The sequence below is a fragment of the Lynx canadensis genome, chromosome D3 (genome assembly GCF_007474595.2).
Source record: "Lynx canadensis isolate LIC74 chromosome D3, mLynCan4.pri.v2, whole genome shotgun sequence".
NCBI lineage: Eukaryota > Metazoa > Chordata > Mammalia > Carnivora > Felidae > Lynx > Lynx canadensis.
The window spans coordinates 47250-187444 of NC_044314.2; the positions used below are offsets into that span (position 1 = coordinate 47250).

Here is a 140195-nt window from a genome sequence, read left to right on the forward strand (position 1 = left end):
CCTGCTCAAACCAGGGCTGCACCCCGCTGAGGACCAGGGGCGGGGGGGGGGGGGGACTCCAAAAGGGCTGGCCCAGGGCAGGCACTGCGGGAGAGTCCCAAACGAGGCCTGAGGGCGGGCGGGCTGGAGGCAGGTCAGGCTGCCCTGCCCTCAAACAGTGACGTCACCTCTGAGGCCGCACAGGCCCAGCACGCTGCTCCCAAGGAAGCCCGGCACGACTGGCACGGCACGGGGGATCCGAACGGGCCTTGGCTGGTGTCTGCAGGAGGAGGTGCTCCAAGCACACGTGCTCGCCCCTGCGCCCCCGGGAGCTCGCCAAACTGTATCCTCTACGCTCAAACCACGGCATCTGCCCAAAGGGGGTCCCAGCAGCAGGACCACAGTCAGGGCCTCTGGCTTCACCTCCAGAAACAAAGCCTCGATGGGGCTCCGAGCCGCCAGCGGGTGACACAGGGTAGCTTCTCACTTACGGGGCGTGCAAGTCACCTTCTGTTCACTTTCTGTCCCAAGAACCTATGCTGGCCTGTCACCTGGGGCGATGGGGGGGGGGGGGCAGTCCGTGGTCTCGGCTGCACGGGGGTGGCCTGGGGACACAGGCACATGTCCCACCTGGGAGTCAGCGGCAGGACAGGGAGCGGGACTCCCCAGAGGAGGGCAGGCGAAAGGTGAGCCGTTCATGTTCCAAATCATTTCAATCAGATTTTTTGAAACAGGAATCCCGTGGCAAAATGTGACTAGTTCTGCCGCAGCCAGGAAGAGGGGGGAGAGGCCAGCTGAGATGAACCACACTCACACGGAGGCCACACCGGGAGGGGCGACCGTGGACGGTGTGTTGTGACCCCCTCTACGGACAGGGAGACCGAGTCTCTCGGAGCCGAGTGCTTGCTTGAGGCCACGAAGCAAAGAGGGATACCTCCTGGCGTGGAGGGCCTCTCTTTACTAGCGTCCCGTCATTCTGTCTGTTTCTCATTAATTTGCCTAAAAAGCTCCAGCCGTGAGCGAGCAGCAGCAGCTCCACCTGTGCAGGGTCATCACAGACCGGCGAGCGCCGGTGGTGGCCGGGACGGGCTGGCTCAGGGAGCGGGGCCCCGGGGACCGTGCAGCCCTCCTTACCTTGCAGGCTGACCTCCCCGCCCCTCCCTGATGCCCCCCCTCGCGCCCCCCGGGGTTGCCAGCAACCACTGGGGAGTCACTAAGGTGAAGCTGGCAGGTTTAAGCAGCCGCAGTGAGCCCGGTGCCCTGCCTGGAATGTTCCCTCCAACGCATTTGCCAGCAGAAGCCCGTCAAATTTACAGCTAGAGATCCTGTAGTCATTTCTGTAATTGGCCAGGAAAATCAAGCCTTATGAAGGCAATGTTTTGTTTGAACTGGGCCTTATTTCATAAAATTTCCTTAAGCAATTATGTTTTAATAATGTGGCTGAGGTCATGGATGGCACCTCATTTCGTAACGGAACCTGCATCCCATGGCAATTAGCAGCGGAGAAATGAGCATGATGGGACCAGTAGCCGGGGCGTGTGACGTTTTCTCTATAGGAGCTACAGATCTATGAATCTTGCCCCAAACACCCAGCAGCTTGCAACATTCCTCACCTCCAAGTCGGGTCTGTGAAATTGCTTTAAGGAAACAAAACAAGATGCCGGAAGGTAGCATGTCAGTGTATGATTTATGGTGCGAATTGAACGTCTTTGTGTGATTAAAACACATGATTAACCCCAGGAGCAAAGTGTCACAATATTGAACAACTCGACTCAAGACTGGCCCTTTGGGCCCGCCCCACATGTCTGCCCAGGAGGGTCTGTGTCCAGGAGGGTCTCTGTGCCCAGGAGGGTCTGTGTCTCTGGGGAAGGTCTGTGTGCCTGGGATGGTCCATCTGTTCAGGGACCCCTTCCTCGGGGAGCCTTAGCCCTGGGTTTACCCTGACCCTGCTGGGAAGCACTGGGCCAGCCTTGGGCCACCACAGAGAATGGAAGGGGACCCGAAGAGACGCACATCCAGGAACAACTCTCCACGCCTTTGTTTAAGACAAAAACAGTAAATGAGTGGTTATTTATCCAATGCAGGTAAAACTGGATAATTCCAATTCAGGGGAGTGCCTCGAATCTCATGGCATCTGGTCTCTGTCTTCTCCAACGGGAACTAGAAACCTTAAGGAACTGACGAGCTAATGGCTGGAGGACGGCAGGGCCAGGCAGTGGGCGCCCAGAGGAGTGACTTCTCGGTGAGGGAGGTCCCCTCTCGGGACCTGGGGAGGGACACCGGCCAGCCACACTGGAGCTCAGGGCCAAGAGGCAGGAGAGGAGGCGGGCCAGCCTGGTGCACGAGTCACCCGGAGTCACTGGGGCGGGTGGACACAGCCTCCTGCAGACACACCCCCAATCCCCCCTCCTTGCACGGCTGGGGGTCATTTGTGCCTTGTCTGCTAGGAAGCTCGGAGGTAAAGGCCCAGTTACCCCTCTCTGAGTTTCCAGAAGCTTGTCCTCTGCCATTTTCCCCCCTCCCGTTAACTGGTATTTTCTTTATTGTAAATAACCCCAAATCCTTTTGGAAAACGGGCAGTAACTGGGCCCAGAGGGAGGACGCCCTCACCATCCTGTGCACAGAGCTGCTTCGCCCGGTGCCCCTGGCCCCCCACCCTCCTCAGAGACGGGATCTCGGTGATAAGTAACAGGTAGGGCTGTGACAATTGGAGGGACAGACTGAGAGGCACGTGCGGAGACATTCCTCACAACCACGATGACGAGGCAGTAAACCGTCCTTTCACGTTAACGCACTAAATACTTAGGGCCAGTTCTAGCGAATCCTCGGCGTGGAGGCCGGGACCCTGGTGATGGTGCCGGGATGCAATGTGCCCGGGGCGGCTGCTCCAGCCTCATCCTGCCTGCAGGAGAGCCTGGGGCTCAGGGGGACACTCTGCCTCCTGCCTGTCCCCAGCATCCTGACGGCATGCCCAGAGGAAACCCTGCCTCCCCCACCCCTCAACTCAGCTCCGCCCCCGCCCTGACCCCTCCCCCTGCCCGTCACAGGTGCCTCTGGTCCTGAGACCCGTCCGCCTTTTTGCAGTGAGAGGAGCAGAGAGTAGGGCCTGGGCCCGGCTCGTGCCAACGGCCCCGCCAGGCGGGCGGGCCCTCCCCGGGCGCCCTCGTGGGGCCTGTGGCTCGGGGACACTCCTTCAGCAGAGTCGCACCCAAAGACAGCGTCACCAGGTAGGCCAGCAATGTGGGCTGGCCCTCGTTCCCACAGACTGCCCGTCCCCGGACGCTCAGGAGGGTGACCAGCCACCCAGTGTCCCCAGGACTTGGCTGGCCTTAGTGCTCCCAGCCCGTGTCCCAGGAACCCCTGGGGTGGACACGCCGGACAGCCGGCCGCCTGAAGCCCGACCTGCGCGTCCGGCCCCCAGCTCCGGTCACTGTGCCGCGGCCTCGGAGCTGTGGTTCCCCCCGTCTGGGGCCCGAGGGAGCCAAGGGCAAGAGGGGAGCTAACCTGAAGCGGGGGTGCCCGTTCGACCACCTCCTCTCTGCAGCCTGCTTCCTGGGCTCTGAGTGCCCCGGCTGCCCTGACCAAGCCCCCTGAACCGGCAGCTCCAAACAGGGAAAAATTCTCTCTGGAGGCCAGTGGTCCGAGATCGAGAGTCTCAGTGCCATGCTGCCCGGAGAATCTGGAGGAGGACGCTTCCTGTCTCTTCCAGGTTGGTCGTGCCGGGGCCCCTGGCTTTCGACCACGTGGCCCCAGTCTCCGTCTCCGTCATCTCATGGCTTCTCTGTGGGGTCTGCAGCGTCCTCTCTGAGGACGACGGTCCTACCCGGGCCTCCTCATCCCGGACGACACCCTCTGAGCTCGTCACACCTGCAGGTCCCTGAGCATCCTCTTCGGGGACCCCGCTCAGCCCAGCACACCTCCTCTCTGCGGCAGGAGTGAGATGGCTCTGCTCACCCCATCCTTGCGGACTCAACGGTGTCCTTGCCAGTCTTCTGGGATCCCAGACCCCAGGAGTCGCAGCACTTGACGGGCTGCGGGGCGCATACGGACGCCATCTGCAGAACGGCTGCTCGGAATCCCAGACCTGAGCGGCAAATGTCCGTGGCCTCCTGGAGCCCAGGCTGACCACAGGCCACGGGGCAGGCCCGCTGCCGGACCGCATTGCCGGGTGTAGGGTCGCCTCCCAGCTCGGTGCACCACGGAAAACCCCACCGACGCTCACGCGGACCCCACCCCGGATGCCAGGTGGCCGGCCCTGAGCGGCACGTGGGAGCTCGTGTCCTCGGTGTCCAGACGGCCCCCGTCCTGGCCCGAGCCTCGCCAAGCTCGGAAAGATGAGCACAGGCTGTGTATCGCTTGGCGCCGAGGACGTGTTGTGAGTTCGCTATGATCCGACCACTCACATCCTGTGGCGGAAGAACTTTCCTGCACACGCAAGGTGAACAAAGACCTAAAACCCCAAACTCAGACCCGGACGCTCCTTCCGGCACAACAGCACTGTCTCTGCTTCCAAAGGCGCCAGCTTCTATCCTAGAGGCTCGTCCTGGGACGAGACCCTCTGCCTGGGTGGCAGGTGTGCCTTCGGGCCGCAGCGGAGACAGCAGGCCATCAGCGCCCCAACCTGCCGGAGGGCGGCACTGAGTCTCCTCACCGGGGCTTCTCCCTTCCTCCCCCAAGGTCTGGGGGTCCGACAAACCCTAGACACTTGGGGAAGGGCCCTCTGGTCCTCAGTCTGCAGACACCCACAGTGTCCAGTGCATGGCTGAGGCTGGACCCCAAGGGCACGGGCACCACGTCCTGCAAGCTGCTGACCATCCAGGCCGCTCTGAGGAAGCAAAGGTGGTCCTTCCCCCGGCTCGGGGCCAGCCCACCCCCCACAACACCACTCCAGGCCATCCCCCGGAGCGCAGCCTTGTCTCATGCCAAGGCAGGGCGGCAGACCCCGGGAAGGGGCGGGGCAGCCGCCCCCTGAGACCCCGGGGCGGGAGCAGAGGCTTCCCGCAGGGGGCTTTTCTTGTCAGTCCCACCAGCTCCCGGGGAATTTGCTCAAAGTGGCTGGCAGGCTGGCAGAGATCCGAGGTGAGACCCCCGGTGCATCCTCGGAGGGGGCTGACGGTCAGCCCATCCCATCTCTCCGAGCGGGGTCAGCTGCGGAACCTTTATCGACTCACTTTATCGACTCGGCCACGTGGGAATCGCCCCCCTGGTTTGGGGCTGAGGTAGGAAAGCTAATACTTCCAGCAAGCACCCCGCCTTAAAAGGCAGGCTCTCAGCCCTCACCTTGACCCCATCTCACCAGGACCGTTAGGACCGGCACTCGGGACTGCTCCTGGCAGAGAGACCCCAAAAGTCACAGGATGCAAGGATGGGAATGTTTTTATTCTAACAGAAGGAAGAGGTGTTCTCTCTGTTTTACATCTGTAATTTAAATGTCTTTCTTCTTAAAATAAAAATTTTTGATGTTTTTATTTATTTTCGAGAGAGAGAGAGAGTGAGCAGGAGAAGGGCAGAGAGAGAGGGACACAGAATCGGAAGCAGCTCCAGGATCTGAGCCATCAGCACAGAGCCCGACGCGGGCTTGAACCACGGACCATGAGATTATGACCTGAGCCAAAGTCAGACACTTAACTGACCGAGCCACCCAGGCGCCCCTAAATTTATTTCTAAAATTGTTTAATAAAATTTTCATTTTACATAAAAGTTACAAAAACAGCACAGAGAGTTCTTGTGGTCCCCACACCCAGTTACCCCTGCCACTAACACCTCACGTTGTGATGCTATCAATCCCATAAATGCTGAGCTAAATGAACGCATGATGAACCAGTTTTAACCAAATCCACATTTTGTTCAGATTTCCTTGGTGTGCCCCCAACGTCCTCCTTCTCTCCTGGGACCCCATCCAGGCAGGTCAGAGCGTCCCATTTGGACCATACGTGACCTTAGCCTCCTCGGGGCTGTGACAGCCTCTCAGACGGTCCTCGTGCCTGATGCCTGGACGGTTTTGAGGAAGTTTTAGGTGCCCCGGTTGCGGGGGGTGGGGGGTTGTGCTAACTTTCCGGTAGCGACACTGCAGTTACGGACTTGGGGGGAGAGGTGCTGTCCCCTAGTGTCACGGTTCACGCCATCCACAGGAGTCATCACAGCTGACCCTTGTGTGGGGCTGGGGTCCTGAGGGGTCCCCACCTGGAGCCGCCCCAACCCCTTCTCTGTGAGAGACCCCCGCCCTCAGGGCGCCCTCCTGGAGGGCAGAGTCCCCACAATGATTTCGAATTCTACACAGCCCGTGTGTCCTCTCCCTCGGCGTACTTCTCACACGACAATTCCTAAGGTTTTTAGAAAGTCATTATTTGGACTCTGTTAGAAATAGGCGATGCAGCGTTTTTTTCCACCAGGAAACAGAACAGGCCCCCAAGGCCCCTATGTGCTTCTTGTGTAATCTGATGATCCAGACCGGAAACGCTTCCTCCCCGGCCAGCACCTTCTCCAGCCCCCGAGGGCCCCACCAAGGGGGGGGGGGGGGGGGCGGGGGGGCGTTCTGCCCCTGAGCCCACCTTCCTGGGCGCCTGCGTCCCCCCCCCCGTCACACCGCACCCACCCTCCACCCCACCCCATCATGCCCCCGAATCTAATCTGTACAGAAGTACGTGGAAATAGAGACCCCAAAGCAGGTACTCAGGATGGCCGAGGAGGACCCTGCCCGGCCACCTTCGGGTCCCCACGGCTCTGTGTCATGACCCGCGAGGGGCAGGGCTCCAGGTCAGAGACGAACGACTCTGTTCCACAGCCAGCTCTCGGTCCAGTGGCACCTGCACAGACATTATGCGGGGTACGGCGGTGGGGGGGGAGGGGTTGGCGGCCTGCCCTCGGCCCCCCTTCTGCCCTCAGCGTCCCCATCTGTGAAACGGGCTTCTGAGCACTCAGTCCTAGGTTGCGCTGAGCCCTGCACGAGGACGATGTCACTCAGCGCCGTGTGCAGTGTCCCACACATCTCACACCGTGTGGCCTCCGCCGCGTTTTTCGGAACCCGGGGAGCAGTAGCACCAGCTGAGGGGCGTACTGACGGTGGGGACCCCAAGGTGAAGAGATGGACGCCGCAGGCAGGACCCAGGTCTCCAGCAGCTGAGGGTCAGCGCCTCGTGCACTCTGCCACATGGCGTCCGTGGCCCCGCGGGACAGGCAAGCCCCGGGGCAGGAAGAGGGGCTCCAGCCTCCACGACCGTGCTGGCAGGCGACACCTCGGGGAAGTGGGCACCCCGGGGGCCCCACCGGGGCCCGGCCTCTGCCCGGGGCCGGCCACAGACGCCCCCTAGTCCAGCGCCGGCCCCACACCTCCAGCATCTGCCGACGGGAACGTCCGGGCACAGCTTTGCCACGGGGTCTCCTCGAGGGAAAAGCCTGCAGGCCGGGCCCACCGCAGACACGCAGAGCCTCTAGGCGCCTCGGTGGCTGGCCGCGAGGCTGGGCCCCAGTCCCGGCTCCCCCGGTGACACTGAAAGGAGCCCCCCCCCCCCGGCCCCCCGGAGTCTCGTGACTGGGGCCCCTTCTGTGGGGCGGCCACATGGTGTCCGTGCCCCCACGGGGCTCGTCCTGGAGCGGGATTCCCACCCAGGGGTGCCTGGCGGACATCTGCTTCAGGATCTCGGGCCCACGGGGAGCGTGAGAAGTTCACGTGGACTTGGTGTCCAGGAGCGGTGGTGGGAGGGAGGGAGCGGGAGCCGTGATCTAATATTCCCTCTGATTGCAAGGATCGCACGCTAAGGGCCGCTGTCTCTCAATCACCTCGGCCCCTGAGCCCTTTAAACCAGGCAACTTTAAAAGAAACATGTGTCTTTCCAAATTAGCTTTGTATCTAAGAATAATAAGACGGCAAGAGTCGTATTAATTAACTTACAGCCAGCGGGTTGTTTTATTTGCTGCAAAGGGAACCAGCATTTATTAAGCTGCGAGCGTGATCCAGGCCCCACTGGGCGTCTCAGACGCTCCCACTACTTTCACAGAGCTCGGCCAGTGGTGGGGCCGGCTCGGGGCAGAGAGGAGCCTGCGGCCCAGGGACAGCGCGGCTCCGGACCCCAGCGCGGCCGGCTTTCCTCCCCCGCGTCTGCGCCCCACCCCATTCGAATCGGCCGGGGGTCTGGGCTTTGCACTGAAAGACAGCAGAAAACCTTCCGTGAGGAGTGGCTTTTTCACAGAATGGGGATCGGGCGCTAAACACCAGCCCGTGTGGCTCAGGCCCGAGGCGCACGGCGAGCTCGTCCCACCCGCCCCGGGGCCGCTGAGGCCGGCGGCAGGTTGACCCGGCCCTCGGCAGGGACGCCCGCCTTGGGGAGTTAGGGTCCCGTCCCACCTGTCCCACACCGTGGCCCCGGGCCCGGCTCCGCTGCAGGCGGGGTGGCTCCCACGTGGTCTGGCCGTGTCCCCAGCCCCACCAAGGGGCATCTTGGACTCCACGTGAACTCCCTGCAGAATCAAAGTCAGGGGCTTCTGTGAGGAACAGGCCGCAGGCTGAGCCCGGCCAGAGGCCCACCTGCCCGACCGGCCCGTGAGGCCAACTCTGCAGTGAGGGTGACTCCGCCCCGACAGCAAATTCTAAACTCGCTCTATGACCCACCATCTGGGGAAAATGGGGATGGCCAGAGCTGCCTTCTAAGACCCCCGTGTTTCATAAGCCTGCTGTCAGGCCCAAAGGGGGCCGGAAGGTCCCCTCTGGTCGAGTGCAGGGTAAGTCAGGCTGGGAGCAGGAAGGAACCACGTCTGCAGGCGGTCGGGTGACCATCAAGGGCCGCGGGCGAGGAGGGCAGAACTAGCCCCCGTCACGCTTGGACGGTGGGGGGGCTCCAGAGCACCTGTACCCTCCGGGCGCTCGAGGCCCCACATGGACGGAGCGCCTCCTCCTTCCCAGAGCTCAGGAGCACAGTCGCGGTGCTGGCTCCGCGGTCAGCACAGGAGGACGAGGTGGGCGCCAGGCGGGGCCCAGGCTGACGGCCCAGGGACACAGAGGGAGACAAGGGACAGCTGACAGGCTCTGAGTGCAGGACAGCTCCATGTCCCATGTCTGACACCTCAGAGGCCACGGGAAGTCACACGTAGCCCTCTTCCTGAAATTAAACACGCTTTGGAACAAATGACTTTCGTGGTGCTTTCGATACAGTTGAGGAAGTTCCCTTGCTTTTCACCACGTGCTGTCCCAGAAGCAGGAGCTGAGGAACACAGCAGCCCATGCACTGGGGCAGCGGCCCCCACACCGGCCTGGGGGTGGAGCCCCCCCAGGAGGACAGGAGACCCCCAAGATCTCACGGTGGCTTCCACCCGCACCGCAGCACCTCCAGCGGACCGGCTCCTGGGCTGTCCCCACCTGCGCACAAGCGCTCTGCACCCGGATGCAGAATCGGGCCCCGCTCCTCCTGGGGCCCGGCGTGGGCTGGTCTCTCCCGCCTGCTCCCCGCACTCCCGCATTGCAGCATCACGGGGGCGGGGGGCGGGGGGCGGGGGGCTGAGGTTCACCGGCGGGACCGGCCCCAGGAGCCCGCCGGGCCGAGGGCCCAGTGGATGGCAGACCCGCGGCCCCTCGTGCCTGCGGTCGGGGTCTCGGCCAAGCAGGGCTCCTGAGCTCGTCGAAGCCTGTGCTTCTGTCCCTCACGTCGCCAGGCGGGGCTTTGGGGGGGCTTCGGGGGTGGGGGGCGTCTGCGTGTTTTCTCCGCCTGTGGCGCCGGGGCCTGGCATTTCTGTCTCCCTCACCCGCCGGCTTGAGAATGGCCTTCGCCACAAGTGAAAGGGCCCAGCCCACCGTGCACGTGAAGCTGGCACACGCCTTTGCACAGAGGCCTGGCAAACAGCCCGCGGAAACGAGGTCTAAGGAGCGGAGGGCCCCCCGCCCTCTCGGGGTCCTTGCGGGATCCGGAGTCTTTTGCTTGAGCAACCTGTGTTCTGTTTCTGCTGGTTTTCCACCCAAACCATCCGGATCGTTAAGTCTCCTCGTCTGGGCCTCCTTCGTCGCCTGCCCCTCCCTCGGTGTCCAGACTCCCTGCAGACAGGCAAGGAGGTGGTGCGGGGCAGGAGGGCACCCGGGAGTCCCCCTTGGGCCCAGGACGGGGGAACAGGAGTACCATGGGACACGCTTGGAATCAAGTGCCCGTCGTCCGTGACGGTTCACACGGAAGGGGTCGCAGCCAGCTCTGCGATGCCTGCGTGTGGGTTTGTCTGTGTTCCGCTCCACGGTGGGGTGTGTGTCACTAGTGACACAGGGAATCCAGCCATCTGAGACCGAGTCCAGCCGATGCTTCCATTTGTTATGAAAGTCCGAAGTGCCAGGGACCCCAGCCTGCGAGGGACGCAACCCCCAGCTGTGTGTTTGCAAGGGGTGGGGGGGGGTTCCCTGCAGAGAAAGGCACCTGGGGGGCTTCTGGGCCCTGGCCATAGATAACACGTGACACGTGCTCCACCCGCTCCCCGTGAGCAGAGGGGCGACCCTTGTCACCTGGGAGGGGCTCCCAGAGCCCTGGGCCCGGGAGGGTCTCCTTAGAACTGCTGGGAAGAGGCTGTCACCTGCAGCTCCCCCTGTGACCCAGCACAGGACATGGGAACGGCCGGTGGGTGGAGACACGAACAGCCACACGGTCCTCAGCAGCCGTGCCCGTGGGTTCTCCGAGGAGCACCCTCAGGCCACGTGCTCAGCTGCCTGGTGTCGACGGGCAGACCGGCCGAAGCATCGAGTGAGCCTCTGTTTGGATTGTCTTCCGGGGAGGACATAAGGAAGCCGGCCCTGAGCCTCCGACTGCTTCAGCCACAGGCAGGCGACCTTCAGTGTTTCATTTTACGTTTTATTTTTGAGGAGAACGAGAGCACGGGGAGGGGCGGGGGGGGAGGGGAGAGACCAGAACCCCAAGCAGGCTGCACCCTGTCAGCCAGAGCCCGACGCGGGGCTCGAACCCACGGAACCGCAGATCATGACCTGAGCCGCAACTAAGAGTGGGACACTCGACCAACTGAGCCACCAGCGCCCCAGACAGTGACCTTGAAGGTGGTGATGTGCAAGACGGGTTAAGTAGAAACGGCTCATGCCCAAGACCTGACCCAGGCCCCGGAGCTGAGGTCTGCCAGCACCCACGCGGGGTTGGGCCAGGGACCCTGCATGGTGACCCAGGCCGGCCACTGGAGGGGCGAGGCCATCACAGGCAAGAGGACACTGTGTCTCTTCTCCTCGAACGCAATTTGCTCTGCAAAGAATGCACGTGGTTACCTCCGTCGTACAAGGGAGCAAACCCAGGAGCCTGGTGGCCCTTGCGAGCTGGCCTCGCAAGAGACAGGACACAGGGCTTGGCCTGTGGCTTCTAGTGTGAGCCCAGGGCAGGCGTGTGCCCTCCACCAAGGCCCCGGGTCTGGTCGACTCTGGCTGAGCGCCCAGCCAGTGGATGCAAGTGGGAGCAGGACTGTGTTAGCGAGGCACAGGCACACGCGGGCACACGCGGGTACACACGAGCATGTGGGCACACACGGGCACAGGGGGACACGGCAGACACATATGGCAGTGGCACACGCAGAATGCGGGGCACACAAGCACACGGCACATGCGGGTCACCACTGCCCCGCCCCTAACAGGGCTTCAGCCTGACCTTGCAGGTCCCCCCTGTGCCGTCCGCAGGTGCGAGCCACACAGATAGCGTCCTCACCGGGAGCAGCCTCGGCCCAGGGTCAGCGTGGACAGTGGGACAAAGCTCCAGGCTACGCCATCTGCACCGCGCGGTCCGTCTCTTCGCTGTGTGTGTTTCTCCTCCCGGTCCCCCGGCGTGCTTCCTCTCGTGGTCCTCGAGCCAAAGCGTGCCAGCAGGAGCCGCGTGTGTCCCGGCAGGAACTCTCGCACGGCCTCGTGTCGTGGGCGAAGCGAGAAAGAGACATGGGAAGGCAGCGAACGACACCCGGTCTGGCGTCTGTCTGCGTTAGTTCGGTATCTTCAGCGATGGGGGACGTGGGCTGAGACAACAGCGTAGTTATGACGAGTGAGGACAGCCGTGCCCGCGTTTCCCGAGCGTCCGCCCCACCTGCTTCACCCAGCTGCCCGGCCGGGCCAGTCCTGGGGCCTGCCCTCCCTGCTCGTCCTGCACCCCTGCCCCCAGCAGCCGTTGCACTGAAGGAAGAGGTCGCTGCTAATCACATTCGGGAGGTCGACGGAGTACTGACGAGGCGCAAGTGTCCACGTCGGGGCCCATAAATTAATGTTTACTGACTAAACTTCGACTCCACGGTGGAGCTCGCCAACCACGGAAAACAGACTGCCCCTGCCTCCTGGTCACCTCGCCCCACGGATGTGTGTGCCCTGGGCGGATGGGCACTCGGCTCCGGCCGTCCCGGCAGCGGACCTTGACTCAGAGATTAAGAGAACCGTGTTCACAGAAATTCAGCGACCAAAAACAAATGGAAACGCACAGTCTCTCCGAGCTTGCACACTTCCGGGTCCCCGGCTCGGTGAGAACCAGGCGTGTCCGAGTGCCCGCGGGTCCCAGGGCCAGGAGGAGGTCCATCCACAGAGCGCAGGGCGCTTTCCACGCGGCAAGGGTACTGGAGGCCGTGGTGTGACGTCCTCGGGTTCATGATCAAGGGACACTCAACGACTCCCCAGAAGGCCCCGTGGGCTGTCAGACCAGGACCAGACCCCGCGGCTCCCGGCCCCGGCCCACGGACCTTCTTCGGCCTCGCCCGCTGGCTTACCAAAGCACCGCCCCCCAAAACGGCAGCCGCGGCTGACTGGTGAGCCCATCTGGCTGCAGTCTCGTGGCAAACCCCGCCCCGGGGACCCCAGGCCCGAACACCCCCCCATCCCTGAGGTCAGAACCCGTTCACTTGCTTCTGCCGCTCCGCCTCCTCCGCGCGCTGGCCCGCGATCACACGCGGCTGCGAAGCACATGTTGCCAGGTCACTGACCGGCACCCTTCATAAAGCAAGAAGTACTAGCTCTATCACATTCCAACCCTCGAGCACCGATCTTCGTCATATTCCGTGTGAGCCTCCGGGAGCACGCCGGGAAGGAGGAGGCCTGGTCCAGACCGAACCGGCCCCTCGTCACGTTCTCACTTGAGACCCAGCCAACACCGACGGCCACTCAGACGTGGGTGTCAGGGGAGTGTTTTCTCAAAAGCGAACACGGTTGGCACTTTGCTTTAAGGCAAACGACCCGACGTGTTTGCTGATGGCAAGATGTCAGCTTCCCAGCCAGCGTTAGAACTTGGAAAACTCGTACCAGCCTGGGCTCTCCTCCGCTTCCCACTTTTCTGAGCAGGTTGGGGGTGATGCTGACGACTGGGCTTCGTGCTGTTGCATAAAGAAACACGCGGGCACTTGGCGGGTCCAGCCCGTCAAAGTGGCTCGTGGCGTGGCTCCAGAGTCCACGTGGCGGCCGGCCCCTGAGAGCCTAGAATTTATCACAATTTGTGTCGTTTCAAAGAATACTCACAATTATCTGAGAACTAACACAGTGCTCCTCTCTTCCAACTAAATATTTGGGATAGAGATGAGATTCTGACCAGTAAGCCAGACATAAAAGAGACTGTTCTCGCTAAAACGTTTTGTTATGTTTCATAAAAGGTTGCTTATGCTAACACTTAAAGGGTCTATCATTGTTACTTTTAAATGAATCAATCAACCAATGTTTTTCAAATTTCTCAGCTTTAATTGCTACTATGATATGTCTCAATAGGTGCACCCCACCTGCACAAAAGCTCTTGGGGGTCCTCAGTAACTTTGAAAGGTGTTCTGAGACCGAAACAGATAATAACTGCTTAGCCCAAGTTGGCAATTTCTAAGAGGCCTTTTTATTAATAGAGGAAATGTTCAGTCTGTTTCCCCCACGTGATGGCTGGGAAGTGCTTCTAGAAAGTGAGATGGGCGGTCTTTCTGTGGATGTGGAAGAGCATCTCCCGAGGCCTGCCTGGAGGAGTTGGCACTGTGAGTTCTGCACTGAAGGCCAAGCTCCTGTCTTGCCTCCCCGGGTTTTGTGCTGGTCCCACTCGCAGACCCCTTCGGCTTCTGTCCAGATTCTGGTCTGAGACGGAAGCAGGCTTCGCTCAGCCCCTCCCCCGACGGCCATCTCCCTGCCTCCAGGCCCTTCGAGTGCCTATGTTTTCATTTAACAAAACATAATCTGATTCGGCAACTATCCACCGGGCATCTGTTGTGCTGTGCTGTCTCGGGGGACTGCAAATGCACGGTAACTCGCTTCCTTGATTAAAGAGCCCATCTCGACCGGCGTGATTGCCATGTTTCTGAGCTGTCAGGAAACCCTGAACGCGGCCGTGACTTTCACAGGGGGAATGGTGAGCGTTCGGCAGGGTTTCCAGGCCGAGCGTCTCGTCGAGTCCGGGGGCAGGGCCCCGGGTGCGAGGAGTGACAAGGTACCCGGTGTGTCAAACGCAATTGAAGCGTCCGCATCGGGGACACCAGATTGTGAGCCGTTGCAGGACACGGCGATGCTTTTTATGTAGGAAATCGGCTCCGAGTCAAGACAGTGACCAGCAAAACCAGCCAACGACTCAAATCTGGCGGGGGGCGGGGGACACAAACGGGACACGGGGACCAACCACCCTGCTCGGAGGCCCAGGCCGTGGATGGGCCACACCAGCCAGGAGTCCTCTGGCTTCGCTGTGCAAGTCAGACACGCAGGTGTGGCCCGAAGTGCACGCTCCCACCCCGCTCGGCCAGTACCAGGTGGGGGCCCACGGGCAGAAACCAGGGGGTACACACGACACGCACACGGGCTAGAGAATGGACAGAGGCTGGAAAACAGCACGGGCCACGGTCCGCTCTCATCGGCCGATGGCACGATGAAGTCGGCGGTCGGTAAAAGGGAAGCCGCGTGCGGTGGGACGGCTCTCTCTGCTCTGTGCGTGGTTGTGTCCACCCCACGCGAAACCCTGTGCGTGGCAGTGGCTCTTCGGTGGCCCTCTGGCCGCCACCACCCCACGTCCCCAGAGAGCTGGGCTCAGTGCAGGCGAGGTGGTGCCCGGGACAGGCCCGGGAGTGAAGGCAGAGCGCGGACCCAGCAGCAGGTGACAGAGTCGGGAGCCGGGCCTGGAGGTGACAGTCTCTGGGCAGGTCTTCACGGCCCACGGTCCCAGCCTTTGGGGACGGTGTGTGCTTGTTCGGAGACTTTGCGGCAAGGGCCCCGCAGGGCGTGGGGGGATCCCTGACCTGGAGGCCCTGCCCGGTCTGTGGCCCCTGCCCCGGTCCAATCACACACGCAGGCTCAGGAAGGAGCCAGGCCTGCGTGCAGAGCCAGTGCCTGGCCCCCAGGGTCCTGGAGCAGACACCCCACAGCGGGAAGGACGACGCTGGGGCCTGCCCCCCGGGCTGGCAGGACTCACTTGGGGAGGTGTGGTTGTGTGTGGCACCCGGGGAGGCTGGGCCACAAGCATTGTGTCTCCAGAAATGGCCAAGACCAGTGCCCAGACCAGGCAAGGGGACAACAGAGACCCCAGCCCTGTGGGAAGGACAGCAACCAAGGTGGCCTCCCCAAGGCCTCCCCAAGGCCCCCTAGACTCAAGGGGCGGCCACAGGAGACAGAGACTTTCCCCAGGAATGATGGACACTAGTTCCCCTCAGTGCTGGGAGTGGGATTAATTTGATTTGAAAGAAAAAATATAGTGTGGCATTTCACATGCGCCCAGGTTTGCAGAGTAAGAAGCCCGGAGATGAGACAAAACCCGGGACCCCCAGCTGGAAGCCTGCACCCCATCTGACCCCACAGTGACCTTCATACCCGACTCGTGTTTTCCACGAGAAGCAGATCGCTCATCACGTCCGGATTCACGTCCTCTCTCCCTGGCCCATCCCTGAGCATCACTCATGAGAATTCCCCTCTTAAACCTCATCCTGTCCCCAACCCATTCTCGTAAGACCAAGACCCTCCGGTCTGACTTGCCAAGAGCCCGGGGTTCCTCCTACACCTGCATCTGACAGCAAAGAACATTCCCTACCAGGCGATGCTTGGGGCTTCATAAACCGACTGTGGATCTGGTGGCCGCAGCAATCTTTCCTCAGAATTCGGGGGCACGGGGGTGGGGCACGGTCTGTACTCGTGTGACTCTGCCCTAGAACTGCTGGAGGGTACATCTTGTCCCCCCCTCCCCCCGCTGGCCTGGAGCTTCAGCCGACGCCGGAAGGCTGCTCTGTGTGTCCTCCACAGCCTGACCTGCATTCACCAGGGCGCGATCCAGAAGCCTCCCCCCTCTGGGATCACACACTTTGGGGTGTGCCGGCCTCTCTGGCTACGAGAACACCAAGGGACCCCTCAGACCTTTGACCTCCATGCTGCTCAACACTGAGACGTGCGGCCACGGGCCACCAGCTGGCCCCAAGGGGCGCCAGCCTGCGTCCCGGGGGCCGGGGGTCAGTGCAGAAGCCTCAGCAGCAGGGACCCCGTGTACTCACCGCCCTGGAGAGTGGACCCCTCGGTGCCCTCTGCTGCTCGGACCCTACGCTGTCCACCCTGCACTTGGACATTTCCGGGAAAGCAGTGTGGGTTTGTGGTCGGACTGCAGGGTCGCTTTCCCTGTCTGTGGGTGGTCCTGTCCGGTGGGCGAGGCCTGTAGCATCTGAGCCTGTCGCGTGGTCCCGGCAGAGAGCGAGCTCCGGGTACCTAGAGTCAGACCATCTGCACACACGGCGGCCTGTTTCCCGGGGCGTCCTCCCCAGACGAGCCAGCCCGGCTCCCCGGTCCTGGCCCACGGGCCCCAGCTTTGCCTCCGGCGTGTAGGCAGGAAGAGAATGTGGCTTTGAAGTTACAACGTTGGAAAAGTAATCACGAAAAATAAGACGGAGCAGCTCCGTGGGGCTGGAGGTGGACCCCCAGCCGGCTCCTGTAAAACACATGCCACACGGAGGCCCCGGCCCCCTCGGCTTGCCGCGCTGGCCGCATCGAGGGTCCGTGCCGCACGCAGGCAAAGTCGGAGCCAGGTCACAGGGACTTCAGAGCTTGGACGGGGCCGCGTTCGGCCTCCATCGGCCCCCGCGGGTGTCCAGGGAGGGGTGGTCAGGACTCTCGTCACCCACCGCCCTCAACCCAGAAGGGAAGTGTCAGCAGACCCCTGTCCGGAACGGTTGCTTCAAGGACGCACACACACGCACACACACGCACACAGCCATTTGCACGTGTGCATGTTGGGCCTTCACATGGAGTGCACGTGTTTTATGTATACGCCTTTATCTCCTATGAAATACGTGTAGCTGCACGTCTTGGGCACAGTAGGAAGCCCCCGCCCCACCTGTAGGTGCTCTTTGACGACAGGCTCTCATAATTCACGGCGCTGACCTTCCAGAGTCACCGGACCCGACTAGCAAACGCCAAACCGCGGCCGGCCCCGGGAGACACGGCGCTGGGTTCCTTCTAGACTTTGGTCACGTTTTCCTCCACCGAGCAGCACACCGCCAGTGTATGCGTGTTTCTGCTTAAAGACGCCATATTTACCATGTGTTGTGGACTCGCTAACGAGCTCGTGGCCGGAGCTGGACCTGAAGGAAGCTCGTGTGACACGCGTGTTTTCCCCGCGAGCACATCACGCCCTCCTGCGCCCACAGCACTTAGACGGCTCTCCGGCACTTGACCTGGGCCGTTTTAAACCCCGACGTCGCCCACAAAAACCACCCAAATGTGCGGACCGTGGCGCTAAGTAGGCCGTGAGGGCCCGTGCTCGCAGTCTGAGTCCGAGGCGCGGCTGGCCACGGCCCGCGTGCGCACGGAGGGGATTGTGCCACATTCGCTTCCGCGACAGGGTCTGGGATTGTGATGACATCATGTGCGTCACCTTCTTGTGCTAAAGGTAAGACATCAGTCCCTCAGAATCTACTTCTTTTCAAGAATCTGGACGCGGAATACTTTCTCCGTATTTCCAAACTTTTCTGCGGTGAAAGGCACGGCCGTGGACACTCGGGTCAAAGCGCATTGGTGACAGACGGACAAGAAGCGGCAATCCCGGACCGTCCCAGGCGAGGGAGAGCAGACAGCCGGCCACACCCAAGTGCATCGGGGAGAGAGACGTCGTGCGGCCCCTCGCCTTGTCAGGCCAGGCCCCACATCTGAGTGGGAAGTGACCCGAAGGCCGAGCTGGGGCCCTGGGGCAGAGAGGTGAGGAAGTGACAGCCCTTGGAAATGTCACCGACACCAAGTTATGCCCTGTCCTGGGCGTGAGGTCGGGGAGAGTCCCCCAGGGGAAGGGCGGTCAGAGGCGCCACCGCAGTGGGGGCTCTGGATGTGGGAAAGGGGGGCCTCCCGCTACGACCCGTTCTGGCTTCTCTGTTGCACCAGCAGCAGGTCTGTGGACACAACCACGTGTTTCCTTCTGGGATCCGGACAGACAGCCGAGCAAGATGACACGGAGGGCCAGTGTCTGTCGGGTCAGGTGCCGTGGGGACCAGTGGCCTGCACGCCCATTCCTCATCTGCGAGCTCCCGGCTCCCTGGGCCCCGTCTCCATGACTCTGGCAACCTCAGTGCCCGGGCCTGACCCCCCGGAGAGCCTGACCCCAGCGAGCGGCCTAGGGGACCTCCCCTCGGCAGGAGGACCTGGCCCTGGGTGCCAGGGAGGCCCGCTGGCTGGCGGTGACATCTGTCGCTGTGTGTCTCCAGGCATGAAGCCCCCACATCCCTCCTGAGGGTCTCGCCTGCCACGCCGTCCCCGGTGATGCGAAAGTGTCCCCACGGCGGAGGACGCGGGAGGAGACAGCAGCCTCGTCGCGTGGACGCACCCACGGCGAGGTGACCCTGGCTTGCTGAGCAGCCCACATCCTCCCCATAGCCTGCCCGCTGACGCGGGTGACCCCAGAGAGCAGGCAGAGCTCCTGATGGACGTTTGCAGGGGACAGAGCCCAGCCTCAGCCCTGGTCCTGGGCTCAGGAACTCGGTGGGGGGGGGGTGGCTTCTGGAGCCGCCAGGACTCCACGGCCCCAGGGAACCCAGCCAGGGATTTCCTACCCCGCCTCTATTAGTTTGCCAGCAAAATACGAGATGCCAAGCTAGTATGAATCTCAGAACAACAACAAATAGTATTTTAGTATAAATATGCCCCAAATTACTTACTGCTCAGCTGGAAGGGGAAGGGTAGGGGAAGCAACCATCCTGCCCGCCCGCCTCCGCGGGGCCCCTCGACAGCTTCCCGGGCGCCAGCACTGCCTCTGGGTTGGAGTCCGAGCGGCCAGGGGGCGGCCGGCCAGAGAAAGCACAGACCAAGACGCGGAGGTGAGGGGCGCCGTGGGGAGCGTGCGGGGGCCTCCCCGTGCCTGTGGGCCCCTTGAGGGCGCCGGGAGGACCGGTGGAGCAGGGCGCTGCGGGTTGTGCTTAGTAGCCAGCACTGGGCCCCGGCAGAGCGTGGTGGCTGGGCCACGCCCCCCTGTGCCCTGGGCCCCGTTTCACCACCCCGCAGGCCCCGACTCTCCGTGCCAAGTGAACTCCACACACTCGACCCTGGAGCGCCAACGGTGTGGCCATTGACCCACTTCCTCGGCCCCAGGCCTCACGCCAAGAGTGCACTCAGCTCTCTGAAAACCCTGCCGTGGACTCACGTCGATGGCAGCCTGGCTTCAGGGGATGCCCCCAGGGCTCAGGGCAGCGGAATCTGAGTTGTGCGCTTTCCCGGGCCCCTGGTGTGGAGAGCCCCCTGGGCTCTGGGCTCTGGGCCCTGGGCAAGGAGGGCGGGGAGGTCAGAGTCCACAGGGTCCCCTGGTCTCCACTGTCCCCTGAGCCTTGGCAGAGGAGACCCTTCAGGACAGAGCAGCAGAGCAACAGTGATGCCTCGAGGGTCCCCAGGACGGGCTTTGATTTGCCCCAACATTGGGTATTCCTTACTCCTTCTCTTCGTGCTCCCTCTCCAACCATCCCTGCCCTCTGCCAGCCCTGGGTGGCACCTGGTGACCACCGCCTTCCCTGGCCCGCTTGTCGCTGGAAGAGGCAGAGGCCTCCTTGGTCAGAAGTCCTGGGGCGCCTGGGTGGCTCAGTGAGTTGAGTGTCCAACTCCAGCTCAGGTCACGATCTCACCGTCTGTGAGTTCGAGCCCCGCGTCGGACTCTGCCAACAGCTGGGAGCCTGGAGCTGCTTCGGATTCTGTGTCTCCCTCTCTCTCTACCCCTCCCCCACTCACGCTCTGTCTCTCTGTCTCTCTCTCTCAAAATAAAATAAAACATTTTAAAATTAAAAAAAGAAAGTACATTACTGTGACGATCTAGGTCACCAGGGATCAAAGACTCTAAAACCCTTTGGTGAGAGGAGTCAGTGGCATTGGAGAGGGTGGCACCGGCTGACAGAGAGTGGCCCCCTGAGGGAGCTGGGAGTGTGCTCCACCCAGTGAGGGGGTGAGCCAAGGAACAGGTAGGTGTGTGATTCAGGAAGCGGGGGATGGGTGCAGGGGCCCCATGCTGACAGCTCCCCAGGGCCAGGAGGGCAGCCACCCCGCCCCAAGCGGGTGGGTTACCTGGTCCCTGCGACCATGAGGATATCATGCTTAGGTTTTATAGAGCTGCTGGGGAGTCCAGGAAGACTTAGTGATGGGAACTTAGAGAAACCAAGAAAACAAAAGAAGCAACTAACTCCAGAAAATTAAAAAGCTACACGAGGTAGAGGTTCCTCAAAAAAACTAAATAGAACTACCCTGTGACCCAGCAATTGCACTGTAGGTATTCATCCAAAGGACACAAAAATGCTGATTCCAAAGGGCACATGCACCCCAATGTTTGTAGCAGCACTATTGACAATAGCCAAACTATGGAAAGAGCCCAAGTGTCCACCAACTGACGAATGGGTGAAGAGACGTGGTATACACCACGCACACACACACACACACACACACACACACAACGGAATATTACTCAGTGACCAAAAAGAATGAAATCTTGCCATTTGCAACAACGTGGACGGAACTGGAATGTATTATACTAAGTGAAATAATTCAGTCAGAGAAAGACAAATACCATATGATTTCACTCATATGTGGAATTTAAGAAACAAAACAGATGAACATAGGGGTAGAGAAAGAAAATAATATAAAAACAGACAGGGAGGCAAACCATAAGAGACTCTTAAATACAGAGAACAGACTGAGGGTTATTGGAAGGGAGGTGGGTGGGGGATGGGCTAGATGGGTGATGGGGACTAAGGAGGTTACCTGTTGGGATGAGCACTGGGTGTTGCATGTTAAGTGATGAATCACTAAATGCTACTCCTGAAACCAATATTGCATTGTATGTTAACTAACTAGAATTTAAATAAATCTCGGAAGAAAAACAAAACAAAACAAAGCAAAAACAGCTATACAAGAGAGGATGTATTTATAGCACAGGGCGGCTGCCATCTGAAAACATAGACGAATACAGAAATTAATGTAATTGCTTATGGATGTCGTAATACAGTCCATGTTTAAAAAAAAGTCTATCGTTCCAGACTTTATGGCCATCCTTTAGACCACTCGGCCGGGCAGTGAGCAAAACTTACAGAATACTGAAAACACCGAGCATTGGTTTCTCAACAACACCAAAGTGCAGCGCGGTTACACGGGGAGTCTGGAGGGCGGGGGCAGGTTGGGGAACAAAGCCCTCGTCTAAGCCAGGAGGGTGACAGTAGGTGCTGCGGAAAACTCCAGTGGGGACAGCAGAGAAGGTGCACGTAGTGCCTAGAACGACAGCTGGAATCGCCAGCATCACAAGTTGTCCCTCTGGGGCGTGGGGAGGTGGGCCGGGACGCTGCCTTTCTTAATAAATACTGTGGCTCTATTTCGCTTCTCATATTATTTTGATAAAAATGTATACAATAACTCTTAAAAAATAAAACCCACAGGGCGCCTGTGGCTCGGTCGGTAGAGCATGCAAATCTTGACCTCAGGGCCGTGAGTTTGAGCCCCACGTTGGGCATAGAGCTCACTTCGTAAAAAAATAAAAAGACATAAATAAATACATAATAAAACCTACAGATCTGACCACGTCAATCCCCTGAAAACACACATTCCAGTTGTTTTCTGTCCCAGGGGGACTCATTCGAGCACCCAGAGCCACCTCTCCAACACTCATCACACCTCTGCTGGGCCCTCTGGGGATCCCGTGCTGTCACAGCACCACGCCGATGTTTGTCAAAGGCGTATGTGGGGGAGGGGCACCTGCGTGGCTCAGTTGGTTGAGTGTCTGACGTCAGCCCAGGCCATGATCTCAGGGCTCGAGGGTTCAAGCCCCATGTCAGGCTTTGTGTTGACAGCTCAGAGCCTGCTTGGGATCCTCTCTCTCTCCGCCCTCTTCTCCTCCCCCGCTCATTCTCTTAAAAATAAAATAAACATTAAAAAAAAAGGCACGCGTGCATGAATGAATGACTGGACAAAGTGGGGTCCCTTTGCAAAGTAATAAGGCCAAGGCTAAAGTGGTAGTTTTAGAGACCAATGTGAAGGTTGGGCTGGTACACGTGCATTAAATTTTGATGGTAAAGGAGCCGTCATGAGGTCTCACCGAGAGAGGAATAATTTCCCAACAGATCAAAATAATTCACTGTTGAGTCCTTCTGCCAACAAAAGCCAGTCTTGCTCACCAGCTCCCTCCTCTCGGGGCAAAGTCTCAGCAGGGCCACCGAGATGGGGCCACAGGGACCATGGGTACAAGAAAGTGAGGCTTCGGGACCACAGGTACAGACCCCGTCTGGAAGCAAAGTTACCAGCTGACCTCCAGAGCCCCGGGTGTGATTCAGCGCCCAGGTGCCGCCCCGCCATCCTGCCACCAAACACAGGGGCCAGAAGTGCTCTTCAAAAGGGTGGCCTGGTTTGGGGTAGTGGTTAGAAGGGCTCCGTGTCACCCAGGCCGGGCGGGGTGGGGCGCAGAGAGAAAATACGAGATCCACTCCATGCCCCCAACACCTGCGTAATGGAGACATCGCGGTGGCAGTGACGGCCGTCGGTACCGCGTCTGCGTAATGTGGAAAATCTTATTCGGATGGATACAGTCAGCAGGACAGAGACCCGTGCTCTCCGCTCCAGCCACCAGCAAGATTTTTTGATGACACTGCAGCTGACAAGATTTGTCTGGAATACAAGTAATCTGGTGATATGTCAGAATATTTTTCCACAACCCTGGAAATAATTTTAAGTTGACTTTTGTAGATGCAATTTCCTCTAGCGGTAGAAATAATACAAATGAAGAGTCCCAAGACAACCTGCAATTTTTACTAAAATCATAAATAGGCAGGAATAGTAAAAGTTATGAGATTCCCACTATTAGTCTCTAACATGCACCCGACGGTGGGTACTGATCTGACTATTGCCTTCGGAGGATAAATGCCCATGTGGTAACACTAATTGTTAGCTAAACTTGGGTTTCATTGCTTGGGGAGGCTTAGTTTAAGGAAGTCTCATATACCAAATCTAAGTGAATAGTACAGAGAAATTAGAGAATTTCATTATGGCAGGATTTTATTTTACTAAGACGTTCACCCCTTCTTCCTAGAGATTCTCTAGTGTAGTCAGACTATAGTTAACAAGACTGGATCTAGCAAAATTCTGTTTCTAATCTGCTTTTTAAAGACATCTCTGCCATATAAATTAAGGAACATTATTATTTATTATTTATTTTGAGCAAAAGTTGATGACCACAATTTTTTTTTTTTTTAATTTTTTTTTAACGTTTATTTATTTTTGAGACAGAGAGAGACAGAGCATGAACAGGGGAGGGGCAAAGAGAGAGGGAGACACAGAATCTGAAATAGGCTCCAGGCTCTGACCTGTCAGCACAGAGCCCGACGTGGGGCTCGAACTCACGGAATGTGAGATCATGACCTGAGCTGAAGTCGGACACTTAACCGACCAAGCCACCCAGGCGCCCCTAGGCACAATTTTCATCGAAAGGGCAAATATGCTTAATTTCTACATTGGTGTTTATAAGCCAAGAAATAACATAATATGATCCAGAACGCTAACGTACAATCTGGAACACTAACATGCGATCCGGAACACTGATGTATGATCCGGAACACTGACGTAAGTACAACGAATATGAGATGCCGCCTTCATGGGGCTCCGACTCTCTGTGTTCTACAGATATTTTTCCCAGCCTGACATGACTGAATTTGCACCGACATATGGCACACTCCACACTCACCTTGCACACACACCTCAGGGCTCAGGTGGCCTAGAGCAGGTTGTGCTCTGTTCCTACGTCAATTTGACCTTTGGCTTTGGTTTCAAGTAACACCCTTTCCCCATAATTTACTGAAGTCCTTTGCTTCCGGGAACTTGCTCCAGGGTCTCAAATTCGGCAACCCAGAAAAGAGAAGGGCCAGAAAGCCAGTGCGACCAGAGCACAACGCTCTTCAGGGCCTGGGCCTGGGTGAGAAGGAGGCAGGACCAGGCGGGCGGGCACGGCGAGGAGAGGCCGAGGCAGAGGCTGGCGGAGTCAGTAGTCGGCGCCACGCGCGAGGGGCTCCCCTGAGCCGAGGTCTGCAGGCGCGCTTGCTTTGGGCTCTGTGTCCTTAGTGGGACAACTGCATAGCCGCACCCGCAAAGAGGCACGGTGCCATGTTGCCTGCGGTCAGAACGGCCAGTGGACACAGAGCCCCCACAGGCTTTGTTAGTAAAGGACGAGGACGTGAAAGACGGTTTCCAGTGGTCCGTCTGACAAACTGCACACAGACGCAGCTCAGGCTCTTGCCCAGCTGTGCCAGGGTGGGACCTGTGTGACCAGGCACGCAGCGTTTGTGACCACCTGCCCTGGGCCTGGACAAAGGCCATCACTTCAGGACTCCGGGGAGAGCCCGCCCACGGCACCCAAAGAAGGAACGGGGGGGAGGTGCAGAGTGAATTCTGGAAAATCACCAGGGCGGACCTGACCCTCTGGCTCGGGCTTGAATGACAAGTCTCCAACCAGCAGACAGAGGGTTAAGGGTGGTGCCGTGTTCCGGGCCAGAGGAACGGAGGGTGCCCAGAGCCGGACACAGCAGAGGAGCCCTCCGGGACTCCGTTTCCGCATCTGTGAAAGGGGTTGAGAGGGTTATGTGTGTTAACACGTGCCACGTGGGTAGAGTGATGCCCGGCACGCAGTAAGAGCCAGCCACCCTCCTCGTCACCACCGTCACCATCGTCATCCTCACTGTCGTGATGACATCATGACACCATTGCCACGGCGTCGCTGCCATTGTGACATCATCGCCGTCATCACTGCGGCATCACTGTCATCGTCACGGCGTCCTCTCCACTGTGACATAATCTTCACGCCCGTCATCACTGGGCCCACAACTGGAGAAGCAGGGCGGGAGGATGGGCGGAGAGCGGGGCCACACAGAGGGCAGGCGGCTTTGCCGGCCTTAATCCGAGTGCTTTCTGTGGAGGACGAGGACTCTCCACCCCGCGGCTCACCGAAGACAACCTCACCGGAGCACGCACACAACGGGCCGGCGAGAAGACGCAGAAGCCCAGGGGTCACTGGGGGGGGGGGGGGGGGGGGGGGGTTGGAGGCGGGAGCTGTGCAGGGGCAGCAGCTGCGGGACGGCGGAGGTGGGGGGTGGGCCCAGGGAGCCCCCCTCTCCGGCCACAGGCCAGGCCTGCTGAGACCAGGCTGCAGGCCACGCGCCCCGTCAGGAGCCACAGGCTGGGGGGGTGAGGGCGTGCGCCCCCCCACCTCCCCTCCCCGTGCCTGGGTCACTGCGGCCCCTTCTGAAGAGCGGCCTGGAACGTTCCACCAAACGTTTGCTTCCACCAGACGGGCCCGCGGGCGCTCTCGGCCCCTGGCGCGCCTCCCCCCCCAGCCTGAGGGAGGCCGTCATCCCCGATGCTTCCCGGTCAGCTGGCCTCCGGGCGGGGCTCGGCCTCCTCGGAGCAGTAGCGCTTCTGACTGGTGGCCACATGTGCAGCTCCCCCGAGAAGACCTTCAAACTCGGGTTCTTTCGGCAATTTAAGAACGTTGCAGGAAGATTTTTAAAATACCGTCTGCGACCTAAGCCAGTCTGTAGAGAGCGGTACTTTGCACCACGAGAAGGGATTCCCAGCTGAGGACAACAGCCGCGAGCCGCGTGAGAAACAGTCCCAACGGCCCGTGTGCCCTCGACCCGTTCACGCAAAACCCGGACCCAGGTGAATCCGGTCGGGGGGCGGCAGCCGAGGGCGCGGACGGCCGACGAAGACGTCCTAACCTGACCGTGGCGACGTTTGCACGACGCTGGGAACACGCTGAAACCCTGCTTCTTCGACTTACTGAGAACAAACAGCCAATGAGTGAAGGAGGAGCTTCTGTGAAGGAAGTACGGAGACAGGACTGGGTGCCAGGATCCTCGGTTCTAACTCTTTGCTTCGCAGACAGAAGGGGATTGGGAGCGCGGGTGGGGGCTGGGCTCTCACGGTCCCGGCCGGCCAGGCGCCGTCGCCCCAAGCCCTTCCCGGGGGCCGGTGGCCGGTGGCCGAGGACGATCCCTCCACTCGCCGGCAGAGACTCGCCCTCTGCCTCGGCCCTCACTGTGTGAAGCAGCCGGGTCCACACGCACTGAGGGAAAACACCGCAGAGGCTCCCGCTTGGCATTCCCCGGCACACCCCTGGCCAGGGAGCCAGGGCCAGGGGTCAGGGAGGGCCCCCGCCCGGTGCGCAGCCGGCCGGTACCTCGGGGGCACGTCCTGGTGGCCAGAGTCTGCGGCATCTGGAAGCGGTCAGCGTGGGAGGCAGGAAGGAGCTGGAAGATGACCCCTGGGCCAGGCTGGCTTGCAGCCCTGTGCTCCCGGGAGCACTCTGACACGATGGCTTCTGCCAGATTGCACAGGCCTGTGTTGGGGGCCCGGTGCAGCCAGAGGTTCAGGGGGACCAGGAATTCACCCCCTCTGTCTGCCGCTTTTCTACACAGTGGGGGGGAGCCGCCTGGGGGTGTTGGCTGTGAGGCCGCAGAGAAATGACACACACGGTCCCGTGGCTGAAGACAGCGTCACCTTACAGCTCCGGGGCTGGAGCGCAGGGACCAGCCCTCCACTGCACAGCTGCTCTCGTCTGGCCCCGTCACCTACTGCCCCACGGCGAGCCCCCTTCCCCGCTGGCCTCTGGTACCCATCATAGCTGGTGGCCAGAGGAAAGTCAGGGAGGGTCACCAAGCCCCAAGCTGGCTGGCCCCTCACAGCCTTCCTCGTGCTCCCGATGGCAGAGGCCACTCCCCTGAGTGGGGCATGTGTGTGTGTGAACGTGAGTGTGCACAGGTCACGTGGGTGTGGGTGTGGATGTGCACATGCATGTGCGTGTGCATGGGCAGGGCTCTTGTGAAATCTGGAGCCCCGTACAACTATTCAGGGCAAATTATACTCCACCAAGAGCAGAGAAATGTGGAAATATTTCTCAACTGAGGCTTTTAGAATGTATTGATACATTCTGTCTAAACCGGGCAAGGCAGGTTACTTGTACAAAATTATGTTTCAAATTCCCTCAACTAAATCTCTAGCTTCTGAGATGTCTGGCGTGTAACTCACATAATAGAGATTTATTCAAAGCCATGAAAATGGCTTGTATCTTGTCACCAATACTTTTAAAATAAAAACTACATGTAGACTGAGCCTAAGGTAGCTTTCCAACGTCGAGACCCATCATTATATTTTACAGAGTTAACACATGATTATCTCTCACGCCCGATGACTTGGCTGTGCTGAGGGCTCCACCAGCACTCCCAAGAGAAAGAAGGCGAAAAGCCTCGGGGATAATGCATGGGACGAAGTTAGACACTTCCAGCCCCGTCCAGCGTCTTTATCAGACCCAGTTCTCAGCTCTGTTGCGTGAGGACGTTCATGCCTCCGCGCACGTCACCGGCCGGCAGCACTTTGTGCGTGTGCGTCGTGGCTCCCTCCCACGGGTGTGCCACCATCGGTGACCAGAGCGTCACGGGACGCCCGCTCTCGGCAAAGGAGGGTTACGGTCCTGGTCATCTTTACCGGGACCGGGTCCCAGATCCTGGGGGCACAGGTGAGTACAAGGTGGGCAAGCTGGGGGGTCAGGGTTTGTGATGGGGAACAAGTTGGGGGGGGCTGCTCTGCCCCTGAGTTTGGAGGAGGCGCCCCAGGATCAGGAGAGGGTTGGGTGAGCCAGGGGTTGAAGGCCCCGAATACTGACTCCATAGTGGGGGTGCACCCAGCAGCGTATGGAAAATTCTGTGCGTACAGAAAGACGGACACATGCAAAGTGCACAGCCTGACGGAGTTCGCAAGGGGACCCTGCAAACATTTGTACCTTAACACCTAAAATGTTTCTGAGTTTTGTTAAAGGATAGATTTTTTAGAGGTAAAATTACGACCCTGGCACAAATGTAAAAATGAACTTGTGTCCCGTGTTGCTTACACATTAATTAACGAGGGACCCTCCTTAGTCCGTGCACTGTGCCTCCGCAGACACGAAATGGGCTCGCACGTCTCTGGGCAAGAACGTGCGAAGCTGACCGACACCCCCGCGCCGCGGAGCTGGGGACAGAGGCACAGGTGGGGTGCCTTCGCTGGGGCCTCCGCGTGCTCTCTGGCTCCTGTAAAGGGCTCACGAGCCACATAGCCTTTCCTAAATCCAAGTACTAGTGGACCAGGTGCTGAGCGTGAAAACAGCATCCACACAGTCCCAAGCGGCGGCAGAGATAAAACACGAAACAAAACCTGAAGGCGCTGGCTGTGGGTCCCCGCGGCCTGGGGCCAGGGAGCCAAGTGAGCCACCGGGCGGGAGCTTCGCGGGGACCAGTTGCCCCTCTCCCAGGCCTCGGCCCAGGGCCCTCCGCCCCCGGGACACCCTCACCGCCTCGTGCGCCCGGGGGGGGGGGGCCGCGGGTAACCACAGAGAGGACGTGTCCAAGCAGACGTGTGCATCAGACACGGAACGCTTCCAGGCCCGGCCACGGCAAGGGGGCAGCAAACGCAGTGCTGATGGGCTGGGGTGTCGAGGGGTGCGGCCTCCAGGACCTTGGGCAGAAGTGGGTGGGCGCCGGCTCTCTGCAGAGGGCGAGACGCTGGCAGGGGCCGCGGGCAGCAGGTGCGGTCTGAGCGGGTCCCAGCCTGGGTTTGGAGGGAAGGGGAGGCCACACAGAGGCCACCTGCCCCCGAGCCTGTGCTGACCCTGCACCTGCGGCTGGGTGTGGGACCCCCCACACGGCTGATGCCGCTTTCTCCCACCCACCCCCCTTCCTGCACGTCTCCCCTGCCCACCAGCTGCTCTGACCCCACTCTGCCTCGTGCCCCGGGGGCAGGACCACCCTGGAGTGGGCACCATGGTCCCAGCAAGAAGCTGTGTTGTCCCCCAAGGGTCTCTGGGTCAGGGCCTCCAAGTGACTCAAAGTGGAGGCCCTGTCCCGGGAGCCCCCTGACACCCCAACTCTGCCTGTGCCCAACCGGTCCATCTGGGCACTCGTCAGGGAGGGAGGAGGGGGGAGGGGAGAGTCAGTGTCACAATGGCGATGGTGCTGCTGTCCTGTCAGTCCTCTTCGAGTAAGGGAACCACATCCAAATATAAGCCGCTGTTCACATGGATGGATTGAGTCGCACCCCTCTTGGGGGACCTCTTAGTGACGCCCTCTGATGGAGCTGCGGGGGAAATCCACCTTGCCAAAGCAGGAGTCAAAACGTGTCCTAAATCCAAGTACCAATACACCAAGCACTGGAAACGGGAAGGCCTTGCTTTCTAGAATTCTCCAGAATTTTCTACAATCACCTGTACAGAAGAGGAGGGGTTCCTACGCCCCTGCCTGTGTCTCTCTCAGATTTTATCGGCTCTGAGGGCGAGACCCTGTCTGAGGCTGGGGGCGTGAGAATAGCGTGTCAAGGACGAGAGGGGACCTGCCCAGATCCTGTGCTCACAGGAGACGCTGGTGCCTGTGACCCGTGACATGGGGAAGACCAACCGCCCAACCTCAAGGGTACGTCTAGCACAGTACTGTCCCCGGGTGAGGCGGCCTGAAGTTAGTCCTGTGGGGCACCGGTCCGATATGGGCATAGGAAGACCCTCACTCTCACGCACCATTCCTGCCAGAAAGCGCCTCATGATGGCAGGTGGAACCAGCCTCAGGATGAGGTAGAACAGAGATGTTTACAATTGTCTGAAGTCACCATGAGCTGTTGGATCAAACCGTCCCTGAAGGTCTCTGGACCTATCAGCTTTAGGAGCCAACAGATCTCCTGATTAGATTATTATGAGTGGCCTGAATCGACCTCATGATACAGCTGGGTAGAAGCTGAAAGTTAGAATTAATTTCGTACGGCCTTGAAAATCCTACATAGGCCACATGAGCCCTGAATGGCACTATGGAGGGAATTTCTTCCACGAGTCTCGTAAAGATTTGCTAACCTACGGCTTGTAAACCACTGCCCACGGCACTCGGGACTGAGCGCCCACCGGGAAAAGCCACGTCCTGAGACTCCTGTCTGAACCTAAGCTTCTGCATTAAAGACAATATTGAAATAACAACAACGTTCTGGTTTTGAGAGCAAACGGTGTCCCAGCTACGGTCCCAGGGTCCAGCAACCAGCTTTGTAAATTCCTAATTCATTTCCTTGTGAAGGAGCCTTTGATTAAAAATGTAGAACCCGAGGGAAGGCGTCTGGGCCACGAGGGGCTTCCCTGGGTGAGTGTTCAGTCTGTGACACTGACATGTCTCACCAGCGGAGAGCTATTTCTGGAGAAAGCAGAAACAATAAACGGACCGAAAAGATCAGGATTGATCCAAGCTTCCCCTTTCAGAGAAAACCAGAAGTCTCCCCTTCCGTATTCTTGTGGAAACCCTCGCAGGTGCAGGGACAGGCCGGGTGTCTGGACAGGGAAGGCCCCCACCGAGCCCTCCCGCCCGTTGACTCGGGGCCTGGGTGCTGCTGACGAGCGATTTCCAGTCATGTTTCGGCCACGCTCACAGGTGCCGCACACTCACGGCGGGAGACGGTGAGCGAGACAAGACGGGGTTCCTTCCCGCGCCTCCGAGCTTTTCTTGGAAAAGTACAAGAAAGGCAAAACCAACCCAAAAACTTCCATCATAGGAAGGGCTTGTGCTGCCAGTACATTGAAAGGTTCAGAACGTCGAAACGGTGAGGGACGAGCTGGGGGGCAGGCAGGCGGAAGGGGCGGGACGGCCCTGTGTCAGACCCGAACATGTGTAGACGTCACACAGGTGACAGCGGGACAATGAGTTCTTCGGTAAGTGGTACAGAGACGATTCGGAAAATTAATACAGAAGGTAGCGTTTGCCGAAATAAACTCCACACCGACTCAAGGCCTGCCCCCGGCACGGTGACTGGTGGGGCCGCTTTGCTCCTGACTGCAGCACCAGGCTCCATCGGAGGTTTCTTACCCGGGGCCAAGACTGAGCCCGAGCTGTTTGCGGCCACGTCCGCAGGCGCACGTGGCAGCGTCCCATTACAAAACGCGGAGAAAATCGACACAAATCCCTGCTGGGGCCCCGGCCGCCTAGGAAGGTGCGTCAGGGGCCCCCCGTCCACGCCCCCTGCTCCGGGGAGCAGAGCAGACATGCACCCCTGGCCTTCTCTCCAAGACAGCGCTTCGGGGGGCTCTGCGTCCCGCAGCCCCGGCCCCACAGTCGGTCAGGGTGAAGCCTGGGCCCCAGGAGGGGCTCCCTCTCGGGCACGATGACGGGCTCCCGGCCTTCTCCCCCGAGTCTCAGTCCACGCATATGTCCTGGGGGCCACAGATCTGCTCCGTGTTTCCCCTTGGATGTGGGTTCCACCTCCTGCTGTCTCTGGTGGGGAGTTTTTGTCTTCCCCTCGTAATTTTATGCATTTTACTCGATAAGCTCCATCACTAGCCCCTTCTGGAATCAGACCCGATTTAAACTGCTTAGCAAACTGGCCTCTGTAAAGTCTGGTCCTTCCCACCCCCTGAAGTCCTCCTCAGGGGACAAAGCCTCTTAGGCAGAGTCCAGCGGAGGGGGGTCTGTAAAGTTCTTTAGAAGCAAGGGGTGTTTCTACTCGTGTTTTGTTATTCACAGGATGTAAGCATGGTCTCTGAAACGTATCAACACAACAGACGTTCAGACCAACAGCTGGCACCTATTAGCGCCCACGGCTGTCTTCCCGGGGAGGGAGCTGTCACCCGGTGCTAAGTATACCCACATCACGCTCGTGGCCACCGCCGTCAGGAAGTCACTGGAGCTTTCCACCCACATTTGGAATCTGCATTTGGGAGAAGCCTGTGTTTAAGGGCTCCTAACAGGCAGATGCCAGCTGGAAGCCCACTCGGGGACATCCTGCCGGACACGAAGCCGGCCTGACGGGCTCATCGGGTCCAGCGACGGCCATCTGGACGTGCAGAGGCGACACCGGCAACCAGGAGACGGCCGATTTCCAAGGAACGAGTGCAGTGACCGTCCAGTTGAGACGCTCACCCCCAACGCCCAAATAAGCGGGTGTCAGTCTTGGGCCGGACCTCTAGATGCAGATTCCCCCTCTCTTCTGCTTGACGTGCCCTGGCCTGGAGGACAAGGGACCCGCTGGCGAGGGCGGAGGAGCCGGGCACCAGGACAATGTCCGGCAGGGGGGTGCCGGAGGGACGCACAGAGCCCGAGGAGGGGTAGACGCAGCTAGGCCGGGGTCACCAGGGGCAGCGGGTCTCCCGCGAGCTGTCCAGAGTACCAGGCCGTGCTCAGGCCGTCGCACCTCAGGGCCCCAGCCTGCAAGGAGCCCACACCTGTTTGGCTGCAGGAGGTCAGCTTGGTCGTGACATCTGGAAATGCAAGGGTCTTCTCCCGCCTCTGTCTCCCGCTTACCGAGCCCAGACCTCAGACGGCCCGCCCGCTTCTGAAGAGAGGCAGGAACAGGCCGGCCGCGCCCGCACGGTCCCAGAGCAGAAGCTGCCTGGGACAAACGTGAAAACACGAAGGACAGATCCACGCGGCCTGAGGTCCCATCGTCCGGCAGAAACCGGTGGGAGGCGTTTGCCGCGTTCTCCACGCTGGGAGCACCCAAACAGGGCACACGTGTGCACTTTCTCCCGAGCCCCAGGGAGTGCTGGGGACCCGCCCCCACTCCACGGGTGGCTGAAACAACAAAGAGTGTGGCAGCCGGACGTTTTGTTTTCATCACATACCTGGTCCGGGGTGTCGTAAAGAATGAGAACTGGTGTCGTTGGCACTAACCCAGCCAGGGGGGAGGTGCAGTGGGAAAGCACACCTCCTTTTGTAGAAATCAGCACAACCTTCTGTAAAACAAACCAGAGCAGGCAGCAGAACGAAAAGCAGACAGGACCAGAGCGCGGGGGGACTTGAGTCGGCGGAGAGGGAAGCCAAGGCGGGCCTGATCCAGAGCCCGGGAGCCGGGAGCTCCGGGCCCCGTGGGCGCCACCCAGTTCGAGAATCTTCTCCCCACATCCACGCGGGGGGCCGCCTCCCCCCTTCCCCGGGTGGACCTGGGTTGTTCTCCAGAGAGACTGAAACCTGGTCTCCGGGCCAGGGGCCCCCGGTATGCACAGCCTGCACACGAGGCCCCGTTTCCTGTCCTCCGAGAGGCACCGCGGGCAGGACGCGGGCGCACTCGGTCACAAGGCACTGACGACACACGAGCAGGCCTGGAAACCGAGGAAGGGCCCGTGGGCTGCGATGTTGGGGAAGCCGCCAGAAAGTATAGCTCCGCAGCAAGGCCAGACACAGGGAGGGAAGCGTGGGGAACCGTGAGGCCGGTGGAAGGGCCGGGGCTCGGCCAACGGAGAGTCCGGAGCGGGAGAGCGAGGACCGGGAACGCAGGTGGCACCAGCCAAGCAATCCCGGGAAAATTCGCCAGAACCGAAGTTGTGTGTTTTCCAGGTCGGAAGCCCTCCCACCCGCGGCTTCCCGGCGGCTGCCAGCACGCGGCCCCAAGGGCGGGTCCCACAGAGGGCACGAGGGTCAGGGAACGGTTCCCGTGTGCCAGGCAGCGCCGGGAGCCAGAGGGCCGTGCCAGGCTCCCGGTCACCATCACCAAAGGCCCAGAACAGGGGAGGGCGTGGGGGGAGCCACGTCTCCATTCCCTCAACCACGGCCGGCCGGGGACGGCGCCCACACCTAGCGAGTGAAGATGACAGCGAGCGCAGCCCGTGTGGGACATGGCGAGCCCCAGAGTGCAGGCCGCTGGCCCGGGAAGATCAGAGAGGACAGAGGCTACAGGACACACGCCCCTCGGGAACAGACACGGGGTGTAGGGCCACAGAGCGGCGCGGTCCCCTGGGCACAACCTCCAGGGCACGGGCACCCGGCCGGCAGCGTGAACGCCGGGCACCCTTATATGCTGCTGCGACGGAACGAAACGTATTCATAATCCACAGCCCTGCCCTTTCACGCGTCTCCAGGATGAGACCACGCTGGATGTGCAAGTCCGCCAGTCAGCTTCAGGGCTCATCGGCCCCGAGATCCTGGCTCAGACACGGCACGTGGATTCCCCAGCCCTCTGGAGCCCCTGGCTCAGTCGAGGCGTGCGGGGCAATCCAAGGGCACTGCGAGGCTTACACGGAGTCCCAGTGCCACCCAGACCCCAGGGCGCGGGTCTGTGGGCAGAGCTCCACGCCCAGCAGGTGCTGCACACGGGAGGTCGCGTGACAGTCCCCGACCCGTGCCTCAGTTTCCCATGTATGTGTCGAGCAAATGCTTAAGCTGACAGAAAATAAAATGTGTCACGGGAATAGGAGGAGGCGTGGTTTGTAACCCAGCACACGGTGAGGCCTGACTCCCCAACTAAGGCACCGCAGAAACTAGCTGTGAGTCACATGCTCTGTCCCCGGGCAACATGGGCTTCCAGCCTGGTGTCGGTTTGTCTTTGAATTTGTGTGATTGTTTTCAGGGAGATCTGTATCCATTAAAGTTACTGAGAATAAGGAGAATTGGTCAGGTGCAGCTGCTGTGTGTACCACGCATGCGTACGTGTGTGTTCCTGCGGTATGCGTGTGTGTGAGTGTGCACGTGTATGCACATGTGTGCACGCACAGGGATGTGCATGTGTGTGTACAGGAGTATGCACGTCTGTGTGTGTCCATAGCTGTGCACGTGGGTGTGCTGAGTGTGCACACGTGTTACAGAGGTGTGCACATGTGTGTGCAGATGCGTGTGCATGGGTGTGTGTACAGAGGTGTATGTGTGCAGGGCTGTACATGTTGTGTGCAGGTGTGTGCTTGTGTGTGCGGGGATGTGCACGTGTGTGTACAGAGCGTGTGTGTGGGTGTGCACGTGTGTGCGTATACAGAGGTGTGCACGTGTGTGTACGTGTCCACGTCAGTGCACAGCGACCTCAGGCAGCTAAAGCAAAGGTCAACCCTCGCGGCCACGGGTTGGAGCCCAGCCCGGGCACGTGGGCAGCACGAACAGTGTGGGGCTTGTCACTTGGAGGTTGGGGGCCGGGTGAGGGGGCCAATTCCCGGAAAACGCCCAGTTCAGCAAGGGCACGTCCGACCACCCAGACCCCACGCGTCACCTGACGACTATGGCACGTCCCCGAGGACGTCATGCCCTGCACGCAGCGGCACTCGGAAGTGTTGGCTCTCGCCGTTGCACGTCCACATGCACACTCACGTCCTTGCCTGCTCTCACCAGGGCATGACTTCACGGCACGAACACTCTCTGGAAACCACAGATTTGGGCGGCTGCGCCTTCCGGAACACGGCCACAACCACCACCGCCATCCGTGCTCCACTGGGCGAGGTCAGCGTCGCCCGTGACAGGGACCCACACAAGCCTCTGACCACCTCCTCGGGCTGAGTCCCAGACGCGGGATTTCTGACAAAACACACAGGCGTGCTCAGGGTCACGATACACTCTAGGATCGGACAGCAGGGCTCTGGCCCCACACGGCTGGGTGTTGGATGTCACTGCTGCTTTAAGGCACAGTTGAGGTGGAACGCCTGGGCCCTGTGTGCGCCTGGCTGGGGGCCACAGCCCTCTCCAACCCCACCCTGAGAGGGGCCCTAAACAGTCCACAGAACCCCCTGCACAACCCCACCCTGAGACCCCAGGTTCCAGGACACAGGAAGGGACAGAGGCAGCGCTGGGACCCAGAGCATCAGGACCCTCGAGCCTGGGACATCCCAGGCCCTGGGGCTGCAGCAGGAGGGCAGAGGAGGGCCAACTTCTGCACATTTGTCCAGTTTTCCAGGTGGCTCTGGGTGGATGACCAGAGCGACCCCATCCTGAGCCAACGTTACCCTCCCCACAGTCTGCAGGGCCCTGAGGTCAGTCCTCCAGTGCCCCCAACTATGCTCCTCACATGGCCTGTGCCCCTGCACCCCTGCTCCCCAGCCCCTGCGCTCGCTCCCACCCAAACCCTGCACCCCTGCTCCCCAGCACCCTGCGGCCCCTCCTCCCCAAACTCCCGGCACCCCACTTCTCCCCCTGTCCCCCGCTCTCCCACCCAGCATTGGGCCTGGCCCCTCTGGAGTGCACCAGACATGCTGGCCATGTCCTGGTCGCTCAGGACAATCACGCACCCTCCCCTCAAAGTCACTCTCTAGACGACCTTTTCCCTGTTCCTCCCACTTAACTGCGCCCCACACCACTGCTGTCTCCTGGAATCGGGTCCCCTTTGTGTCCCCCGGTGCACCTGCAGCCCCACAGCGCCTGGCACCCGGCAGGCCTCCAGCAGGGAGGGTGCAGAGACGGGTCTGTGGCACCAGTCGTCGACACTTCAGGGCTCCGGGGGCTCCCAGGGGTTCAGTCGGTTGTGCAGTCGACTCCTGATTCCGGCTCAGGTCCTTGATCTCTTGTTGTGAGTTCAGGTCCCCCTTGGGCTCTGCACTGGGCGGGGAGCCTGCGTGGGGTTCTCTCCCTCCTGCGCCTCTACCCTGTTCACAGTCTCTCTCTCTCTAAAATAAAAAAATAAAAATAAACACGTCAGGGCTCTGGCTGCTTGCCGCTTGGGGGGTTCCTCCAGCCGTCCTCTCGAGGGGAGTTTCCTGGCGGAGGAAGTCGCGGACTGTGCTTTGCTGGACGTGGCCTTCCCGCCGTGCTCACCCTCTGGACCTGTGTGAACATGTGCTCCAGCCCCCCGACCGCCCCCCTCCCCCGGGCCCCGGATCCGCCGGCAGGAGGCAAACACCGCTGCCCACGGGCCCTCTGGAACGAGGCCACAGAGCGTTCGCCTCAGGTGCACGTCCTGCCGTGCCCAGCTCCACAGAGCACGTGGGGCAACACGTTCAAAACCAGATTCAGGTAGACGGAGATTGGGGTGGGGGCTGGGAACAAAAACAGGACGAGAGAAAGGCCGCGGTGGACAGGCTGGCAAAATGTCCCGTTGTGTCACGGACCTTCAAGATCATCTGGGAACGCAGACAGAAGGCCCTCCTTCTCCACGCGAGGGGCCGAGTTCCCAAGCTCCTGTGCGTGTAGGGCTGGGGGCCGGGGAGCGCAGGGCTGAGGCCAGCTGGCGGTCAGGACTCGCTGCCCCGCACCCCTCCCCTCAGTGTTGAGTTCGCTCTAGTCCCACTCGTCCATCCATACACCAATCCCGCTGTTAGAAGCTCTCGCCGTTTTGGGGCGCAGGTGTCCAGCCTGCAGTGAGGAGGGGGCCCCGGCCGCGCTGGGAGGGGCGCGTGCGGACTATCCGGTCCCTGCAGGCCCAGGGCAGTGAGGACCAGGGGTGGGGGCCGCGGCGGACCACCGAGCAGGACCGGCCGGTGGGGTGGGCTCGGGGCTCGCCGCAGCATGTCGGGGGGGGGCCCCCAGAGCAGGCGCGGCTGGCACGCGTGAGCCCACGGTTCACACGAGGGGCTCCGTGCCGCGTTTGGATGGAGCAGACCCTGAACCCAGCGGGAAGGACTCAACACCGGGCACCTGTGCTGGGTGAAGGTGTGGTGCGTGGGAGCGGGAACAGACGCCGCCTGAGCCCGGCCCCCGGCCCCTGTGGCGACCCCAACCGCTCCCCAGGGACATCGGGACCCCGCCCGACACCCTCCTGCACGAAGGCACCACCTCACACGCAGACTCACACGTACACGCACACGGCCTAAAGCCACTCCTGCGAAGGGCCGTGGGGCGGACAGAGCACCGTGAGCATAAGCATAACCCACGGAAACAGAACCTAGGTGGGACAGGTGACTTGGCTGGCAGGTCCTCGCGGGGGCCGACTCACCTTGGGGGCACCCCCTCCAGCCAGACCACCGGAAACAACAGGTCACACGCAGTTAGAACCAGACCCCCCGCGAGCTCTATCACAAACTGTTGACCCAAGACTTCCCGAAACACGACGGCGGGCCGGTCCCGGCCCCTGTGGTCGCCCTCAGGACGGGACAGCCCGACCAGGAGGGGTTCCCCTGCAGGTCAGAGCGGAAGGCCGGCATCCTGCCGGCCGGTGGGCGAGCACCTGGGGAGGGGCCGGAGGCCCCTGGGCCCACAGAACAGCACTCCGCCACCAGGCTCCCCACGGCACGGCTTCATCACGCGAGAGGCCAGCGTTCAGTAACCAAACGGGAGCCCAGACCGTGATGTCACGGAAGGGCTTCTGTCTGGGGCTGTGAACTGGGCCGACACCAAAACACAGCCGCCCAAAGGGTCCCCGGGGGAAGGAGAAATCACCCAGCACAGTACCCCTCCCTGCCCCGATGCTCTCTAGCTCATGTGACTCTGCAGCCCCGGGCAGGGGTCACGCAGGAGCTGGGGTCACACCGGAGCTGGGGGTCGCAGTGCTGGGGTCACAGAACTGAGGTCACACGAGCTAGGGTCCCACCGGAGCTGGGGTCACACCCAAGCCTGGGGTCACGCAGCTCGGGGCTGCACTTTCTGGTTGGGGCCCAGGATGGTTAAGGACAAGCTGCAGAAGGGACAGCCTCCGACTTGCATTTCCAAATTGGGGAGAGTATCTCGGGTCTAACTTTCTGTGAAATAGCACGGGGGCAGTCACTCCACCCGCAGAACCCGGACGGCGCAGCACGGCGGACGGGCCAGCCTGCGGGAAAGGAGGGGAACCTGAAGCCGCCGTGCCCACTCGTGAGAACTATCGTCTGGAAAAGTCCGGCGGGGATGGGCTGGGCCTGGCGGCTCCTGAAGGCCACCAGGTGCAAGGAGCCGCCGGCTCGGGCTCAGCGATGGGCTGAGGGCCAGACTTGGGCCCACTGGCTTCTGGAACCTTCTGTCCTGGCTATGAGCCCGTGGGGGCCGGGAAACCGCCACCTGGCCCTGTGGTGGGTGGGCTCGGCCAAGTGGCAGAGGGCTGCGTGTGTCCTGTGGCAGGAACAGCGGCCGCTGCCAGGGAGGGGCTCAAAGGGAGGGCCCCGAAGGCAGCAGAGGACCCCAGACTCCCATCCCCCATTGGAATGAGCTGCACGGACGTCACAGCCCAGAGTCTGGAGAGGCGTCTGGCTGAAGAACCCACCTTCTCGGTGCCAGTCAGCCCGTTTCGAGACGTCAGTGCCTTTAGAGGCAGGTTCCGGGCGTTTCTCGCGAGGTTTCCAGGGGCCTCCCCGTAGGGGGCTGGTGGCCCTAATTGTGTCCAGGCCAGAACCAGCAGTGAGCGTGCGGGGAGGTGGGGGCGGGCAACCGGGAGTGGACCCCCGCCTGCAGCCGTTCCCAGACCTACTGAGACTGTCAGTCTCTGTTTCAGAATGAAAGTCTGTGGGTTCTGATCTCACCGGCCCGGACATCTGTGCCAAGGAAAACTTGCCAGCATTTGAAGTCCGTAAATAAGGAACTCCAACCTAAAGGTTTTTATAAGCTTCGAAGTTGCAGTGAAAGTACTTGGGCAGTAACATTTCTTGAGAAGCCCGGGGTAAGAAGCGTTTCTCTTGTTCGAACAGAAGGTGGCCGGCTCGCCCTACGTCCCCAGGCCCCTCCTGGGCCGTTTGCGTCGTTCTGAGCTGGCTTTCCTGGCCTCAAACCAGCGTCATGGGCCAACGAGAAATCTCTCGATGGAGGAGACAGGGTCTGAGGCCGCTTCGCCCTCCTGGAGGCACCCTGGGGTGCCCTTGGATCACCAGGGTCCCGGATCAGCTCACAGGGCGGGTAGCCACGTAGAGGCTGCTGGTGGCCCGGAGACCTTTCCACTTGGAGTCGGTGGGAGGGAGAGGCGTGGGACCGCTGGGACAGGTTTTACTGGACTTGGAAAAAAGAGAGTGACATCTGCTTACAATATGCCAGAATTCCTTTCACGGGATGAATGGAATGTGCCGGCCTCACTACCCAGCGTCGGCAGCCCCCACGGCCCACAGAGCAGGTCCGTGGCGATGTGCAGAACGCAAGACGTGTCCCCACGCCCAGGACGGCCCTGCTGCACCACGCCAGGGGGCTTCACCTCTGCTGTCCCTAAAAGCACCAGCTCAGCTCGGCCAGCCCTCCTCACTGTGATTCTTGAATTCCTCCTTCCTATTTAAAAAAAGGGATGAAAACAAAACCCACCCATTTTGTGTCCTCGACTGTAGAGCATCAGGGTTCTTCCGGAGGAGCTGGGGCCTCGGGAGAGTCCTGCGCGATCCCGTGAGTCCTGTGCCCTGGGCTCCCCTCACCCCGAAGGCAGCCGCGGTGAGACACGCAGAATTCCCAAGTGAAGCGTCCAGGCAGGGGGCGTCTTCCTGCAGCCATAACTCCTTCCCGCCTTGTTAACTAGTAGTAAAATACACAAAACGTAAAATCTAGCCCCATGACCATCGTCGGTGGCAAAAGCGTCGAGTTCCTTCACGAGGCTGCACGCCTGTCCACACCACCCGTCTCCGTTCACCTGCAGGACGGAAACTCCATCCCCACTGAACGCGGCCTCCCCTCTGCTCCCCCAGCCCCTGCCTTCGTCTCCATGATCTGATGGCTCCCGGGACCTCCTACACGCGGGACCACACAGCCTTCACCCTTCTGCTGCTGCCCTCGTTTCACACAGCACGGTCCTCCAGCTTCGCGCGTGTTGCGGCAGGCGAAAGAACACCCTTCCGTTTTAAGGTTGAATGACACTTCCGCTGCACGATGGACCACGTTTTGCTGTGCGCTCATCCATCACCGGACACGGGACTGTGTCCACCTTTGTGAGTAAGCCGGCAGGAAGCGAGCATTCAAGTCTCTTCTGGAGACCCTGCTTCTGATTCCTCGGGGAATATACTCAGCCTTCACTGTATCTTAATATGTGATTTCCTATTTCTCTAAGCCACTTTTACACAAGTTTGTGAAATTAGCTCATTCATTAGTTGAGATATATTAACCGAGGAAGGAAGGGAGGGAGGAGGAAGGGGGAAGAGGGGCGGGCGGGAGGGAAGTTTTGCGCGTCCTCGCCACCTCCCCGGGCCCAGGCCTGCATTCTGGTCTCACTTTTCCTCAGTGAGGCCCCAGCCTGGGGCCAGTCCGCCGTGGGCACGTCCCACAGGAGTCCTTCCTCGTGAGCCGCAGGCCGAGTTCTGGAGTCTCTCTGACGCCGCCTGCTCTGAGATCCAGGGTCCACATCGGGAAGAATGGCTCATACCTCCAGGCTCCCCAGCACGGGGAGCCTCCAATCGCGTGTGGTCGCGATCCTTTGAGGCGTCTCCTTCATCTGTCCCCGCGCTCCCCAGCTCTGCCTCCCCCCAGACAACCCCTGCCTTTGGTTTTGATGGTTTGTCCTCTCCTGGTCCACGTGACGGGTACCAGTTAGGCCCCCAGGGCTCTCGCCCGCAGGCCTCCTGCCCCCGCGTCCCCTTACAACCAGGATGCTCACGGGTGCTCTCAACCAGGCACTCTGGGGTGCCAGAGGCACCGCCAGTAACCACACTGGGTGGGGGCTGCAGACCAGGACGGCATCGGGGAGCCGGCCCAGCCGAGGCCCGTGCAGACGGCCCCGCTCCTCCCCTTCACTGGGGCTCAGGCCATCAGCTGCTCCCGGCACCCTGGACCAGTCCCCCCCCCCCCCAGTGGATCCCAGCCCTTCCTCAGCCCCTTCCCCGTCCCTGGGCACAGTGACAGCACACCCCTCTCGTTAGAGCCTGATTCCTCTCTTTCCCTGTGTAGTAAACTGGGTTTTGCCTTTTTCATTTGGTGGATGCTATAAATACAGGAAAACACATTTCGTCTTGCACACATAATTTTCAAAGGTCCAATTGTGCCCCCGTGTGGTGGCAGGAAAGAGCACGGACAGGGAAACCTACGGGGCGGGTCTCCCGGACCTGCGGGGTCCTCGGCAGCCAGAGAGAACCATGGACGACGGCAGGGCCGCGCCAGCTTGTGTGTGAAACTCTGGTTCGGTAATGCCCCATCGTATCACCTTGTTCATTCTTTCAGACCAGATACTATGTCTGTTATCTGATTTATTCATTTATTTATGTCCTCCACAAATATTTCTCTTCTTTTTAAGTTTATTTATTTTGAGAGAGAGAGAGAGAGAGAGGCAGAGCATGCGTGGGGGAGGAGCAGAGAGAGAGGGAGACACAGAATCCGACACAGGCTCCAGGCTCCGAGCTGTCGGCACAGAGCCCGAGGTGGGGCCTGAACTCACAACCCTGGGATCGCGACCTGAGCAGAAATCAAGAGTCTGACGCTCAACCGACTGAGCCACCCAGGTGCCCCTCCCCCCAAGCATGTCAAGCAGGAAATAAGGTCCCCCTTACGCACTGTGACTCTAGGCCACCACAATTTGTCCTCCTGACAAAGGCAATGACTCAGTATGTGACTCCCCTCCCCCAAATCCAACTCTTTGTGACATGGAGAAGTCTAGGACGTCTCGGGTTTGCCGCCAAAAAGCTGACGGTCACCGTGACAGGAGCTTGAGTGTATGCGTCGTACAAGCAGGTACGCTGTGTCACTGGGTGCAGACAGTCCTGAGACGGTGGAACCCGTCCAGACGATCGTGGCGTCACAGACCAGAATCCAGATGCCTTCACTCCAGGAACCAGTTTAGTTACAGCCGCTCTGGATATCAGCTTCCTAATCTAGAAAATGGGGTGATAAAACCTCTCAGCTCACAGGATTGTCACCAAAATGAGATCAGGCGCTGAGAGCTGAGGACTCTTCGGGCAGGGAGCGGAGGCGAGGCCGCGCCGCAGAAAGAGTCTGCAGAACACGGAGCGACTCACCTACGGCGGTTTATGTCCAAACACCCGATTTCCAGGTTTCAGAGTCGTTGGCTAAGCCCGCGGGCTGCTCTCTGCCCCCAAAGAGCCTCCCCACACCCCCCACGTTCCCACTGTGCGCGGAGTGACAGGGTTAGGAACTCCAAGCACGCGCCGGGAGCCTCTAATTCTATAAAGGGCCAGCTTCCTGATTGCATTAGCAGCATGAGGAAGTTCCAAATTACTGAGGGGCCGCTCTCCCCTGCACAGCTCTCCAAGAGCACGAAATAAATCAAAGCCCTCTCGCTTCAGAGGCTGGGAGAAGAGCAAAGGAGTTGGAATCATTCCCTGCTGACCAGCAGGAGGGAGGATGATTTCTACACGTTTCTGAAAATGGAATCCCCCTTCTCCCTGCGTTTAAGGGAGTTTTACCGAGGCCTCCCACAATCCTTCTCCCAGCACCGTCCCCAAACCTCAGATGCTTGAGCACCCCACGTGACGGTGGCCATGTCCACATGTCAGTTGTGCTATCGGCTATTTAATAAATGTTAATCACCTTTTAAATTATTTTGAGAGCGAGCGAGCACGTGTGCAACCTGGGAAGGGGCAGAGAGGGACAGAGAGAATCCCAAGCAGGCTCCATGATCGGCGCAGAGCCTGACCGAGGGCTCAATCTCGTGACCCCGGGATCACGACCTGAGCCGAAATCAAGAGCCAAACGTTCAAACGACTGAGCCACCCGGGAGCCCCAATTATTTTTTTAACTTAGCCTTAGCCTAAGTAAAATAAATACTACCACCGGCTTAATGTGGCTTTTTTTCTATTACACATTCAAACACACAGTAACTACATAGTAAGTAAAAATTAAGAACGTTTGTCCAAATGCTACCTAAAGAGCCTCTTGTACAACCGAAGGATCCAGCGTAGCAACTTTGGGAAACTGTCTTGGAGAAAGTGCCTGCCCTCGGAGAAGCCCGCAGAAGCCCACCAACCTCGGTGCTCCCGGGACAGCCCCACGCGGCGCGGAGCCGGCGGAATCTGCTGGAGGAATGTCTCCATCTGGTGGTGGTCGCCTCTCATCACACTGGGGCGTGAGCCCTGCCCCGGTGAGGGCCTGGGGGTTCCTTTGGGGAGGGGGAGGGGGACGAAAAAGCGCCCGCGCTGGCGGTGACGGTTGCGTGACTTTGTGACCGTACTAAAACCCACTGAACCCTACGCTCTGAAAGGACGAATTACACGGCACAAGTTATATCTCAGTTTTTACAAAAGAAGTCTCGTGGAAGCATCCAGTAGAGCAGAAAGAGAAAACTATCCTCACCTTCTTCTGGGATGTTAAACTGTCTACAGCACGGCGAGGGTGTCTTTATCTGTGCTTTGTCTTGTGGATATCGGGTCTATATTCCAGGGACCGGAAGTCTTAAACGTAGAAATGGATTTTTTATTTGTGTGTTTGTAAACCACATCCACAGCTCCCATTAGACACAATTTCCCCAGAGTCTTCTAGCTGACATTCTGAAAAGTTGTTTCTTTTTAAGGCTCTCGCTCTCCCTACAACGTGCTTTCAAGCGGCAAAAGCACAGATGGGAAATGTGCAGCACACGCCTTTGCTCTGGCTTCGCGGCGGACTTTGTGGGTGTGGTTAAATTATGATTTTCATTCTAAGGGGAGGCTAAGAAACGTTTGCCGCTTGATGGAAACCATGTGTTAGTTAGTGCAAGACGCTACGTCAGGCGCTTTAACATGACATATTCCTCACAATTACACTTGCTAAACAGAATACCATTACAGAATCCCCACTAATGTTCTCATCACACACCAACTCCAGAACCTTCCCCTGTAACTCATAGGGGATTGATCAGTGCAATTATTTTGTAAAGGTCCTTGTCAGCGGATTCGAAATAACCAGCAACAATAATTATTATTATTTAGGATTCAAGTGTTAATTTTCCAGCTGAGATGCAGCCCCGGCCTCACACAGCTACAGGTGTGGGTACGGGGAAAACAGAGCCGCGTGCGCACAGCACATTTTCGGGGAGGGAGGACACCACCAGTCTCTCTTTGTCCAGCAAGGGGGAGGGGGCGCGTGATCCCACAAAAACACACGGGAAATACGGCCCTGAGATCTGGAGAGAATCTGCCACTGTCACAGCTTGTGTCTTCACGGCCCTGCTAGTTTTCCTCGTGTGTAAGCTTCAGAGAGAAAGGGCCCTCGTTGGAGAGACAGAAGCACCGGCCCCCCATCTGCCCCCAGGAGGGCTTAGCCGCCCTGCTCCAGCCCGAGCCGCGTGAGCCCCTCCGGCCCCAGTGCCTCAGCCACAGGGGACCCACACCCACCGGGACCCACGGCCCCAGGGACCCACACCTGCAGTCTAAGCGGGGCAGGTAGGAAAACGCTAGCAGCATTTGGGGACAGTCCTGACAGCCCGGGACAGGTCTCACGTCCCCCCCTCCCCTCCACAGGGGTTGGTCCTAAACACACCTCACCCCTGCAGGTCCACTCGTGTGTCAGCGAGGCTGTAACGTGTGGGGCCGCCCCCACGACGTCAGCAGTGCTAAGACCCAGAGACCCTGAGCTGCGACCAAGAGAAAAGAGAGGAGGTCCGACTGCAAAGCCGGCGATCGGAGAGGAGGGGTCTCTCCCAACCACAGACACGGAAAGGGCGGTATGGGAACGTCACCGACAGCCTTGTGCGGATGAAGACGAATGGACAAGCGGCTACAAAGACACGAATGAGCCAAACGAAACCCACCGTCTTGTGTCTTTGCTGAGCATCGAAGTTCCTGTGGGGAAACCGGGGCCTCGGAAATGGCCCATGTGAATCACCCCGAGGCCGAAGCCAGACAGAACATCACAGGAAAGCTTCACATAGCATCTCTGATGAACACTGACACAAAACCCTTCACAAAATATCAGCAAACCGAATCCAGAAGCATATAAAAAGGATTGTAAGCCACGGTCAGTCGGAATTGATCCCGGGAGTGCACACTGGGTGAGTATCTGAAAACCGATCAATCAGTAGATGCGGAAAAATATGATTGACAAAATCTAATATCTATTCATAGTTTTTTAAGGAGCAACTCTCAATAAACCAGGAAAAGAGAGGAATGTCCTCAACCCGGTAAAGGACACGTAAAAACAAATAGCCTACAAGCTCCCATCACGATAGTTTTTGATAGTTTTTGAAGACTTGAGTGCCTTCCCCCCTAAAACTGTGAGCAAGGCCAGGGGGTCTGCTCCCACCACCTCACCTCTACTCAGCATTGTGTGGGGGCTTCAGTCAGAGCAATGGCCACATCCCTTCAGAGAAAGGAGGAAAGGGAGGGAATGAGAGAAAGCAGGAGAAATTAAACCATAAATATTGAAAAGAAGAAACAAAACTATTTACAGGTGACCTGAGTCTATGTAGAGAAAATTCTAAGACTCCCACAAAAAACCAAAACAAACAAACAAAAAACAACCAGAACTAATAAATGAGATTATCTTCACAAGACCGCAGGATACGAGATCATTCTGCAAACCAATCAATCCGATTTTCACACAGTATCAACAACCTGAAAATTAAATTAAGAAAACAATTCCATTTATAACAGCATCAAAAGTAATAAAATACTTAGCATTAAACGTAACAAAAGAAGTGCAGGATTTGTTCACTCAAGACTACAAAACGTCGCTGAGAGAAATTGCGGAAGATTTAAATAAATCAAGAGACGTTCCGTGTTCACAGACGGAAAGATTCAGCATTATTTATATTTCAGTTCCCTGCAAACTGCTATAGATTTGATACAATCACTACCAAAATCCTGGCATGTTTTTTGTAGAAATTGACAAAGTGATCCTATTAGAAGAGCCAAGACGATTTTGAAAAAGAACAAAGTTAGAGAATTTACACTATCGGATTTCAAACTCCCTGTAAAGCTGCGGCCGTCAAGGCCAGCTGGTGTTCGCGTAAGGACAGACACGCAGGTCAGTGGGTTAGAACTTGAAATCGGGGGTGTTCATGGTCCTCGTGATAAAATGTAACACAAAACAACATCGTAAAGAGTCACCGGAGAGAGATTTCTTTCTACTAAGGACTCTGTCAACCCTGTAGTGTACCCTCATGTCTACCTTGTGCTGGATTCAAAACAGAGAATGAATTGACAGGCAATGACTCCACCCCATTCTCTGTTTTGAATTACCCTAAGATGCTCATCTTGGGACCTGTTTTTTAGAAACTCTTTCCAGTGGCTGTAATGGAAACTTGGCAGTCGTGAGAGGAGAAGCAAATTAGAAGGTAATTTGTACATAAATTACATGTGGAATTCGTACAGGAAGATTATTTCCTCTAACATGACATTTAACATTTTTTATTATGAAAGTTTTCAGAACGTGTGCAAAATGATGTTCTTTACTGCTCTCGCTCCGGGCACACCTACCACTCCTCCTGCCAGAGTCTGCGGAAGTCGACCCCAGGAACCGTATTCTTTCATCTGTAAATATTTCAGCACACATCTCGAAATGATAAAGTCTTTTTAAACCAATCATCAAATAAATTAGCACTAATATCCCATAGGAATTGTTTTAATAAACAGAAAAGCCCTCTCATAAGCTGCGCGGACTAACCACATTCAGTCTATAAAGCCTAGAGTCTTCTTTTAAAGGCCTTTTTTACACCCATCTCCTGATGTAAAGTCAAACAAGTTTAATGCTTACTTTCCCCAAAATATGTACTTTTCCCACACGAGCCACGAGCTGCCTGCAAACTCTCCAGCTGGGAGAAAGGCTTACCGTCTCGTTCTAAACCCGATAAAGTGGGCCTTTAAGTGAAAACCTGTGACTCAGAGCATCAGATTCACTCTAAAATATGTTTTCTCAACACCTGACTCGAAATAGTAATTAAAAAAGCTAAACCTAAGCCAGAGGGGAAGACTCAAACAGTACAAGACTTCAATGTCACGTCTGCCTGCTGTAATCCATACACCCAGTGAGAATCTGAGAGAATCTTCTAACTCTGCGGGCTGTCGCGAGAATCATAATCCCACAGATACGCCGGCGGAGCCAGCCCCAGACTTGACCGCATCTCCGTCCCCGGGAAGCACGACAGTGAAGAAAAGAAGCGGGAAGGGTCACGGCCTATTTCTGACGCCGTGATGACCTCGTTGCTCCGAAGTGCTAGGAAGTGCTCCCGGAAAGGTTCATATAAAAGGCCCCCTGGAAGATGCCACGGGGTGTGTGAGCGTGGGTCGGGACTGCGAGGGTGCGGTCCAAGAAGGGGGCGCCAATCCCATGAGCAGGTTACGATTGGCTCACGCGCAGCAGAGTTTGTGTAAGCGTCGCATCACAGGTCGTGACACATCACACAGATAGTTTAGATACATGTTAGATGTTTTAACAGAACCAGTTCCCTTCCACTGGAATGTTTCTCTTTCCTAACTAATGGTTTCTTACTTGAAAAGACGGAGACATGAAACACAAGAACACATGGTGAGCAAATAAACTGGTAAATATATGTCAAATCAAAACAAACACAGTCTATAAAATCGTAACAGTGCCTAATGCGGGGACATAAGAACACAGAACCAAAATACTGGACAATTGTAGTATGTAAATCTAGAGAGGAGCCGTATTTTAAGGCCGTGTATGGTTTGCAAAGAAACTGGTTGGAATCTTAGCTCCACACTTACTAAGTTAGGAACACAAAGTAAAATGTCAATGGTGACAATCAGAAGAATAAAAGTGGAGTAAGAAAAAATAAAATAAAGATAGGAAAGCGGATTTCAATATATCACCAAAGGGGAAAAGAGATGATAGAGGAGAAAATATACCCATAGGAACATGAGGTTAAATATAAGCATGCTGGACTGAGCAGCTAAAAGATAGAGATTATGAGACTAAGTCATAAAAGTCTAAGCCAGACTGAGTTTATAAGATAAAAATGTAAACTTAAGGTGTACAAACGCTAACACTAAACAGAATATGCCAGGCAAGCATTTTTTAAAAGAAAGTTACGACCATCGTAGTACTTCAAACAAAATATGTTTTAAGACATAAGCCTTGGGGCGCCTGGGGGGCTCAGTCAGTTAAGCGTCCGACTTCGGCTCAGGTCATGATCTCACGGTTGGTGAATTTGAGCCCCGCGTGGGGCTCTGTGCTGACAGCTCAGAGCCTGGAGCCTGCTTCGGATTCTGTGTCTCCCTCTCTCTCTGCCCCTCTCCAGCTCGCACTCTGTCTCTCTCTCAAAAACAAATAAACATTTAAAAAAGTGTTTTTAATAAAAAAAAATGATAAGCATCATTCAGGGTACAGAGGGCTCCACACAATGAAAAAGGTTCATTTCATCAAGGATATAAAAATTCTAAATGTGAATTCCTCTAGTAACAGCCTCCCCCCACTCTCTCTATGCACACACACACACACACACACACACACACACGAACACAAACACACACACCACACACACATGCAGGTAACAAAACTCCAGGGAGAAACTGGCAAATTCACAACCATCCAAGAGATTTCAACTTACCTTTGTCAACCACGGCTTAGTCGATCAGAAAAATATGTAAGCCTAGGAGATTTGACGGACACATTCAACAAGCCCGATTTATTGGGTAGATATGGAACCCTGCATCAAACAAGGAAAGGATACACACTCTTTGAAAGCACATATTAACCCTATATTGGAATTATGCCAATTGCCTTAAATTTCAAAAAAGTAGTATCATTCAGAGTATTGTGTTTAACCCTAATGAGGTTAATTTAAGTCAACAATAAAAAGATGGAGAAAAGTCCCCAAGTCAGGCTCTGCACTGACAGCATGGAGCCTGCTTGGGATTCTCTGTCTCTGTCTCTGTCTCTCTCTCTCTCTCTCTCCCTCTCTCGCTCTGCCCCTCCCCCACTTGCACTCAGGCTGTCTCTCAAAATAAACTTTTTTTAATGTGCGAGTCGTATATGGGGAAAATTATAAAAATCTCACTGAAAGACATTAAAGACAGGCTAGATAAATGGAGTGATTAACTGTGTTTGTGGACGGGAAGACTCAAGTCACAAAGATGTCACTTCACCCCAAATTGACTTATAGATTCCATGCAGTTCTGATCAAAACGCTACCAGGTTTTGCCAATAAACCCGACACACTAGTTCTAAAATTTACAAAACAACGAAGGCCCAGAATATCCACAAAGCTTGTGAAGAAACTTCCCAGATACCACGACTCACCGCGAAGCGACAGCAATTGGCCCAGTGCAACCATGAACCAGAACAGATCACCTAAAACAGGCTCGTGCATTTATGGGGACCTGCCGAACCTCAGATGCATCACAGAAACAGGACAGAATGTCCAAGGCAGGTTTGCGCACTTAATGGGGGCCTACTGTATGCCAGAGACGCATCACAGATCAGGAGCGTGGGGTAAGTTCTCCCGTACGTGGGGCTGGAACGACTGGTCACCTCATGGGAAAGAAGTCTCATCACCCACCTTACACTACATACAAACATCCACTTCTTATTTAAGGACCTAACTGTGAAAAGCAAAGATTTACAGATTTTTAGAAGTTAAAAAGGAAGCTATCTTTATGATCCCAAGCTGGGCAATACATTTCTAAAATTAAGAAATTCTGTTCATCAGAAGATTTCATAAAGGAAATAAAAAAGACAAGCCAGGGGCACCTGGGTGGCTCAGTCGGTTAAGCACCCGACTTCGGCTCAGGTCATGATCTCACAGCTCGTGAGCTCGAGCTCCGCGTCCGGCTCTGTGCTGACAGCTCAGAGCCTGGAGCTGCTTCGGATTCTCTCTCTCTCTCTCTCTCTCTCTCTCTCTCTCTCTCTCTCTTTCTGCCCCTCCCCTGCTCACACTGTCTGTCTCTCTCTCTGTCAAAAAGAAACATTTTTAAAAATTTTTTTAAAAGACAAGACAAACATTGGTCGATGATGTGGGTAACATATAAACAACAAAGGTGTTCGGAAGCCATACGGAACTATACAAATCCATAAGAAAACAAACAACCCAATAGACAAGTGATCGAGAAGCACGGATAGGCATTGCAGACGAAAGGCCAGTAAACAGTAGGAAAAATGACTTAGCCCGAGTGGCTACTGGAAGAATGCAAGCTAACCCGCACGTTACTGCATGGGATCATGTTACAATTTTGGTTGTCACACAGACCATCACCCGGATTGGCAGAGAGTAGGAAGCGTGGCACAGAGCTGCCGAGGGCGTGGTGGGCGTGCACGCTGAGGCAGCCGCTGCAGGGAAGGGGTTGGGGTTGCCCCCTATCTGCATCACCTATCCTGGGATTCAGCCGCTTCACCCTCGGACACTAGCTCAGAGGCACCAGGAAACATGCAGCGCTTTTCCTAAGAATCCAAAACAACCCCAGTGTCCAAGAGAATGCTAAATACATCCTGTCACACCCCCACAGTGAGCTGTCATAGAGAAGTCACAGTGAACAAACTATAACCACATAAAGCAATGTGGATGAATTCTGGATGCGTTATGATGAATGAAAAAGCCATTCACAGACAAAGGAAGCAACAACCTACATGTGTGATGCATGTTTGCAAACCACGAGAGCGAGCATAACCGCATCCACACGCACACATGCGGTAAAACCCCGCATAAAGGAAGCGTGACAAACAGCACATCGAGGGAATCGGGGCGGGATGGGATTGACGGGAGCACAGGTAGCCGTAACGATATTCATAATGCTGTAGATTTAGGTTGGCCGAGGGGCTCATTTTAGGATTACACGTAGATTTTGGAATCCACTCACTTCACTAATTTGTAATGGGGGGAAAAAGAACGAAGGAAGGGGTCCAAGTAAAGGCTATAAGATGTTAGCACTGGGTAAGAAGTATCTCTGATGCCCGCCTGCGCTCCCTGGCCCCCACTCCTGTCTGTGAGACAGAAAGACCGCAGCAGCCGGCCAGCTCCCTCCCTGCGGGCGACATCAGCCCGGATCTCACTGGAACTCGCCACAGCCCCGGACCCCACTGGCCGCTCCCTCCCGGTCGCTCCCTTCTCTGCCTACATCGCTGCGGCCACCTTTCCCGCAGGAGAAACGCTGCCCTTAGTGCCATCTTCACTGCCGGGTGTCCCCAGGAATCTGCACCCCAGCCCCGCTGTCCCACCCGCTGGCGGCCTCTACCACGTGTCCGCACAGCTCAGACCTGACAGACGCCAAGGGAGCTCATGGTCTCCCTTCCCGGTTAATGCGTCTTCTTCCAGGGGCCAGTTTGGTCTCCTCCTTCTCACTAATGTGCCCAGCGAGCGACAAGACCTGGTGGTTGTGACTCAGCGAGTCTCCCTGCGACCGCTGCCATCCGTCGAGATGGCCCAGGCGTGGGGTCTCTACCTCCAGGCTCACTCTGCCCTCAGCGGCCGGCAGTGCCGAAGCCCTAAGCACGGATCACAGAAGCTCGCACGTTCGCTCAAAAACACAGAGTAACGACCCCCGGCCCGCAAAGGTGGTTCTCAAACCTTGCCGCGCGTCAGAACAACCCGGTGAGCAAAACTCCTGGCCTCGGGTCCCCTCCAAAACCCAAGTCAGAATTTTGACCGGTGACGTCAGCAACTTTTAAACATCCTAGTCCTGTTCCCATTTTTGTCACAAAGCGTTCCATTAAGGGGTCCCCCCGGAGCCCCCACCGTGACGGTCCTCGCGCCTCGTCCCGTTTCCCCGCTTCCTGTTAGAAACCCATTGGTGGCCTTCCAGTGGGGGTGAGGTAGGCAGAAACCAGCCATCGCTCGTGTTGCAAGAATATGGGGGAAATGGGCAATTTTGCGAACATGGTGTCTTAAAAGACACCGGAAAGTTCTAGAAACTAAGAGGGCCGAAAGGGAGGAAATCCCGAAGAGGGAAGAGCCGCTCTTCAGCACACTGTCATCGCGGCCCCTTCCGTCCGTGAGGCAGTTGGCGAGTCTGGCCCACGTCTGAGAAGGTGGAGACACAGAGGGGAAGATCCTCAAGGGGTCGGGGCGGGGGTGCTGATGCGATCGACCAGAAACAAAGGAGCCCCAATACAGGGCATCTGCTCGGTGCTGGGGAAGCATGCGCGTCCTGGCCGTGTGGCCAGGCTTGCAAGAACGCGGGAGACCTCCTGCAGTTGTGGTAACTGCGACTAAGCGACCCCTCACGAACAAGAAGGGCCTACGAGAGCACGCGGCACGTCTCACCTCGGAGATACTCCGCACCCAGAAGCGGACTGAGCCGGACCTCGGCCTCCACCTGCCCCAGATCAGGCTGACTGCGATCAGGCGACCAGCCCCTCACCCCGTGTGCCTACGGGAGAAAGGCTGTTCTAGCTCTGTGCTTTTTGGATACACAGCGTCCGGCACACCAGTGAAAACAATCCTGGGCGCCGTGTGATGTGTTTTTGTAGAAGCCCCACGGAGAGCACCAGGCCCGACGGACCTACGCAGGAGGCTGGGGGGCCCACGAAGGGAGTCCCGGGGCTCTCCTTGAGAGAGCACCGGGAACACTGCAGGTTGACCTCCTGAGGCTTCTGGGACTGGGTACATCTGGGGAGGGCGGGGGCTGGAGAACTCGCAATCGCCAGACCCCGAAAAAGCACATTTCCGTGACGGCTGGAGTGGCCCGAGGACGGTGAGGAGGCAGGGTCGCTTCCTTTCATCAGCAATCGGAAGAACATAAAAATGCCACCGCTGCGAGGTGCGTAAGATGGAGTCCACACCGTGTGGGGCTCTCGTCCTGCACAGCACGGTTGGGTAGAGCCGGCAGCCCCTCATGGCAACAATGTGAAAAACGTGTTGGTGTTTTCTAAGGACCGGGATCAAAGTCACGTTAGTAGAAAATGCACGCTTTCACCCCAAGGCTAGACTGTATTAATTCTAGAAAAATGATCCTTTTCAGTGAGGTGTATCTGCTTCTCGGGTAACCAGAGGAAAAACCACGATGGCTCTATCTTGCTGAGGAGTGTGGCTTCCTTCAACACCTGACCACGACTGAGGACTCAGGAGCTTTGAAAGAAGCTTCTAGAGACCACTAGCAGGATCAGAGGTGGGGACCAAGGAGTGAGAAAGTACTGACATAGAACACCCTCTTTGAAAGTTCTGGACTCCACGAGGCCTTTTATAACACTCAGAAAAAGTGGCAATAGTTCTATGTATGTTACAGGTCTACTCATATTTTCTATTTCTTCTTCAAGTTCTGTATTTTGGTTTCTCCAGAACTTTATCCGTTTCACTTAAATTATCTAGTCTGTTGGCACACAGTTTTTATATTTTTCCCTTATTATCATTAAAAAATTTTTTTTCAACGTTTATTTATTTTTGGGACAGAGACAGAGCATGAACGGGGGAGGGGCAGAGAGAGAGGGAGACACAGAATCGGAAACAGGCTCCAGGCTCTGAGCCATCAGCCCAGAGCCCGACGCGGGGCTCGAACTCACGGACCGCGAGATCGTGACCTGGCTGAAGTCGGACGCTTAACCGACTGCGCCACCCAGGCGCCCCTCCCTTATTATCATTTTAATTTCGCGAAGTCAGTAGTGCTCTTTTCACTTTCCTGATTTCGGTAATTAGAGTTTTCCTCTTTTTTTTTTTTTTTTTAACCTGGTCAATGCAGCTAAAGTTTTGTCGTGTGTTAATCTTTTCAAAAAACCAACTTTTGGTTTTGTAAGTTTTTCCCCACTGCTTTTCTGTTTTCTATTTATTCCTGCCCTAATCAATATTTTTGTTTCTGCTTTTTTAGTTTGCTTTTCTCATTTCTTATGGCCAAAGGCTAGATTCCAGATATCTTTTTTTTAATATGGGGTTTTTGTCATAAATTTCCCTCTAAGCGCTGCATTATCAGGCAGCACACAAGCTTTAGTATAGGTTTTTATTTTCATTCACAAGCATCTTATTTCTCATGATTCTCTCCTTGCTCCGTTAGTTACGGAGGACCGCTGCTTAACGTCCACACAACTGTGACTTTCCCCGGTTTCCTTCTGTTGCTGATTTCTAACTTAGTTCTCTAGAGTGCAAGATGGCGTCACTCATGCCAAGTTGTGATACAATAAGGAAAGCAGCCGAGAGCACAGCTCCCCCAAACCAGCGCGGACGGGCAGAACTAAGGCCTGAGAACCCACAAGGCCATGGAGCCTGGAAGAACCAGGCGCCGAGAATCACAAGAACCGGAGGAGGTCTGGAAAGACCTAAGGCTGATTAAATTCCTGTGAAAAGTAGGAGTTCCGCAACCAACCTCCAGGTTCTCCAGACGCTGGCGCTCCCCCCACCCCCCGCGCCCAAATAAAACCGACGTCTGCGGGCTTGAGCGCTGCCCCGGGAGGCTCCCATGGCTCTCGGCCCCATGGCTCTCCGAACGGAGGGGATGCTTGCTCCGCTCGAAGAGTGAGCGGTGTGCATGAACCGCTGACGCATTTCGAACCAGACCCAGGCTTCATCTCAACCGGCTTTGCAGTCGGCGCATAAACTTCTTATCCCTTGTTCTCTTTTGTCACTTTACGTGACTTGCAGGAAGCCAAGTTCAACGTGTAACGCAACGTCACTGAGCTTGGAATCCTGAACCTGCTTTACAATGGCTACCACTGCTTTACGACTGAGCAAAGCTGACTTTGCAAAGACACAACTCCTGTCCGCGCCTTTACAGCGCGCTCCTGACGACGTCCGTTGGGGTTGGAGAACGAGCGTGGTCTGATTGCAGTCCTTTTACGTGTCCTGAGCTCTGTGCTACGTCCTAACACACAGAGTGCCCTGGGGAAGGGATGCCGCTACTCGGAGCGAGTGGTGCCCAGGTACCGGCTGGGTCCCGCGGCCGCGCGCTCTCCCTCTCGCTCTCCCTCCCCTCCGCCGCGGCTGCCTGGCTCCTCTGTCCTCTGCCGCCCCACGCGCGAGGGGGCCCAGCTGGCGGGGTCCGCCCACGCGCGGACACCGGCCAGGAGGCACCCAACCCGCGCCCTCAACCCCGCAGTTCGGCAACGACCTGGGCGGGGCGCCCACCGCCCTCTGACCCCGGGTGGCGAACGGCATGCCGGGCCCGCAGCGCCCGGATATTCCGCGTTGCATGCCGGGACTCGCAGTCTCCAAAAGGGGCCTCGGCAAGCGACTGGGCTGCGGGGAGCAGCCCGCGCTGCATGCTGGGACTCATAGTTTAACGACCCTGGGCCTCCGCGCACCAAGGGAGTTCTGGGACCGAAGGGGGGGGGGGAGGCGCGCGGCATGCCGGGACCCAGCGCGCGCCGGGAGGGGTGCAGATTCGCAGTGCATGCCGGGGTTTCTGGGCAGCGGCGCGCGCTGCACGCCGGGACCCGCAGCCCCACGCCGCCGGGGCACATGGGGCGAGGCCACGCTGTTCCCACCGGGCCGGGCCAACAACATGTTTCGGCCCCGGACGCGGCCGGCATCCGCGGCCGGCGCAGCCGCTTCTCCGGGCTGCGCGTAGGCGTGTGTTTACACACGGGCCCCGCGGCGCACGCACGTAGCGTCCCGCGACGTCAGACGCTGTCCCGGAAGTTGGCGCGGGCCGGGCGGCGGGTGGAAGCCGGTGCCGGAGCGCGAATTGCAGCGCCGTCGCCTTCACTGCCTGGGCCGGGGTCGCCGGCCCGCCCGCCCGTCCGCGATGGGGACCGGGCCCTGAGCGCCCCGCCCGGCCTCCCTTTCCACAGCGACCCCGCCCGGCCGCGATGGAGGCGCCTTCAGCGGGCCCCCTTCCCGCCGAGGGCGGCCCGCCGGTGGCCGTGGCCGAGGTGCGCTGCCCGGGCCCCGGGCCGCTGCGCCTGCTCGAGTGGAAGGTGGCGGCGGGCGCGGCCGTGCGTATCGGCTCCGTGCTGGCCGTGTGTGAGGCCGCCGCTTCCGCGCCGCCCGCCGGTCCCGCCCCTGCCCGCGCTGGCTCCGGGGGCTGTGTGCGAGCCGAGCGAAGGCTGAGGTCCGAGCGCGCCGGCGTGGTGCGGGAGCTGTGCGCGCAGCCGGGCCAGGTGGTGGCCCCCGGGTGAGTGGGGTCGGAGGAGCGGGATCTGGAGGGGTCCTGGGCCGGGCACTGGGCAGGAAGGGGTCCCCGGTGCCGAAGCTAGAGGGACAGCTCGGGGAGAACTTTAGTGGGTGGGTCACACCGCAGTTGTGCATCTGCGTGTCTTTCTAAAGCTGGACGATAGTCACTACTTGTGGGGATTTAACCGTTCAGAAGCATGACTTAAAACGTTTTCAGCTGCCAAAATTGCAGTTTTAGGAAGTAGGCGTATTCTGTTCTTCTGTGATAGGTGCCCCCCCCCCCCCCCCCCGCAGGACTCCGCGTCTGTAAGTTAACTGCCCAGTGAGCACGGGACGATCAGGCACCCTCCACGCTGGTCATCGCAGTGTAAACTGCTGGGGGTGGGGTGCACATCTTTAGCTTCTCGTAAACCTTGAGAAACGCGGTTGTAAAGCCGGGTGCAGTTCTGCATCATAGCTCAGGGGGGTGCAGCCGCAGCCCATTTAGTTTAGAGTAACAAAATAGTACATATGCTAGTACGCTTTTCTCGGATAGACTCTAGCTGTTGGTTATTTCCGTTTTAATCACATAAAGGGGCCTTTCTCTGTTTAGGGGGCGAACCTGTCCACCCACACCTCGTGTGTGACTTTACCAGTGTTGTGCTCTGAGATTGGGCTGGTGTGTGGGTATGGTACACATGACTCATGTGGTTGTTTTTATTGTCTGGAACAGAAACCAGGGCAGGTGACCATTCCTGCTTCCTGCTGTAGTGGTTGGCTCACAGCTTCCTTCTGCGAGGGCCACAGGACATCTCAGGTGCTGGTCCCCTTGGGCACAGTCTGGCCCTCTAGTTGTGCTATGTTCTCTGGTCTCTGCCCCTCTCCTTGTGGCTTGCACTGCCTCTGCATCTGTTGAGAATCTGCTCCCCTTCCATAGGATGGGCTAGGACTGGCCTCCATCCCAACCCCAGGAGCCTCCTCCTGTGTGCCCTTCTCCCCACTCGTTGTTTGGAGACGGCACTCTGGTCCTTGGCCTATGGGTAAGGTGCCCGCGCCTGCCCAGTGAGCATGGACAGGATGGGATGGGAGCTGCCTCGGGGCTGCACCCTCCCCGGAGCCGTCTGGCCGGCCTCCTTTGGAAGGGAGGAGCTCACTGGGCTGTGTGTATATGGCACACTGTGGTTTGCTGTCCTCATTACTTTGAAGTCAGAGTTCACCTGACCGCCGCTTGGGCGTATAAACTCATGAGCCCATAGTTGTGCAGGTGAAGCCCAGTGCTGGTGTAGAAGGTTGTGTAGACAGTTCCTGAGGTGAAGGGCTCTTCGTGTCCTGGTCTTCCTCTGATTATACAAAGAGGGCCACTGAGGCCCAGACAGGTCAGGCCCTGGTCTTTCTGTTCCTCCCATTGTACACAAAAGGCCATTAGGGCCCAGGCGGGCCGGGGACTAGTCAGTGAGAAGCTCCATGTGTAATGCTTTGATCCCATCAGCCAGACTAGCAAATCAGAGTAACCCAGCACGCTAATCTCAACAGTCAGCAAAGAAACGTACCTGATGACAAGTTCTCAGTAGGGAGTTTTTCTTGTGTGTTCTTGGCATTTGAGGTTTAGGGTGTCTTACTGCCGTGGTTCATCGTAAGGCTCTTTGCGGACCCGATGACGGTGTTGCTCCTGGTGCGCAGGGGTGAGTGGGCACAGGTGAGGCACCGGCACAGCCAGGCTCACCTGCTCGACGTTGTCCTTGTTTTCATCCTCACTGGCGTCAGCAGGGTTCGTCCCATCCACGTCCGTGGTTATTCTCAGGCAGCGAACAGTCAGTTCTAGGAACTTAGAAATAGTGCTTCTGGGTGTGCCTGAATTCATCACTAGGTTATCGTTTTGGCCGGTAGTAGGAGGAGCGTTTTTGTGCTTGCTGTCAGGTAGAGGTAGGAACCGAATCCTTTCTTCTCAGATAGGGAGGGTGCTGGGGTCCCAAGGGGCTTTGGCACGCCCAGCACGCTGCCTTGTCGAGGCTTCACGTTCATATCCTCCTCCCTGCCGCTCTCTCCTTAGGCCACGTTTCATCCAGGGGGTGCCAGTGTGGGGAGGGAGACAGAGTGAGAGTACACATCTGTCTTTGTGACTTTCACGTGGATCACAATTATTTTGATTTGAAAACATTAGGACAAGCCACTGTCAGAAATTCAGTCTGTTAATTGTTACTTTACCTAATGTCCCTCTTTTCGACCTGTCTCCTTTTATGTTCTTTGTCATTCGCTGGGAGGTGTTGAAGTCTGCAGAGGAAGATGTGTGAAATACTCAGGGAACAAGTCTGGTGGTGGGGCAGGACCAACATGGGGAGACCGGGGTGGGGGGTGGGGAGGGGGCTGTTGCTTTGTAAGACCGGAAGCAGTTACGACTGCTGGCATGCTGCTTCGAAGACCTTGGTGGCCCTCTGAGGCGCGGACTGGGGACGACGCTGAAATTCTGTGAGTCCTTCCCAGCCTGTTGAGCCCAGCGGTACAGGGGAGCACTTGCTTTTGAAACACGTTAGAGGAATGGAGTTGTGTCTAATAAATCGTAGTCGACCCACTGGAAGCTCATACAGTTTTGAGAGAATTCTAGAAAGAATTCCTCGCGGAACCTGAGTGGCTGACTCTAGGTTGCCGCGGGCACTGAGAATGGATAGTCTTCCTATTTTGTGGGTTCTGTCTCTTCCAACCACACGCTCCGTCACCAGGCCACAGGCGGCCGAGGTTCTGTGAAGTAGCTGTGTCCCCGCTCTGACTTCAGCGTGCGCCCAGCCTGAACGACAGCGGGGTGACGCTGTGGCCACCACCGCCGCTCCGCCTCGTCGCCGGCACCTCCCCCGCTCCTGCGGTATTCACCCTCAAAGCAAGGGTACTCTTCTCTTCTTTTTGGACGGAATTCCAGACCTAGAGAAAAGGTGCGAGAATAGTGCCAGGAATTCTCCTCCAGGTGTCACGCGGCTCTCCCACAGGACAGGACGCTGCCACAGCTGCTCACCCTTCTTCCTCACACGCGGTATCTTCCTCAAGTTGAGGACGTTGCAGATGTCTCCTCAGAGTAACATTCTCTTACCTAACCACGGTGCAGCGGCCAGAATCAGAAATAACATCCATGCCGGGCTATTTTCTGCTCTTTGGATTCCCCTGATGGGCCAGTAATGTCCTTGGAATCGAAAGAACACAGGTCCTGTGTCAGGCTCAGCCGTCTGAGCTCCTGGATCTCTGGCCTCGAGCGGTTCTCCTGTCTGGTCCTCCGTTTTCTTCTCGTCAGCTGGTGGTTTTGCAGACTGACTCCGTTCCGATCGCCGTGTGCATTTGGGCAGGGCTTGCCTGGGTACCTGTGCGTGTCCCGTGCAGGCCTGTCGGGCGACAGGTAGCCTCGGTCTGTCCCATTCTGGTTTGTTGCGGTGAAATGTTACTAACTTTCCTGTCGTAATCGTTCAGCATCTTGTGAGAGATACTTTATTACTCAGTAAATATCTTAAGTTCTCTCATCAAATGGCCGCCCATCATTTTTGGCATCTTGAGGACTCTTGTCTGAATTTCCTGTTTTTTACCAGGATTGTCCAGTGGTGATGTTCTCAAGCCTTTCGTCGTTCCTTCTCCATTTCTGGTTGGCTTTCTACTGTAAGAACCCTTCATTTAATAGCGTAGACTCTGGGATTCTTGTTTTATTCAATGGGTTGTAGTCCATTACTACCATTTTTTCTCAGTGCTCCGATTGTCCCAGGTTTGGCCAGCGGGAGCCCCTCACGCTGACTCCTCTGGTGAGGCCCTTGGGTCGGCGCGTGGCCGTGTTTTCTGACACAGATGGTATTTAGGCTCCTGCTCCCCAGCTCTGGAATCACCCCATTCTCCAAGAAATTGTGCTTCCTTTTAATGGAGACTGACATTTGGGAACCGAGATCCGGGCGCACAAGTGACGTCTTGCCCATCGCGCTTGTGTGCTGAGCTCCGTGTTTAAGAGCTTGGCGGAGGGCTGTGAGCCGCCCTGGCCTGTCGCAGGAAGAGGAAGGTGAGACCCAGCCTGCGATAGCGCTGGCTCCGCCAGCAGAGAGTCAGGGTGCCCGGCTTCCTCACACTGTGCTCTTCCTGTGCCCTCGGACCTTCCCATCAGACCGGACACAAAAGCTGATGCGTGCAAAAATTTCAGGAAGAATTCGATATCTGTGTATTTCGGGAAAAATTACTTCTTTAGGAATCGCGTCGTGATTTTCCTATGGATTTTTTTCAAGGACAGACCAGGAAAGTTAGCATTTACTGGTGACTGACTTGACGTTCTGGGGCTGGTCTCCCAGGTGAAGTGTTTTCTCCAGAGGTCACAACATGCCCCTCCCCGCAGGGTGTGGTGGTGTTGGCTCTTTGTTGGGTTGAGGGTAGAAACAGTAGGGTCACTGCCTGCCTTTCATCCCTCTCGCATCAGTATCTGCAGATGAAATCATGTACGGAAAAAGGGCATTACTGTTACCTCTTAAAAATACTCTTTCCCTCTCTCTTGGCCATCCGTTACTTTTTTTGAGAATCCTTTTAGCCCTTGTAAAGATGCAGAAGAAGTCCACTGATAATGTTGAGCTCCGCTCTGACCCCGCCAGACAGTTCTGAATGACCTTTTAATTCAGACAGAAGATAGGGTCTCTTTACCCTCCTTTTAATTTAGATGAGATGTTTCCGAGCTGCTGTCCCCTGGGCCACATGTGAGTGTTGGTGTGGCCGAATGGGAAAGGGGTGGGGGACAGACAGCTCGTTGCCTTGGCCACATGTCTCCGTCCTTTGTGACAGGCACAAGTCGTCGTGTGCTGCACTCGGGCACATGTGCTGTGTGTGCAGTGTGTGTGTGTCCCGTGTGGTCCAGTCCGGTGTGCAGCTCTCCTGCTCTCCTTCCTGGGCTGCAGCAAACTCCAGAAGCTGGTCTTGAGGGGCACACCACCAGCTGGGGTGGCTCAGCGGCCACACACGGCATCTTTTTACCTTATCCTTGGTCAACGTTTGCCGGAAACGTCTTTGCGAAGACACGTGGCTCCTCCCTTGTGTGTGGAGACCGTGTTGTGTTTTTAATCACTTCCCCCCCTTCGCCTGGCAGGTGTGGCCTCGGCACCCTGTATGGATTTACAAGTGGCGGGTTTCCACTGTCACGTTGCTTGGCTTGGGGTCCTCTTTGCTAGATGCGGCACGTTAGTGTTTTCTGACTTGGGTAGTCTGAGAAGATTGAGGGACGTTTTGTTTTGCCTCAGATGATGGTATACCTCCTCCCCCTGCTGTGTGGACTCACCCGCCTGTGCTGATCCCACGTCTGTGTCAGGTGTAACGTGACAGACATTGCCAGGGTGAATTTAGGTGGAGACCTCGTGTCTAAATTTAGTAAGTAGGAAAATTCTCTGTTCGTATTCGCAATAGGGAGCTTTGAGCTTTGAACGCTGTGGGTGACTCTTTTACATCAGAGAGAGGTGTCGAGTTTTGGAACGAAGGCATCTTGTGGGGGGGTTAGGTTGATTTGTGAGTCATTCACGTAGCTCTTACACGTGTCACGTGATGACAGCGTGTAGTGTCGCCACAGAGGGGGTCCTCGTAGAAGCTTTGTGTGGTGTCCGTTTCGTGTGCCAGTCGTTGCTCAACGTTAAGTATTCTTGTCAGGTGTTTGGGGTCATTCGAGTCATCCCAAGTGCCTTTGAGAGCAGGGCCCCCTGCACCTGCTTCCTGGCTGTCACCGACTGCCTTCTTCTTGGGGGTGGATGGGTGCTGCTGAGGCACGTGGCCTTGGATAGTCCACCAGGAAGGGCTTCTGAGCTGACACCCCGTGTGCTTATCATCTGCCCTGGTGTTTGCAGGGGCGTATCCTGTGCCCAGTAGGCCCCTCCCTGTCGATGCCAGTAGCCGCCCCCAGGTTGTGACAGCTGGAGGCGTCTCCAGGCCCAGTTTCCCGTGGGGAGCAAACACAGCGGGTGACTGAGCCCTGATCTGCTCTGTGGAATAAGACAGGCAAAGCTCCTTGCAGCACAGAAAGTTACATGACTTTTAATGTCATCTGTAGAGAGAAGACTTTGTAGAGAAAGGTACACGTTCAGGCCACGTTGCCAAGGGCGTGTGGAGTGGTTAGAGTGTGTGCCCCCACCCCTGTGCCCCTTCGTCCCCACCTGCCTCCCGGTTGCCTTCTGGCAGCTAGGCTTTGCCTGGGACTTGGAAACAAGTTGACAGAGCAAGGACTCTGTGTCTTCTGGGCCTTCACGGGATGGCCTGGCGGAGCACATATGCGCTTCACGCAGGGCGGTGGGAGCTGAGAGGACTTCCGGGAGGAGGTGCGGCTCTGGATATGGGTTCAGATAGAAAGAAGAGGCAGAGGTGGCGAGTGGCAGGCTGGTCTAAGCCGAGGGAGCCCCCGTGTCGGGGGGACGTCCGGCAGCACTCGGGGGGCACACCACTGGTGGAGCACGTGGGACCTGAGTGGCCATGGAGTGGCATGGCGAGGTCCTGGGGATCTGCGGGGTGACAAGAAGGCCGGCTGCCGTGACGCTGGCTGTCACACTGGATGGCACGCCTCCCTTAGCCTGGGTTGCTCTGCGCAGGTGACGTGCAAAGCCCCCCGGTGACCGGATGGTGCTGGGGGCACAGGGCCGGGCCACAGTGCAGGTGCCCGGGGACCAGCCACGTGCTCCTCTCTGCCTCGCTGCGGTGCTCTGCCACAGGGTCCTCTGGAAAGGCCACCAGCACCCCTAAATCACCAAGTTTGGTGGCCGTGTCCTCGTTAGTTGGTAGTCTGCCGGTACCACATATGCATTTTAACTGCATGGTTTGGCGAGTTCTGACAACCGTGTGTGCCTTGGAAAGCACCACCCACAGTCACGATGTGGACATCTTCGTCCTGGTGTGTGTCTTGATGCTGTCCGGTGTCTCTTCGGGGCGTTTAACGCTGATACTCCTTTCCCAGAATGTTCCCTCCCTGGTGTCTGCTGTGGACCCGGCTCCTCAGCCTTTGCGAGCACTGATTTTGTTTTCTGCTACACTTGACCTTAGCCAAAAGGCCGAGAAGCGATGATGATTTTGCTTTTCGATTGGCATTCTTTTTTCCGCCTGTCCCTTAATTGTTGGGGTTCCCCCAAAGGCCTGCCATCTGTTTTATTGGCAGCGGTTAAGCCCTAGCCTGGGATAAGCAGCCCACGAGACCTGCGTTCCGTGGTCCTGTCCACGTCCAGGCACACGTCCACCTGTGTGGGCAGCTGGTGGTGCCTGTGCCTCCCTCGCTCGGTTTTCCAGGCAGACTTGTCCTTTCGTGCCTGGTCTCTGGCAGGCTCACTCCAAGAACATCTGCGAGTGTCCACGGCGCTCCTGGCTCCCTCGGCTCTCACTTCTCCTGGCATCTCCTGCCCGCACTGGTGCACTTAGAGCTCGCTTGCCCGCCCCGCTCCCGGCACCTTCGCGGCGCCACCTGTGGGTCCTCCCTGCTGCGTTCAGGGCTCTGGACCCTTGAACGGTTGGTCTCGAGTCTGCCACTTTCCACGTGCTCTTAGCTTGGGCGATCTGAAGCCAGCTGTGCCTCACCTGTGTGGCTTCGCCTTGGCTCCCCTCTCCATCCCACACCTGCTTCCTCTTGGTTTGTCGTGACCCTCCTGTCACCTTGTCCTGGAAGAGGGGCTGTCCTAGAAGCTTCCTTCTACTGGAGGAGAATCAATCCTCTGGAATTAGCTGCCCATTCAGGACTCCCCTTGAATGTCAGTGACCTGGGCAAGACCAGGATTTCTTAAGGACGCAAAATATCTGATAAATTGGACTGGGTTAAAATTTAAAACCTGATCTTCAAAAACCACTGTTAAGAAAACGCAAAGGCTGACTACCAACTGGAAACACATACCTCACAAAGTGTTTCGACCTGTTTATTGCTCGAGCTGGACACCAAATGTGTCTTCGGGTTAATGTTTTAGGAGAGGTTGGTGAAATCTTCCTTTCCCGTTTTTGGGGATTCCTGAAAAAAATACTCCCCAAGCCATGAGTTTGCGTAGAGAAACGGGTGAAGTGGGTAAGTGCAGACTGGCTTTTTCATGTGGTGGGTGTCTGCCGTGTCCACAAAGGAGGCCTGGCCAGCAGGTCACACCGCACCCGAGACTGGAGTCCTTCTGCTCCTGGTGCCTGGGTGGCCTGCGCCTTCTTACGTGACTGTAGGTCCTCAGAACCTGTAATTAAAACACAGGCAATATCAGCATTTTTAAAACCTACCCCTAGCATTCCAGGGGGCAACCGGCAGCTTTTTGCCAGGGTCCAGAAGGCCCGACCCCCCGGAAAACCCTATTAGCCAACAGTTGACCCACACCTTTGACTTTTGGGAAGGTGCACGGCCGTCCCCTTGCCGGCTCTGCCCACGTCCTCCCAGACGCGTCGCCTTTCGGGGCCTCTTACTTCCCCACCTGCACTTGGGAGAGCAGGACAGGCAAGGAGGGGGCCCCGGCAGGACGGAGTCTGAACAGCGGGTCGTCCGCAAGGTGGGCCACCCGGCGGGCAGCTCCGTGGGAGGGAGTGTTCCTCGTGTGGCAGGAGCCGAGCCGGCTGTCCCAGGGAGGGCTGATTCGGGGGTGCCCGCCGTGAGGGCTGGGGTACGAGAGGCCCGGACCGTGGCAGCCGCTTGGTGGGGGTGGGGTGGGGTCTGGACGATGAAGGAAGGGTTCTTCTGCAGGGACGTGAGTGGGGACCGGGTTTGGCGGGACGAGGTGCTGCGGGGCCGGGCAGGTGGGGAAGGCCAGACCCGAGCGCCCACTCCGGACGCCAGCAGCACAGGGCCTGGTGGTAGAAGGCTGAAGAGACAGCACAGGGCACCCAGAGAAGGTGGGCAGCGAGCAGGGCGGGGGGGGGGGGGTGTCCCAGGGCCTGCCGGCAGGAATATAGAGCCCGAAGACATCTCTGGGCCGGTTGGCGGAGGACTGGGGAGACGGCGGGTTCTAGGTAGAGGTGGCGATGGTGCTGAAGGCGGGAGCGCGCACCCACGGAGAGGGAAGAGGCAGGTGGCAGAGCGTGGCCCTGCCCCGCGCTTGGTTTGCGGTCAAGCCGGCTGCCGGGCTGCGGACACACAGGGGCGTCGGGGCGCCGCGTACCCGGTCGTGAGTGGCAGAGGCGGGCAGGAGGGGAAGAAGGAGGCCCTGTGTGGAAGGGGGGTGCCGTCCCTGGCAGCCGTGCGCCCGTGGAGGCCGTTGGGTCCGGAAGCTCTGGGGCCGTCTGGGTGGCCATCCGTGCGGCCTTGCTTTGTGAGGAAGCACCCAGGAAGGCCCCGCGTCCCAGATGCTGGCCTGACCGCCGCCTGGGTGCCCCCGGGTCTAGGTAAGGGGCAGGAGACTCCCGCGGCCCTGAGTTACAGGGCCTCCAGAGCTCTGACCACGCAGCCTTTGGGTTTGTGTGGAAATCGTTGCGTGGGGTGAAAACTAGGAATACTACAGGAGTTCCGTCAGAAAACTTGCACTGAGGGGGCGCCTGGGTGGCGCAGTCGGTTAAGCGTCCGACTTCAGCCAGGTCACGATCTCGCGCTCCGTGAGTTCGAGCCCCGCGTTGGGCTCTGGGCTGCTGGCTCAGAGCCTGGAGCCTGTTTCCGATTCTGTGTCTCCCTCTCTCTCTGCCCCTCCCCTGTTCATGCTCTGTCTCTCTCTGTCCCAAAAATAAATAAACGTTGAAAAAAAAAATTTAAAAAAAAAAAAAAAAATTAAAAAAAAAAAAAAAAAAAAAAAAACTTGCACTGAATCAGAGCCGCTCTGTAGACCGGGAACGGTATTTGGGAGACGACACCGTTGGTTATTTGTTGGTATTCTAGCAAGTTGCTCCTTGCCACGTTAGCGTCGGTTTCCGTGTTTTAAATGGTTTCTCAGAAGCCTGAGAGTGTCAGTATTTCACATACCCTAGGCTTTCACGTCGTCCCAAGTCCGTTCTCCCGACAGGACGTGTCTAGTTTTTCGTCTGTCGTGCGTGGGTTCTGGGTCGCCCCGTGGGGACCCGTGGGCGAGAAGCCCTCCTTTCCCGCCCCGGAAGCAGAGCCCCGCCACGGGGTGAGGCGCGCCGGGTCAAGTGGGGGTCGCTGGGAAGATCGGTACTGAACCCCGGGGGCTGTACACCCTCGGGGCGTGTGGTCAACCAGGGGATTGTGCTTCTCCCCTTCGTGACGTGGGACTGTCTTCGCCTCTGTTTCTAGGGCCGTCCTGGTGCGGTTGGAAGGCTGTAGCCACCCGGTTGTCATGAAAGGCTTGTGTGCCGAGTGTGGCCAAGACCTGACCCAGTAAGTCCTGGCAGCTTGTGGGTGGAAGGCGGCGCCTCTCCGCGTTGGAGGTGGCACGGGCGGCCTCAGGCACCCTGCTGTGTCCGGTGACCCGAGGCAGTCTCCCGGGGAGGTGTCCTTTCTGGCTTTATTTCCATAAGTCCCGAAAGCATGGAGCACGTCGGATGCTCACAGGCGTGCTCGATTTGCTTTCCCCTCCCCGCCGAGCACACTGCACATCCTCCCGGGCCCCCCGGGCCCCCCCGCCCACTCCCTGGGCTCCTTCACCACCAGTGCTGTGCGGTCGCGCTCATTGTCTGTGCAGAGCAGCGCGGACTGTCCTGTGTTTGCGTAGGTGAGGGCCTCTGTTGCCGTGTGGCCGTCACAGTTCATTTCCAAGAGACCTTCGTGTTTTGTGAGAACTTGGCCTGTTGTCAGACCCCGGATGGCCTCTCAGCAGCTGGCCGCAGAAGGACGTGCTGCACTGAGCTAGCAGTGAGCCTCACCTGAAGTGTGCATTAAAATCCTACCCTGGAAGCCCCGGGTGCTTTCCGGGCGTGGGTCGTGGGGTCACCCACGGTCCTGCGTGCCTTCTGTGTACAACTCGTTCAGGGTGTTCACGTCTGGCCCTTCTCCCATGTGCAGGTTGCAGAGTAAGAACGGGCAGCAGCAGGTGCCTCTGTCCACGGCCACAGTGTCCATGGTGCACAGCGTCCCAGAGCTGATGGTGAGCTCCGAGGTGAGTCCTGCCTCTGGCGGGGGCGACGTGTCGGACAGAACATCTCCGGAGAACGGCAAGGAGCATGTGTGGGCCTTGTGCCGTGCAGAGGACGGTTGCAGAAAGTGCCGTGTCTGCGGGCGTCATAGCCGCTGGTGGGACCAGTGGTGTGTGAGCAGCGTGCCGCCCCCCCCCCCCCCCCCCGCTTCTGCTTTCCCAGAGGGTCCTGCTTACCGGGGATGCGCCGGCTTCACGGCCTCGGAGCCGGGAGCTCTCCCGGGTGCTGTGGCTCACATGGTCCCCCGGTGCGTGGCCGGAAGCAGTGGGTCTGGGAGGCCGACCGAGGGGAAGGCCGGAAGCTGCCGGAGGCTGCAGTTTGAGGGCTGGGAGCCGGCGGCTGTGCGTCGGACCTGAGCGGGCAGCGCCGGCGGAGCGGACGTGGGGGCAGGGAGGGGACGGGAGAGCACGCCAGTTCGGCCCTCCTGTGGGGCAGTCCCCGAGCATCCCCGTACCCGCGGACCTAGCGCACGAAACCGCCCTTACTTCCCCTGCATTTCAGAAGTCACGCGGGCAGTGTGGGTCAGGGGTGTCCTGACCCCCGTTTTCATAGGCCAGGGGTGCAAATGGCGGGTGAGGGAGAGACACCAGGATGAAGCCCTTGATGGGTTGTGCAGAGACTGAGCTCTTGGTGGGGACCAGTCTCCCGGCTGCCCGTTTATGTAGGTGGCGGGTGAAACTTTTTCAGTCACGATTTGATGAGATTTGTGCTTTTAAAAAAATTTATTTAAGTTCTGGTTGGTTAACACACAGTGTAGTGTCGGTCTCAGGAGTAGACTCCGGTGATGCGTCACTCAGGGGCCACACCCGGCGCTCAGCCCAGCCCGCACCCTCCTCAGTGCCCGTCACCCACCGGGCCCCTCCCTCACCCACCTCCCCGCCAGCCACCCTCAGTTTGTTCTGTGTGGTTAAGAGTCTGTTGTGGTGCGCGCCCGTCTGTTTTTGTGGACACAACCGGTCTCTTTTCATTTCTTTTTTCATTGGTTTACACGTTAAGTCATAGGATTACGATCACAAATCATAACGTCATCAGAGTTTGGACCCAGTGGACTGGCTGGGGAGGCTGGGGTCTGGGCAGCGTGGCCCTATGTGCTGTGTTAGCATGCAGAGAGCCTCGAAGCACCTCTCCCGGCTTCTTTTGGTTTCTCCTGACAAAATCGAATTTAGTTTTGGATCCAGATGTACCTGCCGACTTTCCTTTCTGTTTCGCTTCAGCAAGCCAAGGAGCTGGGAAGGCAAGACCAGCAGCGGCTACATCGAAACAGAAAGCTGGTGCTCATGGTCGACCTGGACCAGACGCTGATCCACACGACGGAACAGCATTGCCAGCAGATGTCAAACAAAGTGAGCGGCCCCAGCAGCTCCTCTCGGCGACGCTTCTTGGGCCAAGGAGGCTGGCTGGGGCGGGAGCCCAGGGCCCGTGCTCCCAGGGCTGTTTCCCCTAGCTGGTCCCCACCGGGAGGTGCCGAGGCACGCTCCCACCCTCCGGTGCCTGGTCCACACGTGGTCCCGTGAATCAGGAAGGTTGAGGGTTCGGGGCCTGGAGGACCCAAGGCCCAGCGGTAGACAGTGGGGTGGACGGCAAGGGAGGAGTGGTCCGGGGGGGACACAAGCCGGCAACACCTCTGGAAATACCTGGAACACTGGGGGCGGCGGTGCAGGTGGGTACCTTTGCCTGCACTCACGACAGCAGGTAGAGGCTGGGTCCGCTTTGCATAAATCCTTCCGGGAAATTAAATTTCCAGAGAAAGTAAAGGGTCAGGGGCGGAACCCTGTTTGAGTATACGTCGAGCCTCTTCCCACCCTTCGCTCCTTTCCTCTGTATGGAGCCTGGGGACTTAAATTTATGGCCCCTCCCCAAGGCATTGAGTCGTGCCCGTTACGGATGGCTGTCTGAAGGCTGGCACCAGCTTCTGCCTCCTTGACTAAGGAGGCCTCACCGGCGTGGACGTGGTCAGTTATTTAAAGTCTTTGTTGGTGGGGTTGATGTGCAGACTGTTGTCGGTGCCTGCAGGTGTCAGTTCCTAGCTGTGGCTGCGCGTGGTGGGAGAGCCTCTGACAGGCCAGTAGCCGGGGATGTGAGACCCCAAGGGCAGCAGGACAGGTCTGCTCATGGTCCCGGGATGGGCGTGTGTCGTGGGGGGGTTCGCTGCAAACTTTTCTCGGAACACACCAGGCCGTTTTAGTTTGGCCTCGTGAATAAATCCAGTGACACAGGCGCAAACGTGGACCATCTCCGCTAGTCCCATAGGCCGCAGAGTCACTTCTGCCTCCGGACGTTGCTGACGGTGAGGACTGATCTCCTACTCGTGAGCGGAGAACTTGTCCTCCAGCAACGTCCTTGTCACTTCAGTTCTGTCTCCCATAAAACAGCGTGTATTTTTTTTAAGTTTATTTTGAGAGAGAGAGAGAGAGAGAGAGAGAGAGAGGGAATCCCAAGCAGGCCGCACTGTCAGCACAGAGCCCAACATGGGGTTCAAAGTCACGAACCATGAGCACATAACCTGAGCCGAAATCAAGAGTCAGACGCTGAAGTGACTGAGCCACCTAGGAGCCCCAACAGCACGTGTTTTAGTTGTATTAGCACTTTTTTACTATCGTAACATTTCGTGTCACCATATATTTTTGTGTGCAGCATAAGGTGTTAGTAAATACTCTGCGACTGTTTCATTCATAACAACTCTGCTTAATTATCTTACAGCTGGAGGACTTCAGGGGCGCCTGGGTGGCTTGGTCGGTTGAGCGTCCGACTTTGGCTCAGGTCATGATCTCATGGTTTGTGAGTTCAAGCCCCACATTGGACTGCTTGCTGTCAGTGCAGAACCTGCTTCAGATCTGTCTCTCCCTCTCTCTCTGCCCCTCCCCTTGTCTCTCTCTTTTTCTTTCTCTGTCTCTCTCTCTCTCTCTCTCAAGAAATAAACATTAAAAAAAAGAGTTGGAGAACTTTATGTAAAGCAGTAGTTTCTGCACGTATGTGCTTGTGTGTACGTGGCCATAGCCGGCTCTGGGCTTCATTGTGCCTTTGAAGTCGGCACGTTTAATTCATTTCACAGCAGTTTAAACTCATCGTAACATGCCTGTTCCTCAGCTTGTGTGATCTACAAGGTGAAGGTCTCCTCCCATCCACGTGGACGGGCCTCAGCTCTGGCTGGCCTCCATGGCTCCACCCCCACCCGTGCCCACAGGTTACCTGCGGGCCGGCTCTACCCAGCACTCAGGTGTGCACCCGCACACCTGTTGTGACGTCTAGAAAGATGTGTTTAACTCTTCACTTTGGCAACCTGAACTTGTGTTTTTAAGGACATTTATATGCACCTGTGGAGGACACGGAATGTGATTTCTAGAATTCCGTACTCCAAAACGTTTTAACAGAACAGCTGCTTCATGAAGGGTTTGACCACTTTAGAGCTAGTAAAAAGTTAAGTAAGCCCAGGGTCGCTTACTTTTAGTTTTCAGTGTTTCAGAGTTCTCTTACTGAGAAGATTAATGATAAACAGGGATTAAAAGGATCAACGTTTAGTTTCCTAAGGAAAATAAGTTTCTTTGTATATTAATGACATGTAACTTGTTGGCGTTACTAATCTTACCTGTCTACTAAAAGTGGTTTGAAATACTATTTCAGGTTTGGTGTTGTATTTGTAAGTTAGTAAACCCGTATCTTAAAGCAGTCACTGAGCCAGACTAAGTTCCGTGGGACTGTTTGGTTTACTCCCATCAGTACTTGGCGGGGGGGGGGGGGGGGGGGGGGATCACGCGTGGATCACCGGAGACCTGTTCTAAGTGATCCGCCGTGGCCGAGCTATTTGGCAAGTGTTAGGGTTTGAGGACACAGATCCTTGCTTTGCTGTTAACAGACAAAGACCACGGTCCAAACGGTGCGAGGATCTGCTGACACCGCTGAAGCCCGTGGTTGCCGAACGTGGTGACCGTGGCGGTTCATCACAGGCAGCGACGTGGGTGGGTTCGCTGCCGGGACCGTCATTGACAGTGTCTTGGGTGGTTACCGCGGAGGGTGGGGGGCACAGTCCGGAGGTGCCGTCCAGGCGCCTCATGCCTTCTCACCGGGCACGCCTGTTCTTCCAGGGTATCTTTCACTTCCAGCTGGGCCGCGGCGAGCCGATGCTGCACACGCGTGTGCGTCCGCACTGCAGGGAGTTCCTGGAGAAGATCGCCAGGCTGTACGAGCTACACGTCTTCACGTTTGGGAGCCGGCTGTACGCTCACACCATCGCAGGTGGGCGGCTCAGTCCTCGGTCACCCGTGCCGACTCACGCGTCGCGTGGGCGTTGTCCCCAGTGGGTTAGGTCTCTCTTCGTTTTCAGTGACATCCTTAAAGACAAGGGGACAACGAAGCTCTCCCAGGCTCCTTTCCAGTCCCCGAGCTAGCTCTTGCCTCCCCAAATGGGCAGGCCACCCCCGCTCTGGTCAGGCGCACGCCGCGGGCTGGTGTGAAGGTTGCTCAGCACTGCAGCTGTGTGGAAACGTAGAAACTTGCTACGTAAGCCTTCTCAGGGTGTTTTTGTTTTGGTTTGGAAATACCTCTGGAGGCGTGTTGCTTACTGACGCTCTAAGTGCAGGTAAAATGATTGTCTCTTATTTGTAAATGAATGACGTGGTGACTTAGTGTTAACCTGTTGTCTTGGTGCAGCTTAGTGGTTGTGTGCTGGCCGTGCGTGTGCCTCGTGTGTGCGTAGGTGTCCCTGGTGGTGCCCACCAGTGGCCTGTCTGGCTGCGGGCGGAGCCCCGAGCCCGGCCTTCACCCCGCCCGGGGCAGCTGGGGCCCGGTCCGCCCTGACCGACTGTGGGTGTTGGCACCTGCGTTGTAGGTGCTCACAGCTCCTTCGTGGCCAAATAAAGTACTTCCGAATGGAAATATTTTTACGGGTTGGTTTTGGTCTCTGTTGACGGAGAAATGACTTCCGAATCCTCCTCTACACCTAGCGCCCTGTAGGAGGTTGTTACCACGAGCACATCGGCTGTGTGTGGAAGTTCCTTCCTCGTGCAAGAAGGAACTTTCCTGAGATGTGAACGTGGTGGGACCACTCCGTGGAACTCTTGTACCAGTGAGCACCAGCACCCTGGGTGGAGGAGCGGTTAGGTCCTCGGGTGCCCCCCTTAGGCTGCCTCCTGGCACAGGACGACTTGCCCTTCCCCTGCGGAGCCTTGGCATCTCTCTGGACCTCCATCAGGAGGACCTGCATGGGGTAGAGAAGATAACACCGGTGTAAATAGAAGGGCTTGGGGGAGGCGTCCCTGGCAGTCCAGAGGATGTTCCCGGGGGCCTCAGCCCTCCAGAGCGAGGCCCGCCTCAGGCCGTCGGCGCCCTCTGCGCCTCACGCGCTTTGTGCCTGAGAGTCCACATCCAGAGACGTGGCAGGAAGTTCCCCTTCCCGTGGGCCAGCGTCCCCGCACGGGCGGGTGCAGAGCCCCTCGGCCGAGCAGCACTGAGTCCGGGGGACCCGCAGTCACCGCGTGGCCGCCTCCAGCACGGGCGACGGCACCGCGCACGCAAAAGGCCCTGGGAGGAAGCCCGTGGCCCGAGGGACGAGTGCCCCACGTGGCTTTGAGGTGGTCGAGCCTTCAGAGGGCAGGACGCTGGCACAGGCAGGCCCTGGGGCCGGGTGGGTGCATTCTGGTACCAGGTGGGTGGACTTGCTTGTTGGCAGGAGACTGCTGGGGCCCTGCCGTGGGTTTTCACCAGTTTCCAGCCATGGTTTCTACACCTTCCTCTTCCTGTCACCTTTCACGTTCTGAAAGTTCTCGCTTTCACGGAGTGTATGTTTTTAGTGTAGTTAGGACACGTCTCTTTTTATTCGGATAAAACTGTTAAGCGTTTGAGGTGCTTTTCACTTATTGTAGAGATTCCTGTAATTCTATGAGAAGCTTCAGGTTTAGCCACTGAGTGACATCAGTGTTCGTATGGGACTTACGTTTTTCTTACTTAGTAAGGATGTACGTTTGTAACGTTTCTTCTCTGAGTGAGCGTTGTTTGTTCATAAGCGCACAGATTTAAACCCTTTAAGTGCTGTGTGGAAGGCCCTGTGCGCGGCGGCGTGGGGCACGCGGTGCAGACACCAGGGCCCTGGGGCGCACTGGCTTTGATGGGGGGTGTCTGGTGGTCCTGGGGTCCCGGCCGACAGCGAGTCGTGGAGGTGGGCTGCCGTGCCCGCCTTCACAACGATGAGGGGATACACCCTGAAAGGGTCTCCAGAGGACGCGGCCACATCGCCGATGGGCACGAAGCCGCCCGGCGCCTGGCTCGCTGCTTCGCAAACGGCCGTAGGTGCGGGGAGGCTGCACGTGGCGGCACAGCCGGACTCTTGAGTCCCGGCGCCCCACACGCCACAGGCTCTGTTCACGTGTTTGTCGCCCCCGCGCACCGCGAGCATCCCCGGGGCGTGCTGCTGAGCCGTGTTCATCTTCTGTTCTCAGCCAAGTCCCAGGTAGTGTTAGATTCAGTAAACGTTCCGCAAACTCTTGCCTTTAAACACAGTAAGAGGAACCGCGAGTGAATCACAGTCCTACCGGGAAAGACGAGGGCGGTGGGTGTCCGTGTGTGACGCTTTGTGTCCCTGCTGTCCTCACAGCACAGTAGGGGCGTCACCACCTGCAGAGCGGGACATTCGCGGCTCACATGTCTGACCTTCATTTTGTTTTCTTTCCAAAGGCTTTTTAGACCCTGAGAAGAAGCTTTTTTCTCATCGAATATTATCGAGGGATGAATGTATTGACCCATTTTCCAAAACAGGAAACCTTAGGTACGTACCTGGTTGTGTTCATCTCCGGGGCTCACTGGGAAGTTTGTGGTGGAGACAGCACCAGACCCGTGATTCTGGGTTTATTCCCCCCATTCCTTCGTCCCCCGCCCCCCGCCATGGCACTCAGAAAGCCTGCTGTCTTTCCACCACGACCCTGCCTCCCCCCACTCCCCGAGCATCCAGGCAGTGGTGGGCTCCTGGGGTGGGGCTTGGCTGGGGCCCCAGAAGTCGGGGGTCTGGGGAGGGCAGCTGAGAACAGGGCTGGGACGTGAGGGACGAGGGAGGTGACAGGCCAGGGGATCGGAGCCCTCCCAGGCACCACAGCTTGAGAGGAGGAGGGGCTGGTATTTCCTTAGGGGCTTGCACGCTGCGAGTCCTGCTGGTTCGTCAGATCTGGAGTCACGTTCCCACCTCTTCCCGGCACCGCCATGGGCCCCTGCCTGTCCCCCCTCTGCTCTTAGAGCGGGCGCTCCCACCCCATCCAAAGGCTCCTGGACATTTAAGGACTTGGCCCATTTCTCCCCGGAAAGATAGCCCCCGCCCCCCCCCCCCCCCAATCATGATACGGCATCAGTTGTAGTTTGTTTCCTTGTATGTTGCTTCCTAAGGATACCTGGGCAGTGACAGCGAGGCCTGTGGCCTTCTGCCACCGCTGGGCTTCCTCATGGAGTGTTCCGTGTTTCAGATTCAGGCCACCCCCCCCCGCCGCCCCAGACCTATTCGAGACCGTAGGAGCCAAGAGGAGAATGAGCACTCCTTTCAGAAACAGATACTGTGTTTGCTAGTTAGCGTCACACTGATGGAAACAAAGGCCGATGGGCGGTGCTGTCCGTGACTGACTCGGGGGGAGGCTGCCTACAGCAGCAGCACTGGGGAAAGGTGGCCCACTCCCTCCCTGGCAGGTGACCGGCACGTGGCTCACGGAGGTGCAGGCAGCAGGGCTCTCTTCCCAGTTTTCACCTCCCTCATTGAGAGTTACAGGTGCCAGAAAGCATCAACTCTGTCGTTATTTTAGCTGCCATATATTTTGCCTACGGGAAACAGACTCCGAGTGATAATAATTTTGGACACGTGAACGTGCGTACCTGGGTGGCTGTAGCCGTCAGCCACTAGAGAACGGAATGGTGGGAGGCAGTCCCCCCGAGTTTATTTCCAGATCCGAGAACAAATTCGCTTTGAATTTTGAGTCCTCCAAGCTTGTCCAAAGCTCAGAATTGTGGACAGAAATAGAATTTAACAAGGCTGTGTGAGGGTACCAGGACCCTTGGTAACGTTTCTGCTGACCCCGCGCATTCTAATAGTATTTTTGGACTCAAAAAGAGACCACGCAGGCGCGCTGCAGGAAACCGTTGTCTCAGATAGCTGAGCTGTGAGGTCATGTCCTCCCGCCTTGACCTGGAAGCCTTTCCCTGTGGAGGGGCAGCAGCACGCTGGCCACTGGCTCGTTAACTTGCTTTTGTAAATGTGTTGGGACGTGGCCGTTTGTGCGGTGTCTGCTGGCTGCCCAGGATGGGGGCACGGCCCCCAGACGCTAACCTCTCTGCGCCGGTGGAGAAGGTGTAGCTGCTGTCATCTGACTTCACCTGGGAACTTTGAGAGTTTAAATTGGAGCTAAACCAAAGTCCTGCAGTGCGATTTCCGGCTGTCTCTGATGAATCTGTGATCTACTGACTACTAGAAAAGATTATCGTGACTCTGATTATTTTTTGTAAAGTGTGCTAGTTCTGGTGCATTTTTACTTCCAGAAATCTCTTTCCCTGTGGAGACTCGATGGTGTGCATTATTGATGACCGGGAAGATGTCTGGAAGTTTGCCCCCAACCTGATAACCGTGAAGAAATATGTCTACTTCCAGGGCACAGGGGACATCAATGCTCCCTCTGGGTCACGGGAGTCCCAGGCGAGGAGGAGAGGTGGGTGACCTGGTCGGGAGAGGAGTAGCTAGCCCAGACCTCCCTGCGTGTGTCCCGTGTCCCGTCTCTGCCGTGGCTGCTGTCAGTCCGAGATTCACTCTGTCGTCGTCTGTATTTCAGTGGTTGAGACCGACACCCAAACCAACGTTTGGTTTCCACTTGGGTTTTTTTTTTTTTAATAGCACTAATCTAAGTATTTTCGTAATTGAATAAAGATTAAGGAATTTGCTTAGTTTAGTACATCTGAGACTTGTTATCCTGGTTCTCTTTCTTTTTTTTAAATATTTTCATTTATTTACTTTTGAGAGAGAGGAGAGAGATCGTGAGCAGGGGAGGGGCAAAGAGAGAGAGAGAGAGATACAGAGAATCCCAAGCAGGCTCCATGCTGTTGGCACAAAGTCCAAAATGGTGCTCGAACCCACAAACTGCGAGATCGTGACCGGAGCCAAAATCAGGAGTTGGATGCGTAACCAACTGACCCCCCGGATGCCCCATCCTTGTTTCTGAGAAGACAAGCAGGACGCTGGGAACTTGGCCATCGCGGTCCTTGGAAAGCATGAGCTGTGGGTTGTAGCACCTCCAGCTCCTTGGTGGGTGGCGCTGTGCCCTGGCCCAGAGCCTTCAGGGTGCCACACGGCTTCGCTTGTCTGGTGAGCTTGAAGCCAGAGTCTGTCTGGAGAAAATCCAGAGTTTTGGTTGGAAGTGTTTGAGGATCTTTAGTTCATGAGATGTTCTGAGGTGGGCAGTGGTTGCTGGAGGTGCAGGCCAGGAGAAGGTGGGACCTGAGGGCGTTCCTGCGGGGCACAGATGGGATGGCACGGCCAGAGCAGGGCTGGGGGTGCCGCCCACGGGCCGTCCACCCACAGCGTGGAAACCAGCAGTGTTCTGTACGTTTAAACCGCTGTAAAAAAAACAAAACCAAGTGGCCATCTATGGCCACAAACCTGGAATATTGGCTGTCTGGTCCTTCCAGGCCACAGGCTGCCGAGCCCAGGTTGGAAGCATGGTGAGAGCAGACGCAGGGTGCACTGCCATTGCTCTGACAAGCGAACGTTAAATACCGGTCCCCTTCCCTTTTGTGTGCACCTGTAGTGACTCAGTCTTCTAAAGCTGCCGACGTCGCGGAACACGCTCCGTCCGTCAGGGAGACCGAAGAGGGACGGCAAATCCCTGGGGTCGAGCAAAGTAACGGCCTTGGGAAGCCCACGAGGGAGCTCAACGGGGGTGTCTCCCCACGGGGGGGCTGGCCCCTGCCTGGGCAGGAGGAGGACAGAGGCGCCCGGCCCGCCACCCATGGCCCCTTGGCTGATGGCAGGGGACCCCCAGCATGTGCTCAGCCGCACGGTCGGACATCGCTGGAAAAGCGGCCCGCTCAGGGCACGGCAGGCGGTGACCTGGACTTTGACCTTTCCAGTGACAGCGAGTCGGACGCCCAGTCGTCCTCTGAAGGCGAAAGTGGGGAGAGGAAGGGCCTGGAAAGGCCTCAGGGCTCACGAGATGCAGGGAAAGTGGCGCAGCGGGGAGGCCCTCCTGGTCCGGGAGGGGAGAGGCCTGCGGGAGCCAGTCCGTGTGGAGAGTCTGCCCCGGGCGAGCATCTGGATGTGCAGGATGAGGACGAGCGGGACGGCCTCTGCGGGCTGGGCGGGGGCTCTGCGGACAGGAAGGAGGCCGAGACCGAGTCGCAGAACAGCGAGCAGTCGGGCATCACGGCGGGCGAGTCCCTGGACCAGAGTGTGGAGGAGGAAGAGGAGGAGGAGGAGGACACGGATGAGGACGACCACCTGGTCTACCTGGAGGAGATCCTCGCTCGGGTGCACTCTGATTACTATGCCAAGTACGACCGCTACCTCCGCGGGGACAGCCAGGAACCCCCCGACATACGCAAGATCGTCCCTGAGCTCAAGAGCAGGGTGCTGGCAGACGTGGCCATAATATTTAGCGGGCTGCACCCCACAAACTTCCCCATCGAGAAGACGCGGGAGCATTACCACGCCACAGCCCTTGGAGCCAAGATCCTCACTCAGCTGGTGCTTGACCCCGACGACCCCGACAGGGCCACCCACCTGATCGCTGCGAGGGCAGGTAAGTGCCCGTGCCCCAGTCCTGCCCGTGGTGCCCCCGGTGCCGAGCACATCCGCGTCGGTCTCGGGTGACCGCTCTTCGAACGAGCACATCTGCTCGTTTCGTGCGGAGTTTTCAGAAGTTTGTTTCTGTGCCCGTGTGGCATCGTGCGGGTGTGTGCTGTGCGCGTGTGCCTCCCGGTCACCGCCACACGCTCCCTGTAGTCGGGCTCCTTCTGGAGTGGGCGGCACCCGCGGGTCAGGTGAGCACGAGGGGAGCCCAGTTACCGGTCGTCTGGGTGCTCGGTTCAGCGGGTGAGAGGGCGGCTGAGCCTGGGTTTGAAAACCAGACACGGGTTCTGGCGGGAACCGAGTAAGTCAAAAGGGATCGAAACCCGAAAAGTGAAAATTAAAGTCGTTCTAGGAAAGTCCCTCTCAGACGCTCAGGCTGCAGGAATTTCAGCCAACAAAACGGGCCTCCCCGCCCGCTCTCTCCCCCCCAGTAATGGGCGGAGTCAGGAAAAACCACCTGGTTGCTAAAAGAAAAAAACAAAACAATTACCGTTTCTGCATGGTCTTCACAGACCGCAGCATGGTGTTTTCTGAGCAGGGATGCCCCCGATGCTCCAGGCCGGGGCCTCCAGGCGGCAGCCTACCCACGGGGCAGGCTTCCCCCTCAGGCCAGCTCTGTCCCTGCGTGCATCACATCCTGTTTGACGGTCGCATAAAGGGGCAGACGGAAGGAAGCTCCGTGTTGGCGTGAAATGTTGGGAGGTCCTAACTGGGAGGGGGGCCGGCTCATGGCAGCCCCCGCACCCCGTGCGTGCGGCGAGCCCAGAACCCCCCGCCTGGGCGCAGCAGGTGTCCCGGCGGTCTGTTAGCCATTCCGGGGACGCGGCTGCATGCGCGTCGGGGGACGCTGCGTGCCTCCCTCCCAGCCCGCGCCGGGCCCGGCCATGCTTCAGCCCGGCTGTGCCTGCCCTACCTGGGCTACAGTGGGTGCAGGGGTGCTGAGCGGGGCCCCGAGCATCCAGCAGAGAAGCGGAGACGAGACGCAGCTGGAAGGGCATCTGGGCAGCGTCCCTGCAGCAGCAAGCTGGGGGCATCTGCACACATCAAGTGCACGGTCTCAGGGAAGAGTCCTTGGGCAGCTGGCCGCAGGTCACGGGGGCAGCGGGAAGCTCCCCACGGAAGTAGATGGGCGCCTCCTGGCAGGGGTGAGGGGGTCTAGCGAGACCCCACGGCGGGCCCCTGCTTCGTGGGGCGGGCCGGGGGCCGGCAGCACGGACAACGAGATCCCGGACTTGAGACACGTTGATTGTGCCAGGCAGAGTGATTCAGGGCTGCCCCTTGCCCGCGGCCAGGCTGGAGTGTCAGGCTGTGTCCCCCCCCCCCCCCGCAGGCACAGAGAAGGTGCGCCAGGCCCAGGAATGCGGGCAGCTGCACGTGGTCAACCCCGACTGGCTGTGGAGCTGCCTGGAGCGCTGGGACAGAGTGGAGGAGCAGCTGTTCCCGCTCAGGGCCGACTACGGCCGGGCCCAGAGGTGAGTGCCGCGCCCGCTACCCTCCTCCCCCTCCCCTGGGGTCCCCACGACCCGGGCCGGGCCCTTGCTGCCGGGCCGGCGTTCCCAGCCCTGCCGAGCACGCGCTGTGCAGAGTCGCTGCCCGCGCTCTTTGTCCGGACGGTGCCACGCGGCCTTAGGTCTTAGCAGGGAAGCTCGGTTTGCCTGCATTTCCTTCCTGGCCTTGGGGCGGTGTCGTGAGCCACGTGGAGGCTTCACGAGTGCCAGCGGCAGAGGGATGGTGAGGGGGGAGAGGGGAGCCTGCCGGGCCTGGTGGTGCTGCAGGAGAGGCCCCGTCTACGCATTTGCAAGGGGAAGGCCTGTTCTGTCGAGAATGGCCTGAGAAAACGCCTCCTGTTCTGCGTCTGAGCTTGTTTTGGGGTAAAGTTCGGAAGCGGGCGTCAGGGGGGTGGGGACCGCAGGCCCCGGCTGAGGTTCCGGGCAGGTGCTGGGCATAGGCTTTCGCTTGCGGCCCCGCTAAGCGGCGGTTGCTGGGTGTTTGGGTCTGTTCCAGTGCTTTCTCGGCCCTTGTTCTGGTCCTGCAGGGAGGACGGCCCCGCAGCCTTTCCCGACAGGCAGGGTGCACTTCCGACCGCCTTGTTCCACCCGACGCCCGTCCACCCCAGGGCCCAGTCTGGGCCGGAAGTTCGCATCTACGATGCCAACACGGGCAAGCTCATCCGGAAAGGTGCTGTGGGCCCCGGGCCCCCCAGCTCCCTGGCGGTCCACACGGAACACTCCTCCTTCAGGTACATGAGCTTGGGGCGGCCGTGCAGCAGCAGGCGGCCCTCTGAGCCCCTGAGACCGCGCACACGTTGAGAGTGGACCCAAAGTGGTGCTGGCGGGACATGAAGTTGGGGTTTGCTCTGTCCTGCGTTGGGGCTGGGCTCACCCGCTGTGGCATCGGCCTCTTGCACAGTCTGTCCCGTCTTGGGCCCCGACCCTGGAACAGGTCGGGTCGGGGTCTAGCCGGTGAGATGTTCTGCGCACCCCAGGCACGCTCTCACATTCGCCCGGCGCTGTCTCCGACAGGCCGTTCCGTCTGCAGATCGGACCCGCGCCCTGATGTCGGCCCACCTCCCCCAGCCCGACCCCATGGTGGCGGCGGAGGAGCCAGCTCTGGGCACCCCCTGGTGTCCGGTCCTGCTTCCTGCCGAGATCTGAGTGAGGGAGGTGGTGGCTGCTTGTAAACGGGAACGGAGGGGAGACTCTTCACTGGGTCAGTCCTGCGCTCCCCTGTCTTAAGTCTGAGGATTCAGGACACGCTCCTTGCCCGCTGGCACGTTCTGTGTGTCGCGAGAGTTCGTTTCTACTGCTGAGATGGTCAGCTCACCCCACTTCTGCGGTCCCTCCATTTGAAAGGAGACTGACAGGTGTGCAGGACGGTGGGGTTCAGGCCGCTGTCGAGGCTCTGGGGAGGCTGGTGTCGGGCCAGGCCATGGGGGCCGTCTGGGGAGGGCAGTGTCGGGCCCAGCCACGCGGGCACAGGTCTGCAGAGGTGAGGTCAAGGGAGCCACTCCCGTGAGGTCCGAGGTGGACGCCGGGGCCCAGGAGGCCTGAAGACAGGGACGGGATTAGTGGAGATTTTAGAGGTGCTTCTGATAAAGTTCTGGTCAGAGGCTGTTAGACACACTGATGGACCGTGGTGCCAGCTCGGCCGGAAGCCAGCATGGCAGCACGAGAAACGTGTGGCCCCGGAGCTGTCGGGGGCAGCCAGGGAGGCCTGAGGGGAGCCTCAGCCCAATGCAGCACCAGAGATGCGGTCCAGGTGGAGGCAGGTGTGAGTGGACGCTCCAGGAGGGGAGACCGGGGCAGGAATGGGTGGGGGGGGGGGGGGTCAGGAGAACAGGACTCAGTGCAGTCAGCTGGCAGACCACTTACAGGTGGCCACCTCCGTGCTGACCGGCAGGTCACGGGACCGAGTGCACTCGTTCTGCTCAAGGAGCATAGACGGTTCTGCGCCCCCTTAGCCAGCGTCTCCCCTGGGGCATGTGCCCCGGATCGTGCGGTGGCCCGTGGCCTGCCTCTTACAGGTCTGATCCTCCTGCTGACGGCGAACAGTCCTGGAAGCTGGGGTTGGGAGACCCCGACACGGTGGCCCAGCTTGTGTGGAGCAAAGCCAAACGCAGGGGCTGCGGGGGCAGAGGTTGGGGTTTGAAGCTGTCGGCACAGCTGGGACTTGGGACAGGGCCTTTTCAGCAACGCTGCCGAGTGTTGGTGCTGAGACATGCCCGGTGAACGTCAGTGCTAGTAACCGCACGTGCTGGTGCAGGACACTGGGGTGCGGTGGGAAGGCACGTGGCAGGTGGGAAGGTGGGGCCTGGGCCCCGTGCCTGAGTCCGTGGGGCTGTGGGATGCTGTAGTGCCAGCCTTCCCCGCGTCACGCTTCTTGGGGAAAAGGCGTTTACGCAGGCGGGGTGAGGGGAACGTCACTGGGGCGTGCCCGAGTTTCTTACCCTTTCTCGCAGGCAGTGCTGTGACCCTCTGTACTGATGTCTCCACTGCCAGGCTCAGCCAAGATGGCCTGCAAGGGGTGGTGTTTCCCCTGCACCCTGGGTGGCTGGTGGTCCTGAGTCGGGTTTGGGGGGTTTGTGGACCATAGGACTGGGGTGGGGGTGTGTCCTGTCTTCAAAACTGTGCTGCAGTGGCCTCAGCCTTCGGTGTCCACGCACTTCCTCGTGGGCTGTACAGTTGGCAGCCCCCCGAGACCGCCCCGCGAAGCCCCCCACCGGGCCCCCTCAGAGGACTAGTGCCTGACTTCGAGCGGAGCGGTAGGGCCCGTGCCGCTCACGGGGTACGAGCTGTGGGCCTCCGTCAAGCACCTAGAGCCCCCTCCTTGGAGAGGCGTGATGCCGCCCTTGGGATGGTCCGTGTGGTTCAGGTTCCTTTCGTGGGTGACATTCTGCAGGGAGTTGTAGTGCGCGTCACGGGGCGGCGTGTGCGTTGAGAGCGCGCACAGCACCTGACTCACAGCTTCCGGTCATCTCGTGGTGGAAGGAGGCCTGAAATCCACGCCGTACCGATGTTCACGTGAACAGTTCCTGTTCTTTAGAACCTGCTTTTCGTGCCGTTGAAGGTTCAGTAACAAACCTTTGAGTGAATTGTAAGTGTAGACAACAAACGTTTGGAACGTTTCAGACTTAGGTTCAGAACGGTTTGGGGATCCTTCAGCCTTGCTCGAAATCAGTGGAAGGATGCCAAGAAATCCAGGACGTGGGAGAAGTGACGGGGTGTTGTCTGAGCACACGTGCAGGTGGGGAGTGAACGTGAGTAGAGCGGAACGCTGCTCTCCTGGAACGCTGACGGTCGAGCGGCACACAGCTTCCCTTCTGTTCTGACACGTGTGTGTGGCTTGTGTGAACAGTTTCAGATGACTGAAAAACCAGCGTTTCAGCTCCGTCTTCTTGGAGGAAAACACACTGAGCTGTGGTTTATTCAGAGGTGGCTCTTGGTGAAATTTTCTTTTTTGAACTTGGAAGCGTGGTTTCCGCCAAATATTAACTGAATCGTTGCCGGTCCGTGTAGGTATGCGGAAGGTTATTAACAGCGACCATTGAATCTTACTAATCACGGAAGGGTGGTGGGAAGCACCGCTGTTTCCAGACCAACATGTTACCCTGCTGTGGTCGATTCCATCAGGGGCAGCTTGAGGCTTTTTTAAGTAACTCTCGTCACCTTGTGTCAATTGTACTTCCTTTTTTGTGTGTAGGAAAACGTATGTTCTAGAAATAACGACTGTCGGTAGAATTTATGGATAGTTCTGCTTTCAAAATTGACGAAATGACACACAGGGAAGGTGACACCCATCTCAGCAGCAGTCTAGAACTCAGAGGAAAGGAGAACAGGAGGGGACCGGGCACATGCGCTCACGGGCATTGTGGGGTTGCTCACGACCCCATGCGTTGTTTCGTCTTTGCGGCCGTAGAGTAAGGTCTTCCTTTCCATTGAGACCTGTTTATTTGATTTCACGTTGTGCCCCACACGCCTGTGTCCGTAATCCTCCCGGCACCCGCGGCCACCCAGACATCCACACCCCCAGGCCTCGCAGATGGAACCGTGGGCTGCGGGGCCCCTGCCCGCTGCCCCTTCGAGGCTCTGGGCCCCCTGCACCTGTGTGTCCAGGGCTGCAAGAAGGAGGGCCCCGAGATCGGTGGCTCGGCGCCATTCTGAGCCTGGAGCCCCACGTAGACCCCATTGTGACAGGGCGCCTAGAGCTGTGGGCGCGGACACCGCTCCGTGCACTTGTCTGAGGCCCTGAGGATTGTGGGTGTCTGTTCTCTTTGTTTTGATGTTTTTGGATCTGGGCTGGGGACCCGCCTAGAGGTCAGAGCTCCTTGGGGCTCTCCCACTGTTGTGGACGTTCGCGAGGGCATTTCTTCTCCCCCGTGAGATACCCGTGTGCAGAGCGCTCAGGGACAGCGTGGGGTAAGAACAGGCTTCGTCCGGTTGCCGGGTGCAGTCTACCTCAGGCTTCCGCAGGCGGGACCCTGGTGGGACCCTGGGGTGCAGCGGCGAAGGGGAGGCCTGGTCTGGGGCAGGGGTGGGGCAGCCAGGACCACAGAGGAGCAGGGAGCGCTCGCCAAGCTGTCGTCAGACCTTCCCTCTCTCCCTGCAGGGACGGGGCCAGAATTCTGAATTCCTTTTTGTTTACCCGTCGTTAAGGTATGTCGTTAGTTGTGAGCATTTGGGGTTTTTTTATTCGAAGTTGTAGTTTGAGGTCACTGTAGACCCACAGGCAGTTGTGAGATGTAACAGCGGCCCTGTGTGCCCCTCACCCAGTTTGCCCGGCATCTTGCAAACCTGTAGGCCCGTCTCACGGCCTGCTGGCCTGGCCGTTGTTCTGACATGGTCAGAACCTCCACCGGCAGGGGGCCCCCGACGCCCCTCCCCTTTCCACCCCCTTCCAGCGCGCCCCCCCCACCCCACTCACCGCCCCTCCCTGGGGTGTGGCGCACACAGGTGCTGTGTACGTGACCCCCACTCGCATCCGTCTCCACTGCTGCCGCGTTGCTGGCTTTCTCCCCTTGGCTGCAGCGTCCTGCTGAGGAAGACAGCAGGGGCGTGTCTAGCCTGGGTCCTGGCCAGGAAGGCTGCTCCCAGCCTTTGCGTCTGCTCAGTCCCTTTCTTCAGGACCCACGCGCAGGCATGCAGCTGCTGGGCTGTGTGCGGAGCGTGTGGTTTTATTCAAAACCCGCTTCCTCTGGGGGCAGCGGTGCCTTCGTTCCACCGGCAGAGCAGGAGAGACCCTTCTCTGCACCGCTGCTGGCCCGTGGCGTAGACGCCGTATGTCACCGCGGCCGCCGGACGGTGTGCGCCCTCAAGGGACGCGCTGTCCCGACTCGTGGGCTTCCTCAGTCAAGTGTGCGTGTCTCTGGCCCGTTTTCCAGCTGGGTTGTTGTGTTGCGTTTAATCGTCATCTGTATTTTTTAGGCACTGGAGCTTTGTGAACTGTGAGACCCGAAGGTATCTTCTCCTGCTCTGTACCTTTGCAGAGTCCGGGAGAGCGGAAGCAGTTTCGTGTTGTTGAATCAGTCGGCTTTTACTTACCAGCCTTTTTCACGAATTCTCCGTCAGGCGTCGAGCGTGCTGGCTCTGCGTGGTCCTGGATTCTGAAGCTTTGTGTCCTGATCTGGCAGTTTCGCAGTTGTACGTTCTGTGGTTAAGGCCACGATCCACTGAGTTTGTGCACGGTGTGAGAGCCTAGGGTGGGGGTCAGGTTGGTTGCCGCTCTGGCACCCGAGTCAGATGTCGGGGAACCTCTGTGCAGGTCTGTTCTGGGTTCCCCACCTGTTCCCTCCATCTGCACACATTTGGGCCTTTCTTCTTGATTTTTTTTTATTATTTTTTATTTTTTTTTTTTTACACATGTATCTGTTTTTGAGAGACAGAGCATGAGCGGGGGAGGGGCAGAGAGAAAGGAGGATACACGGAATCCGAAGGAGGCTCCGGGCTCCGAGCTGTCAGCACAGAGCCCCACACAGGGCTCGAACTCACAAACCGTGAGATCATGACCTTAGCCGAAGTCAGACGCTTAACAGACTGAACCACCCAGGCGTCCGGGGCCTTTTCTTGATGTTAAGGTGAAACGTTTCGTTTTTCACCTTTAAGTATGATGTGGTACCTGTAGTTTTTCTGTAGATGCTTTTCCCAAATTGGGGGAAATTTCCCTTTCTTCCCATTCTTCTGTGAGTTTTTATCCTGAACGGATATTAAATTTTTCCAGATGCCTCATCTGTACTCATATCGCGTGGTTTTTTGTCTTTGGCCTGTCATTCGAATTCTGTTTCTCTCGTTGGCCAGTAACATTTCTTTCGCTGTTTTCAAGAGTGTTTTCCTTGTCTTGAATAAGAAGTTTGACGATGGAGTGTTTTAACGTGGATTCGGAGGTGTGTTCTCTTTGGATCCACTCAGCTTCTCGAATCTGGAAGTTTAATGTCTTGCCCAAATTTGGGATGTTTCCAGCCCTTGTTCTTTGAGGACTTTTCCAGTTCTGTCGTGTTTGTCCTCGTTCTGGGCTCCTGGACACCAGTACTGAATCACGTGTTCTTCAGGCCGCTCTTTCTTCCTTTTCAGTCTGTTTTCTCCCTGATGTGTAGACTGAGCCATTTCTCTTACGCATCAGGCTCTGTCCCCTTTGCCGTGACGTGGAGCCCGTCCAGTGCAGTTTTAAATTTTCATTTATCGGCGCATTTTCGTTCTGACGCTGCCCCGTGGCGCTTCCCCGGCCGCGGTGGCTGTGCCAGGCCTTCTCCCGCAGCCGCGTGACCGGTGCTTGGCGGCCTGTCGAAGCCTTTTCATTGCGATGCTGTCCCACGTGCCCGAGAGTCCCCGACCTTTGCCCCCGCAGAGTGCACCTCCCTGGCTGTCCTCCTCCTTCGGCTTGAGGTCTTGCCGTTCTTGGGAGGACAAGGGGTTTTCTTTCTTTCGTTTTTTTAAGTTTACTTATTTACTTATTTTGAGAGACAGTGCGTGAGCAGGGGAGTGGGGGTGGGGGGGGGAGAGAGAGTCCAAAGCAGGCTCCAGGCCATCAGCCCAGACAGACCCCGACGAGGAGCACGATCCTGTGAACTGTGGGATCGTGACCTGAGCCGAAACCGAGGGTCACGCTTAACCGACTGAGCCACCCGGGCGCCCCACGCGTGATTTTCAGCTGAAGCCTGGGTGGTTTCACGGCACGTTATGAGAGCCTCGACCTTACTCAAACTTCACATTTGGCTGTCTCCCCCACTGTGCGTCCAGCACGGTGGACGCACCTGTCCCAGGTGGGGAGCCTGGGGTCCTTGTTGCTCCTGGGCCAAAGGGTCACCTGGGGTCACCCCCCAGGGTCGCCACAGACACAGGGCGGATGCTGTTCATGTTACAACCAGGTGAACGTCAACGTCTGACTCTGACACCTCCCAGCCTGGGGTGAGGGTCTCATTACTTGTCCTGGCCCCAGCCACCAGGGTCTCCACGGACACTGCATAGTCGGGGGGTGCTCATTACCGGCTGGCCCGGAGGAAGATCCTGACCCCCGACTCTGCATTCTCTGAGACCAGTGATGGGGGCATGGTTTGTGGTATTGGCCTGTGGGAGAGCAAGTGACCGTCTGAAGCTTTCCTGTTCCGCAAGGGGGTCCCTCTGTGGGTTTCTCCTGGAGAGATCAGGCCACTCTTTGGGCTTTGTGTCTGCCCGTTGGTGTTTTGCGTCGCTGGCTCCTGGCCCTCTTCCGTCAGCCCTCGAGTCAGCTCTCTGTGTTCCCCTGCCGGCGCCCCCAGGAGGATGGCAGAGGCCCAGCTGCCTTCCTGGGAGTAAAGTCAACTTGTGATTCAGAATAGACCATGAATCTTTTGTGTTTCATTTCCTCTTGCATTTACGGTCTCGTTTTGGGGGAGCTCTGCGAGCAGCATGGCATGGGGGCCTCGCAGGTCGGGAAGAGGGAGCGCTCCGTCCTGGGGGTTTAGTCCACCAGAGCTCACCACGTTAGACGAAAGTGAGCCATTACACGTTACCACGGTAAAAGAGCTGTGCGGTAACGTATTAGCTGCTTTCCAAACGGGAAAGGAACGTAACGCTAAGAATGGCTCGTCTCGCCCTTTTGTGACTCTCTTGCTCCCACCGGCCTCTGCACCTGCCTGTCGTGCTCCGCCCCTTGATGGAAACACAGGAGGAAATTCTGCCGCCTCCCGTGTGGCGTGTCGTTGGTGAGGGGAGACGCCCTGGGGGCCGGGGGCCCTTGACCTACCGGCCGATTCGGTGTCTTACGAGATGAGGAGAATCACCCCCTTTCGAGGGATAGCGCCCAAGAGGTAGGCCGGCCGGCGCTCCCTGGTTACAACTGCAGCTGCTTTTCCGAAGGGAGACCGTGTGTGGCTGTTTTCGGTAGGAAGATAGGAGGCCGTTTCCCGTGGTCGCCCCGGGCGCCTTGGCCGCGGGTTGGGCGGCGGGCAGCGTGGTGTGGACGGCACTGGCGAGGCTCCGGTGTCAGGTCCTCGTGTCTGTCCCTAACAAGTCCCCCTTTCGTTAGACACGCAGCCGCTGCTTTTCCGTGTTGTGGCTTAGACTTCGTACCCGTGTCTTCTTCAACATCAGGAGGCTTGGCCGCGTCGTCAGTGTCTCAGGGAGCGGACGTGTTGGGCGGTGACAGTGGGGTCGGAAGTGTCCTCGTGCCCGTCTCGGGGCCGTGGCCCACCTGAGAGCGCGTGCTCTGGGCCTGCCGCCGACACGGACGCGTGTGCCGAGGGCGCCGTGAGACGCTGCGCGGCCGGGCCTGGGATCGGCTCCATGGAAGAGCCTTCTGGAAGCGCGCACTGGTCTTTTGTGTTCGTGTGTGATTGATGGGCGGAACCGTGCGGCTGGAATGCTGGGTCGCCTTCCCTGGTGCCCGGGTGGACGGCGCGCCGACTTCAGTCCCTGCAGCCTGTGTCTTCAGTTGGGCAGCTCGTTCTTTCTGTTCTGGGCAGAATAGAGAGATGTGCTGCGCTGGTTTTGTTTTTTCTTAAAAACTCTTGCGGCTTGCTCAACCTTACTTTGAGGATAAGTACCTCTCCTGCTGGTTTCTAGGAACGTGCTCGCCAGCTCTTCACGTCTTGTCCTTCGCTCTGAGCCGAGGGACCCAAGAGCAGCGGTGCTGTGCGGGGGGTCGTCCGCTCTCAGCCGGAGGGAACGCGCGGGGACCGTGGAGGGACAGGGTGGCTTTTCGTGACTAAACGCTCTCTGTGCTTGTTTACGAGCTCCGAGTCGGGAGGCCGTGGAAGCGCCTCTCCTCACGCGGGCCCTGTGACGTTCGTTTCAGAGTGGTTCAGCCGCCACCACAGATGCTCGCTCAGGAGCTGCCGGACACCCGACGCGGAGAGCGGCCCGGCCCCGGCGGGAGGAAGCGACAGCCCAGCATGTCAGAGACCATGCCGCTGTACACGCTGTGTAAGGAGGACTTAGAGAGTATGGACAAAGAGGTGAGGCCCGCGGGCGCCGCACGCCAGGGGCAGGGCGCCCACCGCGCTCACGCTCCGCCCTCACTTGCCCAGGGACGCTTCCGCTGGTGGATTTGGCGCGGCCTGGAGTGACGCGTCGGGGCGTCGGCGACCCCGGAAAGCCCGGCCACGCCCCACCGGGGGTGCCTGCGCGCTCCCCCGACCCCGCCGTTGGCGAGGGCCCGGCATCGGGCGGGCAGGGCCGGGGCTGCCGGCGGCCTGCACTGCCCAGCGGGAGATCCGAGGTGACCTCCTGCCCGGGTCACGGGGGCTCTGAAACACAGGTGACGGTTGGCAGTTCACGGTAGGGTCTTGTTATGACGCCACTAAACGGTTCTGGGCGACATCGGTGGCGTTTTTCTCTTCAGATCCTTAAGTGTGGGAAGAGCGATAATAGGGCCGTGAATCCATTTTGGATTAGAGGTTAAATACGGTAGGGATCTCCGTTTGGCACAAAACAGCCAAAACTGCAGGTAATTTTGTCATCTGCCCGGTGCTTCATCCCCTGAAAGGAGCCCGTCCGAGGCCCACTGGCCCCCAGGCGCCGTGACCCCTGCTCTCCTGCTCCGGCCAGTACCCTCGAGGGAGCCCCCCCCCCCCCCCCCCGTCGGGGTTTCCGTGTGTCTGTAGGTGGTGTGCGGGCAGCATCAGTGCAGAAAGCCACGTCGCGCGTCGGAGTGAACGTGGCGCCTTGTCACGCCCAACCGGCCTCTGCTTGGGACGGAAGCCATGCGCCCGGCCGGCCGGCCCCACGGCCGCCTGGGTTTCTGCTCCGGCACCGCACCGTGCTCCGTGCTCGTTGCCACCGGGGGGAGGGCCCGTGTGTAGAAAAGCGTGTTTTAGTTTATCTTCAGTAGGGGAACGTCAGTGGCACGTTCGGTACGGAATCCTACTGGGAGCCCTCGTCCCTTTCCGTCGCCGGTTTACCTTGCGGCGCTTGGAGCCTGTCTGCAGGTGTGTCGATTCCCTTTCTTGGCCGTTTTTTGAATATTTAGCTGGTGGAGGTGCTTTTTTATTGTTGTTTCCCAAGTGTTTTCTCCGGAAGAACTTCCTCAGCGCTACTCTTTGATCTCTGGGTCGATCCAGGAGGTCGCTGACCCCACAGAGACCTGGGGGAGAGGGCCGCTGGCGCGTGCCTCCCCCGTCCTCCCAGCCACCCTGCAGACGCGCACACAGCAGCCTGCTAAGTAGTGACAGCTACTTTGGTACTTGTTCCAGGTCAGGGGACGTCGGAATCTTACCGTGAAATGAAAGTGCTACGTGCAACTTTCTGTCACTTTGAGAGAAAGGAAAGGGAGCCTCCGGGCCTTCGATCCGGCTCCTCGGCGGTAGGAAGTGGCAAAGGCCAGAGCAGCCCGGCACTTGAGAGCTGGTGAGCCCTGGGCCGCCGTGGCAGTGGAGGGCCGCGTCCCGTGAGCCCCACAGGGAGGCAGGTGCCACGCTCGGGCGCTCATACTCCACCTCCGCTCCTCTTCCCCCAATTCCTGGTTCTGGGCAAGCACGGCGGGCCGGAGGCTGCGGGGTTTAGGGGTCGGAGACTGAGCGGCGGGGAAGCGAGCGTGCGTGACCGTGCCCGTGTACGGCGGTGTTCCTGCCCAGCACGTGGCCGAGGCTGGAGAGACCTTCCCGCGCGCCTGGCTGCTGGGGGCCCCAGGTGGTCTCGGCAGCTTTGCGCCAGGCCACGCGGGGACGTCCTGGGCAGAGTGTGCCCCTGGTAGGAGGGATACCCTGGTGTCAGAAGATGCCCGTTGCCGCGTGTGCCCCCTTCTCCTGGAACACCCACGTGCCCAGAGCGGGCCTCGGAGCCCCGTTGTCGCGCGGCAGGAGACATGCCTCTGGAAAGCAGGCACGCTGCCTCCGGGGACGCCGGTCTTGGGCTGTCTGCGAGTCCCGCGTGGGCTTGGCCGGGTCTCGTGAGGCGCGCTGCCCTCAAACGGGTCTGGGTTCGCCATCGGGAGCGGGGAGCAGAGACGGTGAAAGGGGGAGATGTGTGGCGATCGTGCTGCACACGCAGGTTTCAGAGAGTGTCACGGGCTGCAAGGCGGCGGCCGAGGTCTCTGGCCTGTGCCGAAGGGAGGGAGGGAGGGTGATGCTCCTAGGAGACTCTGAAGTAAATCTTTGGAGAGAACCCCGGGCGGCTTCCCCAAACCTGGAGCTGCTTGTGACAGAAGGGGCTCTTGTCTCTGCCGCTGACGCGTGCGACTGCTTTTGTTTCCTGGTGGCCTTTGTCCTTTTGAGATAATTCGGGGGGACTGCTGTTCAGCGTCGTTCTGGTTTCCGTACAAATTGGTACGCATCAGAGACTTGGGTGGCCTGCTTTTTGTGCACTCGTTCTCGGATTTATCAGGAACGTTCAGTTGAGTAACCGAATGTCTCTCGTATCAGTTCATTAGTGGCTTATCTGCCAATACTTACTTCAAATACAGTTAGGTTCTAGGAATTGTGAAATCTGCCTCAGGTCCCCTGGCAGGATTCTGTACCCTCAGCAGGCCACTGTCTTACTCAGTTCAGCAAACGAAGGTCCCAGAAAATAAAGACTGACCAACATGAGCTTCCTCTGCTGTGACCACCCACTCCGTGTCCCGATGCCCCCGTGCTCACCTGTGCACTCAGAGGCCACTGTAGTTGTATTTTTTTAGTCCACTAGAGGGGGCTCTTCAGACAGCCTGTCATCAGCATGGACAGGTGCTCCGCAGCCAGGGTGTCCCAAGGTGGGGGTCCATCAGAGGCGCTCAGACACAACCTCCAGCCCCCAGCAGCCCCGGTCCCCTTCATTCTGTCTCCCATTTTGTCCTGCCGGAGCTCCACTCAAGTCACCCAAGAGGCACAGCTCACCGGTGACAAAGTGCTCTAGGTCCTGCAGGGCCCGCCCCTGGGCTTTTGTCCTTGTCATGCACCAGACATCATGCTGGCGTTTCAGACCAGCATCCTTGCAAACCAGGGTCTGAGACAGAATCTTCCGGTTACTGTTTCCAGACGGTCCTAAAACCACAGCAGCGCCCCTCAGCCACGGCCTCCCTTTCCGCAGTTTTGGTCCCACCGCACTCTGGCCACAGCATCAGAAAGTCAGCGGCAGCCTGATGGCACGTTGCACGCCCCTGTCATTTACCTCCCCCACGTGACCACGAGAGGAGGAAGGGTGGGGAAGCTACGAGAGACACGCCGCGTTCAGACAGCTGTTCTCACAGCGTCACCACACTCGTCATGTCTTACCGTTAGTTTCTGTTAACCTCTCCCTGTGCCTGACTTGTGGACGAGCCGTGTCGTAAACGCACGTGTAGGGTTCGGGCGTCCACGGGGGGTTTGCACTGTACCTGCACGGATGAGGGAGGGACTGCTGTATACGCATGTCTAGCGTGCCCCTTTCTGTTTCCAGTCAAGTCCTCGCCGAATGGTTATACTTCGTGTATCGTGGTTTACACAGCGCTTTCTGCCAAAGCTCGGTGACCTCGCCGTGTGCTGTGGTTCAGACCGACGTGCTGGGCGCGCCCGCCCACATGTTCATGCCGTGGCAGCAATTCTGTGTCACGCATGAGACGGCGAGCCTTACTTTCTGCTACGGATGCCGTGGTTTTGTGGAACGTGTAGGTTTGTTTCTGATGAGTACGCGCGGTGGGCTCACACCTTTCCTGCCTGCACACAGTGGTCCTTTTCTTGAGAGGAAGTGGGGCCTCGGGCATGGGCGTGCTGGTGTCTGGGGCGTTAAAGGGGGGCCCATCCGAGCTAACCGGAGTGTCCCCGGGAGCCACGTGACCCTGAGAGTCCACGAGATGCGTGCACCCTGGTGTCCATCCCTGTGAACGGTCTCACCCGTTTCATCGGCGGAGGAGTCACACGATGCTGGGGCGCTGCCGGCTGGTGACCTCAGCCTGAGGCCGCACACCAGCACGTTCCCCCTCTGCTTCGATGCTTTGCTCGGTGCGGGACTCGGGCATCAGGAGCGGCTTCCCACCCCCGATGGCAGGTCTGCCCCATCTGGCAGCAAGTACGTGTTCTGAGCAAAATAGGCACGTTGTCCGTTGGCTTCAAAATGTTGAGATGAAGCAGCTTTATTCCAGAAGCTCCTCAGGACCCCAGCTCTGGGGGGACATGCAGGTGTGGCTGTGACACGGTTTTAGTTGTGGTCGTGGTTGGTCAGTAATGCACTCGTGTTTTGTCCAAAGCAGGACCCACAGGGTTAATGGAGCTCTGTGCTCTGCCTGTAAGTCCTCGCAGGGCGTCGCGCCCTGCGGGAGTCTGCATCACAGCCTTGGGTTTCCATAGGCGAGCTTTAGTCACGTGTGTGTGTGTTTGTTTGTTTGTTTGTTTTTTAACATTTATTTATTTTTGGGAGACAGAGACGGAGAATGAGTGGGGGAGGGGCAGAGAGAGAGGGAAACAAAGAATCCAAAGCCAGCTCCCAGCCGTCGGCACAGAGCCTGACGTGGGGCCTGAACCCACAAACCGTAAGATCATGACTTGGGCCGAAGTTGGACGCTTAACCAGCTGAGCCACCCAGGAGCCCCACATGTGTGTTCATTTTAAGCAAACACACAAGGGAAGTGCAGAATGGAGGTCTCACTGTCCGTTCCGAGGCTGATGAGCAGTTTTTATGGTGGGACGTGTGGGCTGTGGCTCCAAAGTAGAAAAGTTCCATCCTTCAAGTTAAAATGTACAACAACTTATTTTGAAAGTTAAAAGTTCAGTATCCTATTAAAACAAAATTAGCTTAGAGTCAGATAAGTAAACAAAGCGTTCGCCATATGTAATCAAAGGACCAGTCTGTGATGCCCCAGCACACGTCTGAGAAGCACAGGGAACACTGTGTGGGGAGGAAGAACAAACCAGCACTGGCGCCGGTGCTGGCCCAGGTGGGTGAACCCCTGCCTCCCACCCCAGCCTCCCTGGCCCCTTGTGAGGTCTGCAGCCAAGGTCCACAAACAGGAACAGCAGGGCCCTAGGGGCGCCCAGCCAGCTCAGCCGGGAGAGCATGCGGCTCTTGATCTCAGGGTCGTGAGTTCGAGTCCCTCGTTGGGCCTAGGGCTCACTTAAAAAAAAAACAAAAAAAAACAGAATTCCTTAGAGAGAGGGAGGGAAGAAGTTGGTTCATGGAAGTCAGCACCACGCAGCAGGGAAGGCCAAGCGATGCTAGTGGGGGTTTCGAGCATTTTTTTCTCCTGTGTCCCCGGCTCTGGCCCTCATTTTGGAGGGATGTACGGCTTTGCTCTGGGTCAGCCCCTGTCATGGGGCTGTATTGCCACTCTGGAGTAGGCACCCAAAACACAGAGGGTCTGGGGACAGGAGCCTGTGGCCCAAAGCATATGGAGGCTCCCTTCCCTGCCCCTTAGCCCCATGGGTCACCCCAGCCACACCATATTGGGCAACAGCTCAGGGTGCTCTGAGAGGAGGGCCCCCCCCCAGTCTGTTCGGGAGCCGACCCGGGCCCCAGGCTCACCTCCAGGAGCACAGACACGGAACACACCCTGAGAGGCTTGGGAAAGACAGCGTCCACGGAAGGTGAGGCGGAACTTTCTGTCTTATCCACTCTGATCAGGCTAAACCTGCTACAGCGCACGCGTGTGTTCCCAGAGGCGGTGAGAGGGTGCAGTATTGGAGCGTCCAGGGCACAGTCTGAGTGAGCAGCAGCAGGCACCCACACAAGCCAGCCCGGCCGTCGGGCTCTGGAGACCAGCACCTTAAGGCATCTCAGTGGCCATGCTCCCTGGGGAGAAGGGAGCGGCCTTGGAGCGAATGCAAAACGACGGACGACGGTGGGAAATTCAGAACTGGAAAATACGCTCTCTGTACACTTGTCCCCGAAACTGGCAGGAGACGGTGCCGGTAGGAGGAGGAAAGGGCCCACGATCAGGGCTGCAGCTGCCACCTGAGGCAGTGGTCAGAGCCGCGGGCACATCTGGTGGGCATCAGAGCTTCACTCAGCGTGCGTGCGGGCCGTCCGAGTCCCACAGAGGGGGAGGAGACGGGCGCGAGACAAGATTCTTGGAGGAACGGTGCCCGAAAACCTCCAGGCTTTGGTGAAAGGCATAAATTTACTGGTTTCTGAGGCTGTAAACTGGCTGGCCCGTCGTCGGATTTCCTGAAAGCGGAGTCCCGTGGTCCACCTGTGTCTGCTCCCGGCTCCCTTCTCCCCGGGGCCACGGCAAGCTGCGTGGGAAAGGCCGCGTTTGAGAAGGGCCCCGCGGACCGCGTCTGGAGAGGAAGCCCCGGGCAGGGACGTGAGGGCAGGGCGTGTGGTGGGATTTGGTTTTTGTTGGCCAGAGATTACTCCGAGAGTTACTCGAGGCTAGTCACGCAAGGCCAGTCCCGGGCATGGTTGAGCCGAGTCGTGTGAGTCTGATCCGGGGTGTCTGATCCCGGGTGTTGTGCGCATGCTCTGTTAGCGGTAAGTTCTTGCAGAGGTTTAGCTGCTTGTTTTCACGACAGCCTGGGTGTTTTCCTCTGTGTGCAGCCCTTTGGGCGGCGAGGCTCGCCTTACGAGTGCACAGCCTGGGCAGCCTCACGGTCACCGCTGAGCGTGATCAGGCACAGAGGTGGGGCAGGGGCAGAGACGTCTCGGTAACTTTTGCCAAGTGACCTTTCTGTTCACACGCTTCCATTTGGAATAGGTACTCACGGACCCACTAACACAGATATGAGATTCAGGGATCTCCATGGGCAAGCAGGCTTCCCAGAGTGTTTCAGCAAAAAAAAAACCACTGTGAGCGAATTCCTCGTGCCTCAACGTGGGGTCCTGTTGCGTTCTAGGAAGCAGCAGCTCTGTAACTAATGTCATGAGCTTCCCAGGGATCTTGAGGTAATTAACAAATACTGAGCTTTAGAAACAACACCTGAGGTTGAAGACAATAACGTGAAGATAGCTTTTTAATACTAGGATAGTGTGGACATACATCCCAATTTATTTCCCGTGTCCCAGACTGTCCTGTACACTCCATGAGGTCAGCCTGGGAACAGGCACGCCACACCGAGGCCACGGAGAAGGAGCTGTGGCCGGCGGCCGCGTGCCCGGCTCCCGGGCCGCTGCAGCCCAGAGAACGGCAGGCTTTGTCCAGGCCTGGGCAGGCTGGGGCAGAGCACGTGGGCTTGGGCAGCGCTGCCTCTGTCCCCTTTTCTCTGCGTCACCCTGCGGGAAAGTAAAGCTTAATGTGTCTAAACACCATTTCAGTTTCATTAAGAGAGAAGGTCGCCTGTTGGAGTGACTGGGAAGCTTGCGCTTGCGGCCGAGCAGAGATGTGCACCTGTGTGGCTGGTACCTCGTCCGGTCATTTAGAGTAGTCCGTTCATACGTGTTTCTGCACACGCGTCTCCCTCCATCCGACTCGCGACTATCCCGAGTGACCAGGACGCAGGGTTGTCCACCCCTAGTCCCAGCCAGCGCGTACAACACGGTCATTTTCGCATGGCCCACGGGGGATTGTCCGGGGGCGTCGGGTCCCTGTCTCTGCGAGTTCCGCCCCGGAGCGAGCAGGAGGGGTAGAGGCACGTGCGGGACCCATGCCTGTCTTGCAGGGTCCCCACTCCTGGTGGGCTGGGCCGCCCACCTTTCCAGGCGTCTGTTCTCCCACACCGTCCCCCTCAGCTGCCTTAGGTCTCCTCAGCTCCTCGTGGGCCTGCGTCTTCGGGTGAGTGATGGGAACGGTTTCCAGGGTGTTTGATGTGATCCGTGTGGGCCTTTTGTTTGAGAGACTTCAGTAGTTAATTCACCATAAAATGAGGTTTTTGTCTTTACACGCTTGTTTTTCAAGTCTTTCTTAAGATTCTGAAATATGTAGTCTAGCAACTTTTAAATAGTATATATAAAGTAAGTGGTTCGTTGCAGATTACTGGTTTTCAAAAAGTGCGTGGTTACCTTTTTATAAGAGAAAGCCCTGGAAAGGTGTCCATTGTTCTGAAGCAAATACGTCTGTATGAGTAAAACAGAACGAGGGAGAGCAAGTTGAAGCATAACTTGAGTACGACCAGATTCTGACACGTATCCACAATTTTAGCTTGGCTGTGCAGGATGTTTCTGAACCTTCCAAACACCTGGCAGAGCGGGCACGCGCGTTGGTTGGCCGTCCGCCGCGCTGGAGGAGCGAGGAGACTTCTTTCCGGTCAGCGGCACTGCTGACGCTTTATGGGTCACTTCGCGGCCTCCGAGGCAGTGATGGTACTTTGGTGGTCAGACCTAAAATACCTGATTTTTTAAGTCCCTGTCTTTCTCTTGAAAAGGTATGATGCAGAGTCAAAGGCCTGAAATATTTTCAGAGGAGAATTTAATACTAACGATTCTAATAGATTCGTGCATCAACACAGAGTACGCACAGCCAAGTGAATATAGCGGTGACGCCTGAACGTAGCTGCTTGGAATTAGCTCTGTGCTTTCTGCTAAATTCCTTTAGCTCAAACCCCGTGTGTCACCTCCAAGGACCTTGCAGTGAATAAGCTGTTGATGAAGCTGTTGCTTTGTTTAGTTAGCTGTTGCTACACTGTTTCTGTATTTGATGGAGACCCGACACCTGCACGTGAGCTCCTTGGGAGTGAGCGACCGACGGATCGCGGGTCTGGGGTTGAAGCTGCTCCATATCGGAACGTTCCCTCTGTCAGTCACAGGCTTTGTCCCTCGGTGTCCCTGCGGCCTTGCGGTCCGTGCGGAGCGGCTCACGGCCCCGTGGAGGTGCCCGCTGCCTGGGAGGGGAGGTGTGAGCAGCCCCGTCCCCGAACGGGACTGGTGGGGGGCAGGAGGGCAGGCCCTTGACCCTTTTTGTAAGGAGAGGCTGCAGTTGTCCGGCCTTGCCGGGAGGTGGGTCGGGGCGCCACCCAGTTGTTGGTGGGAAAAATCAAAAGTTTTCGTGAGTTAAATACGTCTCACCACCTGCCTTTCCTTGGAAAGGAATATTCTTTCCTGGAATAAGCTGAAAACCTGGTGTTTCTGAATTAATGCATTTTTAAAAGTTTAACATTTAAGTTGCCATTACATCCCTGTAGTTCCAAGTTCACAAAGTCTAAAAGCTGCCGTGAGAGCACCGTCAGGGTTCCCACAGACCCCGCTTTCCCCTTGGCTGTGGCCAGTGCCAGGTTCCTGCAGCAGGTGGGCTGGCCGTTGGGGAAACGGCGCCCTCACACCCAGTGGCTCTTGTCCTACCTGCCGGCCCATGCTGAGCTGTTGAGACTCGTCCAGGAAAGCACAGCACTCCTCTGCTCTTGCCCAGATGTGTGGGGGCCACACTGACTGGCTCCGACACTGCCTGGACCCGCACACCCACACCCGTCAGATGCCAGGCACGAGGGGGAGGTCCCGGGTTGTCACCCGTACTTGTGACCGACCGGCTGCGAATTGGGGTTCCATCATTTGCTAGGGCAGGGACACACTTGCTTACGCTGAGTGGCTTACCGTGTCATAAAGGATGTGACAGGACACAGGGGAACGGCCAGATGAAGAGCCCGCTGGGTGGGGTCCCAGCGGGTCCTGAGCGTAGGAGCTTCCGTCCCCGTGGAGTTGGGAGCGGGCCACCCTGCCGGGACGTGGGTGCGTTCGCCAACCCAGGAGCTCCCCGCACCCCGCACTTTGGGGATCTTTGTGGAGGAGGCGTGATGGGTCATGAACTCAGTCTCCGGCCCCCTCCCCTCCCTGAGGACGGGTGTGGGGCTGCAGGCCCCAGGCGTCTGCTCTGGCTGGGCTCTGGTGAGCAGCCCCATCCAGAGGCCCGCCTGCAGTTGCCTCATTAGGAAAAAGGATGATGCTGTCAGCCATCAGGTTGAAGGGGCTTAGGGGCTCTGTCAGGAACCAGGGACAGAGACCAATAAGCATCTCCTCCTGTTGTACCCACTTTAAGCAGCTTTAAAGATCAGATAAGGGGCGCCTGGGGGCTCAGTCAGGTAAGCGTCCGACTCTCCATTTTAGCTCGGGTCATGATCTCACGGTTCATGGTTTCGAGCCCCACGTTGGGCTCTGTGCTGACAGCACGGAGCCTGCTTGGGATTCTCTCTCTCCGTACTTCTCTGTCCTTCCCCTGCGCACGCACTGGAACTCTCTTGCTTTCTCTCTCAATGTAAATTAGCAAACTTAAAAAAAATACTTTAAGATGGATGAAAATAGAAACCAACAAAACATACTAAAGATCAGATAAACTTGTTAAATACTGATCCAGTCCAAGGTCATAAAAACGTTACTGTGTTGGCTTACAGGATTTTTGACATCACTGCTTTTTCTGACTAAAGTTTCTACACGTGGACTCTGTTACTCAGGTATTTTGGGGGAGGGGGGAACATCTTCAGCTCTGAGTCATGGTACTGAGGGCTGAGCGACGCGTAGTGTTAGTGTGGTCGTCTCCAAACTCCACTTTGTGCCTTTTTAAGTAAGTTGATGTTACCATCTTGGACACAGTCTGGCACTTCTCAGGCGTTCGTCCGGGTGTTCAGGACGTCACAGAGGCGTTGCCTCAGAGCTTCGGAGCCTGGGAGTGGAGTCCAGAAATGTCTGCCTGCCGGGCTCGGCTGCTGTGACCGCGAATGGGTCTGTGAAAGGCTGGCTATGCTGCCCGTGGGCTGTGCGACCCCCAGCCCACCCGACGGGGGGCCGTACGATTTCTCCATCACGTATTAACTTAGAACCAAGAAAAAGAACAGTATCGGCTGCACCAGTGAAGCATCGCTCTCTGGGAAAACAGTGTTCCAAGAGCGGAATTGGAGGCGGGTGCTCGGAAACCCAGAGGAATCCGCACGACGCACGACGTGTCTGCAGTGGCCGTGTGCTGTCTCCTTTTCCTTCCCTTCTTCTCTCCTGTCCACCTGATTTTTATCTCATCCGGTGTCTTTGCTGAAAGAGTGGTGGATCTGAGAGAAAGGCACGAAGACCAAGGTCAGACAGGTGGAAAGCAGGACCCAGTCTAGAACCCCATCTTCTGTCTCCAGGCTCCCCCGAACCTGGCGTCACTGCTCCTTCTGCCGTTCGACGGCTGTCAGGAGGCAACTTCCATCCCCTCGGTGGGCGTCCCTGGGGGCCCGGCACTCGGGTTGCTGGGCAGCCGACCTCCCCCAGGCTGCAGGGGAGCAGGGAGCGCTGACCCTGGGCCATGGCCGTTAGTTCCTGTCACCCTCACGTGGCACGTCCGTGAAGGTTGAATGTGAGGTCTGTGGGAGAAAAGAAGCGCCCTGGAGCAGGCAGGGGGACAGGCACCCTCTGTTGAGCCTCTGGGGACACAGCTGGGCTCCACTGGCAGCGGCCGCCGTCCCCCTCCCCAGACTCCAGAGTGCCTCCTGGAAAGCAGTCGAGTGCGGCTTCCTGATCATGAGCATTTTAACAGAAAGCTTTGATTCTTCACCACAGCGTTCGTTAGCGCACTGGAGAGAGAATCCTGTTAGAGTCTTGCCGCTGAGAAGTGACTGTCGGGCTGTCCGCATGTCCTGCCCCAGTCACACTCGGGGTCCTGGGATCCCAGGAGGGCCCCGCCCTGCCGTGGGGGTCGGGTCGTAGGCGTCGGGTGTGTGCCCTGACTCTCCCCCTTTGCCAGGTGGATGACATCCTAGGAGAGGGCAGTGATGACAGCGACAGCGAGAAGAGGAGGCCGGAGGAGGAGGGGCCGCAGGAGCGGCCACTGCCCCGGGAGCCCCGGGCCACGCTCGAGGCCACGGCATCCAGCGAGAGGAGCACAGCAGACAGCCGGGGGCCCAGGTGAGGCGGTGCGGGTGAGGGCCCGGTGAGGGGGGCAGGTGAGGGCCGGCCCAGGCGAGGTCTGCAGGCGCGATGCGGTAACGTGACCGATTCTTCAGGCTTTGGCATTTCAGAATGTTATGTTTACGGTGACGCGAATTTTTATCACAGTCTTTATTGTTTCAGTTGCTACTCACGGAGATCTGAGTCTTTCCCCTGTGTAAGTGGTAAGACGTCCGCCTGCCTGACCCGGGCAGCCCCGCCGCGGAGGGCAGGACGACGCCATGGCCAGCACGTTTTGACGCCGTTGGTGATTTTTCACGTGCCCAGCTGTGTTATGGCGCGGGTGACCTGACCGTGCCTGCTGGTGGTGGCTCAGTGTCCACGTGACTGCATCTTGTCCCGGACCAAACGGCGCGCCAGGATTCTACGTCTTTTCTGAAGCATCTTTCTGTCTCGCTTGGATTTGATCATCACATCGTGTTCTCTTGGCTCAGTTTCCTTCCTTTTTGCCTTTTTTCTAAGTATTCTCCCCACCGCGGCTCAATTCGGTCTGCCCGGAGCCAGAACCGCTGTCCCGAGCGTCCCGAGCCTCCCCTTCGGGCCCTACTGCCTGCTGGGGACTGTCGTCTCCGCCTCCGCAGACGCCTTCACTGTTCCCCGGCTCCAACATCTTGTTTCTTTGCTCTCTTACTTTGGTGCACTAGATGCATCTTCCAGGAGCTTCGTGGACCAGGGTGCGTGGAGGCAAACGAATCTGGCACATCAGGAGATGCCTTCCTCGCTCTGTCCACACTTGCTTGACCACGGGGCGGGCGCTCCGTAGCCCGGGGAGGGAGACGGCTTTGCTCCGGGTCTGTCTGCGTGTGGCGTTGGCGGGGCACCTGGTGCTGCGCGAGCCTCTCTCCCCTGCTGACGGGCATCTCCGTCCCGCCCCTCGTGTTCGGGAGTGTTGGGCACCACCTGTGCGAGCAGACGGCTGCTCGTGCCAGGCCGGGGGTTCCTCGCAGGGCCTGACCCTGCCGTCGTGAGAAGCGAGTAGACACGCGTCCCAGGTATCAGGTTTAAGAACCCCGTCTGGAACCTCCTGTGAGCCATGCGACCGTGGGCGAGTCCTTGAACCTCCCCGTGTCTTCATTTTCCCCTTTGAAATGGGGGCGTTGGCAGGCCGGCACAGCCTGTGCACATAGCTGCACATAACAGCCCCCCTCCCTTGCTTGTGTGGGGGCTCTTTTCTTTATAAGCCACCTGGTCTGACCCGAAGACGTTCTGTAGGTGAGTAAGTGCTTTTGAAGAGAGTTTGGTGTACTGGAGCCAGTCCACTTAGAAGACAGGATCGGGCCAGAAATTCTAGCAGCACACGGAGGGGACGTAGAGATGCGTTGTCCGTGTGTCGGAATTTTATTCGGAGAAGGTCCGTGCGTCCGCAGATGTGCTACGGGGCCACCCTGCTGGTCCCACGGCAGACTTTTCCAGCCACGTTGAAGTGCTGTCCGGTCGTCTTAGGACGCAACTTTGATGAGAAGCACGATGCTTGTGCTGAGCTGTGTCGCCTTCTCCATGCGGAGGTCCCGCTGGGGTTTCCGAGGAGCCGACCTCCCGCCCACTCTGAGGACCTCTGTGGTGGTGCCGGTTGATGCCAAGGGTGGTGATGGCTTCTCGGGGATGGGGAGCGCGCTCTGGTTGAGCTTGTTTTCTCTGTCACGTAGGAAATAAATTCAGAGCAGTTTTCACAAAGACCCAGAAAGGCCTGGCTGGAGCCCGCAGGAAGGAGCCTGTGCTCGTGGGGCAGTGGACGCAGGCGCTGGGCAGGCCGAGAGTGCCCATCTGCTCCGGTGTGCCCAGAAACAAGAGGCACCGGGGCTTGCTGGAAAGAGCCTTTGCTTTGATGTGGTTTGGGTGCTGGCCGTCTGGACGGGACCGCGGAGCAGCGCGGTTCTGGTCCCGAGGGGCTGGGTGTCCTGTGTCTCGGCGGTCAGCCCTGTGCAGACAGAGGAAGCCCGGCGTCCGGCCCCTCCTGTGGACAGCGTCCACGCAGGAGGTGCCGACATGGCCACAGGAGCTTGAGGTCCTCAGGTGTGTGGTGGTGGGTGCCGCGGGCTGAGCCCCCAGTGGGCGCCAGGCGTGCTGGGAGCCCGGCCCCTAAGCGTCCGGAGAGCTGGGGAGTAAGTCAGAGTCTCTCACTTCCCACAGCGCTTTCTTCCACCTGCCACCCAGACGGCAACCGCTCCTCCCCAGAGAGCCACCTCCCCAGAGAGCCACCCCCCCCCCCCCCGGCCTGTCCCTGATGCTTTGGAACTCGGACGTGTGGCTGTCGGAAAAGCTTCAGTGTTTCCAGACGTGCCTCACGGCTCTGACCCTTCACTGGGGTCGGACGGACAGGGCGCACGGCGGGTCCCAATCAGCTGCCGCGGGGGACTCGGGCGCGGGGCCCTCGTTTCTTTCTTTGCCAGGGAAGTTGGCGAGTGTGGTTTTCTGGCTGTATTTTACTCTCGTTTAATGGTACTAGAGGTAGAGTGAAGTTTGTTTAAGTTTTTACGTGATGGTATTTTTATTTGAAGTTAAAACGTTTTGGGGTTTTTTGTGTTGTGTTTTGCACGTGGGAGGCCTTTGTTTCATGATTTCTCCACGTGTGATGACAGTGATGCAGGTCTGGCTCCCACGGGAAGGTCTGCTCGGCATCGCCTCCTGCTGGTTCCACGAGGCCAAGCGGCTCCACGGATCTTCTTGTCCCTTGAACCTGAAAGCCAGTTTTACTGGAAGGAGAAGGGTGGTAATTTTTACTTGTCTACCAAGAAATGATTCATTCTTTTTTCAGATCAGCGACATCGGATGCCGTTTTATTCACAGTGCTTGTGGGGTACGCTCGCTCCTTGAGGTCAGTCTCTAAGATGAAAAAGTCAAGTATAGGTTTGAAAAGCATTTGCTCAAATGAGTTACCTTCAAATTGTTTGCGACACCGTACAGATGCATCATTGTCCCCACCACTTGGTGAGGCGGCTGGCACGGACACGGTGGCCCGGGTCTCCCACTGGGACCCTCTGCGGCGCTCCGTGCTCGCATTCAGCAGAGGCGACTTAGAACTCGATGTAAGACTACTTCCATCGCTTCTAGAGTCAGCAGACACGCGAAAAGGACAGTATTTCTGCCAAACCAATTATTAATTCGTTAACGGCCAAAGAACATAGCATAACGTGGTTGGTGACTCTCACGTTACAGAAATCCACGGCTGACGGCTAATCGCTGACACACGTCCCAGGCTCACACCGCCCAGTCCCGCTGGCTCTCTCCCCCTTTCCAGCCTGCGCTGCAGACGTACGGACAGCTGGGGGGGGCTCTCCCACAGTCTGTACAGGTCTCGTCCTTCCAGAAGGTACCCCCAGTCTCACTGCAGCGTCGGGACAGACGGCACTAAAGTGCTCTGGGGCACTGGCACACATGAAAGGTGCTTGTGGTGTCGGTGGACCCGGGCGGGGTCCCCTTCAGCCCCGGACAGGCGTGTGGCCGGGACAGAAGTCTGGGGCGTTGCTGACCCGAGGACGTCCTTTCCTGTGGAAGCTAGTGGGGCATCTCCCCCGTGTGGCCAGAGGTGGCTCTGGCACCTGGGGTGTAATTTAGGATGTGCACCCCCTCTGTTCCCTGCAGTCAGGTCATGGCCCTGCCCCCTGACCTTGCTCTAGGAGCCACCTCCCCTGTGTCTTGTACGTGGTTTTGTCTCCTGTTTCACACGAAGCTGGAGTGAACACCACGTGTGCTGGTCGTGCTTGTGTGTGGGTGTGCTCCTCACGTGCATTTCTAGGCCGGCACTTGGTGGGCTCGTGCCTCCGTGGAAGGCCGAATGGTTTTCCATGAGAGCAGGTGATGACGCTCATTTTCTGTGGCAGTGTTTGGTGGCAGCTAACGGCCAACACGACAGGTGAATGTTGGTGTCGCCGTGGCTTCATTTTAACGTGCTTTTCTCTTCTAACGGGCTGTGCCCTGGGCCTCAGATGGAGGAAAACGAGCTCGCAGGTCACCAGGCCGCAGCAGCTGCCCTGGCCAGAGAGGCGGGACCCGGCCGCTTCCACTCAAGGGAAGACGCCCAGGAGCCGCGGCCCGACGTCCGAGCTCACAGAGCGACTCCTGACGGCCACCCCAGGCACGCTCCGGGCCGGAGGAGCCGTGCGGGAGGACGAGAGCTAGTACACGGACAGCGCTGAGAAGGGCAGCGAGGAAGAAAATGTGCTCCGGGGGTCCGTCCGAACCACGGAAGAGAGAACGAGCAGGGGAGCGCGCGCTCAGAGACGCGGGGCCCCGGTTAGCGCGCCGACCTTCCCACAGCGGGAGCCGTCGGAGCGCGGAGGGGAGGGGCAGGGGCAGAAAACCTCCCAGATCGGATAGAAGACGTTCTAACACGTCCCGAAATCTTTTTTTTTTTTTTTTTTTTAATTTTTTTTTTTCAACGTTTATTTATTTTTCGGACAGAGAGAGACAGAGCATGAAAGGGGGAGGGGCAGAGAGAGAGGGAGACACAGAACCGGAAACAGGCTCCAGGCTCCGAGCCATCAGCCCAGAGCCCGACGCGGGGCTCGAACTCACGGACCGCGAGATCGTGACCTGGCTGAAGTCGGACGCTTAACCGACTGCGCCACCCAGGCGCCCCGTAACACGTCCCGAAATCTTGACGGACTCCAAGCAGGCTCAGCACAGAGAGCCACATCCAGACGCATCGCGGTGGAAGCGCGCAAGGCAGACGAGGGCGCCGCGGGCCGGGCCGGCAGCAGCTTCTCATCAGACCCTGCCCAGGCCCCAGGCCCCGGGGCGGCACTCTGCCACACGGGAGAGAAGGCCGGAGAGAAGGCCGTCAGCCAGGCGGAGCTGTGGCGCAAACGAAGCTCGGAGAAGACGTCCCGGCCGAGAACTGAGAGAACTTGCTGCCCTCGCGGGAAACCCCGAAGGGAGCTCCTCGGTCACGGAGCCGATGACCCGGACAGAGCTGAGAACCCACGTCCACGCGGACAGCAGCGAGCCCCGTGGGGGTGAGCGGGCGATCGGCAGGCAGGAAGAATTCCGAGTTCTCTCCTTTCTTCACCGAGTGGAGAGAAAAAGCAGTTGCGTGAGGCAGCGTGGACGCAACCGTCGGGCCCGTGGCGTGGAGAAGCGCGATGCTTGCCGGCGCCCACGCCGAGGCCGTGGGAACGAGAGGCTTCGGGAGACGTGGGGAGCGGGCGGGCCAGCGCGACGTGCTGTGAGCCTCTCCCCTCAGCCGCTCCGCAGGACGCACGGGGACGGAAGGTAGTGACCGTGGCCGCGTGTGGCACGCGTAGGTGGACCGTGCGTGACAGGAGTAGCGCAGGAAGGAAGCACGGGTTCTGAGCCGGGCGGCGAGTCTGCACTGGCGTGCGACCAGGGAAACCGCCGTCGGTTGTGAGGGTGTGACGCGGGGTCCGGGCGGGGAAGGAAGTCCGAGGGGACGGCCCCCATCCCGGGGCGTCACGCGGGGTGTGCTGGTTTCGCGCGGAGGAGGCAGGAAGGAAGGAGCAGGATCAGAAGTGCACGAGGGCCGGGGTGAACGTGCGCGTAACCAGCGTGAGTGGGTCGTGTGACCCGTGACCCGAGAACAGATGGTGACCCGTTTGCCGGTCACGGGGAGGACTCCTTCTTCAGGGCCCTGCACAGTGTGGGGTCACAGCGAGCGCCCGTGAGCCCACCCGTCTGCCGACAGAGGTGCCCGTGAGGCTGCACGAGGGCGTGAGGACGTGGACGGGGAGGTGACGAAGAGGGGCACCGGCGGCCGTCCTGCCCTTCCCTGCGAGGTGTTAGAAGTCGTCTCGTTACGTGTAACTTCGCGTCAGTCGTCAGGCTTTCCAAAACCAGTCACAGCGAAGGGGATCCAAACGCTTGTGCTTTGGGGACCGTCCCTCCCCCGCCCTGACACCTGCGTGTTGACTGCCGACCACGGGTCCCCGAAGGCACGCGTGCTGAAGCCGCTGCCTGCGTGGGCCGTCCCACGAGGGCGCTTGTCGGAAAGCGGGGGCTCCCGTAGGTCTCGAGACGCTTGTGAAAATTCACCTCGGACTGGCGTTCGGTGACAGGAGCCTGCCTGTCCGTCGGGAAAGCAGCACGGCCTTCCTGCCGCCCGTCAGGCTGGGGCGCCCGGAGCCCCGAGCCCACCTCTTGTTCACCCGCGTTTGGGGAGCGTGCTCCGTGCAGGATTGTGGCAAAACCACCGAATCAAGTCAAGTATTTCTGTTTTTTAACCTTGCCCGTCTGTCAGAGTGAGAGGCCTCGATTTTGTTCCGGGCCCTTCCGCGTCCTGGTCGCACAGAGCAGGGCTTCTTGTGCTCATCCGTGTCCGGGACTCACTGAGGACACGCTTCATGCCCCAGCCGCCACTCCCGTCATCTACTCGATAAGCCTGGTTGCCGGGTAACCGGGTTACTCCGGGTTATGTACTCACTCGCACTCGCACTCGATAAGCCTGGCTTCCCTGAGCGAGACACCCGTCCTGCCCAGGATAGGTGAGTCCTGCTGCCGGGCCGGGTGGAGCCAGCACCCTGGGGGCCGCCACCCCTTGTGACGGCACGAAGCACGCGTTCGGGGTTGGCTGCCCCCCCGTGGCCCGGGCAAGGCCCGAGCCCGTGGGTCAGGTGACCTGGTTGCCTGTGTCCCCACTCACGGCGAGGAGCGGGTTCCCTGCAGTTGTGCCTGAGGCGCCGGCCGCTGCTGGCGTCCGTCCTCATAGGTGAGCAGGCGCCCACTGTGCCCACTGGTGCCCACGCTCGCTTCGCGCCGTGCACGTGTTCGGTCCGCCTTGCGCGTCGCCGTTCCGCAGGATGCAGACCGGGCTGTCCCGCACCCGCACACACAGGAGAAGGGCTTGTTAGTCGAGACGGTGACCTCGCCGCGTGCAGCCCCGTGGCTTTTTTTCTGCCGGGAAACGAAGCGGGTTTAACTGGTGAGCTGAAAAGTACATGCCCTGTGGGCGCCGTTTGGGGGTCCTTGGTCAGATGCCGGCGTGTGTTTGCCATGGTCCCTGAGACATCCACGTCCGTAACTCGGCGCGCTTGGGGCGCCAGTGGAAGTGTGTGCTCGGAAGCTGCAGCGTCCGGGAGGAAGTTTGTTCCTGTTCGTGCTATTTCCCGCCTTGAGCGTGGGAGGGTTTTTTCCACCCTGAACATGAGACGGTTTCCAGCTCTCAGTTTTCTCCACGTTGAATCTGTTCGCGTTTCTCCGGAACCGCACACGTGGCTGTAAAAACAACCTAAACGTGTGCTGTGCTGAGGGAGACGAAGCTTTGATCGTTCACAGGCGTTTGTTAGCCGTGACCTGCAGGCCTGAGATGCTTTTTAATTACTAAAATTTAATCGTGTATAAAAATTTATTCTCCGAACGTTACTTAACCAGGAGCAAGGGTTTTCTCCCTTCTCAGTCCATCTCATGTTCTGCTTTGTCACAGGAAGGGTGAGACCAGCCTTAGCACACCGCACTGCCACCTGGGCACTGACCGTCTTTCCCTGGTCTTGAGCCACACACTGGGCTCCATGGGAACGCCCCGCACGACCACCCGAGTGGGGCTCGCCTGTGTTCTCTCGCTCCCTCTGTTAATTCCCTGCAAGACGACCCTGATGCGGGAGAGTCCTTGATCTGTAGGACGGGTGCACCGTGTCTCTGACGTACCTGGCACCTGCGTGGGTCGTGTGTGGTCCAGCCCCGCAGGAATGTGGCTGTGCGGTCTCCTCGGCCACCGATGGGAGCGACAACACCCACCTCACGGATTTGGTGGAAAAGAGGGCTCGTGTCACCCCATGCCAGCACTCCGCGTCATCGGGAGGTGTCTGAGCACGAGGACGTTGCCGCAGTGAGCCTGTCCAGGTGTGGGCCGCTTCTGTCCCAGACGCTCTCCAAGTGCAGGTCAGACGTTTCCACAAAAGATGTTATCACACAGTATCGTTCTTGTAAGGTGGCTATTCTGACGGCTAACTCCTGTCCTGCCCTCGTGCTGCTCTTGGGGGTGGGGGTGGGGGGTCCCTCCTCTCCCTTCAGGCCCTGCCTGCAGGTGCTCCCCGCCTCTGCCTGGGGAGCCGAGCTTCTCCACGGTTCCCGGTCCCCCCTCCACAGGGGGTCCGGCTGTTTCCTGGGCCTGGGGGCCTTCGTCCCCGCGGGCAGCAGCTGTCTCCTCTCTGTTTTTGCTTATTGCGTCAAGCTGTCAAAGGGACAAAAGGGAACTTGGATGCAGGCCCAGCTCTGGGCCAAGAGCAGACCATTTGCATCAGGAGGCACGGGAGATGCCTCGCGCTCGTTGCTTGGGAAGCCTTGCGGCGCGGGCCACAGAGCTGCTCTGACAGTGCTCACGGTCAGGTTGGGTGACGCGTCATCGTGCCGGGGGAGCTGCCGCTGGTGAGCGCACCCTGGTGGGACACAGACTTCACCCCCCACCCCTCCTCTCACACTGCAGGCCTGGGGCCCAGCTGGGTGCCCGGGGGATGGGGCACAGCCAGCACTCTTCTGAGTTTCCTTAAGTAAGTGCGCTCAGAATCACTGCTGCTTTGGATAAACCTCCACCGTTCACCAGCAGCCGGGACGGGTGTTCCTATGCTGTAGGTCTGGGGGCCTGGGGAGCGCGGGCCGCACACACATCGTGACCGCCCGGTGCATCCCTCTGAGGCCTCGGGGCCCACCCACTCTTTTCCCCCAGGCAGGGCTCATGGATGTTATTTCTGTCGGTGGTGTTCACAGTAGTATGGACAACGGACACCCCTTTTTATGGGGATTAGATGGCCACCTGACATTTTTACGGGCAGTGGTCTGTTTCATCTACGCCTACGTGTCGTTTCTAAACGCGTCTCTGTTTTTGTCACCACTCAGCAAAAGGACAGTCATCCCAGAGGCTTCCGAGTAATTGTGCTTAAAATAGCTTTTGTTTCAGGACGTCTTACAAATCCAAAATTAACCCTTTGCTGAGGTACCTGTCTCCTCAGGCTCATGTCTGCCCTGGTTTGGGCCCAACCAGAGCTTCTGGCCCTACAGATGGGCGCCCGGCGCCGGCCACACAGCCCGCGTGCTGCAGCCACGGACGCCGTCCCTGCTCCTCGGGGCTCCGGCCTCTCGTGTTCACTTTTCCAGCCTGAGCAGGCCCACCGATCACCTCAGTTACAGTCCCTGGTGTCTTTCTCAGGGCTTCTGTCCATTTTGAGTTTATTGGGTCAGTTGTGTTCTGATCTGGGAGCGTTTCTCTCCATTAGGTTACTTCCTGTGTTACCAGTTCGAAAGCGGGTTGTTTCGTAGGTCTTAGGTCACACGTGGCCTCGTCTCGCAGATCTTTTCCTGACCTCGTGTGTGTGTCTCTGCTTGTGGTCTCTTCCACCCAAACGAAGACTTTCTCGTCTCTACATCGTTTGGGGGGTTTCTTGTCTTCCTTCAAACTGCGGTTTTCCCTGAACATAAGCGTGTATATCCATACGTATTTCTGTCTACGTTTCTTCAAGTTTCCTTTTGACTAAATGGTGCTGCCACAGGTGTCCAGATGCAGAGTTCATCTCAACCCTGCCTCAGAAATGAACTCAGAGGCCGACTCGCAACAGATTGCGAAGAAAACCTAAGTATTTGTGACCTCGGGTTACGTGGTCAGTTTTGTACTGATAGTCCAAAGACTTCTCACCATTCGGAGTGTGAGAAGCACAAATCTGTGCGGCACACGCCTGACAAATAGTTGCCGTCCGCGCTATGTAAAGAGCTCTCAGGACCGAACGCTCCGACAAACCAGCTCGTAAAACGGGGCAGGAGGTGGTCCACACCATTCGCCCCCAGAGAGAGCTGGGGGGCGTGAGCCGCTGCACGTGGGGCCCCCAAACAGCCCCTTCTTCCGTGCGAATGGGAGCCGGGCATGAGGTTCGCGGGCGGGACCCCCTCGGCAGGCGTGGCCGCGGGCCCACCACGCGCCCGGCATCGCACCCAGGAAGGGCACCTTGTGGCTCCTGTGCCCGAGTGCATCCTGGTGCTGCCGGGCGTCCCACGCTCCGCCAACACCGTAACGGCCCGGAGCGGAAAACAGCAGCCACGCACGCGCGTCCCAAGGACTGCAGCGGGCCAAGAGCCTTGAGGCCACGCCGCCCTCCAGGGGGCCAAGGGCAAAGGAAGCCTACGGCCTAGTGTTCGGGGTAATTTCCCTGAAGCATCCTTGTGCTCAGAAACCCTTTATACCGGTTTTGCTTGTATGTTTTCCAGAGATCTCCTAAGGGAGCAACCTTAGATCTTAATGGTCAGGTGCTGATAAGAGAAACCCACTTTGCACTTAATGTTGAGCCCAGCTTGTTTTCTGTAACAGCGTAAACGTTTGTTTCCTTAGAAAATATTCAGCCGATGGGAAAATAATAGTCGTTTGAACTTTGGACTGAACGGGTGGCGCTGACAAAGTGCTCTGGTGGGTCGGGCGAGGGCACTGCCGCCCTGGCGGTCACGCACGCGGTAGAGCCTGGGGCGCGAGGGACAGCCCAGGGGGCTGCTCTTTCTGGGTGTCCTTGCCGGCCTCCCGGCAGGCTCCCGGCGCCTTGTCTGCCGCAGGCACATCCTCTTCTTAGGTGGGACGGTGACCGATCAGCAACGTGTCTTTTGTTGGTTCCATCTGGTTTTGCTGGTGGTATTTCTCTTAAATAAATTGAACGCCTTTCCTTCCACCAGCACCGTGGTCTCCGATTTCCTGTACGCGTGTGGTTCTCTACGTTGTATGTGTGCTGCATGTGCCTCGGTATATACACGCGTGTGTGCGGCTGCCGTGTGTGTGTGTGTGCGCGCGCGCGCGCGCCAGAAAATCTTCAGGGCCTGCCTGTGTCCCCACCATCACAGCGCAAGAGACGGGGGTGCTGACTCACGAGGCCCAGGTGCCCCTATGTGAGGGGAGACCCAGGGCGGGCATGTGGTCAGGCTGGTTTTCCTCGGCTTGGGGACACCACTTGGGGCCAGCGGGCACCTCCTGGGGGAGTGCTGTGCCTGCCGCGGGCCCCGTGCTGCGGAAATCTCGCAGGCACAGTCTGGTCCGAGTCCGCCAACTCTGTCCCGAGGACGGAGGCAGCCGCCACCATTGTGGCGTCATTGGTCATCAGGGTAATTCCTCTTAAGCCGCCTAAGGAAAGTGGAGTTTTCAGGCCGGACCGGGTGACGGCCCTGTCTGGTCCCCTGGGATGTGCCTTGGCTTTCGTGTCCGCAGAATGGCATTAGTAGTTCCCACGGCCGACCCAGCCTCTCCAGTCGTGCTTTGCGCATTTGTTCCCGTCTGGTTCTCCTCGGGGCCAATCAGAGGTGACAGCGTCTGGAGCTCTGGGGAGAAGGCATTTGCGAGGGCTCCCCGGGGGAGGGCAGGGGGCGGACACGGACAGCAGGGGCACGCCCTCCAGGCCTCCCACCGGTCCGCACTCCTCTCCCCACGAGCCGTACGGTTACGGGTGCTCTGTCACCTCCTCCGTGACTCCGTGACTGTCGCTGCCAGGCCACCTCTGGATGCGGGGGCCTGGCGGCATGGGAACGGACAGAGCGTGTCCCGGGCCTGCTGGCCCCGCGCGGTTTTGACCCCCAGCTCCAACCCCTCCTCGCACTGAAACTGTGACAGCGCTTTTGCATCGATGGCCCCATGGGACAGTGCCGCGCTGCGTGGGTGCGTCCCGAGGTGCGTGGGTGCTGATGCGCGTGTGTGTCCCGGTGTGCGTGTGCCTGCCCCTGCGAGCGTGTCACGGCATGCGCCTGTCTTGCAGGGGCCACAAGCGGAAGCTGCCCGAGGACGACACCGGCAGCGCGTCCAGCGGGGAGTCCAGCGGGGAGGACGAGGAGGGCAGCAGCTCGGAGGCGGACGAGATGGCCGCGGCACTGGAGGCAGAGCTCAACGACCTCATGTGACCTGCGGGGCGCTCAGCACACACACACACGTCTTGCTCCGGCCCCTGATGGCTCCCGGCCGCGCGGGCCCTCGGATGGGGTCTCCTTTTCTCCAGAAAGACGTGTACATTTGCAGAGCTCCACTTACAGAAACACATAATTTTGCAGAAATAGGTGTTTTTAGAGGTTTTACTATGGAAAGTCTACTTTTCTAAGGGACAGTGTCCCGGGAGGCCGTGTGCCAAAGATGTTGCCACGCCCCTCGCAGCCTCTTGCGGGACGGGCGGGCAGGACTCGGGGCGGCGGGGGCGGGTCCGGGCCAGCGCACGGGGCCTTCCTCCTCCGGGACACGGGTGTAAAGTTTTTGTATATCTATTTCGCATTTGACCCACCGAGCAGATTACTCTTTCATTTAATAAAGCTCCTTTTTATAAGCTCGTTCTTGGTGCGATGCCCACCCCGCCGCCTGTAGGGCAGAGGACACTGCGTGTCGGGTCGCTCCGGGTATCTGGTCAGGCCTTGGAAGTCTGCACAGGAAAACAGACCACCTAACCTATCCTTCTAGGCCATTCCGTGGCTGCTAGTCAGGAGTTTCTGCCATTTAGGAGTTTTTCTAAAGCTTGTACCAAAGCATTAACAGTGTAAAGGATCGTTGTTATTTATAGTCGCTAAGCTTCATGAGCCTCGGATCTAAGCCCGGAAACCGAGGCAGCTCTGATCCTGGCTGACAAGCTGGAGAACAGGGTTCGTCGTAGGATGTGCCCCCCCCCCCCTTTCCCTGACAGCTTGATTGTGCATCATCCCTGTCCCTTGGGTCACGGGGTCTGACCCACCGGCCCTGAGTTCATGCAGCTGTAGGAAGAGCTGGTCCTGCGCCCGGTGGCCTTGTCTTCAGGTTCTGTTGTCCAGAGATGTGTGGGCAGTAGCCTTGGTCCACGATGCCCACCGGGAGGTGCTGGCGGTTAATTCGTCTTCACGCTCCCTCTGAAAGGGCCCCTTGGCAGCCTTGCTGCTGGCGCTGTCTGGGGTCGGGGCTGTGGGCGACCCAGGATGTGTTCACGGCACTGCGGCCGATGCCTCCTTCGGTCCTGTGGGGAAGGCAGGCTGACCTGGGACTGGGGCCAGCAGCGTTATGACAGGCGCTGCTTGAAGACGGCCTTGTTGAATTAGTGTAGGAGGTGAAAGATGGCCCTTCTCCAGTCCCGATCCGTAGCACAAGCCTTGAGTCCTCCCTGTTTCCCAGACTAACTACTGCATCAGAAGCAACGTGTCAGGTTACGCTGTGTGCTGTGCATGTGGACTTCAGCTGCAGGTGACAGAACCACGGCTCCGGCGGGTTTGTCTCATTACATCCCTCACTTGTCTGAGAAGCGATGAATGGAGCCTCAGGTATGGCCGGTTCTAGGTGTTCACTGCCTACTCGGGCGTTGTCCAGAACCTGAATCCTCCTCCTCCTCTCTACTGCTCGCACTCAGGAGGCCTGCGCACTGGGCGTGATGGTCAGACCCCATTCGTGCTTCTGGTGACAGGCAGAGGCTGGGTGGGGGTATCACCACGGGTGCAGGACGGGGCAGGCAGGCAGACGTCCAGGAATCAAAGCACCGTCGTTGTCTTGTTCTCTTCAGCAAGGTAAGTGTGCGTACATTTATTGGCTATTCTCCACAACAGCAGTAACCAAAGTTTCCAGGGCTGGGCTTGGAAGGCGAGGGCTGTCTCTGACGGCCCTGTTAGCACAGAAACGGAGACTGTGTAACCGGGAACCTGGTAAGTTTGAGATGTTTGAGATCTCCGTGAACACCCACGGTCTCTGAGGCCGTGGTTTCTAAAAGGGCTCGGTGCTAACTCACGGCATCGCTCACACTGAGTGGAAAGTGTGTCTGAGCCGAGGCTGTGGGGCCGTCCGTGGTCCTGGGCTGCTGGTTGCTGTCACACCTGGACGACACCGTGGTCTCCGCACACCGGGAGGGTGGGTGACCAGCTGTGTCCACCTCAGCTGGTTGGGCCCCTCCTCGCGGGTTCTGGAGGGAGACCAGAAGACAGCTCCTCAGTGTTCTGGGGCCCCGAGTGCTCCGACGAGTGACAGGACAATGCCGGTGGTAGAATGTGAAGACCCAACACCCGGACCTGGTGTCACCAGCAAAGAAGGGCCGAGGCCCTGGGAAAAGGAGACACCGGTCGAGGGGGGGATGATTGGAGGCCCAGTTGCGAGCTGACCTGAGCAGGAAAGCCACGGAGGCTGACAAGTCGTCCTGAAGACACGTCTTCACCTGCTGGGAAGGGTGTGCCAGGGGCCATGATGCTGGTCAGGACTCCGGGCAGCCCCGGATGTCCTTGTTTTCTGCTGGGTGGTAGTTTTCTCTGGGCACTTGGACTTGGCGTGTCCGGTGGTGTTCCCCAGAGCGGGTGTCCGTGTGGGGTCGTGCCCGTCTGCAGCGAGGCTCTGCTGTGGGGGACGCCTGGGGACCCGCTCGGCCCACGGCCTGGGAAGGTTGGGGGCGGCCAGGCAGGGGCAGGGCCTGCGGTGCCCTCCGTGGGGGCCTCCCAGCCCCACCCACGGTGGTCTGCTCCCCATCATCTGGCCTCTGGTGGTTTTGTCACTGTTAATGATGCATTCGTGCCCCAGATGAAGAGAAAGTACGTCTTTAAACTGAGGACTCAAATCCTCCTCCCTCTGGGCGCATGAGTGGCCAGGCAGCTGTCCTGGTCGGGCCTTCTCTTCAGAGGGGCAGTGGGGCCACCAGTCACCCCTGCCCTCTGGCTCCCTCATCCAAGCACACGCGTCTCAGGGGATCCCAGCAGCCGAGTCAACCACGTAGTTGCTTCAAATGCTGCTCTTGGGGCACCGGGGGGCTCAGTCAGTTGAGTGTCCAACTCTTGATTTTGGCTCAGGTCATGATCTGGTAGTCTGTGGGTTCGAGTCCTGTGTCGGGCTCTGCGCTGACAGTGCGGACCCTGCTTGGGATCCTCCCTCCCTCTCTCTGCCCCTCCCCTGCCGTCTCTCAGAAACAAACATTAAGAAAAAAAAAATGTTTCGTGGGGCTCTTGCAGAGCCGGGCCGGGCGGTGGGAGGGCGGGCTGGGGCTGCAGAGAGGAGCACCGAGGGCACTCTGGTCGGGAACACACGGACACGAGCCTTCCGTGCTCCAGGTGAACCCTCTCCAAGAGGTTTTAGGAGATGCGAGCCTGCCTCCCCGAACATCGCGTTTGGGAACTCGGGTCCACGATGCGGCCGTGAGGACATCCCTAAGCAGGAGATGGAAGGGAGAACTCCTTAGGTCCCCAGAAGTCTGCACAAGTAGATGATAAATTTTAGCCTTTTGTTTGCAAACTTTCAAAAATCTGTAACAGTGGAAATTAATGAAATTTTTATTTCTTGGGAAACAGTGTTGAAATTTTGCGTAAATATGAGTGGATCTCCTGTCCCATCTGAATTTCTCATGTTTAGAAAACAACCGTGAGCCTCCCCGTGTGCAGGCCAGCTCCCCCTGGAGGCATAGGCCGACCCGCCTGGGCCCCTGTGCACTGGCCGGAGGCTCCGGCCTGGAGGGTTTTATACTCCGAATGCCCTGGGAGTCACGCGGTTGTACACGAGACAGGCACGCCTCAAGGTATGGGAATCGCGTGTGCATAAAGCTGTTAGTTTTACAACGAAATCCAAGCCAGCCAGCCAGAGCCTGCCTGGTAGCGCACACGCGTGTGCTCACGTTCAAGGGCGCAGCCTGGTCTTTAAGCAGACCTTTTCTATTTTGAAAGTACTGTCCAGGTGGAAAACCTTTCAAGTACAGAAAAGGAAACAGGAGAAAACTCAACACGATCATTGCATCTAGCATTTTCTTTACTACAATCGTTTGCCTTGATTTTTAAAATTAATTTGTGACCTTTCAGCATATACAAATGAAAGATGAAGAAAAATTGCTAGAATCCTGCTCCCAAAGTTAACCACATTGACATTTCAGTGTGCTGTTTGTCTACCTATGCATATTATTTTAATAGACTTTAGTTTTTAGAACAACTTAAGGTTAGAGCAAAGTTGAGGGGAAGACGCAGAGACCTCCCTTAGATTCCTGGTTCCCACACACGCGGAGCCTCCCCATCAGGATCCCCAGCAGAGTCACGCATTTGCCACTGCTGACCCACACCGACCCCACCAGAGTCCCCCAGAGTCACAGTTTGCATCAGGGTAACTGGGTGGCCATCCCGTGGGTTTGGACAAATGTATGATGTCATGAGACCACCAGACAGCATCACACGTAGTTTTGCTGTCCTTCCCCCCAGCCCGTCCCCTGATGCCCCCCTACCCCCCCCCCCCGGGTTCCTACTGTCTGCATAGTGTTGCCTTTCCCAGTGTGGCCTTTCGCCGTGTGCAGCTTCTCACACTGGCCTCTTGAGCTCGGTGCCATGCGTTCCAAGTGCGTCTATGTCTTTTCATCATCGATGTCCAACGCACAAAATCCAGATTGTGGGAAATCAGACAGACAACCTGGTTTCTTCAAAATCTGTAAGAAAAAAAAAAGAAATGGAGGGAACCTCATGGTTAGAGACCCAAGAAGCGTATCAACCCATCCCCGCGCGTGGGCTTGTTGGGTTACTAATTCAGACGAACGGGAGTCCACACAGACAGCTGTACAGAGCTGATGTTTATGGAGTATTCACTTACTTTAGATGATGTGCTTTTTTAAGAATCCCTATGTTTTGTTTATTTTGTTTTACTTTTTTTATTTTTTCCACTATTTTTTTATTTCAATGCAAGTTAGTTAGCATATAGTGTAACAATTATTCCAGGAATAGAATTCAGTGATTCATCACTTACGGAGAACAGTCAGTGAAGAGCCCCTGTCTTTTAGAACTACCGAGATATGATGGCAATGATAGGATGTCTGGGATTTGCATCAAAATGCTACAAGACAAAGGGGGGCACACGGAGGTATTAAAGGACAGAGCACGTCGCGGTGTATCAGCTGTGAGGCTGGAGTTTGTGTGTGTGTGTGTTTGAAATGTTCCATAAAGATGCACAGAATGAGGCTCCTTTGCAATAAAAGGACCAGGGCCGCCCGTGCACCCGGGAGGGTCAGGCACAAGCCGCCACCCGGCCGTGCTTTTAGTTAGCGTTTACCGTCATTTGTAGCAAATAGAAGAATGAGATGGCAGCAGGTGGTCTCCGGGCCAGAAAGTGCTCGGCACGGACTCGTGGGGACCACCTGTCCACGGGAGGGTCAGCTGCCCCCGCGCCACAAAACTTGCCCCAATTTGGCTCCGAACTGAGACCCTCTCGTCTTTTTTAACCACAACTCCTGGTTCTTGCCGCGCATGTTAGCGCGTTTCCTGAGCCCCTGCGGTCGGGAAACCGGCGTTTTGGTGTGATGTCGCATGAAAGCCCACCCAGGAGAAGTCGCCCCTGGCCTGAGTTCCCTGTCAGAGTCCCGCAGACTTTGTCCCGGCGTCTGGAGTCTGGCCCCACTGTCCCAGCTGTGTCCAGAGTGCTTTTAGGATTGTTAGCCGTACGATTTTGTTTTACTTCAGGATTTCTTTGGATATCGTACCTCTTTGGAGATTTTTGTTTAGGAACCAGTCTGCATGCATGAATATTTTTTAGTTTAAATTGTTTTTGTTGCTTCCTAGTTATTCTGGGTTTTCTTGGAGAAACTTTGTCCTCTGTCACCTGTCCCTTGTCGTCCCGTACCTGGGGAGCTGCTCAACCGACTGAGCCACCCAGGTGCCCCACATTTGCCCATTTTCCAAAGGCAAGCCCTTGTTGGCAACACGAATGGTCACCAAGTGACCAGGGGTGCCAGCACTTGGAGTGCCACTGTCCCCAGAGGGACACCCTGACAGCTTAGCCCCTAACGGCCACCCTGTTTGAGGGTGCGGCTGTGGTCCGGGACCCCAGACTCCCATCACCAGGCACGTGGTGGGAGGGGTGCACGTGGCTGTCAGAATCGGAACAAACAGCAGCAACCCGTAAGACGGTCGAGACAGCAGTGGACGTGACCGGCTCGACCCACGGCACCCGAGGGCAGGTGGCCGCTCCCTTGCTGGCCTCCAAGGGCTGGGGCAGGAAAACCAGGCCTTGTAAAGATTTTAGCCCCAAGGGTTATTTTTGTTGCAGTTGTTATGACTAGTTTCTAATAGTCCGTTGTTTACGTTGGACAGTGAAGAAAGCAGGACGTCGGCGCTCGCGAGGGAGCCGTCTAGTGACGTCGACAGCCTTAGAATGAGTCCAGAGCCCTTGTGTGAAACGCCGGAGGCCAGAAGGCTGAGCGCTTTCCTGCGGCCGCAGCCAGAGTCGCCGCCCTGGGGATGGGGTGTGGCTCCATCAAGGCCGTTAGTAGGTACTTTCTTTAAAAAGCTTGATTCTGAAAACTCCGATCGATCTTTTGCAAGAGGGAGGAAGAAGACAAAAGTAACTCCGACCTGTGTCCCGGGACGAGAAGAAGCACACGACAGACGCTCTGGACACGGCTCCGATGCCATCGAGATGCCCTTCCTTCCGGCACTTGCTGGGAAGACGCGTTTTGGTCGTCCCCGAGTACAGGGCCCCCGCGTGCACAGTGCCCGACACCCACATCACTCCGGTTAGGCTGAGAGGCCGGGCCGGCGCATTCTTCGTTTTCCAGACCTAGAACAGTTTGTGCATACAGCAGGGGCTCAGTAAATGCTGAAGACGATGCAAGTTAGGAAGTGAGCCACTGTCGTCCTTGCCTAGCATGGTTTTCGTGCATCCAGGTTGAGACTCCTGCGTGCCGTCTGGGGCCCGGCCTTTCCTGGGCCTTGCTGCCCCCTGCCCTCCTGAGGAGCCGCCCCAGGGGCCCCCGTTTGCCGTTGCCTGTCAGGCACGCCGGAGGACGGCCCTCTCGCTTGCCCCCACCTCGAGGCGGCCCAGCAGGGCCTCGCCCAACTGTGAGAACGTGGTCGTGGGTCGGGGACACTGTGGCCCAGGGGAGAGTCGGGGCCGGCTGCCCTGGCGGTCACCTCCTGGCGCTGGCCCACAGCCTCCTCTGCGCGAGGGCTTCCTGTTGGCAGATGTGTGGGGAAGTCAGCCAGCTCTGCGCGGCTGTCATCACTGTGCCTCTGTTTACCATCTGCTCCCGGACCTGCTCGCGGGGCCGAGCCGCCGCCACCGCTGTGCGTCAGGGCACCTCCGTCCCGGGAACCCGATGAGTTTACAGAAGCAGGACTGACGGACCTCATAAATGGGGAACACAGGGGTGACGGGGCTCCCACGGGCCAGTGGGCGGGAAGGCCTGGCCCCCCAAAGCCCGGCCCAGAAGGCAAGCCCGTGTCGCCAAGGCACGCCCTGCGCTGGGCCAGACGGGCGAGGGCTGTGCACCACGGTGGTGGGGGTCAACGTTCAGAGCCAGAGCCCCTCCCGTCCCTGTGGGCCGCAGTCCTAGGCACGGAGAGGCTGCCCCCGGGCCCCGCCGCTCCAGCTCCTGCGGCCTCCGTGTGCACACGGCCCCAGGGGCTCGTGGGAATACAGCCCCGACCCCGCGGGCCCGGGTGGGCCCTGGGTTTGCACGTTCCCATCCGGCTCCCGGGCCGCGCCACCGGGCCCCCTGTTCGCGGATGTGCACGAAGATACACGGGACCAAGGGGAAGGCCCCCGGGGTGCCCGGCAACTTCCGGTCCTGCTCACAACGTCCGCTTTGCCTCCGGTTCTGGAACCCGCTCGCGGGGGGAGCTGCCCTTCCTCCCACGGGTTTGCTGTCTGCTGGACCAGCTGCCGAGCAGAAGAGACAGATGCCACCCTGGGCTTTGCTCCCGGCCCTGCGGGGACAAAGGCGGCAGAGAAGACAGGGGGACACCACCCCGTCCTCAGCCAGGCGCACGCCTGCACGTGCACACACTCGCACGTGTGCACGCACCTGCGCGCGCCCTCACGCACACGCATGCACATGCACGCTCCCACCCGCACCCAGTGGCGGGGGGGTGGGGGGGGCGTCCCTGCAGCAGCTCCGCCCTCAGCATGAAGTGTGTGCTCGTCCACGGGGACCTGGTAAGTCCCGCTGAGGCTCAGCAGACAGGCAGGAAGCAGCCACCCCCCGGAGCCCCGCTCTCCGTGGGCAGGTGCTCTGGCACTTTCAGCGGAAAGGAACTGAGGCCACCTCAGAGGGAGGGAGGCGGGCGAGGGCCAACCCGGGGACGTCTGACAGGTCGGGACCGGGACCTGAGGACACAGGCTGGGGTCACGCTGCCCAAGCCGCACGATCCTGGCGTGTTTGGTGATAACGTGCCGCCTTTGGGCTGGGAGGCGCGGCTTCTTCCCCGGTCCTGGCCGCCGAGGCTGTCGACCTCACCTGCGACACCTTACGGGTTTTCTGGCTGTGACACGTGTGGCCCGATGTCCTTCCGACAGCCCGGCAGCACGTGACTTGCACTTACCAAGTTACTTCTCCATCTTGACGAAAGCCGTGTGAGGAGAGATGTCAAAACGTATAAATGAGGTAGAATGCAGCTGTCCTCGTGGCAGAAGAAGAAATACAAAGTATTCGGCTCCGCTCCTCAGCCTCCGTGAGAGGCCAGTTTTGCCTTTTCTGAATTTCCGGTCTCTTCCCAGCCCAGGCCCTGCCGCCCGTGACCTACAGGTGCCCACGTGGCCACTGCTCCCGGGAGAGTCCGCCGCTGCCGGGGGGCCGCACCTGCCCGCGTGCCCTCGGGTGCTCCGCACGCCTGTCTGTGTCCTCTCCAAACGCCCACGGTCTCGGTCTTGGGCCGGCGAGGAGGGTGTGCAGAGCACAGCGGAGCCGGCCCTGGGCGGAGCCGGGTGGGGGAATTAGCTCCCGCCGCAGCCCAGCACCCGATACGGAACAATCGTGTGGAAGGGATTGGCCTTAACTTCTGAGCTCCCCCCGCCACGTGGGTTGACCAGGCACTTTCTCCAAGTGCAGCAAGGTTGGGACACGACGTGTCAGTTTGACGGAGGGACGTGTAGCAGGACACCTTCAGGACAGCTGTTTCCTGGCTCTCCCCTCTCCCCAGGGGTGACAGTGTTCCAGGAAAGTCGCTCTGGACTTCGGACAGGGAGCTCAGAAAGGGGACGTCCTGGTTTATTGCTTGTGCTGCGCGGAGTGTAACCCAGGGCTTAAGGTCAGGACTGACAGAGCGTTGAGCCACGCGGGACGAGGGGCTTGAGGAAGCCCCTACCCCTTGGGTCACCCCGATGGGCCCAGTCAGCCCTGCGGGGAGGAGTCTGAGCTCCCACCAGCTGGAGGGTTCAAGCCCTCCGGGAGGCCCTGACCCAGGGGACCCTGACCCGCACCTGCCACTCAGCCTGCTGGAGCCAGGTGGGAGCGACTGCTGCCCCAGAGCCCGGGGGACCCTCGTCAGCCTGTCCCCTCCTTCTCTGCAGATGGTCTAACGGGACGAATCCACCAACGTTCCGTGCCCACTGAGCTCTGTCCAGGCCCTGGGTCGCTGCTCAGAGGCAGGTGGTGTTCAAGTGCGTTTCTGGGGGCGGAGCTGAGAGCTCAGCCTGCCTGCCCCCCCGCCCGCTGCCCACGAGAACTGTCTCTGTCCGAAAGGAACCTGGAGGACAGAGGCCAGACAGGACCGCCCACCTGGGGGAGGGGGGGGGATCACCCTCCTGTCCTCGTGGGGGTTGGGGGTGGGGCCTGTCCTCCTGTCCCCCTTGGGGGGGCTGTCCTCCTGGGGGGCCATCCTCCTGGGGCAGCCGGCCTGAGACCTGGAGTCAGGCCACTGCTGAGCCGCCCCTGACCGAGCTTCCCAGGCTCTGCCCAGCTGGCCTTGCCCTTTGGGAAGCAGTGGGGACACCCGGCAGGTCCCCCCTCAGGAGGGGCTCTCAGGAGGGAGGGAGTCCACCTAGAGTGCTTCTCACTTCTGCAGGAGCGTCTTCCAGGCGATTCTACAAGGAGGGCTTAGCCCTAGGACCTCTGAGCCTCTGGAGGGTCCCAGAGATGAAGAACCGAGGGCTGTAGAGCAACCCCCTCCCAAACCGTGTCCACTCTGCAGGGCTGCCTGCCTGTGACAGTCGGGGACAGTGTCCCGTTCACCTTACAAAGCTGTTTCCGCAGACTCTCCCCAGGCTGCACGCCCCACTGCCCCACGGGTCTGGTGGGGCCATTGGTGCTGCCCCCACGACAGACAGCGGGGACCTAAGACTGTTCTAGGCCAGCCCTTGCCTGGTCTGGGCTCCTCTCCCGATACTTGGTAATAATTATTCGAAGCTTAGGGAGGGGAGGGGAGGGAAAGAACCTCACACCCCACCAGATGGATCCCAGCCAAAGTCAGCAGCACAAGCAGCAGGCCTCGGGGATAAAACGGACCCTTCTGTGTTCGAAGTGGCTCCGACTCTGTGCTCCCTCGATGGAGAAGGGACAGGGGAGCCTCGGTTCTGAGGCCTGGAGTGTTTGAGGCGGCGGCCTGGGCCCTCAGGTGTGCACACCTGGGCACCTGGCCCCGACATCCCCGGGAAGAGCTCAGTGACCTTGCTCTGGCTGGAGGCCCGGCGCGTTTACCGGGAGCCAACTTGCTAGAACAGCATCGATCGCTCTCCTTCTGATGTTTCTGGGGCCTTCCTGCAGCCCCTCAGCGACTCTCTGACCACCTCCTAAAGTTCGGGGCCCCCAGCCTCCTTGTGCCCCGTCCCTGCCTCGTCACCGCCACTGGGTGCCTAATACCTGTTTGCTGAGCGCGTGAAGGACAGCAGTGCAAGGATGTGCAAGCTCCGGCTTCCGGAGAGGAGGAGGGAGCACGGGAGAGGAGGCGGGCCGCTGGGTGGTCCCGGGCTCCTGAGTCCCTGGCGGGGCCCCACCTGGGGCCCTCCTCGAGCCCCACCGCCCCTTCCCAAGAGGGCCCGCTCCTCTCCTGTCTGTTCGCAGGCTGGATCTCCACACAGGACCCGGTGTGAAGACAGGGCCTCCCGCTAAATAAAGAAGAACAATGGAACTGCCGGCTCACTGCGTCGAGCGCCTGAAACCAGTGCCACACCACTTGTTAACTGGAGCGCAACTGAAATAAAAGTTTTCAGAGAGAGAGCAGAGACAATGACAACAGTACGAGTAACGTTTGAAACTTCACCAGCCCGAACAGCCCATTGGGACCTTGCCGCACACACGGGGAGACGCGGGCCCTTGTCTTCTCCTTTGCCGGGAGGACCTGAAAGTGCAAACCCAGGCCAGAGCCGACAGCAGGTGCCGGCCTTGCCGAGACGCGCGGCAACATTCGGAGGCGTCTCTGGTAATTCACTCAGGATGTCACAACACGCACTAATGAGTGGAAAAGAGAACAGCCCCTCAGCTCTGGCGGCACCCACATCCTGTGGCAAGGAAAGAAAGACTCTCACCTCGGGCCCACAGGGAGCCCATCTTGCCGGGACTCCAGAATGGAAAGCCAGGGTGGGTGGGGGCACCAGAGAAGCCAGCTGTCCTGGTGGGGCCTCTGTCTCCCGTCCCAGGGGGGAGGGGGACTGGTGTCCACAGTCACTCCCACCTGCCCATGCCGTCTGTCCTGTGGATGTTGTCCTGAGAGGAGACAACGCCTGGCTGAAACGTGAACGTCTGTGGACTGAGCGGGCTCGGAGACATGGTTGACGTCCGTATCAGCTGACCCACTGACGACGTCCTTTTTCTGTTTCGGAACCCAACCCGGGAGCTCCCGTGGCCTTGCGAGGAGTACTGGTCAACGGTTTCCTCGGTTTGGGCTTTTCTCCTGTGTCCTCATGGCCAGAGTCATTTCTGTCCCCGCTGTAGGACTCCCCACAGTGGGGTGCCCTCCCACAGCCCCTCCCAGGGACAAGGTGGCAGCTGTGTCATTACCATGACGTGGACCTTGATCCCCGGGTTAGGGCAGTGTCCACCGGGTTTCTCCTCATTTTTCAGAAGTGCCCTGGGGGAGGGTCTCCGGGGCTCTGTGAACATCGTGTTGCTCATCATACTTCCGTTGATTTTAGCACCAGTGACGAGGTTTATCTGCAGCCCCTCCCACTGCGGGTCTCGCCACGTGGCAGGGCCTGTTCGCAGGGGAGCCTGTTCGCAGCGGTGGCCTCCGTGGGGTCCCTGCCACGCAGTCACGGCCCACAGTCCCCTGTGCCTGGACCCTGTGGCGGGGATCTAGGGGCGAATTGTCCCAGCACCTCACATGCTAGATGGACACCTGGGAGGGCCTCAGAAATAACATCCGAGGGGATGAGCGCATGGTTTTACTTGCTCTGAACGTGGAAATCTAGCATGGGACCGCCTCTGCCCGAGCTTTCTTTGCGGATAAGGTTCTTCAACTCTTCTTTTTCAGCCCGTTCTACATTGGAAAGTAGCTTGTGTGAAAAGCCACGCATATCTATCTTGCAAGATCTCCAGGACATCAGGCCAGGACGTCAGAGCCAAAAGCAGGCTCCGGTGCATTTCTGTGCTGGGCGGAGGGCCGTATGAGCACCCACACCAGCTGCTGGCAAGAGCGGGTGGGTGACCGTGAGGACCGCTCTTTGTGAAGAAGCTAAAGATAAAATGATGCACAAAGTGCACTCACATTTTCCACCCCTCCCCCCGAGGCAGGCTTTCGGGTGTGGGAAGAGCACCTTATGGAATGTCACAGAGATCTGGAAAGTCAAGGACATCCCAGAAACCAACAAGGAACCTGTGTGATGATAGTGGTGGCTACTTAGCGGGCAGTCAGGAGGGTCCAGGTCAGACCTCTGACACGGAGAAGAGGGGGCAACCCACAGCCGGCCATTCTGGAGGAGGGAGAAGGTCTTGGAGGAAGAAGAAGGTCCTGGAGGAGGGAGAAGGTCCTGGGGGGGGCATCATGGAGGAGGGAGAAGGTCCTGGGAGGCTGTTCTGAAGGAGGAAGAAGGTCCTGGGGGGGGGGGGGGGGCGTCCTGGATGATTGAGGAGGTTCTGAAGGAGGGAGAAGGTCCGGGGGGGGGGGCATCATGTGGGAGGGAGAAGGTCCTGGGGGGGCCGTCCTGGAGGAGGGAGAAGGTCCTGGAGGAGGGAACTGGCTCTAGTCCCAGAACCACCTGCTGTTGAGAAACACAGACTGGGCCCTGGTGCCTTGCTCAGGAGTGATCTTTCTTTGCAAAGAATATTCAAGGAGAAAAGACAATTCGGTGACCATGGCACACAGTACACAGAACATAACCATAGGCTTTTTATTCAGTGTTCTTAAAAATATATTATTTGAAGTATATTAAAGAGATGAAATGTTAAGTGCGCTGAACACAACATAAATCATATATGTATGACTTACATATGTATGTGTATATATTTAGCAGTGGTTTTCCATTTCAGCAACAGAAAAAGGTATAAATATGAAACCCACACGCATATGAACTTAAATTTTGTTTGCATATATTACACTATAAATACATATGCTCATGTTGAAGAGGGACAGAATGCCTGGACCCAGCCTGCACGCAGCTCCTCCTTAACTGTCCACATCGGTCTCCTGCTCCGGGTTTGAGGGAGATCCTGGCCAGACTGTCTCCGTCCCATCGTCTGCGTGAGTGATGGGTGGGGAGACCAGGGGAGTGGGCTTTGTGTTGCGTGCTATCCTGAAATCTGATCCCGCTCGTAGAGCCCCGGAAAACGCCGGGGACAAGCCTTTTGCGGGGCTGGTGGGCGCCGGGGGCGCGGGGCCCTGGTTCAGAGGGAGCAGGAATGCCCTCACCGCCTCTGAAGGACCCCCTCGCTCTCACAGGCACCGATCCTGCTGCCTGAGGAACACAGGTGATGACCCGGCAACGGGAGGCCTGGCTTCGGCGCCGTCATCTGGGCCGTGGCTCCAGATCCAAGCCCTGACCTTGGCTCACTGTCCACAGGGCAGGAACGAGAGGCTTCAAACAGACGCGCACAGAGGAAACATTAGGGGAACAGAAGCAGGCTGCTGGGGACTAACCAGAGCCTAGCTGATGCGGACAGCCCGGCAGGCCCGTCTGTCCCGGACGCTGGGAGCGCACGGGGGTCTGTCCAGTGCCTTGGACTCAAAGGTAAAGCCTGGCTCCCGGGTGTCTGCCAACCTGACCCCACCACTCGGCACGCGTGTGGCTCACTGGGGCTCCGATACCCCGCATATCCCCCCTCTCCTGGAAAGGCCCCAGGACTTTGCATGGCTGACAGCAGAGGGAGAGATGCTAAGACACAGGCCCACCGCTCCGGCGTCGTCCCCTGCAGCCCGTGCGAGCCCCTCGCGGAGGGTGTCCACCTGCCGTGGCTGCTCTGTGGGAGGGTGGCTCGAGATCTGGGGGGGTGGGGGCCACACAGGCGGGGCTGGGGGGGAATCTGAGCGGCCTGGACCTTCTGTTACTTAAGTCGGGCAGAAACCGGGAACCCCACGGTCGTGGCTGCCAACAGCGCCTCTCACTTGGGACATTGATCCGTCCTATTTATAGCGAGACGTGTGTGTGTGTGTGCGCGTGCGCGCGTGCGCACGCAAAGCCCTCTCGGGCAGGAACCACCTGCCAACACAGAATTCTATACGTTCAGCTCAGCTCAACAAATGTTCATTGAATATCTGCTCGGAATCAGCCTCTCTGCTAGGAGCCACGGACACAAAGAGAGGCCAATGTCTGCCTTTAAAGAGATCACCTCCACACGGGAAGGGTGTCTGAGCTCCATGTGCTGACACTACACGTGGGCTTGGACTCCTGCAGGCCCGCAGCGGGGGCACTGAGCCATCAACCGAAAACCAACTTTGACCACTTTGGGCAAAGGGCCATCACCTGGCTCTTGCCGTCGCGGAACTGCCGAAACCTCGGACCACACGGGTGGGAGGCAGGGGGAGTGGCAGCCGCAGCCGAACGCAGCCGCCCCATGCCGCCTCCCCCTGCACGGGGCCTGCTGTCCGGCCTCCCCGCGCCAGGCCCGCCCGCCGGAGGAGCAGTCTGTCTCCTGCGTCTGTCTGGGCTTCTGCCTGCAGCCCACCCGCCCAGGACCCAGTGGGGAGTCCCCGGGCCAGGGAAGTCGTGGTGGCAGCTCCCAGCAAGGAACACGGTCTGCTGGAGAATCAATTCTCAGAGGCAGGTGCTGGCCCTGCGAGAAAGGGGTGTTTAGGGCAAGAAAAACTACCCATGGTTACTCCACTCGGCCTGGGGCCAGACGGGGAGGTCAGAACAGCGGTCAGCCTGTCACCCACTCTGGGACCCTCCAGATGCCGGCGGGAGGGGGTCTGCACTCAGGACACAAGGATGCTGGAGAGCTGGGAGGGTCACCGCATCCAGGCTGGGGCGCGAACAGGCAGGGACGCTGCACGCCGCACACGGGTGCCCTCGTTAGAAGCTTCTGGCTTTGACTTCCAGCCAATTGCTAAATTGAAGGGCCCTGTGGACAATGGTGGGCCCACCAGCCAGCTGCGTCCACTCTGGTCTCGAAAGACCGCCTCGTGCCAAGTCCCGCCTCCCGCGTCAGAACCTCGTCGGTGACGGGAGGGTCTACGTCTCCGCTAAGCGCAGACGTCCAGCGCCGTACGTCCAGAGTTTTCGGCAATGAAAAGGGCTGCTTCTCACTCGTTCGTACATTTAACAAACGGTTATCTGGCGATGGTCGCTGGACACAGGGCCGGGCGTGAGGAGGACTTGTCCCCAGAAGATGTCGTGTTGGGACCCAGAGGCCACTTACCACACAGCAGGCGAGGCCGGGGAGGGCGGGGTGCAGAGGCGGCTGGCCTCAACCTCGTGCTTCTGCGTCAGCGTCCTGGAGTGACCCCGCATCCCGCGTCCCGGCCCCTGGCAGCCAGCCTCCGGCGGGGCAGGCCCACCCCTCGGTGGCTTCTGCTGGGAACTGTGTCCTCGTGACTGCGTCCAGGTGAAAAGACACCCCAAGGCGTGCACCCAGCGCCGCGGGGCTTCTTCCGCGGGATTCTGACAAAATCCCCTCCTTGGCTGTGAGCCCAGTTGGCCAGCAGCGCGGCAGAGGGGGGCTGGGGGGCCAGACGTTCAAGTGGAACTTTGTGATAGAATTGATTTTGAGTCTGGTTTTGAATGTTAGACCTGAGCGCCCGGATGGAAGAGCTCAGCAAAGCCCACAAGAGGGGCGCGCCGTGTGTCGGGGCTGAGCGCCCAAGAGGCACGTCCTCTCTAGCACGGAGTGGGGGCCGGACGGATGGTCCCTCCCTCCGGGAGCTCCTGGAGTCTGGGGCGCAGAGCCCCCTGGGACCGCTCCCTGTCACTGGGGGGGGGGGGGGGGGTGCGCCGGTCCTGAGGGAGGAAGGCCTGGCCCCCCTCATGGCGCCAAAGGTCAGGCCGCCAGCTGCCACCCGTGACCTTTTCAGGGCCGCTCGTCCGGACTCCGTGGCCCCGGAGCTGCCCCACTCGGGCCTAGGAACTGACCAGTGAACCTGTGAGCTCCGACCGTTTTTCTAGGAAGTGACCAAGTCACTCGTGGAAACTTCACCTGGGAGCGGGTGGTGCTGGGGGCCGGGGGGGCCTTCTGGGTGCTGGAACGCGCCCTGCGATCGTGGGCAAGGGTGTGTGTGCGTCTGCGGTGTGAGCAATCCCGCCTGGGTCCAGTTTCTACAAGAAAATGTAGGACAGCGGTTAGGGATTGATTGGGCTTGTTCTTTACTATTTATGTCCTGGTAAGTTTATGAAAGTTAATTTTTAATAACGGCTGTTTAACAACCGCCTTGCTCCCATGCTGGCCCAGCAGCCCCGGGCCCCCGCTGCTCAAAGGCGCCTGCACGCGCCCCAGACAGATATTAATAAGCAAAGGTTCTCCATCAACATAGCCCCGTTGCCCGTTCTGTGAGCGGCTGGCCTCTTCACAGCCTCTTCCGAACCTGCCTTCTTCCGAGAGAAGCGAACACGTGATGCAGGGGGCAGACTGTAGAGACCGGGAGCTGCGACCGCTGAGGAGCCGCCTGGGGATCTTGGGACGTGCAGACCTGCAGTCTGTGGTCCGGGGCAGGGTCTGGGTTCTGGAAGGTCCAGCAGGCTCAGGGTGCAGGTGCCCGGCTCAGAGCCGCAGCAGCCCTTTGTTCTGGACGCGCACCGGAGGCCCCAGAGGCCCATAGCGGCCCCCGCTCTCTTCCCAGCTAGTCAGACAGGCTCCCCCGCCCGCCCCTCCCCTTTCTCATCCACCCTCACTGGTGTGCCCGCACGGCCTCCCCCTGCCTATCTCATCACTCTGCCCACACGGCCTCCCCCAGCCCATCTCATCCACGTGCCTTCACGGCCTCCCCCCTGCCCATCTCATCACTGTGCCTGCAGGGCCTCCCCCCTGCCCATCTCATCCATGTGCCTTCACGGCCTCCCCCTGCCCATCTCATCACTGTGCCTGCACGGCCTCCCCCCTGCCCAGTGCAGACTCCCAGCGGTTTCCAGTGCACTCACCTGCACCCACACTAAACCACAAGAACGATGGGGACCCTGTGTAAACAGGACATTTAGCTGCGTATCACACAGTGAACACACAGACCCTGGTGGGCCAGCTCACAGACACTGTTGTTGTCTCAGGGGTCTGTCGTCAACACTGTGACCTCGGAAAGCACAGAAATGCCACTGTGCTGCTGGGCACAGCTTGGGGACAGCAGTAAGTAGGCCTGAGTCCTGCTGGCCTTCTCACAACACCACTGCCAGGCAAGTGGGTGGCCTGAGGGCTATCAAATTGGCCAACAGCTCTGCTTTCAGAACGCGACACAACGCAATGCTGTGAACTAGAACTGCTTCGGGTCACCCGGCGGCTCAGTCGGTTAGGCGTCCGACTCTCGATCTCGGCTCGGGTTGTGATCTCATGGTCTGTGGGTTCAAGCCCCACGCCAGGCTCTGCACAGACAGTGCGGAGCCTGCTTGGGATTCTATCTCCCTCTCTCTCAGAATAAATAAAGAGGAAAGGAAAGGAAAGGAAAGGAAAGGAAAGGAAAGGAAAGGAAAGGAAAGGAAAGGAAAGGAAAAAGAAGAGAAAACTAGAACTGCTTCAAGCTCCTTTTGCAAAGGAAACAACCTTCTCTGGCCCAGCTCCACAGCACTGATGACGGGCCCTGGGTCTGGAGCTCAAATGTCACCTCCCGGGGGAAGCTTCTCTTCAGTGAGCTGCCCCGGTGGGCGGCCCTGGGGCCCACAGGCTCTCTGCCTGACTGAACACTTAGCTTTTTGGGCCACACAGCTCGTGACGGGCTGCCCTGCGGCCAAGGTGAGAGGTGCTTGGTCAGCAGGGAGGAACCCGGTACCCGCATCCTTCCGTCTCCTGGGGGCAGAGCCGCACCCAGTACCCGCGATGCCCAGTTCCCATATTTTAGCTAAAGGATGAGCGGGAGTCTCATCCCTGAGAGCGAGGGACCGTCCGATCTCCCGGTGCACGGAGGACCAGCCCCCCGCCCCCACCACCGAGCTCTGTGCCTCGTCGTGCGGTGTGGACCCTGGCACACGTGTTGTCACGGAGACCGTGGCTCTGAAAGGGTCAAATTGTGCGGTGGTTGTATTTGGAAGGAGTGCAGGGCACCAGCTCACCCTGAGGAAACCGCCCTTCTGGCCCTGTTTCGTGACGACGTTTTTCTTCCGAGACCTGGCATTTTATTACTCTTGAACGGCTGTGCATTTCCTTCTAAAATCCAAATTTTCAGTTTTAGAACTTGGCCGGAGCTCAATTTGAGAAAAAAGAAAACAGCTTTTTTTTTTTAAGAGAAAAGAAAAATTTTAAGCTAGCAGGATTTGGCGTTTTTGTTTTTGTTTTTGTTTTTTCCCAACAGGAACTGTTTCTCTCACGGCTCTGCTGTCTTAAGAGTTCCCGCGAGAGGGATCCGGGGGGACCCCGGGGGGCCTCCCATCGCTGCGCCGTGCCCTGTCGGAGGAGCTGTGGGGCATCGTTTTATTTTTGGTCCTGGTAATCTCTGGCTCGTAGGTGTTGAGGGAAGGGGAATTTTCCAGTCGTTCCAGTCGTTCCATACAGGAACCTAGGTGAGCAGGAAACCGTTCAAACACGGGCCTCTGCCTTTCCGGCCTCTGCGACACCATGACTGTTCCCTAAACAGCGTTTCCAGAACCGCGTGTTGACCCAGGAATTAGCCCGTTCCCTGTGTGCCGCGGGTCGCCCCCCCCCCCCACCCCGGTGCCACAGACCCCAAAGGTGGGACAGTCCCTCCTTCAGCGGCTAAACCTGCCCAGCGGATGCCTGGCCCGGGATGGGTCCTGCAGAAACCCCCGTCCGGAGAGGAAATGAGCAGACAGATGAAGCTCTCACGGCCACTCTGAGCAAAAGGCTTCCCCAGAGTCTTCCTTTTCAAAACACGGTCATGTCCTGGAGTCACTCTGGGAGCTGGACTTCCAACCCAGCAGGGGGCCCCCGCGGCCCCTTCTCCGGTGCCCGTGCTCACAGCAAGGTCGCGAGGAGCACGCGGCCACCCCGTCCGGAGCTCACAGCTGGGGCGCCCGGCCGGCTCAGCCGCAGAGTGTGCGAGTCTGGATCTCGGGGTCGGGAGTTCAAGCCCCACGCTGGGCATGGAGACTACTTAAAAAAAAAACGAAAAAAAAAACCAAAAAAGCCTGTCGATACTTACCACTGTCTCGCTATCGAACAAGTAAAAGTTTATGCCCAGTGCTCTTGCCAGTGGCCGGGGAAGAGTTTTACTCAAGATCCCTCACCTGGTAATCACGTCCCGCCCTCTGTAGTCAGGGTGAAAGGCACGCGCCTGGGGGAGGGGGAACGGAAGGTGGGGGGAGAGTCCGCCCATGACGTCACAGGGGACAGGTGGCACACAGGAGGGGGGCCGTAGCCCGTCCCCGGGATCACCGGCCCAGGAGTCCTCAGCGCAGGGGGAGATGCGGGCCCGGCACCCGAGAGGCACCCGGTCCATCCTCTCTGTGAGGGTCCAGAGCGGCCCTAAGACGGTCACCCCAGCACTCCGTCCTGCAAACGTGGCCTCCCCGCTGGACACAGCCCTCCGGGCCGCTGGCTCTGTCCCATCGTGCTGTGAAACGACCCTTCTCACTTCTATCCATATACAGAGCCCACCCCTGGGTCTGCCCCTCAGACGTCCACACAGGAAGGGCTGCAAGGTGGCGGCGAGATGGGGAAAGGGTGAGGTAAGTGTGCCAGCACCACGACTGGGGACAGCCCCACGAGCCCTTTTCATTAAGTGACATGCCTCCACGCACGCAGGACCGAGGCCAGCTGAGAACCTGGGGGCACCTTCTGCGTAAGGCCGTCCTCACTTCTGACACCCCTGAAGACCACCCTTGGATGGGATGAGAGTCCACAGAAAGCTGTCACGCTCAGGATTACAGCTCATCCTGGGAAGGACGGACGGCCACCGCCGAGGGGAGCCCAGGGCCGCTGCATCTGGGCAGGGTCACTGTCCCGCACCTGTGTGGTGGCAGTGGGGGGCCCTCCACCCAGGGAAGCCCCCACAGCCCCGGTGCCCACAGTTCTGTGCGGCACGGTCCCAGAGGCACTACCGATTGCCTGATTCTGATTGAGGACCGGGGGCTGAGTCTGTGTCTGCTCCCAGCTAAGAACATTCTAGAAATTCTGCTTTCGAGGGCTGGCGTAATGAAAACAATAGTTTCCGTTTTGCTTTGTTCCCCGTGGAATGTGCTTTCGCAGCCCACCTGGGCCGAAGCACAGCGTCCAACAAGGAGGTGATGATAGCGAGACAGTGAAACATCTAACCCCAAATCAAATCGTCTGTCTTGCTCACGCTGGCTCAGACACCAGGGGGAACCGACGCAGAAAGGGCTCCCAGCTAGGTCTCGGCTCCTTGGCCGCTTGTCACCGGTAAACTGGGGCACACAATGGGAGAAGGGACACAGTACGTGCCCAATGGCACAGAACTTTGTAAGGTTATGACAGAAAAGGCCGACAAGACCATTGGAAGTCATCAGAGCGTCAGAAAGATGTGGAGACACAGAGCCAGATAAGTCTGCAAATAGGTTAGAGCAGAGTCGGCAAACTGGGTAAGAGTGAGGTCCGGAAAGAGGAAGGCCTAGGGCCGGGGCGGGTACAAGAGAGTGAGCGGAGAGCCACGCTTCCAGCAAATGGACCTCCCTCCCTTCCCTTGGTGTCACCCAAACACAAGAATTTGGAATGCGGCCGGCAATCCGTCACTTCTTATGGGACTCAGTGCCATCACTTCGTTCCTCTAGAGAACTTTCTGCCCCGGCCAAGTGCCACTCTCCCCGGGATTGGGGGTGACACAGGTAGGCCCACGTGGAGGAAAGAGACACTGAACCAACACCAGCATGTAGCAAAGGGACGTGCGTCATGACGGCGTGAATGCCTGCACAGCCCCATCTGCCCCATCACACCTGTCTGGCTGCCCCATCACACCTGCCTTTCTGAATATCACACCTGACACCTGTCTGTGGGTCGCTTTCCCCTTAAGATCAGAAGCTGCTCCGTGGCAGGAATTTTTGCATCCCAGGCGCCTGGCCCATACCTTGCAGTGAGAGGGTAATTAAGGAAAGTTCTGGAATGAGGAGACATTATTTTACAGTAACAGGAAATTCAACTGACAACCCTGTGTCCGTGCATATCAATACGGGCTTCAACCAGTCAGTTCAATATGAAATGTGGACGCGCCCAGGGAAGCTGGTTGACTGCGTTCGGAGCGCCGCATCGATAAAGGGCGCGGCGTCATACGGGCGGTGCAAGGAAAGCCAAGACGAGCGGACGATGCCGGATCCCCTCACACAGCGTCTACGCTGTCTGGGGAACGAGTTGCTTTGGGACTACCTTGGTTGGAATCTATTGTGCTGTGTGCTCTTTCTCTGACAGGAGCCTCGGCGCTAATCCTATACTAATTTTAAATGCTGGCTCAGCTCTGGACCCCACAACGAGAGGGCGGACTCGGGATGACTCAGCCCACAGCCGCGCGCAGGAGTCAAGTGCTGGCAGGTTCCCCCTATGAAAATCTGCTAACGGAACTGGAATTATTTAGCTGGAGAAGGGAGAAGACGGGCCGAATCCATCACCCATAACGCGTCTATCTTTAGCTCCCGCGACTCCCACTTTGGGGGCTTGTGGCTTCGGGGCCCATGGGAGCACTGGCTGGCCGGGGCCAGGGGGCTGCCTTGTACGTGGGGAGGGGCCGCTCCCGACTCGGCCGCACACTCCGCCATCGTTTCCTCCTCTGTTTGTGGGCGGGTCACATCTTCCTTCAGTGCGATGAGTAGTCAGGCCTGAAACAGGTACAGTAAACCAGGGGCTTGCCTCTCTGTGCTTCCAGGTTGGATCTGAGACATTACTGAACGTTCCGCTCCCACAAATGCAGCAGCACCAGATGACCTCTGAGATTAAGTCCAAGTGGCAAAACCTCATTTCAGCTCTAAAATACAGCGGTCTTCTTTATCCTAACAGAGAATTCGGGGTGTGGATGTCATGTAACACAATAGTTCTCCAGTGGGGTTCTCTGCCCCCACCCCCGGGAACATTCGGCAACATCTGGATGGTCTTGGTTACATATGGGGGGGGGCACTGGCATCTTAGGGGCGGGGGCTGGGGACCCCCCATAGTGATCCACCGGAGAGTCGAGGGAGCCAAGGTGGAGGGGCCCGGCTGTCCGGTGTTTCTCTGCTCTGTGCGGTCCCTCTCCTTACCCTCTCCCAGAGCTGTCCCCCCCTGGGGACCCGCGGCCCTGGTCCTCCCTTCCCCGCCCTCCCAGCCTGATCTGCCGGGAGTTCATGGACACCAAGATAACCACGCTGGGACAGGAACGAGACCTGAGCTAGACCATTGGGACCCCTCCCGGGAATGCTGCAAGAACGTCTCTGCACGGGAGGCTGGAAGACAAAGCCTCCCGCGTTGGGGCCTCCGCCCGCGTGTGGCACCTGCTGAGAACAGACAGGACAGGGCGGCAGGGCCCAGACCAGCAGGAGAAGAACCACGGGCCCCGTGACTTCATCTGAACACTAAATTCAGGATGGCCTGAGGCTGAGCTCTTAGCCCTGAGAAGGGGGTTGCAGGGCTGAGTCCTCTGGAGGCTGGACCAGCTTGAGAACATTTCTCGTGTCCAACCAAAGTTCTGGTTAATACGTTTACTGATGTCACAGTGTTTCTAGTAAAGGGGCACCCATATAAATAAAATATAAAACCCTTCATTCTTTAATAGCACACTAGAGGAATGGGGAGCGTTTTTGCAAAGCCTGCAACTCTTCCTTTGACTTGAAGTTGAAAATGTCAGAAAACACCAGAATTCCCTTTCTTTCTTTCCTTTTTTAATGTGAAGCAGTTTAATAAATTAGGATTTTTTCCCTATTTAACTGTCACTTGCTCCGATGTTCTATGGTTAAAAATAACACTTTGCAGGGGCGCCTGGGGGGCTCAGTCAGTTAAGCGTCCGACTTCAGCTCAGGTCATGATCTCACGGTCCGTGAGTTCGAGCCCCGCGTCGGGCTCCGTGTCGACAGCTCGGAGCCTGGAGCCTGTTTCAGATTCTGTGTCTCCCTCTCTATCTGCTCCTCCCCATCCACACTCTGTCTCAAAAATAAACATTAAAAAAAATCTTTTTAACTAGCACTTTACATTCCTGGTATTTTACCAAATTGTTTGCAAAACACTAAGTCCTTCCAGCACAAGGACTTCCTCGATCAGTTGATAGAGTTTACAGGTTACAGGTCAGACAGGGCATTGTGACCGTCCTGTGACTGCGAGTGAAGCCGTGGGGTGGGGACGGGCCCTTATATACCGTCCGTTTCCCACCTGTTACCGTTATGAAAGTCCCACGGGTTCTTTACAGAAGACACGGGAAGTACAGACAAGCACGAAGTGCTCAGATCTGCAGGCGAGGCGCACGGCGAGCTCTGTGCGACGCCGTCCTCCGAACCTCCGCGTCCTCCGGCACCTGCCCCACAAGCGGGACCCCCGAGGTGGCCTGACCGGAGTCCGGTTCGCATCGCATTTGGCAGATTTTAACCCAAAGGCAGTGTAACACCGCCCCCTGCACCTGTCGTCGCGTCAGGGTCGTGCAACGTCACGAGGCGTTTGTGGCAACAGTGTTCTGTGCAGCATCTCTGTCCACGTCCCCCACCGCGACCCACGAGGCCAGGCCGAGCTTGGTGGCTCCCCATTTTCCCACTTTGCAATATTATGAATACAGCTCCTGTGAACATCCTGGGACCTAGACCCCTCCGTTCCCACCCCTTCCCATCTGGGACAGCGGAGAAGGGTACCTGTGCAGAGGGCATCTGACGGGAAGAGACATCGTCTCGAGGGAGCCTCAACGGCGTCTCCAAAGCTTGTTGGTATTTTTACACTTTGTCACTTCCATTTCAGTCCCTTGGGAAGGAGCCGCCCTTGACTGTTCTCATCGGACAGACGACAGACTAAAAGCTGGGTGGAGGCCGCCAAGCCCAGTGGGGAGAAGCCAGAGCCTCTGCCCGCCAGGTGTGGCCTCCGGCCAGTGGGCCGGACGCCTCTCTCCTCCACGGAGCTCAGCTGGCCTCGTGGTCACCTCACAGCGCAGCAGGGCCGCGGCCTGCTGCAGAGGACCGTTGGGGACGCTTGTAGAAAGCCGCACTAAAGATCTGTTTGCTCTGAGAGGTAAAAACACAGCTACTCTGACGGACAGATATTTTAGTGATTCTCAGAGGAAAACAATGGCAAGGGCCCCACCCAACCATTAGAACCTTGAGGGTGCAGACCCCTGTCCACACAGGACACACAGCACAGAGGGGACAGACGGGCACCTGCCGGGGAGGCCCAGTCAAGGGACACCTGTGATTCAGACACTCCCTGGGTGCCCAGTGACCCTCCGTTCAGGAATTACTCTTCCCCAGCAAAAGTCGTCCAGAGGCCGCGCCCAACCACACCGGTGCCACACCGGAGCCCCAGGCCGTGTCTGTGCCTGGACCCCCACCCCCAAGGAGCCCCAGTTCCCCCTCCACCCCACCCCTCCACCCCACAAAGAACCCAGGACCCCTCCATCCCACCCCTCCGCACACCCCCCAAGGAGCCCCGGGTCCCCTTCCACCCCACCCCTCCATCCCACCCAATAAGGAGCCCCAGTTCCCCCTCCACCCCACGCCTCCACACACCCCCCAAGGAACCCGGGTCCCCCTCCACACCACCCCTCCACACCGCCCCCCAAGGAGCCCCAGGACCCCCTCCACCCCACCCCTGCAGCCCACAAAGAACCCACGCCCCCCTCCACCCCACCCCTCCACACACCCCCCAAGGAGCTCCGGGTCCCCTTCCACCCCACCCTTCCACCCCACCCCATAAGGAGCCCCAGTTCCGCCTCCACCGCACCCCTCCACCCCACAAAGAACCCGGGCCCCCCTCCACCCCACCCCTCTGCGCACCCCCCAAGGAGCCCCAGGACCCCCTCCACCCCACCCGTCCACACACCCCCCCCAAGGAGCCCCGGGTCCCCCTCCACCCCACCCGTCCACACACCCCCCAAGGAGCCCTGGGTCCCCCTCCACCCCACACTTCCACCCCACCCCACAAGGAGCCCCAGGAACCCCTCCAATCCACCCCCAAGGAGCCCCGGGACCCCCTCCACCCCACCCCTCCACCTTACTTCGCAAGGAGTCCCGGACCCCCATCACCCCACACTACCCTACCCCTCCACCCCACCTGCAAGGAGCCCTGGGACCCCCCTTCACACACCCCACCTCACAAGGAGCCCAGGCTTCGCTCTACCACACCCTCCACCCCACAAAGAACTCCAGGTCCCCCAACCACACAAGGCCCCAACCACACAAGGCCCCCAGGCCCCCCTAACCCCCACACGCACCCACCCCACAGGGTCCAGGCCCCCAACCCCCACACCTCCACCCCACCCCACAGGGGCCCCGGGCCCCCCTAACCCCCCACACACCTCCCACCCCACAGGAGTCCTACGTCCCCCAACCCCCAACACATCCCACCCCACAGGGCCCAGGCCCCCCTAACCCCACACACACCCCACCCCACAGGGCCCCGGGCCCCCTTACCCCCCACCCCCACCCCCACCCCACAGGGCCCCGGGCCCCCCTAACCCCACACACACACCCCACCCCACAGGGCCCCGGGCCCCCCTAACCCCCCACCCCCACCCCCACCCCACAGGGCCCCGGGCCCCCCTAACCCCCCACCCCCACCCCCCCCCCACAGGGCCCCGGGCCCCCCTAACCCCCCACCCCCCCCCCCCCCCCACAGGGCCCCGGGCCCCCCTAACCCCCCCCCCCCACCCCCACCCCACAGGGCCCCGGGCCCCCCTAACCCCACACACACACCCCACCCCACAGGGCCCAGGCCCCCCTAACCCCACACACACACCCCACCCCACAGGGTCCAGGCCCCCAGGCTCCAGTCTGGGTCTGGCAGACAGCTTTCGTCTCACTTGTGGTGTTTCTGCTGAAGCCTTCTTTTCTGGGAGAGGAGAGCCCTCCCGGGCCCATGAGGACACCTGTTGTCCCTCCCCGGGCATCGAAGCCGACCCATCACATCTATCAGCCTCCACCAGCCCTGTCGCCGCCACAGAGACCCTGCTACGACAAAGGGCCGCCAGCCAAGACCTCGGAGACTCTTCGAGTGCCGTTGGGGGAAGAGAGGAGTTCCCCATTTTCCACCTACCAGACTCTCCAGCGGATACATAGCGACCTCCAACGGGGCAGTTCCTAAACGGAAGAGAATGTTTTAGCTGACCACCTCTAGCCGGCTGGGATCTCCTCCCCTGCACTGAGTTTGAACGTCTTCCAACGAGTTGTTTCAAATGCAAGAAATATGACTGATCTGCTACCAAAATGTAAGAAGTTACTTTTCCTTCAGGAAGCTTGTATGAGCGTGGCAACGGACGGTGGCCCATAACACACAGCAGAGTCCCGGTTCCCTCCTGTCCAGTATGGTCCACGTGCCACGGCAGTGGGGCCACGCCATCCGTCTCCGGCGGCCCCAGAAATAGGAGACTCCAGCATCGATCCTCTGGTCCTTCGCTCCCTCCCAGCTTCACCTGGGGCCACCCCTCTGGACAGTTCCTCACCTCTTTGAATGGGGGAGACCCTCACCCACCCCCGGGCGTGGCCGCCCTGAATTCCCGGCTCCTTGTTGCCGGAGGCTCCGGGCCGGAAGCCAGGAATGGGGAGCAGGGGAAGCAGCCTGACAGCCACCGGACCCCAGGCTTTGCTGCCGGAACTAATGCCGCAAGTATAACCCGGCACCCGCCACACGCAGGACTCCCTCCCAGCCTCTGTGAGGACACCTGGCGTCTCCCCTCCAACGCGGGGGCGGGCTGGGGGGCCAGGCACACACATGCACACACGTGCACTCTACACACACGTCACACTCACGTGTGCACACACGCTTCACACGTGCACGTCCGTGCGTGCTCACACATGCATGCACATACACACACC

General features: G+C 58.6%; 1 protein-coding gene across 2 annotated transcripts; it reads left to right on the forward strand.

The window, feature by feature from the left end:
• Nucleotides 1-56314: 56314 nt before the first annotated feature.
• On the forward strand, nucleotides 56315-113419 carry CTDP1 (CTD phosphatase subunit 1). Of its 2 annotated transcripts, XM_030335993.1 has the most exons (13): nucleotides 56479-56783; nucleotides 66924-67007; nucleotides 67632-67725; nucleotides 68977-69105; nucleotides 71845-71995; nucleotides 74429-74519; nucleotides 76265-76431; nucleotides 77524-78513; nucleotides 79894-80035; nucleotides 80599-80802; nucleotides 89328-89487; nucleotides 100995-101155; nucleotides 112861-113097. In XM_030335993.1, the coding sequence occupies exons 1-13, from the start codon at nucleotides 56479-56481 to the stop codon at nucleotides 113000-113002; spliced, it is 2820 nt and encodes a 939-aa protein (XP_030191853.1). In that variant the 3' UTR covers nucleotides 113003-113097. The 2 variants fall into 2 exon arrangements, with proteins under 2 accessions (XP_030191852.1, XP_030191853.1); XM_030335992.1 differs by lacking the exon at nucleotides 100995-101155 and having other exon boundaries at nucleotides 56315-56783; nucleotides 112861-113419.
• The last annotated feature ends 26776 nt before the right edge of the window (nucleotides 113420-140195 follow it).

Bases quoted from the DNA above. Each gene is read 5' to 3' on its own strand.
- CTDP1 (XM_030335992.1), top strand. From the start codon at position 56,479: ATGGAGGCGCCTTCAGCGGGCCCCCTTCCCGCCGAGGGCGGCCCGCCG. The intron at 76,432-77,523 runs GTGGGTGACCTG...GTGCACCTGTAG, and splicing joins GTCCCAGGCGAGGAGGAGAG to TGACTCAGTCTTCTAAAGCT. The intron at 80,803-89,327 runs GTACATGAGCTT...CGTTCGTTTCAG, and splicing joins ACGGAACACTCCTCCTTCAG to AGTGGTTCAGCCGCCACCAC.